Source organism: Erpetoichthys calabaricus, chromosome 12 (genome assembly GCF_900747795.2).
Source record: "Erpetoichthys calabaricus chromosome 12, fErpCal1.3, whole genome shotgun sequence".
Classification (NCBI taxonomy): Eukaryota; Metazoa; Chordata; class Cladistia; order Polypteriformes; family Polypteridae; genus Erpetoichthys; species Erpetoichthys calabaricus.
Genome location: NC_041405.2, coordinates 138,692,131 through 138,826,677, shown reverse-complemented (window position 1 = coordinate 138,826,677; position 134,547 = coordinate 138,692,131). Strand labels below are relative to the sequence as shown.

The window sequence follows — 134,547 nt, the reverse complement described above, 5'->3', positions numbered from 1 at the left end:
TGAAATACAAAGTTTAATTATTATTAGATAAATATAAAATCCAACGTCTGTCTGTCTGTATGTCTGTCCACTTAACACGGAAGAACTACTTAATGGATTTAGATCGGGGTTTTTTCTAGAAGTTGCTTGAACATTCCGGTTGATTTTGTGACTTCTTTCATTGCGCTAAGTATCATAGATCGCTTGCGGTTCCCATTATTTTGCGAGAATCCAAGAGAGAGGCTGCAGGCTGAAGGTAGGTGGGCAGGGCCCTCCTCACTCACACGCCAGCCTCCGTTCGTGTCGCTCTACCTCTTGCCACATGCTGGATTGCACTCTGTCTCCGCTTAGCTAGCGATACCTATTTGTTCAGCAGACATCATAATCTCGAGATTGTTAAGGAGTAACGTTTGACGTTTTTGAGAGAGAGATCACAGCTACGTGTGTTTTAGAGGGTACCTACTGATTGCCAGTGGTATCATGGCCATGTGCTTTTTGCCCCATGCAGCAGACGCTCTCCTGTCAGAGCTGAACACGGTCAAATACAATGGCAACGTTTGATGTTGGAGCGTACCTACCTTCCAAATGGCAAGAATTACATTTCTTTTTATTTTTTTTTATTGATTTTTAAAGGTTGTCCTGTTTCACTACTACATGGGTGGAGCCATTGGGGAACAGCTAGTATGACATAAAGCAAATAACCTGATGGGTGTTGATGGTTGTTATTTCTCAGTGTCCACTTGATTTTTCTCCACACTTGTTTAACAAAAGAGCCGTTCAAGTGGCTGCAGCTTGACACCCCCAGCAGACAGACATGGCCGAGGGGCTTCACTTGCTGGGGACACAAACGCTGAATTGGAAAGGCTGTGTGGTCTACTGTAACTGACAGGGACTCCCTCCTGGGATTTCAATGCACTGCAGTCCCTGCACATAATGGTGGGACGAACACAACGCTGGGTGAAAACAGCTGGGTAAAGGGAGAGGTCAGTGGAGACCAGCCAGACCCACTTGAGCTAACAGAAAGGCCAGAAGGACTCGGCTGTCAGCTCCTTACAACAGGGGTATGAAGAAAGCCACCTCTGAGTGAACAAGGAATGCATCGGACCTTGAAGTGGATGGGCTATGGCAGCAGAAGATTGCAGGGCGTTCAACTTCTGCCATCAAGGCTATAGTGGGATCACCAAAAGTGGGTGAGCGACAATTAGAAAAAGTTGCTTAGTCAAATAAATATCTATTTCTGCTGGTAAGGCCAAAGTATGGCATAATCAGCAGGAATCCATTGATCCACCATGCCTGATGTGAACAGTACAGAATGATGGAGGTGCAATGGTGTGGCGAGTTACTTCTTGGAACACATTAGGTGTCCTAATGCCAACTGAGCATCATTTGAATGGCACAGAGCACCACAGGCAAATTAATGGAAGGAATTCCTGAGGAGACGATTGAGCAGCCCATGGCACGTGCAGGAGTGTTAGTGAGCAATCAGCATGGGCTCAGATGAGGGAGGTCATGTTGTACCAACATGCTGGAATTCTATGAGGAAGTAACAAAAGGATACGATCAAAATGGAGCTCATGAGATTATTTATCTGAACTTTCAGAAAGCATCAGGAGAAGGTGGGCTTCAAACTAAAAGAAGTGGGAGTTCAGGGTGATGTTTGTAGATGGGTGCAGAATTGGCTCAGACACAGGAAGCTGAGGGTGATGGTGCGAGGACCCCAATCAGAATTGGTTGATGTTAAGAGTGGTGACCAGCATGGGGTCAGTACTGGGGCTGCTGCTATTTTTAATATATAGAAATGATTTGGATAGGAATATAAGTAACAAACTGGTTAAGTTTACAGATGAAGCCACGATAGGTGGGTGGCAGATAATCAACAACCCATTGAATCATCACACAGAGACTTGGACAGCACACAGGCTTGGGCCGATGAAATGTAGTGTAAGTAGATAGATAGATAGATAGATAGATAGATAGATAGATAGATAGATAGATAGATAGAACGGCACTATATGATTGATAGATAGATAGATAGATAGATAGATAGATAGATAGATAGATAGATAGATAGATAGATAGATAGATAGATAGATAGATAGAACGGCACTATATGATTGATAGATAGATAGATAGATAGATAGATAGATAGATAGATAGATAGATAGATACTTTATTAATCCCAAGGGAAATTCACATACTCCAGCAGCAGCATACTGATAAAGAAAATATTAAATTAAAGAGTGATAACAATGCAGGTATACAGACAGACAATAACATTGTATAATGTTAACGTTTACCCCCCCAGGTGGAATTGAAGATTCGCATAGTTTGTTGGATGAACGATCTCCTCAGTCTGTCAGTGGAGCAGGACGGTGACAGCAGTCTGTCGCTGAAGCTGCTCCTCTGTCTGGAGATGATACTGTTCAGTGGATGCAGTGGATTCTCCATGATTGACAGGAGCCTGCTCAGTGCCCGTCACTCTGCCACAGATGTCAAACTGTCCAGCTCCATGCCTACAATAGAGCCTGCCATCCTCACCAGTTTGTTTTGACATGAGGCGTCCCTATTTTTTATGCTGCCTCCCTAGCACACCACCGAAAGTACCTCTTATGACAGCGTTTCTCAGCCTTTAAGTATTTGCGACCCGAGTTTTCATAACAGTTTTAATCGCACCCCCCTAACGTTTTTTTGAAACCCTAATAAAATGTATTCCTATATTTTTTGCTGCCGATACACCGCTACAAGTTCAAACTTTCCCTACGAATAGTGAAATTACGCCACATATGGCAACATTCGCCCCCACTTTTTTGTTAGAGGGGCGCGCCCCACAGTTTGAGAACCGCTGTTTTATGAGAAGGACCTGGGAGTCATAGTGGACTCATCACTGTCTACAAGAAGACAGCAGACAGAAGCAATCAAAAAGAGTAATAAGATGTTAGGTTATATAGCGCCCTGAAGTATGGTGTAGAAGCCATGGGAGGTTCTGCTTGAGCTTTATAACACACTGGTGAGGCCTCACCTGAAGTCCTGTGTGCAGTTTATGTCTCCAGGCTACAAAAAGGACATAGCAGCACTAGAAAAGGTCCAGAAAGGAGCGACAGGGCTGAGTTCAGGGTTACAGGGGATGAGTTATTAGGAAAGATGAAAAGTTTAAACAAAAGAAGATGAAGAGAAGACGTGACTGAAGTGTTTAAAATTATGAAGGGAATTAGTCCAGTGAATCGAGACTGTGACTTTAAAATGAGATCATCTAGAACATGGAGACACAGTTGGAAACTTGTGAAGGGTAAATTTTGCTCAAGTGTTAGGAAGTTTGTAGCAAGGCTACATGACTTGTCAAGCAGGTTGGCCTTCTGGACTGTCCGTCACTATATAATGTGGCTGGGAGGGTGTCTAAGGAATAGCCCTTCAGGCTCTTTTGTGGACAGCCAAGTGCTGGGAGCATCCCGCCCGGTAAATATTCCAGCTGCCAGTTGCCGGCATCATGTTGTAATGACAGCCAAGCAAGGAAAGGATGTTTCAGCGGGAAACTTTCTTTTTAAGGGGAATGGCGGATCGAGGACAGGAGGAAAAAAGGGAAAGGCAGAAGGCAAGGAGGCGACTATTTGCGCTTTAAGAATCTTCAGGATCAGACTTCATCCAGGGACGTCTGCTATTTGTGGGTGGCCACCCCAAACTTGAATCAGTGTGACGAATCCCCGAGAAGAGGCCAGGGGCTGGTGTTCTCTGGGTGCTCCTGTTTGGTGAGTTGGACTCGTGATTGAGTTTCTTCGGGATAGCCAGCCGGGAAGCCATTTTTGCCGGAGGACTGTTTTTGTTTTCCTCACTAACTGTACTGCAGGTTTCTTCGCAGTGTTTATGGACTATGTTAAATCTTTCTTTTTGTTTTCTCTGAGATCTGTTCTTTTTTTTTCTCTTTATGTCTGTTTCAAACCGGGGGTTAAGATTTGGCCGCTGGGGAGGGCGTCTGGGGAAAGGGGTTCACAAATGAGCACTCAGGCACCGGGCAAGTAAATGTATTAATTGGATTACAATATATTTACCAGTCCCACTTCCTTCTGATTTTTTGCCAGTTATTAGGGGCGCGTATAGGGGAGAAGAGGGGCCGAGGACTGAATATATGTTAATGCTATTTTGTCCTTCAAATATCGTCAATAGGATGGACACGCTTGTTTGGCTGCATGGCCTGTCCTATTTATTTATTAATGGTCCACTCATCTTCAAATGGATCATTTGACCTGCAACTAAGCGTACGCCATGTCAAGTGTGTTCTTCAAATCTGCAAGTTCTCAGGTCTCTGTCCATTAGAGCACCCTTAGGGTCAGGTGGAACAGAGGATGAGGAGCATGAATGTGTGGTGGAAAAATCTACCAGAACTTCATGATGCTGCTAAGTGAGCACTGGCCAAAATCAGCTTCTAGCCCTGCCTAGTTAATAAAGTTAGTTAGTTAGTTACATTACATTTATACAGCACTTGGCATAGTCAGTGGGAGGCCATCTCAACCACCACCAATGTACAGCATCCACCTGGATGATGTGACAACAGCCACACTTGTGCCAGTATGCCCACCACATATTGACTATTAGGTGGTGAAGGGGTGAGAGACATAGTTGGACAATAACGGACAAGTGATAATTAGGGAGTCAGAATCACCAAGCCATGGTGGGCAATTTAGCCAGGACATCTTGAAACACCCTAATATTTTTGAAAGATGCCCAGGGATCTTTTATGACCACAGAATGGCCACTGAGTGTAAATGTATCACAGTTGGAACATGGGAAGGTCAAGTGACTTGCTTGGGTTGCACGGTGAGCTGAAGGTAAGCCCCCTTGTGGTTTAAGGTCCCTCACCCTTACACAAGGCTGCTTGACAAGTACAAGGCTAGCATGTTTGTCATATTTTGCTTATTGTGACCCTGTCGGGTGGCTCAGAGTTTGGCATCGGTGCCTTACAGCTATAGGACACGAGATTCGGATTGGCCGCTATCTGTGCGGCTTGTGTATGTTCTCCTCGTGCCTATGTGCTGCTGTGGTCTTGCTCCCGTATTCCTAAGATGTGTGTGTCAGGTAGATTGACCTGCGAGTGTATGTCCTGTGCAGTGGACTGACGCTTCATCCTGGTTTGGTTTGCACCCGATGCTCCCGGGACAGGCACTCTCCCCATGGCTGTATAAACTTGGGCTGAGTGCGTTAAGAAGATGACGTGAGCACCGATACATGCCGGACGGTGTTTGGCAGCAACAAAGCCTCAGAGGTTTGGAATTTTGCAATTCATCTCAAAGAAGTGGTGTGGCAGATAAGGGCCTGCTTGAGGGTTTTAATAATGGCATCACTGCCAGTTGAAACTGCACAGGTAATCATGTTCACTTTCAACCTTTGACCTCTGTGAATTTCCTGCATGAGGTAGGCATGCGAGCGTGTGTGTGCGTGTGTGTGTGTGTGTGTTTGTGTGTGTGACTGAACAGCCCTGGAGAATTACAGCTGTTTCCTCATCCTCAAGTTACGTGTTCTCTGCTCGGAGAGGATCTCCTGGGTGGAGCGCCTTCAGTCTCAAATGCTTAGTCACTGTGACAAGAACATGATGGGCAGCACGAGGGCTAGCAGACATGACAGGGGCCGTGTGCACGTGAGTGGCTGCACAACAGCTACTGCCTCTGTGAAGGGTGCTATATACTCAGTTTGCTTTTGTACAGCATTGCGTGCTGTGACAAGTTCACAGGTAAAGTGCAATGATTAGTTATGCAATTCATGAATTTAAAGGTACAGATTTGTTTAAACACACAGTAAACAAAACCTGCACAATTAAATAATAGCAAGATATACTTTTATACTGTATAAAACTAGGACTGATTGATTGACTCTATTGAGAGCTCATTGGCTTACTAATCGTTCATATTTCTATATGTTGTAACTACCATATGGGACGGGCGGGCATCTCCCGGAGAGAGGGAAGAATACTTACCTGGATGGGAAGCCCCAAGAGGATGGACAGGCGTCCCAACCAAGAGAGAAGAGGAGTTCCATACCCAAACGGGAGGCCCGATGTGTATGGACCGGCATCCCGACCAGGAGAGAAGTGGTTCCCTTGCCCAGACAGGAAACCCCAGGCAGATGGACAGACTGGTTATACCTATGGTACCTTTCCTGGCTGGGATAGAATGGAAGGACAGGAAATGACTGTCGTTAGGAGCCATTTTATCCCCCAGGACCCTGGATATTAGTGCCCATTCGGGCACCAACTTGGAATACTGCCTTGCTGGGGTCTGGGGGTTCCGGCAAGAGGGCGCTGCAGGGATATACACTCCCTACTATATGGGACTCCCAGATGACACAGAAATGCTTCCAACGGGTGAAACCTTGACACTGGAAGTACTCCCAGGTCCTCAATAAGAGGGGTGACGCTGTATTGTCTAGGCGAGTCGGAGCTGAGAGGAAGGAGGGCAACACTTGACTGGAGAAGAGCATTGCGGCGGTGGTAGAGAGGGGAGAGGAGGAGACAGAAAGTACAAAGTTGTGTTCTGCTTGTGTTTACAAGGTGTTTGTAATAAACAACCCTTTTATTTGACCCCGGGACTGCCATGTGTGTTCATGTTTGGGATTTGGAGCTCTCTAGCACCCCCTTGCCTTCACAATGTATATATCAATGTTTTGATTAGTTATTTATTATTATTCTTGCCTAACTTTTTTTTTTTTTTTGCTTGAAGCTATGTCTTTGACACCTTATAAAGCACCCCTGAGCTACACTATGGGTATGAAAATAGACGGAAAGGCGGTTGTTATTGTTGTTAGTGCAACGAGGCTTCCATGTGGTCTCCTGCAGCCATGAAGATCCTGGAAATGGGCAAGAACGAAAATGTAGGTGGGTGGCAGTACTGCCCCCAACTCCAGGGTCTCAAGTTCAGCTCCTGTCCCAGGTGTTGGCTGTGTGGAGTTACGTACATCCACTTATCCTCACTGATTATTTGTTTTTCCTCTGCTTTGTCCCATTAATGTTGCTGTTAGCCAAAGTCACATTATATGACTTCTAGTCGGCAGGGACCTTGACAATGGCAGTTGCTGTTCTCGTCACTTGAGCAGGCCGGTTCACTTGACTAGAATTTGAAGCTATGTCAGATTAGACAACTGCATGATGGCTTTCTAGCATAATCTCCATATCAAAATATCATGAGCTTGCCCGTTTTTCTAACAGGAGCCTGTGCCCGTGCAAAGGGTTTACAGGTACGGAGAGTTCAGCCACAATCTCTGCCCTTTCTTTTGTTTTCTTTTTTTATTTTCTCATATACAGTATGATGTATAAGGAAAGTATTGTAATCATCCAAAAATTTGACCTCGAGATTTTCATGAGTCTTGACGTTTTAGACCTCCCCGAGTTCGAAAATACAATTTTTGGAATTATGCCTCTGTGTGTGTGTGTGTGTGTGTGTGTGTGTATTTAAACACGATAACTTCAGTACGCTTTCACTTAGTTCAACCAAATTTTGCATACATGTATTAGGTACAAAACGTAGATTTCTATCAACTTCTGAGCTATTTCCGCCAACCGGAAGTGGTACTTTTATATTCATGCACATGCAGAGTCTGATTTGTTCAACCTTACTTTTATAATAATTGTTCAATATATTATTAATTTGACTTGATTTGTTGTTGATGGGTATTTATTGTACATAATATAAAAATATAATCATTGTCTTGCGGTTTATGAAGCGCGGTGTCCTAGGACTGTGTTTCTCTGACATTTTACCCTTGCCTGGTATGTATTAATAAAAGGTTTTGACTAATTTTAATTTTCTTCTCTGTCTTCAGTCACAAAAAGTGTCCACAGTTTTTGGCGCCCGGACGTGGGGCAAGAGACGGCCGGTCGACTCCTCCAGCGAGACCATTTCAGTGATCCGTCTTACCAGCGGACTGCCGTCAACTTGAGCGCTCCGGCAGCAGAGCATGCAGCTCCGGCAAAAGTTAGGACTGCCCTGTCCTGAAACAGTTCTTGCGTGAGGAGTCCCTGGTCTCCTCTTTGCTACATCCACAGTGACTGAACGGATTTCCAGACAGAGCTTGTACACTTCCAGGCTGGGGTAAGCACCGGGGGATTTCCGAATATTTTTTATTTTCTAAATAACGGGAGGGCGAGTTTCCTGTTGACCGTCTAGTCATACTCATATCTCAACGGGTTGCTTAAGGTGATGGAGACTTGACCCAAGCAGTTTGACGCATACGAAAGGTCTGACGAAAGGATACTGGCCTCACCCATATCCTAGACTCGGCTGGACGTATTGATGTAGTATTCTGCTGAACCGAATCGGACACGAAGTCACCTGAGCTGGAATCCGGGGATGTGAGCGGACAGGCTAACGGGACGAGTAACGGGGTGGTATGGAAATATAAACCGAAAAGAGCATAGATTGCAGGATTGCTGTTAGGAACGGAATGACACGTAGCGCTATGGAAGATATGTAGCTATGGAAGATATGTAGCGCTATGGAAAAATAAATAAATCTACATACGGAATAAGCAACAAAACCGTGTTCTCCTGGGAAATTGGATCAGTACCGATAGTTGGAGGTGTCTCCCCTTGAAACTAAGAAGGGAACAGTTTAGGTTTAGTGAGTGGCACACTTAATGCCTCGCTGATTCATACGTACAAGGGATTAGGCGAATCAGTATATAGTTGGAAAATTAAATACAGAACCTGGGAGGACAAGGGAACATAATGGGAACTTATAACAGTAAGCCTGTTAATCGCCGCACAGGGGGATCAAAATCATTAATGCTGGAAGGATTATTTTCGGAGGATCAACAGACGCCCCGTAAAAATGGGTCTCCTAGAAAATTTATAGAAAAGAAAACAGGTTTAGATTTATCCTATTATTTTTTTCCCCTCCCCTTATCCTATTATTTTTTTCCCCTCCTCAGAACCAACCTCAGACACCTCTATTATCCCCTCCTCTATTCCCCATTCCGACTGCCCCCCCCTGCACTACAACTAGCAGAAGTTTCCCCTGATGATTCCCCAGGCACAGATCACTATGACTCACCCTGTACTAGACAAACCCCCGTCTCCAAATGCACTCGAAGTCACAAACCAGCTCCAACTTTTTTCTCCTCTAATCCTTCACTTACTTGCCCTTTAATAGAAGTTCCCAATCCCCATTATAACCCTGCCCATCCAGCTGGACCACAAAATCCCACAACAGTTATGATAAATCGGAACTGGGACATCCAAGAACTAAAAGATGTCGTGAATGCACTTCCAGATCCAAAGGAAGTAGGAGGACTAAAATTTGTTGAACAACTTGATCAGTTAGATAGCATGTATAAGCCTAATGCTGCTGAATGGACCCAGGTACTTCGTCGAAAGCTTGGGACCACATGGGCCACTGTTAGCAGGGGTGTCCGCAATGACGTTCCATGGGTATGGGACCCAGCTTTAACTCGAGGACAGGGGATAGGTGGAAAAGGCGAATTTAACCCACAATGGGAGGCGTTGAGACAAAATATTGCAGAAAAATATAAAAAAGGAACGGACTGGTCCCTTATTTCTGCTGCAAAACAAAAGAGAGACGAAACGGTTGATGAATGGGCACATAGGATTCAAGACCTGATGGCTAATCACTCGGGCTTGGGAAATGCTGATGACCGCACCCGAGCTGCAGTTCCACCTTTTGTTTCCGGTTTGCGCTTTGATATACAAAACAAGGTCCGCACTTCCTGTATTGAGTGGGAAAGTGCCACGTTTGATGAAGTCAAACGACATGCTGAACATGCCGAATCGAACTCTCATGCCAAATTATTGGCAGCACAGATGAACTATTATACCAGGAATGCTCCTGACCAAGGTCGAGGATATGGCTTTAGAGGAAGGGGACGAGGACGAGGAAGAGGACGAGGTGGTTTTGCTCCTCCTGTTGACCACACTAAGAATCCTTTTATTCCCTCTCCCTTAAATTCCAATGCTAATTCCTACTCTTGCCACGCTTGTGGTGAAACTGGACATTTTCGTCGGGAGTGCCCTTACAGACAGCAACAGCCCCCACCTCCCCTTATTCCACCTATTTTCTCTGACACCTCTGACTAACAATACTGGCCATAGGAAAACGCTGGGACCTCCAGCCACTCTTTTCAACTACCTTTGCTCACCCATAATTCAGAGACTGATCCTTTACTGACATTGTTCGTTGATGGCACTGAGACTGTTTTCTTAATCGACACTGGTGCCACTCGCTCGCTGGCAAAGGTCTCTACCTCGAACGAAACTGTTACTGTGCTTACTGCTTCTGGACAACCTCACCTTCTTCAAGTATCAAGACCTCTTCAAGTCCAGTCACGTCCTGGCGGACATACCTTGTTCAACCCCCAAGTTGTTGTGTCAAATTACCCCTTACCCCAAACCCTCTTTTGCAGCATGGACTTTAGATATTTCCCCACACACCATTCTCCTCAAAGCCCTACACTCTTTTTCCCCTTGTCTTTTTCCCAATTTACAGGCCCCTGACATTTTACACTGTACTGCCCAATACTTCCCTATAGAAGTAGACACCACCTGGCTAGAATCTTTCCTTACTTCTGGTACTTGCCCCGAAACCCTTCACATCTACTGTGTTTCTATTTCATCCACAAAGGCAGCTGCTTCTGTTCATTTTACATGCTCACAGCACATCTTAGCTAAATCACACACTGTTGAATGGGAGGAAATAGGACCATGGGTGGAAAAATGCCTTGAAAGAACAGACTGGTTACAAGTTACTCCAGGTATTTTTGATACTCCTGACCATTTAATAACTAAAGTAGTGTTTCAAAGAATAGCCCATTGTGAGCCTCTGGTGATCCACCCGAAATCCTCCTTCCGCCCGCACCGTGCCCAATATCCTCTGTCTCCCGAAGCAGAGGCTGGCATCTCCGCCGTACATCCCGATCTCGTCAAACGCGGTACCGCCGATGGACATGGACCGTCATGCCTCAGGGATACAGAGAAGCCCTTTTGTGTTTCTGGTTAAGCTCTTGCCCATAGCAGAGGACGGCTTTTGGCCGGAAAGAGGTAGTACATTGATACAGTATGTAGATGACATGCGCGACGGAAGAAAATTGTACAATTCATACTCAGAAATTGTTGCTGTTTCTGGAGGAAAAATGGCCATAAAGTTTCTAAGGTTAAGCTGCAGCTAAACAAAACAATAGGTTATGTCTGTTTTAGGTATTCTGGGCTACTGCAGACAGTGGGTTCTAAATTTTACTGAAAGAGCACAGCCGTTGCAACAACTGGCTGAGAAGGCTCTCTGTGACCTCAAAGCTACTCTTTTATCTGCGCCCGCGCTAGGTTTGCCTGATCATTCTCGTCCATTCACTTTGTTCATGGACGAAAAGCAGGGATTTATGAATGCAGTACTGACGCAACAACATGGAGATAAACAAAGACCGGTGACTTATTTTTTTCTAAAAAAAAAAAAAAAACTGGATCCAGTGGCCGCAGCACTTCCTCCGTGTCTTCGTGCTGTGGCTGCAACAACAGAAGCTGTATTAGCAAGCACGGATGTAGTTCTCATGAGCCCCCTAACAGTTAAAGTGCCTCACGCTGTACATTCTATCCTAGTAAGATCGTAACAATTTATACAGATTCCAGGTATGCTTTTGGAGTCTGCCATGATCATGGAGCACTATGGAAACTAAGGGGATTTAAGACCAGTACTGGAGAGCTCTAACTAAAAACTGAAAAAGATAATTATCGATTTGTGTAATTGGTTTAACGCAAATGAATGTCTCCACTTTCGTTTAAGGCTTGTAAATATACAAAATATTTTTCCTTTTAAACCCTGATCAAGTTTGAAGGAAAAATACTCTTTTAATAATTGTGATATGAATGGAAGTTGTGTATTTTAGGTACTATAAAGGAAGAGCATGGTGACGCAGTGGTCAGCACACTTGATACGAATAAAGGTTCAAGCACGTATGTTTTCCTTGTTGTTGTAATAATAAGCATGAAGGAAAAGACGCGTTTAAGTATGTTGCATAGATAACCTTTAAGCACAACCTCGCGTGAGAGATTTCTGTGAATAAAGTACAATTGAAAGAAAACTTTATTCTATGAATGAAATGCAATTGTAAAAGAGATGTTGAAAAACATTGGAAGCTGTAGGTTTCTCTACATATGCAGAGCAATTTTGCAGATGCTGTGCAATATGTCAAAAGTTTAATGTGGGAAAAGGTACCCAGGTAAGTCCCGCCGTTACCCCTAATCCAATGGGTCCGTTTGAACACCTCCAAATGGATTTCATTGAACTAACCCCGTCTAAAGGGTTCCGATATTGTCTTGTGATTGTCGATGTGTTCTCCCGATGAATAGAGGTTTTCCCTTCAAAACACAGCGATGCCAAAACAGTAGCTAAAGCACTAATTAAAGAGATTATTCCAAGATGGGGTATCCCTCAAAAGTTACAAACAGATAATGGCACTCATTTTGTGAACTCCATTATAAATGAATTAACCACCTGGCTATTGTGAATACCATCCCCAAAGCGGAGGCATCGTAGAACGATGCAATGGCACTTTAAACTCGAAAAAAATTTTGTGAACAAACTAATTTATCATGGCCGGATGCACTACCCTTAGCTTTAATGGGACTAAGGGGACGGACACACCGACAACTGGGACTATCGCCGTTTGAGATTCTGACCGGACGTCCCATGCCCGTTGGCATGGTTGTAATGTGAATTTGCATACTGTGGACAATGATCTTCTCTCTAGTCTTGCAGGTTTGCGAACCTCGTTGAAGGAAATCCACCAGCAGGTTAATCAAGCCTGGAGGACCAGCCCCCTTTCCAAGGATTTACCAATTCCTTTGGACACCTGGATCCTGGTTCGAGATACTCGGAGGAAAACACTGGCATCAGCCTAGGTGGAGAGGACCATTCCAAATTCTTCTATCCACACCACACGCCGTGAAAGTTGAGGGACTGCCTGCCTGGATTCAAGCCTCACATTGCAAGAGATGGCACCCTTGATTGCTGTGCTACTATGTTTTTCCTTTCCCTTGTCGACTGCCCTGGTCACCTTGACTTTCCCGTTGGGAATTACCACATCAGTGCAGTTTGATTTCTGCTCTATTATCAACTGTGGGACTGGTCGACAAGCCCAGTGGACCGGATCTGACAAATACGTGTGTATGAGGGGAAGTGACTGCGACAACTGGCAATGGGTTTTTGCTAACACTGGAACTGAGGACTGGGGTTATCAACCTTTTGAGGCCCAAAAATACGGTTTGAAAAATCGGTTTTCTATCATAAAAGGACATGCCTCTCATGAATGTGCTGACAACCATTGTAACCCCTTGATCATTACTTTGAAGAACCCCTCTTTACATGACTCAGGTATTTATGTATTAGGGGCATATGTATCTGGAACAGACCCTTTGGGGAGATTTCTAATTAAGATTGACAATCCTGTTACTAACACCCCTCATTCTCTGGCACACACACCCATCTCCCCAACTTTTGGTTCAGATTTTTCTCCTGTTAAGATTATGAATATTTCCACCCTTTCATCCACTTTTTTAGTAGAAACTGGTTATGGAGATCAGAATAGATGGTTGCAGTGGGTTCTCTATTCAGCTAAGCAAGTTAATCGTTCTCATTGTTATGCGTGCGCTGCAGCCCGTCCCCATTTAGCTACAGTCCCTTTCCCATTATCTAACATTTCTGACCCCGTGGGGTTGCCCTGCCTTCTGTATTTATTCACTACTTCCAAGAAACCCCTCTCTGGTTCAAAGTGTTCTAATCTATCTATTCTTTTTCCCCCCACCCGTCACATGGATACCCCTATGTTTCAAACTCACGAAGGAAATTATACATGTTTCAAATCTTATGGAACGACATGGGTAGGAGAATTACCATTTTCTTTCTGTTCTCAAACTTTTCAGGTTAACTTTTCTCTGAACACCGTTCTGTCTTCCTTTCTTCTCTCCCAAACCACTCCTAGATCAGATATTTGGTGGATGTGTCGTAGGTCCAAATTATTTGCCACCCTTCCCCCTAACTGGTCTGGTACCTGTGCTCCAATCCAATTATGCCTTTTAGACTTCTATCCTTACCTCCCTCTCACTCCCCATATTATTCCACACCTCCTTTTTATTTCCGACATACCCGCTCTCTTTTCCATACTAATATCTCCTTACATGGCCCTGGAGTATACATAGATGCTATTGGAGTCCCTAGGGGTGTCCCAGACAGATTTAAAGCTAGGGATCAAGTCGCAGCCGGTTTTGAATCTATCATACCCCAAATTACTATTAATAAGAATGTAGACTGGATTAATTACCTTTATTATAACCAACAACGATTCCTTAACTTCACCAAAGACGCTATTGAAGGCATACATGAACAGCTTGATCGTACTTCTCTGATGACTTGGCAAAATCGTCTAGCCCTGGACATGTTACTTTCCGAAAAGGGAGGTGTCTGTGCTATGTTTGGTGATGCTTGTTGTACATATATTCCAAATAATACCGCGCCAGATGGATCAATAACTCGTGCATTGGCAGGCCTCACTGCTCTCTCTAAAGAACTTTCCACTAATTCTGGCATTACAAATCCCTGGGATCAGTGGTTTACATCCTCCTTCGGATCCTGGGGACAATGGATAAGATCTGTTTTCATTTCTTTGGTTGTGACATTTTGTCTCCTCCTCCTGTTTGGTTGTTGTATTATCCCTTTGTTTCGCTATATAATATCTAAGTACTTTACCGCCTCTATGGAAAGGGCATATATACTACATGAGGAGCGCATGTCTCGTATAGCTTCTTCCATTTTCTCTCCCCCTTCCCTTTCATCAACCATTTCAAGATAGAATTATATTGCCCACATCATTTTGTTCAAAAAGGGAGGAGTGTGAAAACATAAAAAGATGTAATTGAACAAAATGTATGTGTGTATAGAAAATAGGACAAGAATGATGAAACTTGTTTGTGTTTTGCGTACGTGACAAAAAGCATGTATACTTTCTGGAAGTTTTCTTTTGATGATGTGTGTGACAAGAAAATATACCTTTAGGGTAATGACTTTACAAAATTGGAAAAGTACAATGAGTCAGGATGCTATTTTTTGCTTACGTGGTCAACGATCAGGAGATTAGAAAGGTATAAAAGAACAAGGACATCTGCGCTCGAGGCAGATGAAGCGCGGTGTCCTAGGACTGTGTTTCTCTGACATTTTACCCTTGCCTGGTATGTATTAATAAAAGGTTTTGACTAATTTTAATTTTCTTCTCTGTCTTCAGTCACAAAAAGTGTCCACAGTTTACTCCTCAAATATCCATCCCCATATCTGAGTATACGAGAAAGTCGAGGGGAGACCACTCCTGATTTTTTCATTCTGTCATGGTACATAAAATACGTGACGTCAGACAGATGAGTCTCCCTTCTCTTTGTCAGGTCCAAATCACCCATCTTGCTTACTCTTTATAGCTTGTTATATGTATTGTACCTCTGGGTGGGTGCTCAGTGGTTGTTGTCTCTCTCATAAACAGAGCCCACCACTACGACTTAAAACAAAATCAAGCTGGGGCGAGTCACAGACTGTTTGGACTGAGTCGCTGGGCATGTCAGACTATATGACTGGTGGGCACGGAAGCAAGCAGCAATTCTGTCCTGCTAAGATTATGTGAATGAGGTCTGTGATTGGTGTCTCCAGAGTGACGAGTGAATCTCTGTGCCCTGTAATATGCTGGTGCAGGGACGTGCACAGTGGCTACAATGTCTCAAGCCCCTGCCACCTACCCCTCATTGGCCCAAGTGTCCTTTCTCTTTTAGGACTAGTGATGGGCATTTTAAATCACTTTACTGACTTGATTTTTTGAACTACCCATTTAAGTGAAACAATTCATGGGATTTGCTTGTTTCATCAATAGGAGCTCAGGCTGGCGGTAGCAGAAAAAAAACTTTCAATGTGTCCCCTTTGAAAGAACTGTAAAATATATAATAACATAAATTGTACATTACTGTATATACTAAATTATATATTAAGCTGATAATTCTCATCACATAACATCGTCTTGTTTGAAAGCATAAAGCACGAGAATCATATATGAATAAGAATTGTGCATCTTGTACTCGGGTAATGATTTGTCTGTAAATTAAACGAATGAGAATCATGAGACTCATTCTTATCGCTGCTGCCTCGCAGTAAGGAGACCCGGGTTCGCTTCCCAGGTCCTCCCTGCATGGAGTTTGCATGTTCTCCCCGTGTCTGCGTGGGTTTCCTCCCACAGTCCAAAGACATGCAGGTTAGGTGCATTGGTGATTCTAAGTTGTCCCTAGTGTGTGCTTGGTGTGTGTGTGTGCGTGTGCCTGCAGTGGGCTGGCACCCTGCCCGGGGTTTGGCTGGGATTGGCTCCAGCAGACTCTCGTGGCCCTGTAGTTAGGATATAGTGGGTTGGATAATGGATGGATGGATGGAGACTCATTCTCGGGTAATGATTCAGTTTGAAAATTGAAAGGCTGGGGCGGAAGGCACAGCGTGAACGTCACCATATAAAGTGATAGCATGTCTATCTGTCCAGTGTCTGTGCCCGGATGTAATGTCGTCTGGAGTCCACAAAAGGGTGGCAATGTCCAACAAGTAAAGACAAGTGGCTGGCGTGAGATGGTAAACCGTTTGCCATACGTCTGTGTGTCATGTCATCCGGCATTTACAACAGGGCTGGAATGTCCAACAAAGAAAGGCAGTAGGAAAAGCAAAGAAAGAGGGATAAAAGGACTAGAGTGCCCAATAAATAAGGACAAGTGGCTGGCATAAGGTAGTGAGCAGTTCGCCATCTGTTTGTACATCTGGGCATCATGTCATCCGGCATCTACAACAGGGCTAGAATGTCTGATGAGCAAAGGCAACAGGACAAGCAAAGAAAGAGGGATGTAAGGGCCAGAATGTCTGATAAATAAAGACAAGTGGCTGGTGTTACACGGTGAACCGTTTGCCATACGTCGGTGTGTCATGTCGTCTGCTGTCTACAAGAGGGCTAGAATGTCTGATGAGCAAAGGCAACAGGACGCATAAAGAAAGAGGGATGTATCCGGCGAACAGAGGTTCACAAACGCACAACACAATCAAAACAGACGGACTTTCCATTGTACCATTAAGGCCATTTATTTGCTATGCTAGTGTCTATATATTCCATTTTAGAACTGATATATTCTGTCCTAAATATGTTGTTGCTCTATTGTATTTGTGAGATGAGCGAGTGAATCAGCAGTGACAGTGTTCTTGTCTTCTGTTTGAACTTGCATGAATCATAAGAGAAGTGAACGAGTAGCATGAATCAGATGGGCGGTAAATGCATATGTGTTTTAAAATCCTGCCTGCAAAACGAGAGACACTGACGACATCACGCATGCATTACAGCATTCTTGCCGAGTTCTGCTGAATCGATTCATTTGTGCTCACAAATTGATTTGTATGACTTGCTGAAAAGAGTCGTTGAAAAAGAATGAATCTTTTGTGAATCGCCCTCCACTGTTTAGGACTCGGTCGATCGCTTCCGAGTGCAAGTGCGTGTCTGCCATTCATTGTAGGCAGCAGAAAAATCAGCAATAAGCAAGGTGCCTTATTAAAGCTAGGCTACCCTTTACTATCCCATATGAGATATGCCATGGACACTGTGAGAGGGACTTTAAAGTCACAGAGCTTACGGCAACTTCAGAACACAGCAAGAGAGAATAGAATGGAAAGTTAAACTCATGCTAAAATTGAACACATTACAACATGGTTTGAATAGAGACAAGAGCTTTATGGTCAGATATGAGGATTGTTTGCATCTCTCGGACTATCCCAGACAACCTGACTACAGACCCACATTGTATTGAAAAACTCAGCAGAAACTTCAAAAGACTTTGTTGGACGGTTATATTATCCAGACATCTTGATCATACAGTATCTCACAAAAGTGAGTACACCTCTAAGTGAAAAATGTCCAAATTGTGCCCAATTAGCCATTTTCCCTCCCCGGTGTCATGTGACTCGTTAGTGTTACAATGTCTCAGGTGTGTTAAATTTGGTGTTATCGCTCTCACACTCTCTCATACTGGTCACTGGAAGTTCAACATGGCACCTCATGGCAAAGAACTCTCTGAGTATGTGAAAAAAAGAATTGTTGCTCTACATAAAGATGGCCGAGGCTATAAGAAGATTACCAACACCCTGAAACTGAGCTGCAGCACAGTGGCCAAGACCATACAGCGGTTTAACAGGACAGGCTCCACTCAGAACAGGCCTCGCCATGGTCGAGCAAAGAAGTTGAGTGCACCTGCCCAGCGTCATATCCAGAGGTTGTCTTTTGAAAATAGATGTATGAGTGCTGCCAGCATTGCTGCAGAGGTTGAAGGGTTGGGGGGTCAGCCTGTCAGTGCTCAGATCATACGCCTGCCACACACTACATCAAATTGGTCTGCATGGCTGTCGTCCCAGAAGGAAGCCTCTTCTAAAGATGATGCACAAGAAAGCCTGCAAACACTTTGATGAAGACAAGCAGACTAAGGACGTGGATTACTGGAACAATGTCCTGTGGTCTGATGAGACCAAGATAAACTTATTTGGTTCAGATGGTGTCAAGCGTGTGTGGTGGCAACCAGGTGAGGAGTACAAAGACAAGTGTGTCTTGCCTACAGTCAAGCATGGTGGTGGGAGTGTCATGGTTTAGGGCTGCATGAGCGCTGCTGGCACTGGGGGCTACAGTTCATTGAGGGAACCATGAATGCCAACATGTACTGTGATATACTGACGCAGAGCATGATCCTTTCCCTGGGCTGCAGGGCAGTATTCCAACATGATAATGACCTCAAACACACCTCCAAGATGACCACTGCCTTACTAAAGAAACTGAGGGTAAAGGTGCTGGACTGGACAAGCATGTCTCCAGACCTAAACCCTATTGAGCATCTGTGGGGCATCCTCAAACGGAAGGTGGAGGAGCGCAAGATCTCTAACATCCACCAGCTCTGTGATGTCGTCATGGAGGAGCGGAAGAGGATTCCAGTGGCAACCTGTGAAGCTCTAGTGAACTCCATGCCCAAGAGAATTAAGGCAGTGCTGGAAAATAGTGATGGCCACACAAAATATTGACACTTTGGGCACAATTTGGACATTTTTCACTTAGGGGTGTACTCAGTTGCCAGGGGTTTAGACATTAATGGCTGTGTGTGGAGTTATTTTGAGGGGACAGCAAATTCACACTGTTATACAAGCTGTACACTTACTGCTTTACATTGTATCAAAGTGTCATATCTTCAGTGTTGTCCCATGAAAAGATATAATAAAATATTTACACAAATGTAAGGGGTGTACTCACTTTCGTGAGATACTGTACATTGTTCTCCTCTCTTGCTAAATGAATCTTAGCCTGAAGAGGTCTATTAATTTTTTACATTTAAGATGTCTAACTTAAAGATTTTCCAATGTTGTTATTTGTGCTGGTGTCTACATAAACACAGGGAAGTCCACTTTCTTTATTACATTTTGTCTGAAGAAGGGGCCTAAGTTGCCTCGAAAGCCTGCATATTGAAATCTTTTTAGTTAGCCAATAAAAGGAGTTATTTTGCTTGATTTCTCAGTACATCCATAATGGCTAACACGGTGCAATACCCTAGTACTATCCCATATGAAAATAGAGTGGGATAACTACTAATATTAATTCCTGGAAAAAATGTGTAAATAAGTATTGGTGTGTTGGTCATTTTGGTCTTCTGTTGATCTCTCTTGGCATTCTACCTAAAATAAATGTTCTTAAGTTGTTCCTTATTGTTTTTTTAGGCTTCATCCTGGAGGATTCAATGCAGGGGGTCTCATGGACAGTTGGGGCCTACGTTTTCATTCAAACATCTCAGATGGCTGCACAGGACTTTGATCAGGTGGAGGTGGCCACTGCAGAAGAACTGAAAAAAAACCCAGAAAAGTAGAAATTAATAAGGATTGCAAACTCATTGAAGAATATGATAATAATATGCATATCTAACTCATCAGGAGTACAACTAAACTGTAGCTGCCAAAAGGCAAAATTTAAAAAATAGTTTTTTTAGGAGTTTCCTTTTTTCTTTTTAAATGATCCAGATCTTTAATGACCTCTTACGCACAGCCATCAGCAGTGTGTCTATCTGCAGTGATGGTGTCGACCTCATTGAGAGGTTTACTTACCTCATCAGTGACATTCACGTCTCTGGTGACTCTTCCTATGAAGTCAGTAGGCGGATTGGGAGAGCATCAGGGGTCATGAGGTTGCTGGAAGGGGGTGTGTGGCGCTCCCGATATCTCTGTAAAAGGACGAAGGTCCAAGTCTTTAGAGTCCTGGTGCTTCCCGTCTTGCTATATGGTTGCGAGACATGGATGCTATCCAGTGACCTGAGATGAAGACTGGACTCCTTTGGTACTGTGTCTCTCTGGAAAATCCTTGGGCACCGCAGGTTTGACTTTGTATCGAAGGAGTGGTTGGTCATGGAGTCCCGAATGAGGCACATTACCTGCATTGTGAGGGAATGTCATTTACGCCACTACAGCCATGTAGCGCGATTCCTGAGGGTGATCTGGCTCACAGGACCCTCATTGTTGAGGACCCGACTGGCCAGACCAGGCCAAGGGGACACCCACGTAACACCTGGCATGCTGCAGATAGAGGGTCATTAAAGGAGGGTGGGACTAAACCGTGTATCTGCCTGGGGGGCTGCCAACCAGCATCCCGAGTTGATTTGTCGTGTGGTGGGTGTGGCAATGCTCTATGCCAGGGCATGCTCCCCGATGTGACCTGACCTGATCCACGGTTTAAGCCTGGCGTATCGTTATTAGAAGTTTCAGGGATTACAGATTACATCAAGAGTACATCATTTGGTCTCATCGTGGGTTGCGTTTTGCCACACTGAATTTCCAAAAGAAGTTTTTCCCAGTTTATTTATACGAGCAATACCAGGTACTTTAGCTAGTGAACCTATAAAAGCACAAGCGTCTCTCTGAGTGCGTCTGCGTGGATGTCTGCGCGCTCAAATCGAAAAACAGACAGACCAACTTTCACGTGGAGCTGGCTCAGGTCTTCTGACGGCTTTTTATCCAGAACTCTCCTGCCCAAAAAACAAAGCCCATATTCAAAGAGTCTGAAGGAAATTTTAGGTTTTCAGTTCCTGAAAGTCAATGCCACATTGCCTGTATCAACGGGCACTTCTGAACAAGACTTTTGTCAAGCTCAGTTCACTTGAGACCCAAACTTAGAAATCTGTGTCTACAAGAAGGGTTCTTCTGGTTTTGTCCCTAGAGTAAGATGTCACTATTAACAAAGATAAAGTCAACAAAATCTATGAAATTTCCATCTAATAAATAAGCAAGAAAGTTTGTCTGTCCCGATGCAATCACCAAGTAAGAGGACGAGTAAATATCCAAACGCTACAGTTTCGGTGATTAATAAAAAAATGTAAATGTGTCAACATAATTAAAAAAATGAAGGAAAACCCTAAAACAGTAAATTCTAATTAAATTGGGAAAAATGTATATATCGGGCGGCACGGTGGCGCAATGGGTAGTGCTGCTGCCTCGCAGTTGGGAGATCTGGGGACCTGGGTTCACTTCCCGGGTCCTCCCTGCGTGGAGTTTGCATGTTCTCCCCGTGTCTGCGTGGGTTTCCTCCGGGTGCTCTGGTTTCCTCCCACAGTGCAAAGACATGCTGGTTAGGTGGATTGGTGATTCTAAATTGGCTGTAGTGTGTGCTTTGTGTGTGTCCTGCGGTGGGTTGGCACCCTGCCCGGGATTGGTTCCTGCCTTGTGCGCTGGGATTGGCTCCAGCAGACCGCCGTGACCCTGTGTTCGGATTCAGCGGGTTGGAAAATGGATGGATGGAAAATGTATATATCAAGAATGTGAGAAATGTGGCAACACTGTCACGTCATCCACACATAATCAAGGCTACTGTTTTCATTCCACGTATACCTCTGATTCACAATGAACCCCCTTTCGAATTCAAGCAACTTCAATTTCCAGTGCGTCTTGCATTTGCGATGTCCATAAATACAGTGCAAGGGCAATCACTTAAAGTTACTGGCGTTTACCTCAAAGAACCGTGTGGTTTACGTGGCCAGTTATACGTTGCCTGCTCCAAAGTAGCATCAGGAAAGAATTTATATGTACTTTGCCCCTAATGGCGAAATGAAAAATATTGTGTATCATAAAGCACTCTTTATCCATTATTTGTTAATAATGACAGTTTGACTTTTGAACAAAATTCGAATAATAAATATGGAAGAGAAAAAGTTTATATATTAAGCATAAATAGCATATTAGCATAAATAGCCATAAAAGTTATTAACAGCTTCTGAAGCATTAGATTTAGCATAAATTAGAAAGTCAAGCAAATACATAAATAAAAGACATTAGCCATATTGCATTATTTTTAAGCTTGGAGCAGAATTACCAATTTGGGAAAGGAATGACAGAATAGAAAGAGAATGACGCACAGAAACTATCGAGGACTGAAGAAGGGGAAAACATGGACACTTGTGTTGAAGGTTAGGAAGCTGAGGAACGATACCAATGAGAAAATATAGAAAAATGGTTCTGGTAGGCACGTGAGAAGCCAGCTGGAATAGTGAATCAGCAGAAACAGCAACAGGCATTGCTACTAACAAGGTCAGGTTGATGTAATGCATAAAAAATAAAATTAGTATATTCATGTACTAGTATAAATAAATATAGAGAAATATATAAACATTAACCTTAGTGTAGATATTACTGCAAGTCAGGCCTACCAAGCAAATGATTAAATAAAAGGTACATGCTATATTTGTTTTTAATTAAAGCTTAGCTTCAGCAGCTAAATAAAAATAATTTGGAAGGCCAAGGGAAAAGGGAAGTGATAAGAGAGTGACCAAATATGGAAGAAGGAACTTCTGCCCAGCCAAGGCCAATAGAAATGAGCAAAACAGAAAGTAAAATTAACAATAGACAGTAAAAATACTGGGGGGCAGCTGCAGGGAAAGTCAGGAGATAATAATGGCTCCCATGAGAACTCGAGGTATAGGCTGGGGCAGGTGCAGAGGGGAGTCAGAGAAAAACAGCGAATGAGTTAATCTGAGCGAGGTCGGAGTGATAAGAAATGACTTAAGTTTGGAGTCCTGAACTGATCGGGGCTCAGCTCAATTTAGCTGAATTGGGTTGAGTCCGTGTTATTATTATTGTTATTTTATTGCAATAAAAATATAGACTCTGTTTGCATATCCCGAGTCTCCTAATTGCCTTCATTTTAGGTAAAAAGCTTTGTGGTGATAATTTTTCGCCACGACAAAATTAACTACCAAATAATAAATGGAAACTTTCACTTTTTTCCAACGCGAGCAACAGCAGGGCATCCCCGTTAGTTTAACTGAAAACTGAGGACTAAAATGGGGCACTAATTTGTGACAAATTCTACACTGCCCCCGCTGCTCTTTTGGGCCACTGTGCACGTCACTGTAATGGTGGCTCATGCAGATTTAGTTCTTTTAATTGCATCCATCATTTCATTTACAAAAATTGCTCAATCCTTTTGTTTTAGGTGAGAGTCTTTCTTGACAACAAGTTTTTAATGAATTGAGCCCAAAAACGACAAGAACGTTTTGTATTGTCCTGTCATGTTAACAGTGCCATGCTATGAGAGGCGCTATAACAGACCAGCCAGTGAAGAGTCAACAGCTGACTAGAAGCCTAAGAAATGCAGTCCATCCAGTTTCAAGCCACGACGATGAAATCCATGCCTTGTAATGCATTAGTGCTGAGTTTCGGGTCCGGGGTCGCGAGAGTTGCCCCCTTTTTCAATCACATTCCAGGTCCTTAGTAATACTGAATAGAGGCCTCGAGGTTCCACTTTCGCTTTCATAAAGCGGCTGCTTGATTGACTTTTCAGAGTCGGCCTCTGCCAGTAGGAGGGGAGAAAAAAAAAACCACAGAAAAACAAGCCGAAGTGCCGAGTCATGCTGATGTCGAAAGTCAGCGGCAGCGAAGAAAACAGCCGAGCAGTGACAGCAGGCAGACGGGCTCAGTGACACGGCGGCGGACTGCCGCTCGAGGTACGTGTGCCGGCACTGCGCGCGGACAGACTGGCGGGCGGTACACACTTGGGGTGCACGGGTTGCACTCGAGTTTTGCACTTCACAGTTGGGTCAAGGAAGTGTGCACACCGTGTGATATTGGAGTGTCTGGAAGCGGCGAACACAGCAGGGCCGTCGCACCGTGAGCACCGGCAACGATCGGACCTTTTGAGGTGACAGGGGGCGCCAATGCCGAGACGCAGGTCTAATGGGCTCACAAGCTCGACAGGAGGGATGGACTCAGACAGCCGGCCGGTTGTACTCTGGGAAAGTTAGAAGTGCTCATGACTAAATGCCCCTTGCGGAATGGCCGTCATGCTGTGATCTCGGAGGGTCAGTCGGTGCGTGGTCAGCCCGAATACGTGGGCCGTTATTTACTTTCTAGTCATTCACCTTTAACTCGATGCCGCTCCGCTGAGTCCTGTCGCGCACTTCACGTCATTTGTGCAAAAAAAAAAAAAAAAAAACATCAGCGGCTCTGTGAGCAGAAATGAAGTTAAGGCTTCTCGTCTGGAAAGGAGCTCGGGACTGCGCCGGATAAAAACAAACAAAAAATAATAATTTGCCCCGCTCTAGGAGGACCGCAGCGCCAGCAGGCTTTCGTGCCAACCGAGTGGCAAATTAAAATGCAGGGCCGGGAGTCTGGTGTATTTCACCAGACGCGTTTTAAAAGAATTTCAACGGGTGTAAGTTTTATTTTCTTCAATTATGCTGCCCACAATCTACCAATTTTTTTTATTTTTTAATGCATATTTTATTCACACATGCAAATGTAGCCGACCTTTGCATCTCATTTTTAAATGAGAATTTAATATAATGTAAAATTATCAGACCTCCTGAACCCAATATAGGGGATCTGATGGTCAGAACCTATACTGGCAGTACTGGGTGTATGGCAGAAGATAGGGCTAGAGATGGTGCCAGACCACTGTAGTGCCCATCTGCAGACACAGTGCAAACTTGGTACAGTTAATAAACTTAACACACACACACATTCACCTTTGTGGACGAGGAAGGCAAACTAAAAGCCACACAAACATGGGAGAACATGCAAAATCAAGACAGACGACAGGCAGGCACAGGACATGAGCTGTGGGCACTGGATCTGCAGGGCAGCAGTGCTACATACACATTGTGCCACCATGCTGGATCAAAAGATAATCATTAAAAAAAAAAGTTTACAAGTGAACTAAAATGGGACTAAATCCCATTAAAAATCTTTCCAAAAATCACGGAAAAGTCAAACATATGTGTACACTGTTAGGAAATTCAGAGACTGCAGAAAGGCATCAGGAACAACCAGTCCTGTTCTGGTAAATGACAAGTTACATTCTGAATTGGTTTCTAAGTAAACAAATATTTGGAATGAAATGCTGACGCGATTACTGCCTTCCGAGAACCGCAGCGAGACTTCGGGATCAGCTGAGGCCAACGGAAAAAGTGAATCAATTCTGATGATGACAAATTCGTGCACAATCTCCATAAAAACAATTGATGAACACATATCCAAAATGCTCTTATGATAGGAGGATGAAAGTTCAGACTTTATAAAAATTTACATTGTCTACAGTTTGAGCTGAAAAGATTACAATAACTACAGCAAGGTATGGGATCAGATGGAGAGTTCTAGTGAACTGACATCACAGATAGAAAGGGGGGGGAGAACTGACCAAGTCTGATGAAATCTGTTTAATAAAAGACCAAAACATTTCATGCAATTAAAGAGAAATGATCTCTCTATTATATAGTGCCTTTCCTGTCTGCCTATCAATCTAATTGTGTATCTTTCCTCAGTATTTAAATTTTATATAGTGCCTTTCACATATCTATCTATCTATCTATCTATCTATCTATCTATCTATCTATCTATCTATCTATCTATCTATCTATCTATCTATCTATCATATAGTGCCTTTCACATATCTATCTATCTATCTATCTATCTATCTATCTATCTATCTATCTATCTATCTATCTATCTATTATATAGTGCCTTTCATATCTATCTATCTATCTATCTATCTATCTATCTATCTATCTATTATATAGTGCCTTTCATATCTATCTATCTATCTATCTATCTATCTATCTATCTATCTATCTATCTATCTATCTATCTATCTATCTATTATATAGTGCCTTTCATATCTATCTATCTATCTATCTATCTATCTATCTATCTATCTATCTATCTATCATATAGTGCCTTTTATATCTATCTATCTATCTATCTATCTATCTATCTATCTATCTATCTATCTATCTATCTGTCTATCTATCTATCATATAGTGCCTTTTATATCTATCTATCTATCTATCTATCTATCTATCTATCTATCTATCTATCTATCTATCTATCTATCTATTATATAGTGCCTTTCATATCTATCTATCTATCTATCTATCTATCTATCTATCTATCTATCTATCTATCTATCTATTATATAGTGCCTTTCATATCTATCTATCTATCTATCTATCTATCTATCTATCTATCTATCTATCTATCTATCTATCTATCATATAGTGCCTTTTATATCTATCTATCTATCTATCTATCTATCTATCTATCTATCTATCTATCTATCTATCTATCTATCTATCTATCTATCTATCTATCTGTCTATCTATCATATAGTGCCTTTTATATCTATCTATCTATCTATCTATCTATCTATCTATCTATCTATCTATCTATCTATTATATAGTGCCTTTCACATATCTATCTATCTATCTATCTATCTATCTATCTATCTATCTATCTATCTATCTATCTATCTATCTATTATATAGTGCCTTTCATATCTATCTATCTATCTATCTATCTATCTATCTATCTATCTATCTATCTATCTATCTATCTATCTATCTATCATATAGTAATAATAATAATAATAATAATTCATTACATTTATATAGTGCCTTTTATATCTATCTATCTATCTATCTATCTATCTATCTATCTATCTATCTATCTATCTATCTATCTATCTATCTATCTATCTATCATATAGTAATAATAATAATAATAATAATTCATTACATTTATATAGTGCCTTTTATATCTATCTATCTATCTATCTATCTATCTATCTATCTATCTATCTATCTATCTATCTATCTATCTATTATATAGTGCCTTTCATATCTATCTATCTATCTATCTATTATATAGTGCCTTTCATATCTATCTATCTATCTATCTATCTATCTATCTATCTATCTATCTATCTATCTATCTATCTATCTATCATATAGTAATAATAATAATAATAATAATTCATTACATTTATATAGTGCCTTTTATATCTATCTATCTATCTATCTATCTATCTATCTATCTATCTATCTATCTATTATATAGTGCCTTTTATATCTATCTATCTATCTATCTATCTATCTATCTATCTATCTATCTATCTATCTATCTATCTATCTATCTATCTATCTATCTATTATATAGTGCCTTTCATATCTATCTATCTATCTATCTATCTATCTATCTATCTATCTATCTATCTATCTATCTATCTATCTATTATATAGTGCCTTTCATATCTATCTATCTATCTATCTATCTATCTATCTATCTATCTATCTATCTATCTATCTATCTATCTATCTATCTATCTATCTATCTATCTATCTATTATATAGTGCCTTTCATATCTATCTATCTATCTATCTATCTATCTATCTATCTATCTATCTATCTATCTATCTATTATATAGTGCCTTTCATATCTATCTATCTATCTATCTATCTATCTATCTATCTATCTATCTATCTATCTATCTATCTATCTATCTATCATATAGTAATAATAATAATAATAATAATTCATTACATTTATATAGTGCCTTTTCTATCTATCTATCTATCTATCTATCTATCTATCTATCTATCTATCTATCTATCTATCTATCTATCTATCTATCTATCTATCATTTTTACACTAGCAGGTTGTGTCTTTTTTCAAGTTACACCATAAAGTCCAGCTGTAGTTTATGTAGTGCTTTTTCATAGTAACCACCATGTTATGTACATTACCTGTCAAAAGCTTTAGAAATTTTTCCAGTTTTTCTTCAAATTTAATCAGTTGAAATGCAATGAATGACCTAAAATTGTGAAAAGCTAAGCAGTAAACTGCCAGAGGTTTAAATGTTTTTTTCAGGACTGTAATCATTGTGGTGTGAGAGTTTGTTTGTGGGGTGTGTTTAGTATTTTTTGTATTTGTAAATCGTTATTCTAGCACGGGGTGGGCAATGTCGCTCCTGGAGGGCCGCAGTGGCTGCAGGTTTTTGTTCCAGCACAGTTTCTTAATGTGAAGTCAATTATTGCTGATGACGCACTTCTTGCTCAAGTGACATTTTGAGGCTTCATTTTAGTGGTCTCACTTGTTAAGGTTCCCCACCCTTAATTGCTTATTTCAATCTTAAACAGCTGCAGTCACTGTTTTAATGGCTCCTATTAGCAATAAGTTGCAAATAACAAAGCAGTCAGCAGTTCTCCATCTAACTTGTTTTGATTTACATCTCTGTGTGTTTGATTTATTAAAACACTTAATAGAAAATGTGACAGACTGAAAATGATCCGTTTTAGGCTTCAAATCATTTTGATGATATCCTTGGAAAGGAAAAAAATCTACGATATCAGAACCTGACATTGCAGACTAACAAGCCATAAAATTAAATAAGGTTTGAGATTGGAAAGGACTGGTTAATAATTAAGCAATTGGGTTGAAAATGAAAACCTGCAGCCAGGCGCAGACTGGGTCTCAAAACCGGCCCGGATATCCTTCAATGAATGAGGTGACGAGGTCGACCCACTCGGCCCATTATTCATTGTCATTTTCTTATGCGGCTCGCTACTTGCTATGAGCCTAGGATATGAACTCTATCTAAACTGTTGCCAAACTTAATCTGTACACTGCTGTTTAGACACAACTTTAAATTTGATGGCATACTTAGAAATAACATTTACTGAAAAATAAACATGTAGTAACAGGGCTTACATGTTATTCGAGTACATGTCAAATGTCAATGTCATGTCCAAGTGCCAGTACCCTAGTAGGCTAGTAGCTGCTCATTTACAATGTAATAAATTATAACTGAGGTTATAATAAAAACCTCACATGATTGAAATGTTCTATTAATTTAACGATAAACTATAAATGTTCCATCCTAATATGAAAAATTCCTATCCTGTGCTTTATAACTTTATTTCATCATACTAAAAATCGCAGATGAAAACCACTAATTATCGTTCACGCCGACGACCAGAGAACAATAAAATGCATAATACATAATCTAAACTAATTATTAGTACCAAAGAATTTAAATACTAGATATGAGATAAAATAAATTGCAATAATGTATATGCTCACTGAAATGTAGCGGTATCAAAACAGAAATCGGCAAAAGGCAGTTTTGACCAAATTTTTCACTGCAACGTTGTGTACTGACAATTAAAATAACTTGACGTAATACGGTATATTATATATATATAGGACTATATAAATGGCAGTACCGAACAGATAATGTTTAGTAGTTTAGAAAATTAACTTTAATGTCAAACAGTAACCAGTACATACAATTTATTTCATGAAACGGCCGGCCCATGACCAGACCAGAGTTCGCGGTCTGGGCATTGCCCAAATGCCCTAATGGCCAGTCCGCCCCTGCCTGTAGCCATTGTGGCTCTCCAGGACCGACATTGCTCACTCCTGTTCTATCAGATAAGGATCATTTTATAAATTTGTGTGTTTGGTGTATTTAATCTTAAGGGGCTTTTTCCTGGGTGTTGTTAATATTCGAGTGTCAGGGCGGAAATTCGGTAAGGCGTAGGTTGTTGGCCTGATTTTATCCGTCCCTCATTTTTAAAGCATAACGGATTCCTTGCTGTGCAAATCTGGTAACACCCTCCGCACAAGCTATAAGCTGGGGGGTGTGCTACAAGCTTATATAGCGCCTTAAGCAGGCTCATTACAGTGATCCCTCGCTATATTGCGCTTCGCCTTTCGCGGCTTCACTCCATCGCGGATTTTATATGTAAGCATATTTAAATATATATCGCGGATTTTTTGCTGGTTCGTGGATTTCTGCGGACAATGGGTCTTTTAATTTCTGGTACATGCTTCCTCAGTTGGTTTGCCCAGTTGATTTCATACAAGGGACGCTATTGGCAGATGGCTGAGAAGCTAGATTGCTTACTTTTCTCTCTCTCTTGCGCTGACTTTCTCTGATCCTGACGTATGGGGATTGAGCAGGGGGGCTGTTCGCACACCTAGACGATACGGACGCTCGTCTAAAAATGCTGAAAGATTATCTTCACGTTGCTATCTTTTGTGCAGCTGCTTCCTGAAACGACATGATGCACAGGGTGCTTCGCATACTTAAAAGCTCGAAGGGCACGTATTGATTTTTGACTGAAAAACAAACTCTGTCTCTCTCTATCTCTCTCTCTCTCTATCTCTCCCTGCTCCTGACGGAGGGGGTGTGAGCTGCCGCCTTCAACAGCTTTGTGCCGCGGTGCTTCGCATACTTAAAAGCCAAACAGCCCTATTGATTTGTTTGCTAGAGATTGTTTTCTCTATCTATGTGACATTCTGTGCTCCTGACACGCACTCCTTTGAAGAGGAAGATATGTTTGCATTCTTTTAATTGTGAGACTGAACTGTCATCTCTGTCTTGTCATGGAGCACAGTTTAAAGTTTTGAAAAAGAGACAAATGTTTGTTTGCAGTGTTTGAATAACGTTCATGTCTCTCTACAACCTCCTGTGTTTCTGTGCAAATCTTTGACCCAAGCATGACAATCTAAAAATAACCATATAAACATATGGTTTCTACTTCGCGGATTTTCTTATTTCGCGGGTGGCTCTGGAACGCAACCCCCGCGATGGAGGAGGGATTACTGTATACTTTTTGCCACTTTTCTCCAGTTTCATCCTTAGCATTTTAAGTGCCTCTGTCCGGATCACGTCACCAACCTTCTGCCTTCCAGTGCAGGCCACTCTGGTGGTCCATCTGTGAAATGGACACACTGTTCTGTTCTGTGCCCAGGGAGCGTGGGGGGCTGCCTGTGTTTTTTTTGTTATTGCAGATATCATTTTAATGGTTTGGAGACCAACTGTTACCTGCGCTTGTCTTTATTTACTCTGCACTCCTGATTTACAGATGGCTGCAGATTTCCATAGTAAATGGTTAACCGTGTGGTCAATGGCAGCTTGTCTTCTCTGTTGACTTGCTATTTCTTTATCTCTGCCTTGCAGATTAGCAGATAGGATGGCTCCTACCCAAACACGTGTTGTGGCGACAGGTGGCCTCTGCTCATTCTGATGTCATGGAGTCTGCAGGAGTTTTGAGGGATCTTGATCACCCAAATGTTCTATATCTTTATAAACGGATTAACAGTTGTATACAGTATATCACATGGTGTCTTACTTAATGGTGGCATTGTCTTTAGAAACAGCCACTTTGACATTGATGATCTACCTCTGCCCCGATAGCACCTTCTTGTTCCCAAGTACCCTGTATTAGGATTTTAGACGGGTACCCACTGTTTAATTCCACGGGCAGCATGGTGGCACAGTGGAGTGACTTCACATCCACTGCCTGCTTTGTGACATTTGCATGTTCTGTTTATGTCTCTGTGGTTTTCTTGAAGATGTGCATGGTAGGTGAACTTGCTGTATTTGTGTAACTGGACTGTCCAGGGTGGGTTCCTACTTTGCCCCCACTGCCCTACCCTTAGACTAAGCAGGTCTGAAAATGTTACGTTTCATTTCGAAATAAAGCTGCAGCACTCATGATGACCCACTAAGGAGGCAGGACGTTTACAGACTGACTCCAGATCTTAATATTTCATTTACTATCTGACTACTTTTAAGATGGTGTTGTATTATTTCTTGACTTGTGCAAGGCGCTATACAAGGCTAATTGTGACGTCGGTCTCTTTATTAATGCCACGTTCCAGCTGCAGCTGGCCGGCTCTGGCTCAGTTTGTTCCTACGTTTGAAGGTCCCTTCAGCTGGCTCTAATGGCTCTCTATGCTTTAATTGCTATTGTCACCATTGAACAGCAGCCGGTTTTGGAGTGGGCGTTATTGAGAATGTCACAGAAGTGTTGGAAAAGCTGTAAAGGCACTAGACCAAGAAAACATGGCACAAAGAAAACCTTGCGGTTTGCCTCAAACTGGTTCTTAATGGCAGTGGAGCCAGCTGGTTATTCGTGTTTGATGCTGTGGTGGCCATGCAAATCATACACCCTGAACTTGACACAACACCCTCCTCTTCTGTATCCTGCTTGGTACCCCATCCTGAGCTGGTGCCTTCCTTGAGCCTGGCACTGCCAGTGTAAGTCTACTCCTCACAGCCTTCAGTTCAAACAGATGAATGGGTGAGCAGACGGATGTCTCCAATGCCCATCTTTTTACTTGTTTGCTCTCCTGCTTAAAGAAGTCAACCGTTCACTCATCTTTCTCTTCCAGCTTTTATTCCGCCTCGGACCTGCTCTTCCGTTTCTCTTAAACACCTCTTTGGATTTTCTCAGTCTTGATGTTGAATGCCACTCCCAGCATGGCTGTGGCTAATGTTCATATTGGGAATGGCCTCCTCCTCATTACCACAGCTGTTGGCTCTCTTCCTCATGTCGACAATGGAGAACGTTGTCTGTTAAATGCAGGAATTGGGAGACAAGGTATCTAATAGGGCATGCATGGGTGGGCACAGGAGGTTGGCAATTGCAGAATTGTGGGCACAGCAGGGTCTTATGTGTTGAGTGATCTCCTGTAGATTTGTGAGAATAGGGGGTCTGCTGAATTTGTCCTAGCATCATGGACGTTTCAAGTGTTTAGTGCGTCAGGGGATACTATGGTGGGGGTCTCATGGATCAGTGAGAGTCGGGTACAGTTGTATTTTTGGCCATACCATGGGTTTCTCTGAAATGGCAGGCGCTTGGGTAGGGGGGGGGATCATTAATTAGGGAGTCTGCACAGATTTGAGAACAAGGTGAGTGTTGTATAATAGTAGGGTCACCATACTGTTGGGGTCACCTGAATTAGTAGATATGGCAGTTCAAAGTCACAGATGATTATGAGGAAAACAGGGTGGACATGATGAGTGTTGCATGTGTTGGTGGTGTACCAGGACTCATGGGTCCAATCTATCCTTTGCAACTGTGGGGTGTACTGGAGGGTCCCCCAAATCATAGAGACAGCTGAGCAAGTGTCTTATGGATCAGAGAGCACACCAGGGGTGGGTTTATTAAGTCACTTTGCTCAATAGAGCTTGGCTGCAGATTTCCAGCAGCAGACCCCCTCTGTTGACTACTCCATCCACAGGACCTCCTAAAGTCTTTCAGGGGCTTGCGGCTGGAGGTGTGAAGCGTAGAGTTTTGTAGAGGGGCTATTGCCCCTCACGCAATGTAATGAAACGCTCAGGCGGTCTTCACTAGTTTTTATAAATGTAGAAATAATAATTGATCTTGTTATGGAAGATCACTTGTTACAGTAATTTATGATATTAGCCTTTATTATCAAAATTCAGTTACACTTGTGTATTTAGGCTCAGCACGTTTATTTATTTGGCTGATGCCTTTATCCAAAGTGACACAACATTTATGATACAGTTAGTTACGTTTCATTTGGTTTTCCAGTTGGAGCACAGGCAGGTCCAGTGACTTGCTCAGGGTCACCCAGTATCAAGAGTAGGATTTGAACCCACAACCTCAGGGTTTTAACGTCCAAAGCCTTAACCACCACACCACACTACCGCACACAAGCGTTTATCCACTAAGCTGATGTTTTAGTCCTGGGCACCCACCGAATGGCACATTTTCAAGAGAACCCTTCAAGACGCGCCATTTCACATTTCCAGCTGCAGGCTGCCTGAAAGACACCACAGGGTCCTATGGCTGGAGGTCTGCAGCCAGACCCATCTTACATTGCCAGGTAAAACAAAAGCCATCAGTCGGACAGACTTGGTGACAGGGTTGATATTTTGGTGTTTCAAGGCTGCCACTCAAACCGTCTCCTTTGTGATGAGTTCATGTGAAGGTGGGAGAGATTAGCAGGTGGGATAAAATGCAAAAAGGTCAAATTTCTTTTATGATTCTGGAGCATTCTTCACTTTTAGTTGCCCCGGGCTCAATACAGAGTATGAAATGCATAGCAGCACAGACGTAATAACTTAACATAACCGTCTCAAACCGGCTTAACCCGACTCAGGACCAAGGGGGCCTAGGGGCTATCCCAGCAGCACTTGCAGCAAAGCAGTACCCTACATGGGCAGGGTGTGCCAGGCTATCATCGGGCCCCCTCATTCACACACATACACTGAGTCAATTTAGAGCTGCTGGTTTACCTAATTTGCACATACTGTATATGTGGACATGAGAAGAAAAGCTGCACAGATGTCACATGGACATCTGGTTGAGATCTGACACCATGATGCTGTATTAGTGTGAGCACTGCTCCATTATAGTAACAGGGCACACTGGGTCATTAACAAAAAAATAAAACTGCAGAATACACTTAAAGACAAATAAGTGACTACCTCAAAAAATGTGGCTGAAACACCCAAAACCAAAAGAGAGAGCAAGGGATTGTAAACGGGCTGATCATTAAAGACGTGCCAGGACAATGGAGTTGAACTTTAAAACTTCAAAAAAGACCACAAAGTCCCGAGGGGCATTTCTTAAAAATATGCCACATTTTTGAAATGTAACAAATTCCGTTTGCTGCTCCCAGTTCACAGCAGGCTCCTCCCCTTTTTCAATTACATAAAATTATCTGGTGAATCGTGATTCTGGTTAAATTGCTTCCAGCATTTCTGCCATTGGCAGGTGAAGTAACCTGCTCAGGGTCACAAGGTGGGTCAGTGGCCGAGGATGAACGGACCTCCTTCTGCTTCACAGTCCAGTATGTAGACTTAAGAAGGGGATTGTGAGGAGGTGCCCAGATGGACCTGATCTGGGGCTCCTGTAGCCAGTGAGAGTGGTCTCTTTCCAGAACAGTGAGCGCTGTCATTTTGAGCTCGGTGTACCTCAGAACACCTCAGCGTGTCGTGGACAGGGAGGCAGGGCTGATATTCTGTTGGTTACTGAGAAGGAAAAATTTTCTAGAAAGAAAAGTGCACCATGTAGTCAGACCGGTTAGTTTGGTCGATAGAGGTATGGTTGACTAGACAAAATCCTCAACTTTAATTCCCACGGGCTAGACAGTTCAACATACAGTTCACCTCCAACATGACAAATTATCCATCCATCCATTTTCCAACCCGTTGAATCCGAACACAGGGTCACGGGGGTCTGCTGGAGCCAATCCCAGCCAACACAGGGTACAAGGCAGGAACCAATCCTGGGCAGGGTGCCAACCCACCGCAAACATCACAAATTATTAAGAGAAAAATCTCGGGAGAGCTCAGCTAGGTAGCCCATTTCCAGGCTTTGGTCCCATGTTCAGAGGACTTCTGTCTTACTTTCTGAGGCTTCAGTTTGATATCTTTAACACTTTCACAGCTGAACCCCACCATGTGCCCAGAGGAAAAAAAAAATATGAATGCAACCTCAAACTGTAAGGTAGTTTTAGTGCTAAAGATTGGCAATGTGTTGCAGGTTTTTAGCACATGCAACTAAGAATTTCACGATACTCAGTACAGAAACCTATTAATTGTGTGCCATTTAGGTCCCTCCACACCTTTTAAACTAAAAAGAATATTTTGCTACACTTTGAGGAAGTTTAGTTGGATGTAATTGACCATTACTATGTGACACAATGTCCAGTGGGTCTCAATTTGGCCCACTGCCATCCTTGGGGTGGAAACACATGATTACGACACTGTGGTGTTTGAAAGTGTTGAATGCTTTCCTGTACATACTTTGTACTTTCATCTTCATTTTGTCCATGTGATTATGCTTATTGCTATCTATATGTATAAATTGCTAAGGGCTGTGTCCGTCTGTCACGCTAACTACAGCCCTGATCTTGGTCTTAATCAAAAGCTTTTGACGTCATACGTGCTGCTGAAGTGAAAAAATATGCATAGTGACAGCTTCTGCTAAGTTATCTGGGTTCATGTCTCTCTCACGGCAAGATGAATAGGCAAAATGACTGATAAGGAGACATGACAGAAGGAAAAAGAAGAGTGGTGACAGCTGCTGAGCGTGAAGCAAATTGCACAAGCTGATTGTGTGACAGAAAGAAGAAGAATGACAGCTCTGGTATTCACTGTGTGTCAAGCACATGTGACACGGCTGGTACCCGCAAACTCTTGGAGCTAGAATCCTGATCTTGACTGGACCGGCGGTCCGCATGGTTCCTAGTTTTATTATTATTTTAACTGTCTTGTTCTTTTTTTAATTCTGTGTATTTTTGAGTGGCTTTGACCAGATTATTGAGAGTATATAGTTCCTGTTAATATTGGGTGGTAGCTGGAAGTCGTGACATGTGAGGTCATTGACCCGATGTTTTATCATGATAGGCACTTTAACCTCCTAAGATTCCTTTGTATTGGTGGACAAGTTAATCCTTTAAATGCCTAAAATAATATTTCTGAGTTTATTAACCTTGCTCCTTATGAACACCCCACAATACGTACCCCTGGAATCCTTTACAAGGGCAAGCTGCACGTTGCTGAGACCACTCTTTGTTCTCAATTGTCCACTTCTGGGAGGATTTGACACTAAAACTCTGAAATACGCTTGAAATTTAACCAAATTACTGGCAGTGCTCCCCTTATGTTGGCACAGTAACATTTGATCAAAGAGTTGGGAGGATGGAAGGTGGGTCCTCTGTGAAGCTTCGAGTGCAAAGATATGTCAACGCTCAGTTAAAGAACAGGGGAGTGATCTCCCATGAAGACTCAGGAAAAGGTGCCAGCAAAATGAAACTTCGCTAAGATAAAGATGCTTGAAACATTGATCATCGCCATATAATGACAGTCGGTTAAAGAGTTGCGAGGGGGAGTTTCCCCCTTGACTGGAGGATATTGGGTACTCCCCAGTATGCTAAGAAAAGATGCTGTACAGTGAAACTTTGACTGTCGCCATACAGTGATATTCACTTGAAGAGTTTTTCCCCGTGAAGATTCTTGAAAACCGGTATGCTAAGAAAAGATAACCCACTGTTTATGTTGAAACTGGAAGAAGTGAATACCGGCCCACTTCACGCCCTGACAGTGGCTCAGTCTCATGTCCCAATCTGCAATGGCTGTGATGTTCCTAAAAGAGCCTTTCGACCCTGAAAGGATTTTACACTAAATACCCTAACAAGGCCACCACACACCAATTTGCAACCTCTAAAAGGATTTAAAATGAATGAGCACAGCCCGCTATATTTTTGTGATCCTTTTAACACTTATGACCTTGGTTAGGATCCTACAGAACCTGGATGAGTATCTCGGTCCCTCGTCCTCTAGAACCTCCAAACCTCTGTTGATTGCCAGTGTTAGTAAACAAGAAGGCAGTTTCAGTGAGATAATACCCAATCTTTATTTCAAAATAACCTAATGTTTATTTGCAGAGAAACCAGGTAAACAAAAAATAATGAATAAAGTCAGAGTCATACAACAAGCTCCATGTCAAATGTCGAAATAACTTCTGCTTGCTATATTATTTGTCACTTTTCCTCTTGTAATGTCTCCCTTTTTCTATCCCAGTTGTGATGTCTCTGACATCCTTTGCTTTATGGATTGCTTTGATGTCTGATCATGAAAGATTTGGTTGCATCAGTCACAATCAGACCATTAATAATTTCTAATGGTCTTGTTACTTGTCAGTGGAGCTACTTTTAGCTAAATATTAAAAAATGTTGACAGCAAAGCACCTATTTCATATTTTCTTAAAGCATTTACACGCTGGTTAGTTTATCTGAGAGCAAACTATACGGTCTAACAGTTATAACACTTTTTTAGTATTTGCTTTATGATTTGCATATTTCCCAATAATTTTACTAAAGCATCCCAGTTTTCTGTCTGTTATCATCCTTTGAGTCATCATCATGTGTTTGCATCTCAAAACCTTCTGTCTTAAAGGCACCTACCTACCTGCTAAACTCTTATTCTATTACACACAAGAGCTTACCCCGACTAGCTCTACAATACATGCTTGTTTACACAGTTTTACTCACTTTAAAGCTGCCTGTTATCTAAATTATCCTCTTTAATAAAATCCCTGTGTGCGTCCAGGTGTCCGTGTGTGTTTGTCTTCTGGTGAAGTGCGCATGCGCGGGGCACGGTGCGATGCGCGATATTACTGTCAGAGAAAGTTACAGGCGTTTTACGGAAATACAAACCTGTATTACTGCAAGAGGAAATTAAAGGTACACAATACATTGATGCATATTACAGCCACATACAAGCCAGTATTACTGTCAGAGAAAATTAAAAGCATATTACTGACGCGCACGCCTGAATTACCGCCAGAGAAAATTAAAGCTATATTACAGACGTACAAGACAGTATTACAGTCACAGAAAATTAAAGACACACAATACAAGAAAGGAAATGTAAGAAAGGACAGAGCCGGTTATACTTCCTTAGAAGGCTGGCGTCCTTTAACATCTGCAATAAGATGCTGCAGATGTTCTATCAGACGGTTGTGGCGAGCGCCCCCTTCTACGCGGTGGTGTGCTGGGGAGGCAGCATTAAGAAGAAAGACGCCTCACGCCTGGACAAACTGGTGAGGAAGGCAGGCTCTATTGTTGGCATGGAGCTGGACAGTTTGACATCTGTAGCAGAGCGACGGGCGCTCAGCAGGCTCCTATCAATCATGGAAAATCCACTGCATCCACTAAACAGTGTCATCTCCAGACAGAAGAGCAGCTTCAGCGACAGACTGCTGTCAATGTCCTGCTCCACTGACAGACTGAGAAGATCGTTCCTCCCCCACACTATGCGATTCTTCAATTTTACACAAGGCGGGTAAGGGTCTGGGGAGTGGGGGGTAAACATTAACTTTATATAAAGTTATTGTCTGTTATACCTGCATTTTTATCACTCTTTAATTTAATATTGTTTTCGTATCAGTATGCTGCTGCTGGAGTATGTGAATTTCCCCTTGGGATTAATAAAGTATCTATCTATCTATCTATCTATCTATCTATCTATCTATCTATCTATCTATCTATCTATCTATCTATCTATCTATCTATCTATCTATCTATCTATCTATCTATCTATCTATCTATCTATCTATCTATCTACACGGCAGCAGCCCACGAAGAACGGTCAGCTCAGCAAGTAAACATCAACAAAAAAAAGTCCGAAAGACAAAGAAAAATACGACCAACAAAAAAGAATGAGGTCAAAGTTCCTTGCCATTTAATACGGACAGTTCCTACTAATGTTTATACACTACTGTTCTAGCGCCCGTTATTGTAACAGGCTTAATGACTATTCCTATAATAATTCTAATATCCACACAAATCTACTCTCTCTATACTGTATATAAAATCCTAAGCCTAAAATTGCAACGATTTTATGTCACGTTTTTTGTCACGCTTTAAATCGGGCTTATTTTAAAACCTACATATATATGTTTGGTATCATTCTTTTCAGAATTTTTCAAACTTAAATGTGATGTTGTTAGATTTTCAGCTTCTTATTCTGTTTTTAAATTATAAACTAAAAAATATCAAGAACTCACGTCCCGCAAGACACGACTTATGCCAAGAGATTTAACCACACCTGGGGCTAGAAATAAAAGACAAAGAGTAGGACAGCTGCTGTACAAGCTTTTAAATGTTCGAAGAGCTGCTCAAGATTCAGATCACACAACACAGCAGCAGCAGCAGCAATCCAGCAGCTGATCGAGCAAAGAGGAGGTAAAAAAAAACTATATTTGTTTCCCATTGTATCACCGTTTAAGAGGGGGTTTCAGAGGAGGGACCGCGTCTCCTTGGGGTGCGTTCAGCCCCCCTCTTCACAACGCGAGCAGCAGAGACGAGAAGTGTCTGGCGTGTAGTGCAGGCTGGGCGTGCTGGCAAGCGAAGTGAGCAGGGGGCGAACCCCCTAGTTAAATATTAGTAGTCTTGTTTAACTGTAAAATGCACTATTGTTTGCACCCCAATGATGATGCTTAAGATGGCAGCATGCTATTGTTTGTACTCAAGCTTTGGGATTTTGACAAATAAGCTTTGATATTAGCCATTGATTTAATCTGTTCAGGGGACTAGAACTTCTGTGTGTTTTCATTTTAGACTTTGGTGATTCTGCACTACTGGCTTTCTGTCATTTTGGTCACTGCCTGATTGTTCTGGTATCTCCTTGTCCTGCTTTAATTCTTGAACTTGTGGCCCCAGAGTTCCCAGCTATGGTGGTACATACATGGGTAGTCTTCAGAACTTGGCATATGGTGGCCACGTGTTACATATACATAAATGTAAAATTAATTAAAAATACTAGAAAGTGCCCTATATAGGGTTGGTTCCGTTTTCATACCCAGTGTTGCTGAAATGGGTTCTGTCTGACCCACCATAATCTCATATTGGAATTCAGCAGATTTGGAAATGGAAGAATGGAGAAGATGGGTGACACCCGCTTACAGGAAATGGCACCCTGTAAAGCTGATGTCACATTACAAGATTTCTAGTTGGTGAAGAAATGCTTGAAGTGTTTAAAATTATGAAGATAATTAGTCCAGTGGATCCAGTGGAGACTGTGACTTTAAAATGAGTTCATCAAGAACATGGGGACACAGCTGGAAACTTGTTAATGGTAAATTTCTCACAAATTTCTCACAAACATTAGCGAGAAGTCAAGCAAAATGACACCTTTTATTGGCTAACTAAAAAGATTACAATATGCATGCTTTCGAGGCAACTCGGGCCCCTTCTTCAGGCAAGAAACTGGAGTTCCCTGTGTTTATATACACACTAGGACAAGAAACAACATTGGTAAATCTTTAAGTGAGACATCTTAAATGCAAAAAATGAATAGACCTCTTCAGGCTAAGATTCATTTAACAAGAGAGAAGAACAATGTATGGTCAAGATCTTTGATATATTGTAATCTTTTTAGTTAGCCAATAAAAGCTGTCATTTTGTTTGACTTCTCACTACATTCATAATGGCTAACACGGTACAACACCCTAGTACTACAGTAATCCCTCCTCCATCGTGGGGGATGCGTTCCAGAGCCACCCGCGAAATAAGAAAATCCGCGAAGTAGAAACCATATGTTCATGTGGTTATTTTTATATATTTTAAGCCCTTATAAACTCTCCCACACTATTATAAACATTTCATGCACAATTATACAGCATAAACCCTTTGTATTCTCTTAGATATTATGTAAGATTCGTTGAAATTATGTATGTAAACACAGTAAAACCTAAATATTATTTGAAAGATATCGAGCGTCTCCGATATCACATATGTTACAGCCATTACGACAGACAGGCCACCATCAATAAATACGTACAATGCAAGAAAAATTGTATACAATAAAATGTGTGTACAGTGACACTAAACTATGTACATGTAATAAGTACTTTATGTAAATAATTAATTATGGTTACTCACCAACAATGACACGACGACTTGTCCGATAACGATGAGTTTAATTTTACTGCACAACAAAGGATACAGCTCTTCTAAAGGAGCCTCTTCAGGCGACTGTTTAGCACCGCCGTTGTTCTTCTTCCATCTTTCCATCCAGACTACTGCCTTACAACGTCCACTTGCAACTCATTTTGCGCCCTGGTTAAAAGACACTGCGGCCGTAGATCTTATATGCTTTTCCTCCTTTTTAAATAAAAAGAATCGTGGACTCATTTATGCTGTAATGGTGTCCTGCAGCGGTGTAGCTGTTTCCTTCCTTCAACATATCCAAAACTTTTACCATTTCTGCAATCATTTGCATCTTCTGTTGGCGCTTGTGCACGTTAATGCTGAATGAGTGAGATTAGTACTTCCTGGTTAATGCAGCAGTCCGTCGCTGAGCCAATCAGCAGCACACAGGAACTTAACCGCATGCTCTGATTGGGTAGCTTCTCAGCCATCCACCAATAGAGTCCCTTGTTTCAATTCAAATGCGTCCCTTGTTTGAATTCAAATGGGCAAATCAACTGAGGAAGCACATGTACTGTAGACCGCAGACATCCGCGAAGCAGTGAAAAATCCGCGATATATATTCACATATGCTTACATTTAAAATCCGCGATGGAGTGAAGCCACGAAAGACAAAGCGCGATATAGCGAGGGATCACTGTACTCACAAACATTTGGAAGTTTCTCTTTACACAAAGAACGATAGACACTTGGAACAAGCGACCAAGTAGTGTGGTAGACAGTAAGACTTTAGGGACTTTCAAAACTCGACTTGATTTATTTTTGGAAGAAATAAGTGGATAGGACTGGCGAGCTTTGATGGGCTGAGTGGCCTGCTCTCATAATGTTCTAATGCTGTTGCTGGTCTCGTCGCTGTTGCATGCCAATGTACATGACTTCAAATCCAAGAGAAGTCACAGTGTGTGATGACTTTCCCGCACAGTTTCACATTTCCAAGATGTTTCATGCTCTGACTTTTGTCTGATAGCCAATAACCTGCTGCCTGAAGAACCTGGTGGGTTCTAAAGGGGCTCTAAAGTACTATGAATTCAGCTGCAGTCTCTGCCCTTTTGTTTTCTGTTTTCCAGTCTGTTGTGGTATGTAAAATATAAGACATCAGACAAATGAGTCTCCTGTTGGCGAGAAAGAGCACAGCACACGTCATACTGATGCTGGCTGTGCACTTTGTTTCCCACGTTGTGTGAAAAATTACAATGCACAGACACTGCATACCCAACAATGTAAGCAAAAGTAAGAATAAACTGTCGGCTTCCTTTGCTTGTGTACTTATGTACCATTCTGTGAGATTCTTCTGTGAGCGTGTGTATGTAATTCAATATGTGCCCCGTCATTTCAGTTTGGGTGTACTCAAATCGTTTTTTTTTTTAAATGGCACCTCATTTGTGACCAAGTAAAAACATTGCAGTGCAATTTCGGGTGAGTTTACATACTTTTTTTAGCTATCTGAAGCACTGATAGTTTTCAGATTAACAAAATTTTTAGTGCATGTACTGAAAAACATGAGTGATTGTAAGCTGCATTATTTTCCCCGTAATTATTGTATAGTTGTTTGAAAGAGAATGAGACAGCAATTCACAAATAGGTGGCAACAGGCTGCATCTGCAAGTGCATGTATGTGATCCGGTACCAGCGGCAGTATTTCAGTATAGCTGCACATATCTACTTTTTTTTCTAAAAGGCACCTCATTCGTGACCAAGTACCACATTACACTTGTCCTTCCATTTTCACAAAGCCCACTGTTCAATATTTGCCTTCTGTTTCTAACTCCACAGTTGTAGAGCCACATGCCACGTTGTGTCTGAAGGTAACAGAATGAACACTCTCCACTACGCCACTACAACACGTGTGCCACTTTTGCAGCAAGTAATAAAGGCTGCTTTCTGATGTACTAAACCCCGATAAAAATACAAAAATTTCTTCTGACTGACAAACTTCTACTGGGGTCTCGTTTCTAACGGTGTACAACGCACCACTAAGTGGGTGATATTTTCTTAGTCTAGCACCCGTCTGAGATATTGTATTTGCCTGTGAGATTAGCGCTCCTCCACCTGTCCAGTTTATTTAGCCATGTAATCTCTTTTAAAGTATTACAATTACATAAAGATGAGGTGCTGAAGGGAAAAGCTCTATTTATTAATCTGCATGTCCTGTTAGGGTGTACAAGCACAAGGCCGTCAGTAACTGTTGCTTCAATTTGGGTTGACTTACAAATAATCCGGTAAGACGGGGTCCTTTATACAACATACAACAATTCTGAGAAGAGCTAGTGATACTCTTCAGCGTCAGTAATTTCCTGGTTGTCCGGGGAGAAGACAGACGTGTTATTCTACCAGTCTCAGTGTGTACCCCTTTGTGTGTTCCTCTCAAGTTTGCCCTGTAAGCTCGGCTGAGCGGTCACTTTCAGGACGTTGTTGATTTGATGCATGTTTGAAGTTTGTGAGCAGGAGCAGGAGGAGCTTCAGCAGTCACTGTGTCTTCTTCTTGCTTGCAGGTTTAAGTCTCATGCAGTGTTCTGGATGACCAGGATGCAGTTTGTGTCAGATGGATGATGGATTCTCTTTTTCTTGGCTGAGCCTTCACATCATCGAGTAAAGCTGTCTACTAGATGACTGCAGTCTTCTTGCTGCTTTGCCTAAACAGTTTCTGGATCATCCTACCAGCCTCTGCCGCTGGAGCGCCTCCTCCCACACCCCGTCCCCTTTGAGCTTGAAATTTTCAGGCCAGACAAACAGGTTGAAACTTATTTCAGACAATTGTCCACAGTTGGAATCGGTTTCTGCAATGCCATGGGCCTTCCTGTGGCCTCTGGGCAACCCTGCTGTGTGTTGTGTGTTCAAACAGGTTATACAGTAAAGCCATACCTGGAGGCTCTGGGGTGTAAAGGCCCCATTCAGAATTGACACCCATTGCCAAACCATGATCTGCCAGAGAAGACGGCGGCAGGTCTGTGGGCCAGAAGTCTCGCCCATTGCTGTTCCTTCTATGAAAGGCCATGGGTATTTGGACTACAGAATTGAGAACCATCCTACCAAAGTGTTGGAGTGCATGGATGAGTTTCGGAGACAAAATCAGCTGTGTGACCTCATCTTGCACGTGACTTACAAGGACCAGGTGACAGATTTTCAGGTGAGGGCTGGGAAAATCACAGATTACAGGTATCTGATCAATTTTTACATTACTGGCCAATGGGTAAATAGCAGAAGCTTCCTCTTTAGTACAGCCTAACTGGTCACTCTGGCCACTTTCACTGTATGGGATAGCTAACCAAACTGGCCACATTGCAACTCTAAGATGTTTCTTGTCCACTTTCCTCGGACAGCTAAGGTGGCCTGATGCCAGAGGTATACCTCAACGGAAAGCAGAGATTTCTCAATTGACTGGGGAATAAATGGGAGAACTTGTCTAATTTGCATTGTAGCAGAGATAAACTGAGGAAAGCGTAAGTGGGAGGAGCTTCAAGACTGGTTTCTAGAAACAGCTGAGATAACCAGTTTGACTGGACAATAGCTGGCAGGACTTTTCCTTCTCATTTCCCGGTATGATTGAGCTAGCAGTGACTGTTATGGCCTAAAGTCCATATCATAGTATAACTGGAAATTCCAATAGTTTCACAAGATATTGGTATAAGTATTTGTAAGTACTTTTCAGACTGAAGCTTATTTTTTTAAACAAATTAGAAATGTATTCCTGATTAATGTAGTGATTATTTTAATTATCTTCCAAAACGCTTGTTAATGCTCTGCTACTCAGATAACAGATCTGTCTCTGGAACTGACAAAAGTACAGCCCCCCACCCTTTGCTCTCTCACTCACTTTATGACAAACAAACCAATAAAGTTGAGCAGCAGACCTCCAGAGCTGTGCTCCATTGGTGAGCCAATCAAATTGCACACATCCGATGATGTTTAGCGGCCTTCATATTAGTCGTATTTCGACTCTGAAGGAGAGAGAGAGAGTAATACAGTATATCCTTGCTATCTGTGGACTCAGTTTCTACAGATTCTTTATGTGCGGTTATAAAAGTGTAACCCATTTTGAGACACCTGCATGTTTCCTTGCGCCTATTTATGGCCTGATGTGAGATTAAGCAATAACAGATCTGTGGTGCCCTTACATGTCCCAGCCTACATGTGTGCTACATTGAACAGATCAAACTGTGTCTGTGCGGCACCAAGAGGACCGGGGCTTTCAGTTGTTCCCCACAAATGAGGAATTCCCAGTAAATGTGGGTCATAAGCTCATACTGATTAAGTCTGTGTTCACACTGCCTGCCGCGACTACCGATTGGATGGTTTAGTGAGGTCCTCAGATTGGTCCTGCTGTGTTTGCTAGCAGCTTCAGGTGGAGCGCCTAGAAGACGATCGTATTTGACTATAGAGGAAGTAAAAGTCACAATAAGGTGTCCATAGGTCAAGCTTGTGGAAAGATCATTACTGAGCCTTGAGGAACAAGAACAGAGGACCAGCCCATCCGCCCAACCCTGTCTTCCTCTGACAGTCCACCCACCAGCCGGCGTCTCACCAGAACCTAACCCGATTTTTGTCATATTTTCCCATAGGATCAGTGCTACATTATCCACAGTTTCTGTTTCCCCTGGGTTTTTTAGGAACTTCACCTCAATGAGAACTAGCTATATTTTTTTAATGAAAATGATTGTGAGATACACAAGCTAAAGGCAGAACCTTAAATTAATTCTATATTTCGACAAAGTGAGATGTTCAAGAACAGGGAAGTCACAAGCAAAAGATTCTTTTTAGAAGTTCAAATGTAAGGTCTATCTACAGATTCGGATACTATCTAGGGGGAGACCTTTAAACTGTCGCTCCAATGATGTCACAAGCAGTGCACATGCTGGGGAATTCTGAAAGGATTACCATGGCAGGGAGTGACGCAAAAGTCCTGAAATGGTAACACTCTAAGAAACCAAGGGTGGTGTCGCAGCATAACAGTAAAAATATACCAAACTTTGTCAGTGTACACTAAAATAAGAAACTAATGAAAAAAAAATGTAATTTTGATTGATTCTCTAAATTGAAGAGCATTGGTGGTCTAGAAGGCTAGAACCTTCTCAAGCAAACACAGATCCAACTAGGATATCTCAAAAAATTGTATAAAGTTGCTGATTATGACAATAATTCAGTGATGTTACATGTCATGGCCAGTTAGCATACCCATTTCAAGGCGTACCTTACACATTGTTCTTACACTGTGCTTAAGGTTAGGGTTGTGGTAAGGTTCAGGGCCATCACAATGGTCACTGGTCGAGGTCCCCAGGAGCAGGAGTAGTGATGCCCATGTATGTTTCTGTTTTATTATCAAAACAGGAGCCCCAGCGCATTACTTTGCCTGGGGGCCTGTGATGCTGTTAAGACGGTCCTGGCTAGGGTACTTACTCAGGAGTAATGGTGATTATTGTCATGTACTGCTGCAGGCCACAGCCAGACCTTTCTTGGAGTGTCCATTGTACAAATCATGTGACATAAACATGCAATCCCATTGGCTGATTAGCGGGCAGAGCTCCTGAACTGCAGTGCTGTGGAGGACTCCAGGTAGACTTCTCTTAAGCAAATGCAGCGCAGCTTCTTCCTGTCTCCTTTACCTGATTGACTCACCAGTCAGTGTTATGACTTGGCAGAGTTAGAGGAAAATTTTAAATGAAAAAGACTGGAAGACTGACATAGTCAAAAATTCACAACATGGTAAATCAAGAGAAGTCAAAAACACTATGCAAAATTTAAAATTCTTGAAAAGAAGGCACAGTTGAGCAATGTAAGAAATTCAAAGTATCCTAATCTCGAATGATTGGGCAACACACAAGTTGACCCCTCATACCGTAGTTTAGGTGATGTCACATGCCATGCATTCCTGGAGTAATATGGGGCAATCACCATGGAAACAACACTATTAATACCTCAAAATGGAGGCGCCTAAGTTCAAAACAAAATGGTGCTGCGCAATAATGCAGAAAATGTCCAGCTTTAAAGTTTACATCTTGCCTGAAGAAGGGGCCCGAGTTGCCTCAAAAGACTGCATATTGTAATCTTTTTAGTTAGCCAATAAAGGGGGTCATTTTGCTTGACCTCTCACAACTTTTAAAGAAAATTTGTTGTAGTAAAAGATGTCAAAAACAGATTCCTTAAGGTAAAAAAACCCAGAAAAAGCAAAAAATGTAAGAAAAATGTCAATCATAATAATCAGGTTGAACCGCCCTACGTAATTCTCATACAGGTGTAGATTGGTTTTTCACACACAGTTCACATACAAGTCTGTACACTCATACACTGACATCAAATTACATCTCGCTTTTTGTTACGTGTGCACATTTTGGTTTATATTTCCATTTGTTTGCAAGTTTTTTTCCCAAATTTTTAGCATACCATTAAAACAGCTTTCTCAAAATCCATAACAGTAGAAGAATTTCATCTAGTGAACTGGACAGAGCTGCTCAGACTACCTCAGTTGTAGCTGGAAAGGGCTACAAAGCCAGTTTGCTTGGACACGTGAAAGGAATTTTCTCAGTGTTTCATGGAATGGCTAAGCTGGTGAAACTGGCCGAAGTGTGCCTGGAATGGCTTTCTTCACTGTTTCCCAGTAAGATGGGGTTTAATGTGAAGGACTTTGCTCAGCTGTTTTTCCAGCAAACCTGAGCTTTTCAGACTGGGTGTGATGTAACTGAATACTTGACGAAGGTTTCACTGCTATAACCAGAGTTTCAACTGAGACAAGTTTATAGTCCAGTTAGCAGGGGATGAGTTTGTTCACAAGTGTTTTTTTTTCCCATGATATATTTCAGTTAGTCAGGCTGGCTGAAATGTAGCAGAGATGACCTTCCTGTCCACTTTCTCAAGGAAACCAGAGATGACCTTCCTCTCCACTTTCTCAAGGAAACCAGAGATGACCAGCATGACTAGTAGTTTTTTTTTCTTCATATAATTTAGATGGTCAGAACATCTGAGCAATAGCTGTGGCCAGACAGAGGGGACCTTCCGTTCCACTTTGGTTAAACACTCAAGATGACCAAATTGTACAGTTTCTTGAATATACAGTGCATCCGGAAAGTATTCACAGCCCATCACTTTTTCCACCTTTTGTTATGTTACAGCCTTATTCCAAAATGGATTAAATTCATTTTTTTCCTCAGAATTCTACACACAACACCCCATAATGACAATGTGAAAAAAGTTTACTTGAGGTTTTCGCAAATTTATTAAAAATAAAAAAACTGAGAAATCCCACGTACATAAGTATTCACAGCATTTGCTCAATACTTTGTTGATGCACCTTTGGCAGCAATTACAGCCTCAAGTCTTTTTGAATATGATGCCACAAGCTTGGCACACCTATGCTTGGCCAGTTTCACCCATTCCTCTTTGCAGCACCTCTCAAGCTCCATCAGGCTGGATGGGAAGCATCGGTGCACAGCCATTTTAAGATCTCTCCAGAGATGTTCAATCGGATTCAAGTCTGGGCTCTGGCTGGGCCACTCAAGGACATTCTTAGAGTTGTCCTGAAGCCACTCCTTTGATATCTTGGCTTTGTGCTTAGGGTCGTTGTCCTGCTGAAAGGTGAACCGTCGGTCCAGTCTCAGGTCAAGAGCGCTCTGGAGCAGGTTTTCATCCAGGATGTCTCTGTACATTTCTGCAGTCATCTTTCCCTTTATCTGGACTAGTCTCCCAGTTCCTGCCGCTGAAAAACATCCCCACAGCATGATGCTGCCACCACCATGCTTCACTGTAGGGATGGTGCCAGGTTTTCTCCAAACGTGACGCCTGGCATTCACACCAAAGAGTTCAATCTTTGTCTCATCAGACTAGAGAATTTTCTTTCTCATGGTCTGAGAGTCCTTCAGGTGCCTTTTGGCAAACTCTAGGCAGGCTGCCATGTCCCTTTTACTAAGGAGTGGCTTCCGTCTGGCCACTCTACCATACAGGCCTGATTGGTGGATTGCTGCAGAGATGGTTGTCCTTCTGCAAGGTTCTCCTCTCTCCACAGAGGACCTCTGGGGCTCTGACAGAGTGATCATTGGGTTCTTGGTCACCTCCCTGACTAAGGCCCTTCTCCCCCGATCACTCAGTTTAGATAGCCGGCCAGCTCTAGGAAGAGTCCTGGTGGTTTCAAACTTCTTTCACTTACGGATGATGGAGGCCACTGTGCTCATTGGGACCTTCAAAGCAGCAGAAATTTTTCTTTAACCTTCCCCAGATTTGTGCCTCGAGACAATCCTGGCTCGGAGGTCTACAGACAATTCCTTTGACTCCATGCTTGGTTTGTGCTCTGACATGAACTGTCAACTGTGGGACCTCATATAGACAGGTGTGTGCCTTTCCAAATCATGTCTAGTCAACTGAATTTACCACAGGTGGACTCCAATTAAGCTGCAGAAACATCTCAAGGATGATCAGGGGAAACAGGATGCACCTGAGCTCAGTTTCGAGCTTCATGGCAAAGGCTGTGAATACCATGTGCTTTCTCAATTTTTTTATTTTTAATAAATTTGCAAAAATCTCAAGTAAACTTTTTTCACGTTGTCATTATGGGGTGTTGTGTGTAGAATTCTGAGGAAAAAAATGAATTTAATCCATTTTGGAATAAGGCTGTAACATAACAAAATGTGGAAAAAGTGATGCGCTGTGAATACTTTTCGGATGCACTGTATACTCTGCACTGGAAGGCACTATATAATAAATATGGTCATTTCCGTGGACACACACGATGCCCAAACTGACTGTGTGTAACTAGGAGTTTTTTTTTTTTTTTTAAGGGTAAGTGGCTGAGCTGTAATGACGAGTGCCTACCTGTCCACTTTCCCTGGAAACCTGAGATGTTAACTAGCTTGACTAGGAGCATTTTTTTTGGTTTATTCTAGTGTAGTTGATATGTTTAGACTGGATGTTGTAGCAATGGTTAGACTGGCCTAGTTGTAAGTGGTCAGGCTTGCTTAGGTGTACTTAGGACTACCCTCCCCAGGATGCCTGGGATATCCAGATTGACCAGTGTGACTACAAGTAGTGTCCTCTTTTTTGTTGTGTTGTTTAGGCTGAAAGGTGTAGCTATGGTTAGACTGGCCAAGGTACATGTGGTCAGGCTGGTTTAGGTGTAACTTTCCTTGGACACCTGGGATGTCCAGATTGATCAATGTGGCTCGGACTAGCTTCTTCTTGTTGGTCTTTGCTGGTGTAAGATGGACGGCTGTCTCCCGCAGGTTTTCAGGTGAGCAGAATGGCTGACTAACATGTACATGAAGATGTTTCCAGACTAGCTGCTGTGTAATTATAGGTTCTTTGCTCTTTTGTTTCCTGAGGCACAGTAGATGAGCTGGTCAGACTGGCCCACCAGCTTTGTACATGCAGCTTTACAAACATAAACAATGAGAATATAAGAACAAAACAATACCACCAAATTCCCATATGTCTGTTTTACTATCTACAGTAATACAGAATGTACAGTAATAAGAAACAGAACTCTTGCTATCCTTCTGAATTGTAATTATAAAAAACAGATTTGGTCAACAGGAGTAAATGTTACCTGTCAGGTAGGAACGGTCAGATGACAATGGAGAGACAATAAGTGGAATTTCCATTCTGGTGGCCCAGCAGGCCAACCTCCTTTTGTACGGTTGGGCTAATCAAGGCTTGAGAGAATTAACAGCCCCGTGTGTCAGGAGCCACAGACACATCCCTGAAATCACACAATTCCCAGCATGAAATGCAAATAGGAGAAACCTGCTTAGGTTGGCTTCAAAATTCACGCCGGCTGTAAGTTTCAGAATGTCAAATGAGCTGCTGGCAAAGTCACCCTATGGGACTGGAATGCACATCTCTTCCAGAAGGTGCTTCCGTTCTCGGCTGCTACAGTAGAAAATAATTCAAATAAAAGGACAAGAGTCTGAATCTTTAAAAATACACTGGGAACTGGTCCTCTTCTCGTTTTTAACCTTTTTAAGACCACACAGGTACACTGTACCAACTATAAGCATAATGCTATGCTGTGTCATTAACGGACATCTCTAAATTCAGTAGAAGCCCTTCTTTAACCAAAACACATAGAACCTTGACATACAATACAATACAATATAATACAATTTATTTTTGTATAGCCCAAAATCACACAAGAATTTCCGCAATGGACTTTAACAGGCCCTGCCTCTTGACAGCCCCCCAGCCTTGACTCTCTAAGAAGACTAGGAAAAACACCCAAAAAAACCCTAGTAGGGAAAAAAATGGAAGAAACCTTGGAAAAGGCAGTTCAAAGGTAGGTTGGGCGTGCAGTGGGTGTCAAGAAAGGGGATAATTACAATACAATACACAGAACAGAACACAAGTAATCCTCAATACAATATAATAGTAAAATAAAAATATTACAAGTACGGAGCAGAATTCAGCAGTAGATGATATCCCATAATACGATTTGGATTTGTTGTCCTGGAGACCTCGGCCATCAAGCTGCCTCCCCCTATTGGCCATTCCACATCTGAGTCAGCGCTGGGCCAGCCAATCCGATGAAAGGTTCCCTCTACCTGATGATTCCTGTGATCCTCCATCAGGGATGACTTTACCTTAGGCAGGCAAAACAACTTGGCAGGTGGGCAGTGGCACCAAGTGCCACATTTGAGTACCAAGAAGAGAAACAGAATAGGTGAAGGCTAGTAACAAATTATAACTATCATGTTACTTATGTTTTAGTGATAATGACTAACAACAGAGATGCAGTCTGTACAGTTAATCAGCAGCTCTAGTCAGGGTGTGCTAAACTGAAGTAGTGAGTCTTCAGCCAGGATTTGAAAGCTGAGACCGAAGAGACATCTCTTATAGTAGCAGGCAGACCATTCCACAGTTTAGGGGCCCTGTAACTAAAAGTTCGACCTTCCACTGTTATTTTATTATTCCTTGGAATCATAAGCAAGACAGGTATCTTGAGATCTTAATGTGCAATCTGGTTTGTAAGTCATGATAAGTTCAGATAAGTAAGCCGGACCTTAGCCATTTAATGCTTTATATTTTAAAATGAGGATTTTTTAAATCTGCCCTAAACTGGGAGCCAGTGTAAAGATTTAAGAACTGGAGTTATGTGTTCATATTTTCTTGTTCTTGTAATAATTCTTGCAGTAGCATTTTGGATTAACTGGAGGCTGTATAAAGAACAGTTTAAACATCCAGTGAACACCGCAATGCAGTAGTCAATCCTACTAGAAATAAATGAATGAATTAATTTCTCAGAAACCTGCTTATTTAGAAAGCACCTTAATTTCCCAACATTTTTAAGATGGAAGAAACATAATTTAGACAACTTTGTAATGTGTACTTTAAATGACATGCTAAGAGTCAAAGATAACTCCTAGATTGTGGGCTGATTCAGTAAAATTAATGGTGACTCCAGCTGAGTTAAATGATGACAAAATATTGTTGTGGTCAGCGTCATTCCCTCCAATAACATCTCTGTTTTATCAGTGTTTAAAGACAAGTAGTTCTCATCCATCCACTCTTTTAATTTATTAACACAACTAATTAAAGATAATATCAGAGAAACGTCATTTGGTCTAAAATAAAGGTATAGCTGGGTGTCATCTGCATACGTTTCTAATGACAGATCCCAGTGGAAGCATGTAAAGTGAAAACAGTAACGGTCCCAGTACTGAGCCCAGTGGGACACCATATTGAACTTCTGTGTATAATGATGGAGTACTGTCAGCACATTTCTGTACATATTGGAATTGATTTGATAAATAAGAACTAAACCAAGCGAGCACAATACTAACTGAAGTTGAAGTGTGATGGAGTGGCCAGGTGGTTCATCGCTTCCTTTTGGTCAAGGCACTATCTGTGTGGAGTGTCTATGTTCTCCCTGTGTGCCAGTGCTAGGTTATTTTTCACCCTGGGCCAAGCTTATTATTGGACCAACTGTCTGTTTGGTAGCTACACTGTGCGGTTGGGTTCCCCCGTTATGATCTGTGCTCTAGTTGAAAGCCTAATTCACCTTAATGGTGGTGCCAGCCCTGTCTCTGACTCTACTGAGTGTGCAGTGCAGTCCTCTCCTTGCCCTGCCCTGAAATTTGAATAGTAGGATATTAATGTGTACTGTAATTAAAATAAATAAGATCTATAAAGCATTTAAAAAATAATTAATTGTGGACAAATTTCAGTGATTTGTATTTGTCTGGCTTTGTCATCTGTTCTCCAGAACTGAATAGCACCCCAGTTGCTAATTTACTTTTATCTGAGAAAATGGCAAATGTGGATTCCACATTTCCTTAAAGGTACAAGGGAGTTGTACAGCTTTGTTAATTCATTCTTGTTGCATGAAAAAGAGGCATAGAGGTGTTATGTAAAATCAGAAGGTCACAAATTCAAATGCCACCACTGTCACCCTGTGTGTGTCATTTAACCTCTCAGTGTGCCATTTGTAGAAATATGGAGACATTTGTGCTGGGCTCGTAAAACAGATGGGGATGAGCTCACTTCAAAATATGATTTATAAAATCAAAATGTTGCACTGCGTTGACACTGATTTATTTAAAGTTTTTCTATGGAAGCCAGGACCCCCTAGTCCAACTCACATATTTCAACAACTAAGACCCACTGCACTGAGAGTAAAACGCCAAAAGTATATTAAATAAACTATTTACAAACGCAAATCAAATCTACAAACATTTACAAAGACCCCTCCCAACACAATGACGGCACACAATAAACTACTAACAGACACAACACAGTTTACCTGTTGAAGTTGATGGTGTTATGATTATATTCAGATGCCAGCTGAAGAACCTGGCATTGCCAGTACAAATGAACGGAGAAAAACTTTCTTTTGAAAATTTAATATGGCCAAGTACAACTCATGATAAGACAAAAAGACTTACTTGTTCTGTCGCACACTGACAAATTAAATGTAGAGCAGAACCGTAAAATATGCTTGAGAAAACAAAACAAAACAAAACAAATAAGAGAGTTGAGAACAAAACTGAAGCCCAAGAACGAGAACCAGGAATCAAAGTTGAAGGAACAAAAAGGAGCAAAACCGAAAGTAACATGCGAGACAAGGTTGTTTTTTTCTCTTTTTTCTTTTAGGGTTTTGATATACGCAGATCAGATAAGGAAATAACCTCAAAGCCAACTTTTTAACCACTCACGTCAATTAGTCATGGGTCACAACCTCAGAGGCCACGCCCCCAGAAACACAGAAGCAGTCCTGATGACGAGAATTTAAAATGGCAGCATTTGAGAACTCAAAATGGCATCTGAGACATTGCAAAACAAAATAAAATCATAGTAAATCAAATTGAATCATGACAGTACCCTTAGGCTAAAGAAAACTGTTATCCAGATTAGTTGAGAAGAAAATGGCGTATGTACTTGTGGTCTTTAACATCGTGCTTTGGCTGATAGAAATCTTTGTGTGTTCTGATGACAATGTCTTCCATCAGTCATAGCACTCCTACTGCCTGATGGGAATTGTAGTCTCCCCACGTCAGTACTGACTTTTTGGGTTGCCCCCTCTTACTATAACCCCCTTTCCCAATATAAGATGTACCCTGCATTTTAAGTTGTCCCAATGGCAAGGCACATGCAAAATGTCTTTGAAATTTGGTTCAGCCATTTTGGTGTGATTAATGATCAAAGAGACCAAATGAGCATCCAAATGGCTTATGACTGTACTTACTGTATATAGATAGATTCATTTTAGATTAGGTTTGATTTTTGTGGGCTTATTTATAGTTATTTTATATACTTGTTGTAACCGGATGAGGTATGTAAGATTAAAGATTCAGTTTATGGGTTTAATTTTACCTGAATTCAAGTATTTAGAGTTAATTTTATTTAGTAAGATTTCTAACGCCATTTTCTTTTGTTTTCGGGTACCACCATTTTGTGTACTTTATTACAGAGGTAGCCAACATGGTGCCTGTGGGCTCCTGGTCGCCCGCAGGGCATGTTCTAAAAATAGCACTAGACACCATGGAGCTCCATGTAAAAACAGCATTTAATTGTGTTACTGTTCTTTTTGAATCAATAACACCTGCATTGATGTAGATTGGGGGGTAGTCTGCGGTCAAAGTTCAGTATCATGCTCAAGACAAACCTCCTCAAAATAAAGAAAAACATGGCAGAAAAGGAAAATTTCCAATATATTAATAGTATCATTAAAGGTGAACCATGCAACTTTATGTTATTCAGGAAGATTGTATCAAACAAGTAGCCCTTCATATTACTCAGTACCCTTGAAGTAGCTCTCAGTTTCAAAAAGGTTGGGGTCCCCTGCTTTATTAGGATGTACCTCCTTGTTTCTAGGGGGTGTGCCCTGAGAGTTTGTGACCTTGACATTACGACATGACAGACTAAAAGATCATCTCCCGATTATTCATTCAAAAAAAATCTAGCTTTGCTTTTGGGTGGCAGAACAATGGTGAGTTATGATAAAATGCCCAGGTGAACAGCCTCCTGGGAAAATGGCAACCTTGGCTCAATGTAATGTAAATGTTCAATGTAGACCAGTAGTGGAAGGAGTGCATTCCGCAGGATGATGACTCCAAACAGATGACCTAAACGGACACTTCACACAATGAAAAAAAGAACATACATCCAGGAAGAAAGTATAATATTCAGTCAATGGTTTTGTAATCCAAGAAAAGTGAAAGGAAAGTGGTTTGCTGCATCTGTGACACACAAATATCAGAGTGAGTTTCTCTCTGTCAAAAGCAGCCTCTTGAAGAGCAGGCCAAGGCGGTCTCATGGTGCAATGAACTCACAGCATGCTGGGAATTGAAGTCCCTCACAGGTAATCCCTGTCCTGACAATGCAATGACTGTAGATTTTTTTCTGAGAAATTGGAAGATGTGTGATCACCCAGAAGCCACTAGTTAATATTGATATGCAAACGAGAAAGGAACAACCATTACAAACAATCCATATAATTAAATGGCAAGTTTCATTGTTAGTAAGGACTGCCTTCTGTATACAGTAGATAGATAGATAGATAGATAGATAGATAGATAGATAGATAGATAGATAGATAGATAGATAGATAGATAGATAGATAGATAGATAGATAGATACTTTAGGAAACCTGCAGCGTTTGTGGCCCTCCAAGACTGTAACTGAGGACCCCTTAAAGCATCTTATGAAAGATGATGTGGAAAGTTAAAAGGTCATAGCTTCAGAGCCCAACAGTGTCTAACCGTGATGAAGCTACCTAATCTGCCAGAGTTCCAGTTTTAGTAATATGGGAACAATGGTATTACATTTGTAACTCACTTTGGATGAATACATTAGTGTAGATGGCAGGATTGCTTGTCCTAAAGTATGACATTATTTTGCACTAGCTGCTTTTAAACACCATCTACATATTGGCGATTTGATTTACGCCAACTTAGGGAAAGGTCTTTGTTTTGTATACACACCCTGTTTGCAATGTTTAGTTTTTTTGTGGAGCATTTTCATCCACTTCTGTGAGTGGTTCACCGTGTGACAGCATACCCAAGCTTTTTGTCTGTAAATGTTTTACAAGCTGGCATTGCTTCACTAGGTCAGATATTTATAAGTAAAATATTGCCAGGTTTGGAAGCACCAAATAGTGAGAGCTACCTGGCAAATTCTTTCAGGGAGGAAGTTCAGAATTTATGGGTGACAACATTTTGTAGTTAGAGCAAAATTATTAACATGCACACAATTAAGATACGCCACCGAGTTTATGCTCCTTAGCCCCAGCCCCAGCCTCCTTGATCTAACATTCTTTCGGAGTTGTCACTGAATGTTTTCAACTGCCCATGTGTGAAGGAGATGTTTGTCTGCTCTATTTTACTGGTTTTTAGATTGCTGGGATATCCTGTCTTGTGAAATGCCCCTCTTCATTTACTCCTTTGCCAGTCTTGGTGGCGCTGGTGATGCTGACCTGCACTGATTGGCTTTAAGCTATGGAGGTGACTCTGGGAAGAACTTCAGACAGCATCACTTTAGGGCCACTCACTCAATGACAGACTTTATCGTTTGTTTGAAAGAGTGTTATTTTATATTACATGGAATAAATGGTGGCACAGTAGGCAGTACTGTTGCCCCACAGTGCCAGAGTCCTGGGTTTAAGCCTGTGTGCTTGAAGTTTTCATGTCCATATGTTTTTTTCTGCTCTTAGTAACTTTACATTGAGGCAGTATTGTCACATATGTGTGAATATGAAAGAACAGGTGGCATGATAAACAGGAATGTATCAAAACAAGGAAATTAATTTTATTGAATAGAACACTCAAATAATGCACATTAATGGGTAAGTGCACCTCATTTGTCACAAGTTTTCTGAACCCACAAATAACCCATTGGGAGGGGGTCTGTGTCTGTTGTCTCATCCAGGTTTGGTTCTTGCCTTAAGCCTGACGCTACTGGAAAACAGCTGTTAGCTCACAAGATACTGAACAGCCATAATGGGGGGGATTTTTGGTTCTCTTTCTTTTAATATTAGTAATTTTTTGAAATGTTGCACTCATGGGCCTGATTTCCAACTGAACCTTTACTTGTCTTCATACTCTTCTCAGGTTCACAAGATGGTGCTGGCATCCTGCAGCCCCTACTTCAGAGCCATGTTCACCAGTGACTTTAAGGAATGCCAGGCTTCGGAGGTGACCATCAAAGACATGTGTCCAAAGGTCATGCAGCGACTCATCGATTTTGCTTACACCTCACGGGTCACGGTGGGTGAGTCCTGTGTGCTGCACTTGCTGTTTGCTGCCATGCGCTTCCAGATGGATGATGTCTCCAAAGTTTGCTGTGACTTCCTCAGTAAGAACCTGGAGCCTGCCAATGTCATTGGCATCACAAACTTTGCTGAGAGCATTGGCTGCACTGAGCTACACCTGATGTGCCAGGAGTACATTAATGCCCACTTCACTGAGGTATGCTGGAGATTTTGTTCATTTAAGTTTGGTTTTCTTAATAAGGGCTTGAGCTGTTTGAAATCAAGTGATGGAAGGAATTAGGAGGTGCCATTAGTCAGTCTGACATGGCAGATTATGGTTAGAACACTTAAATAATGATGGTTGCAGTTTGGGTCCACCTCTCTGTGGGGCATCCGGTCTTTTATAGGACAGAAGGGGCAGAGTCATTTACAATACAATACAATACAGTTTATTTTTGTATAGCCCAAAATCACACAGGAAGTGCCGCAATGGGCTTTAACAGGCCCTGCCTCTTGACAGCCCCCCAGCCTTGACTCTCTATGAAGACAAGGAAAACTCCCAAAAAATACCTTGTAGGAAAAAATGGAAGAAATCTTGGGAAAGGCAGTTCAAAGAGAGACCCCTTTCCAGGTAGGTTGGGCATGCAGTGGGTGTCAAAAGAAGGGGGTCAATACAATACAATACACAGAACAGAACAAATCCTCAATACAGTATAAAATAAAAAGTTATTTTAGAAGTAAAATAAAAAATAAATAAACAAAAAATTTTGAAGTACGGAGCAGAATTTAACAGTAAATTATATCATATAATAAGATTTGGATATTTTTAGAGTCCTGGAGCCCTCATCCATCAAGCTCCCTCCCCCATTTGGCCATTCCACGGCTGAAACAGTGCTGGGCCAGCCAATCCGATGAAAGGACCCCTCTTTCTCACGATTCCTGTGATTCTCCATCAGGGATGACTTTACCTTAGGCAGGCAAAACAACTTGGCAGGTGGGCCGTGGCACCAAGTGCCACATTTGAGTACCGAGAAGAGAAACAGAAGAGGTGAGGGTTAGTAACAAATTATAACTATCATATTACTTATGTTTTACTGCTAATGACTAACAACAGAGATGCAGTATGTACAGTTAATCAGCAGCTGTAGTCAGGGTGTGCTAAACTGAAGTAGTGAGTCTTCAGCCGGGATTTAAAAGCTGAGACCGAAGGGGCATCTCTTATAGTGGCAGGCAGACCATTCCACAGTTTAGGGGCCCTGTAACTAAAAGCTCTACCTCCCATTGTTATTTTATTAATCCTTGGAACCATAAGCAGACCGGCATCTTGAGATCTTAATGTGCGCTCTGGTATGTAAGTCATGATAAGTTCAGACAAGTAAGCCGGACCTTGGCCATTATAATGCTTTATATGTTAAAAGGAGGATTTTGAAATCTGCCCTAAACTTAACCGGGAGCCAGTGTAAGGATTTAAGAACTGGAGTTATGTGTTCGTATTTTCTTGTTCTTGTAATAATTCTTGCAGCCGCATTTTGAATTAACTGGAGGCTGTATAGAGAACAGTTTGAACATCCAGTGAACACTGCATTGCCCTCATTTGGTTTATTGTCACGGGTGTGGGTGAAAAAAGAGACAGCAGTGTTAGTGACGGCATCTCCTCTTGCTCTGGGATGGTATCGCTTACCTCAGTTAAACCCAGAAGGTGATCCTCTGACACGCATACATGACAACAGACCCATATGAATCTGGATCAAAAGAAGTAGAAAAGTAAATCAAGTTACGTTTGACTTCAGGTGACGTCACGTTGTGAAGGTATGTTTGTGTTAGGGTTGTTATTGTCAATGTTGCAGTCCAGTTCTGATCATTTTAAGCACAGTTCTGCTTCTAATTTCAAACTACTACTGGATTTATTTTTAAGTCAGGGACGGAGATTACCAAACATTGGCAACTCTTCTGTGAGACTAGATTTACGCCCATGATTAGTATCAGCAACACTAAAGAGGAAGGTTAGATATGTGTATTTTATCTATATATACTAGGGGGCTTTGCCCCCTGCTTGCTGCACTTTCCAACCCTTTTTGTGAAGAGGGGTGCTGAACTCACCCCAAGGAGACGCGGTCACTCCTCTGAAACCCCTCTTAAATGGTGATACAATGGGAAACAAATAGTTTTTTTTTTTACCTCCTCTTTGCTCGATCAGCTGCTGGCTTGCTGCTGCTGCCGTGCTGTGTGATCTGCATCTCGCACACGGCATTTTGAACATTTAAAAGCCTATACAGCAGCTGTCCTTTTGTCTCACTGCCTTGTCTCTCTTCTCCCCCAGACATCCTCAAACACTTTTCAATCTCTTTTTACTGTTCCGTTATTTCACTGAGTAATGTTTTCTATTTGTGCTAATGTGATCTTTACTCTCATTTTCTTGAGACTTTTGAATTTTCCTACTTTCCATTAACTCTAACCTGCTCTGCATGTGTATCATGGTTCCAAAGGTTGTAAGTATGACATGACTTGACCATCTCACGTGACATGAAAGTGTCTCTCTGTCTCTCTTCAAAAGATCACATCTTGTCGCAGGAAAAAAGTCTTGCATAGTCGCAAGATTTTTTTTATAATAGTGAGATATATCTATCTTCTTATATAATACGCTACCGTGGCTGTCCATTTGTCTGTCCAGGATTTTAAATCACTTGTAGCTCGCAAACCGTTTCACCTATTGACCTGAAATGTGGTACACATATACTACGTGATCTCTACTGTCCGCTTTTGGGGTGATGATTGACCTCCAAGGTTATTCCTCTTTTTATTTTTATTTTGTTTTATTGTAGAATCAACTCTTGGCAGCACGCAGCAGGGCAGGGCATGCGTACGGGCGCCGTTCTCATTCCTACCACCTTCGCCATCACTTCCCCTACCTCTTCATATCTTAAATCATTCTTGAGGCAGATTGAACACTTGAGTGCCAGCTTAAGTGGAAAATAAAAAAAAAACGTATTAAGTACTTGCAACACAAATACGGACTTGATCAGTTTTAACGTGAAAAGATGCTGACGAAAGAAGAGAAGAAGCAGACCGCTAGGGTGGAGAAAAGAACAGCTGCTCAGGAAGCAGCAAGCGCATTAACCTCTGAGCAAACAAATGATAAACGTACAGAGAAAGAGGATGAAAACTAGGAATGCTCAAGTCAAGTGTAACATGCAGTACACCGTTACTGTGTCATATATATATACAATCCAACGTCTGTCTGTCTGTCTGTCTCCTTTAAAAATTCACATTTGTTCTTTATTGTCTATTATTCAACTTTAGTCTGCCAGTTTCTATATCTGTTCTAAAAGTGATGGTGCATCAAACAATTGCACCAAAACTTTTAATCTTGTAACAGTGGTGGAGCAGACCTGAGACACAGACGGACGTGCTGTGCCATCTGCTCATGCATGATGAGGAAGAGGAGGTTTGGGTTTGGGGTGTGAGAAGGAAAGCACTCACCTGAGGCATTTGCTTTAGCAAAAATCCATCTGTCTTCATTTTATCATGTGCGATGGACATGCAGGAGGAGAACAGGAGTGGGAAAGAGAGGTTTGCGAGCCTCACGGCAGGAGTAGCGTCATTCAGGATGATGGAATTGAACAACAGCTGAATGCTAAGACTCGAGTTCAGCTGCTCTGTAACCAACAGTCCTTTTAAGGCCCACTTTTTTTTCTTTTTTGCTTCTACATGTACCACCAGACTGCTATTTGTGTACCGACTGATACTTTTGTGTGTAACTACTTTTAATACATAATTACTTTTATGTTAGATCAAGACAAATGTTTAAAATTGGAGTCTGTTGTTTTTTAATTATGTTAACCTCACTGGGGCTGCAGCCCTCTCTTTCAAAACCATTGGCTTGGATACCAAGGGGAGTTGATTAATGCAGTCATTTAAATTAATTGTATAAATGATCGTTATATAGCATGAAGTGTACAGTACAAGTCTAAGGAGGTTCTGCTCAAGCTTTATAACTAACTGGTGAGGCCTCATCTGGAGTCCTGTGTGCAGTTTTGATCTACAGGCTACAAAAAGGACATAGCAGCACAAGAAAAGGTCCAGAGAAGAGCAGCAGGGCTGATTCCAGGGCTACAGGGGTTGAATTATGAGGAAAGATTAAAAAAGCTGAGCCTTTACAGTTTAAGAAAAAGAAGATTAAGAGGTGACATGATTGAAGTGTTTAAAATTATGAAGGGAATTAGTCCAGTGGATTGAGACTGTGATTTTAAAGTGAGTTCATCAAGAACATGGGACACAGTTGGAAACTTGTTAAGGGTAAATTTCACACAAACGTTAGGAAGTTTTTCTTTACATAAAGAACGATAGACACTTGGAATAAGCGACCAAGTAGTGTGGCAGACAGTAAGACTTTAGGGACTTTCAAAACTCGACTTGATGTTATGTTAGAAGAATTAAGTACATCACACTGTTGGGGTGATTGGCCTGTTCTCGTCCAGAGTGTTCTGATGTTCTAATACATCTGTTAACGCATTAACTTTGACAGTCCTAGTTACAATATTTGTTATTATAATTTTAATCTTATGACTTGTGAATCTGACCTGCCCCTGGATCTACTGGTGCAGATCCAGAAGGGAGGAGTGAGAAGAGTGACTATGATCCAGAATGATCCAGAAGAGTGTGTGAGAAGAGTGACTATGATCCAGAATGATCCAGAAGGGAGGAGTGAGAAGAGTGACTATGATCCAGAAGGGAGGAGTGAGAAGAGTGACTATGCAGCAGGGCTGACGTCTTTAGTTTTAGTGTTTGCCTTTCCAAGGCAGCGAGTGTTGTACAGTGTGGAGGTGTTGAGCGTAGTGTCTTTATTTGCATACTCAGTTTTTGTTGATTTTAAAAGTATGCATCACATTAACTGAGTTCATTTCTATTGGTGGCCCAGTACTGCGCTAGGTGGACATGCTTAACTCCCTTTGCAAAGCCGAAGTGTCTTTTGTTTATCTGATATAATATGTGAAAAAAACATTAGGACTCTGGAATCATTTTACAGTAAAGCGCTGCCTGAGGTGAAAGCTGAGAGAGGGGGGAGAAAGAACTCAAAAACTGGTTAAGCACTTAGACAATAAACTGAAACATCTGAGGCCTCAGGTGGGAACATCGAGAAAAAGTGACTAAGACGGAGACACCTCCTCCTCTCCTGCAGCCCTCGTGTTTCTTACTGTTTTTGGATTATGTTTCCCAGTGATGCGAGCCAAACTGCTGAGTAAGCTGACAAGAAGGCACATTGCTCGAGGTGTAGGTGAGCTATAAATCAGCTGACGAGTGTGTTCCGAATTGAATACTCAAAAGAATGAGAGAAGCTTGAACTGAGGTGAATCGAGAGACGGGAAGCATAGGCAGGAAGAGAAGGAATGGTCAACCAAGTCAAAGTGGCTCACGTTAATCTATATGCTAAGAACAAGAGAATCGAGAGGATACTGTCGGGAACATGATGTAGAGCAGAGGATGCACAGTTGTGATATTCTAAGGCAGGGGTGAGCAACGTCGGTCTTAGAGAGCCAATATGGCTGCTGGTTGTGTTCCAAGCCAATTAGAAAACAATCCTTACCAATTACAGGTCTTATTTAATTTCATGGCTTGTGAGTGTTTTAACTCTGCAATGGCAGGTCATTCTTATATCAATAGATTTGTTTTCCTTTCTAAGGATATCATCCAAATGACCCGAAGCCTAAAGCAGATGAGTAATTCCAGTCCTTCACTTTTTTCTCTTTAGTTTCCTTCACTATTTTATTAAACCACATTGTGCACAATGAATACAGACAGGTGTAAAAGGAAACAAGCTAGAAGGAGAACTGCTGGTTCCTTTGTTGTTTGCATCTTATCTTAATACATAATTCACCTGCCTCCTCACTTACTCACTCACGTCCGCCCGAAGCCGAATGCGCAGTCGCCTTCTGCGTAGCTGCCTGAAAAACCTTACGAGACTGACATCCAACCTCAACATCGCAGCATGTGGCGGATTTACTGCCGCAAAAATTCAAAGAGAAAGGCGACTTCGATTAAAGCTCTAGAGGCCTGAAAGGCGATTTCGACTACAGCTCGAGGCCTAATTACGCATTCTGATTCAATTATGCATTCATTCAATACACCTATATCAGGTTTGTGGTGCTTATACTTATTACTATTCCATATTGTACTGGAACATTCATCATTCAATATTATACTATAGGCCTGGAAAATTCATCAACTTAACAGTACAAGCCTGTACAGTAATGAGTAAAGCGGACTACAATCATTACAATACAACTTCTTCGTTACTTATCATTTGTTCTTCATACTCTGCTGACATAAACTCGTGCCCATTTCATCTTACATTGTCGGAACGGGCTCTTTGTCTAGTTAATAATAAACAGCCATTAAAAGCAGTGAAAGTAGCCATTTAAAACTAAAATTAGCAATTAAGTATTAGAAAGCTTAACAAATGAGACAAGTAAAATGAAGCAGAAAAATTTTACTTGTGCAATAAGTGCTTTATCAGCAATGCCTGACATCTCATGCAGTTGGAACAAAAACCTATAGCCACTGCGGCCCACCAGGATTGACATTGCTCATGACTGATGTAAGGGGAGATGGTGAAGGAGTATTAATGATAATGGATTAATTCTAAAAATGAGTATCACTGATGAGGGCATCAAAATGGTGAGGGGAGCGGATGGAGGATTTACAGTACAGGAGAAAGTCTTATATACGAGGTGAAACACAAAAATAACTGGACTGGGCTTGGGGCTTTCCTGGAAAACCTTCTGGAGGTCAACTGGATGTGAATCATAGAACTATATCCCCTCCTACACACCCCCTCAAACCATCGACAGGCTAGGTATATTCTGTGAATAGCCCAGTCAGTATTTGCACAACAGTCGCTACATGAGTTGCCGTGATAATGTCGGGTGAAAAAATCGAACAGCGAATCAACATCAAATTTCTCATGAAATTGATCAAAACGGCCACAGAAACTTATGAAATGATGAAAACAGTGTATGGTGATAACAGTTTGTCTCGCACACAAGTTGTGACACAAACGTTTCAAGGAATGACAAGAAAATGTGGAAGACGTTCAATGCCCAGGTCAAGAGGAGGGTGGGTGCTTCACCAAGACAGTGCTCCTGCTCACAATGCTTTTTCTGTAAAGCAGTTTTTGAATGACAAAAACATTCCTGTCCTTGATCATCCTCCCTGTTCACCCGATTTAGCTCCCTGTGATTTTTACTTGTTCCCGAAAATCAAATGTGACCTGAAGGGAACACATTTTTCTTCAATGGATGAAGTGAAGACAGAAACGGCAAGCCTGTTGTAGAACCACAAGCAAGAAGACTTCCAGCACTGTTTCAATCAGTGGAAGATACTATACGTCTGGAGCGGTGTAGAGATCGGGGGGGGGAGTATATCGAAGGTGACAATGTTTAGAATGCTGTAAGTCATCAATACATTTTTTTTTTTTACCAATCCGGTAATTTTTGTGTCTCACCTCGTATATTTTATATAGTAGCCGTCCCCTGCGGCTCTGCCTATGTAGTAGTGAAACAGGACAAACTTTAAAAATCAATAAACAAAAAGGTAACGCTAGCTAAGTGGAGGCAAGGCACACTCCAAATCAGTAGACCGACTGTCCACTCCTGAAGTCTCGCTTCCCCCTCCCCTCGGTGAATATATCGCTCCAGCAAGCGAACTATGATTCTTAGCGTGATGAGAGAAGTTCAAGCAAATTATAGAAAAAAAATTATCTGAATCCGTTAAGTAGTTCTCTCGTGAAAAGCGGACAGATATACAGACAAGACATTGGATTTTATATACTGTATATAGAGATTCACACACACTATGGTCTGAACACACACCTGAATGACCATACTGGGAGAAATATTTAAAAAGACAGAAAGGAAATCTTCAGGCTTCGCCGTTCCAATCCCAGTGAGACATCATGCAGGCGTATTGCTGTTGGTGTTAAGGACCCCCAGCTGCATTTCTTGACACACTTCTGCTGAATAATTCATTGGCTGAAGGTTTTCAGTGTTTGTGCGTCTGAGAGAGGAAGTGCGGAATTGTTCATAATGGCACTCAGTTTTGTCTTATCTCTCTCCTTCACTGTGACCTTCAGGGGGTCCTGAGCCTGCCCTTTTAATTTACCACTTTCAAAAAGAAAGCGTATTTAACCAAAACAAAACTCAAAATTGGCCCCCTTGTGAGTCTGGATCTGTCCATAAGTGAACCCTGCAATGGCCCAGTGCCATGTACCATTTTGCACCTAATGTTCACAGAATTGGGTCTGGAGTCTCTGGAGACCCTGACCTGGAATGGACAGGTTTGAGAACGTTTTGTGATGAGAGTTCGTAAGTTGCATTAGTATTGTCAATATTTTTGAATGGACACCCGTCCTTTTATTAAATAAGTGCCTCAGTCACTGTTGTCATATAAAGTGGATTCAAGAAATATTCAGACACCTTCACTTACTGCTCACTTTATTGTGTTAGAGGATTTTATTTTAAATGGGTAACAGGGCCTTCAGCTATATAGCGCCCAGACTCTGGAATGACCTACTGAAATTAATCAGGTCAGCTGACTCCATGAATTCTTTTAAAAAACAACTCAAAACTCATCTGTTCAGGAAGGCTTTTAGCTCTACTTGACTTTATTACCCTTCTCTCAGTTTACCTTTATGTCAAGATGTTCATGAAACCTGTGTGTGTGTGCGAGACCATCAATTATGTTGTCTGTTAGGCTTTTCTCTGAATTTACTATCTTACTCTTCTTTATTTATTTATTTGGTTTAGTACAATACTATATACTGTATACCCTGCCATTCTCTCTTAAACTCTGTGAAGTGCCTTGAGCATGGGAAAGGCACTATATAAATAAAATGTATTATTTTTTTTTATTATCTGTCAATTTGTCAGTTAACACTCAATAACCCATGAAAAGAAGTAAAAACATGTTTACACATATATTTATAATCATCCATCCATTATCCAACCCGCTATATCCTAACTACAGGGTCAAGGGGGTCTGCTGAAGCCAATCCCAGCCAACACAGGGCACAAGGCAGGAAACAAACCCCGGGCAGGTCGCCCACTGCAGGGCACACACACACACACGCACATACACACCAAGGACAATTTAGATTCGCTAATGCACCTAACCTGCATGTCTTTGGACTGTGGGAGGAAACCGGAGTACCTGGAGGAAACCCACGCAGACACGGGGAGAACATGCAAACTCCACACAGGGAGGTATTTAAAATCAAAATCTGAAATTTCTCCTTCGTATAAACATTCTGACCCTTTGCTGTGTCACCCCAGATTGTGTCAGGTGCATCCTATTTGCATTAATCCTTCTTGAGATGTGTCTAGAACTGGACTGGCGTTCACCTAGTAGGCAGTGTGGTGCAGTGGTTAAGGCTTGTCACAAAAAGACTCAGGAAACATCAAAGGTTTTGTGGCAGACACCCATATATTATGCCTTGGCAGCAAAATTGGGTTATTCTGTTGAGTTGTGATTGGTTCAATGTCCAAAACAGAACTGACTTGAAAGAGAAAATGTGACAGCATTCAAGGCCAGTACAGGATGTGACATCATCGGGACCGGGACCAGAAGTGACGCCTTCAAGACCGGACGTGACATCTTCAATGGCTCCAGAACCGGAAGTGATGTCTTCAATGGCGCCGGAACCGGAAATGACGTCTTCAGTGGCGCCGGTGTCAGAAGTGACGTCTTCAGTGGCACTAGGAAAACCTAGTGGGATTTCCCGTGGATGGACTGCAGAGGATTGAGAAAGAGAGTTAGTGCAGCTCGCCACCCCCTGATCTAGTGAGGTACTACTATTATTCAGGCCCTCTAACTGCCTCCCATTCACACGTGTGTTATAGGCTTTGGACTTCAATGCCTGACGTTGTGGTTTCACATACCCACTACTGACACTGTGTGACCCTGAGCAACCTGTTATACAATTGGAGAAACAAAAGAAATGAAGCCACTTTTATCTTAAATGTTGTAAATCATCTTATATAAATGCATCAGGCCAACTGAGTTGATTGGACATTGTTTAGTAAGGCACACACCTATGTATATTAGGTCCTTTTGTCATGTCAGGACATAAACCAAACCATGAAGTCCAAGGAACTTTTTGTAGATCTCCATTATCAAATTGTGGTGAGGTGTAATTCAGCACAAGGGAATAAAACCATGTATAAAGCTTTGAGTGTTCGATTGTTTAAATTACCCATGGTGACCTGTCAAGAGACACCAAGCAAACTGTATGTGACACTTTCCAATTGAATACAACAGTGAGTCTTGACCCTATGTGACCTAAAAGGCAGCAACCCTATATTGTAGAGTACAGCAGAACTTAATTTTCACCATCCTGTGAAAACAATGTTTTATGGTTAAATAAACTATATTTTCAGTATGTTTGATATTCCATACATAAGAAAACCCCCATAATAAAGCAAAGAAAAAAAAATCAAGAACAGCACATGACAACAACGGTGTCTGATACTGTTTGTTTATTAGAAATCATTAAGCAGATAGACATCCACTTCCAGCCAGTCACATTAGGCAGTCAGGCAAAGCTTTTCCCAGCAGGCTGTTCAGTTCAGGCTGTTCTGCTGGCTTCCTTCTGCATAATGGTGTTCAAGGTCAGGTTTGACTCCATAGACTCTCAATTTGTGAAAAATTTGAGAATTAAAAAGAGCAAGTTTACAGGGACACTATATGTCGTGACGCATGTCAATAAATAAAAGCTATTGTTATTATTATTATTATTGCTTGCGCTCACCCCCCCATAACCTACCATCTATGGGGGAGGAGCAAAAGCTTTAGATTCACCAAAAATTTCGATCACCGTTTTTCGACAGATCCCATGATACTGAAAACATTGATATCTCGATGATGGGTGTCTTTCTGTCTGTCTGTGTGTCTGTGTCACAGTTTTTTGAGGATGGTCTAGAGTTAAAATGGCTGGATGGAAAAATACCAAACTCGAAATTTAAGCCTGTTATGAGATGACGATGTGCTGATTAGTTTCGTCCAAGAGAAAGAGGCACCCTAGAGGAACCCTCAAATACCGTAATTCTGCTATTAATTATGAATTCTTCTTGTCAATTGCTGTTGTAATGACCTATTTTATGATCAGAAAGATCAGCACCAGAGCGGTAAATAATTACTGAAATGTTTTAGAATAGTTAAGGTAGCTTGGCTCCTAGGGTGTGAAGACTACTGACACTCAAGTCTGAATTTTTATGAATTGGAGCCTCAAACATGGTGAAAATGAATGGAGGCCTCCAAAAAAACTCCAGAAAAGCAGGATGGTACCTTAGCTAGCCAGCTCAGAAGAGGCTCACTCCATCCAACTTACTCCCAACAACAACAATGGACTTCATCCTGGCTAGGATACAAATGGGGAAGCTGGTAAACAAACTTCTTAATGTCCCAAAATGCCTTCCAAGAGGGAGACACTGAGCAAAAAAATTCCAGCTTGCGACCAAAAAGGCAACTAAGAATCTTTATAGATGAACGATATTTATTTGTGAAGAAGGAATAACAAAAAGAATGTTCAAAGAGTTACCCTAACAGACAATCCACAACAAACAAGTCCCAGAAAAATAATCCAAGAAAAAGAAGGCAAGAATATCAAAAACCAGTACATCCAAATTGAACACAATACTTACATACACTCCATTATAAATGAATGACCTCCAACTCCTGGGCTTTTTCAGCAGGCTTATATAGTCAGAGGTGACGTCAGGGTGGCCACGCCTCCTGTGGCCCCACCCACAAGGAACACGCAATGTCAATTTCAAACTTGCTTATTCCAATGGGGATTAATGGGGAGCCTTTCCCAGCTAACATAGGGCATAAAACAGGAAATCATGGACAGGCCACCAAGGCGAACACACACACACACACACACACACACACACACACACACACAGACAGACATGCCAAACACACACTCTGACCAATTTAATATTGCCAGTTCACCTAACCTGTAGGTCTTTGGACAGTGTGAGGAAACCAAAGCAACTGGAGGAAACCCATACAGACAGGAGAACATGCAAACTCCACACAGGGAGAATCAGGGACACAAAGCCTGGCCCTCCTTACTACAAAGCAGCAGCCCTCTCACTGTACCACAGTGCCACCCCACAAGGAACATAAGAACATTTAAAGGGACAGGACACAATTACAGAATTACAACTGAAACCAGTCGAAATAACATAAAGACGTGAAAAATGATAATTTGAAATCAACGAAAACAACAATCAATCATAAAAAGCACATATAGTCAAAGTAATAAATAACACTATAATATTATATTAAATCTCAAAACCTTCATAAAAACATCATTCACCTGCACTGTGGACCCCCTTAGTCACTTTGGCTCATGGGGTCTGTAGAATGTATTGCTTTTAAAATGTAATTGAAGCTCATTAAACATCTGTTTAACACGATGAGGTTCAACCAGGGCTTGTGTGACAGAAAGGGGACTTTCCAGCAAATTGGTAGGACTGTATTGGCTTGGGGGATTTCAGCGCAGTGTTGAAAGAATGATATGATCATCATGTACTACCTGATTTATCTTAACATGTGCACATACTCATTTCATTCACTGACATTTCTCTTGACATTTACAAATACTGCTTAAATGAAAACTCTACTCAAAAACTGTATTTTTTATGTTACTTACTCCATTTTGAATCTCATGTTTTCATGAAGTACTGGGGTATTGTACCGTGTTAGCCATTATGAATGTAGAGAAAAGCTAAGCAAAATGACACCTTTTATTGGCTAACTAAAAAGATTACAATATGCAAGCTTTCGAGGCAACTCAGGCCCCTTCTTCAGGCAGGATTACATCTTGCCTGAAGAAGGGGCCTGAGTTGCCTCGAAAGCTTGCATATTGTAATCTTTTTAGTTAGCCAATAAAAGGTGTCATTTTGCATGTTTTCATGAAGAAATGAGATAACAAAGTTTCTCATAGTTTGGAGGCCTATGGTAACCAATGCTGGACCATAGCAAACAATATAAAAAGTCTATAAAAAAATCTCACATTACTCGTGCTGTGTGCTCACAGCAGGCAAAATGCATACATTTGTTGCTAAAATATTGTTAAATAAATATTTTTGGAAACTCAGATTAGTGCACATAGAGGAAACACATTCACACATGGACAAGCTTTTCAATTGAAGACAGGACTCTTGACCAACAAATGAGGGAAAGACATCCTGAGATTAAAATTTTTTCTTGGCTATCACTATAAACTACATGGGGTAAGTAGCATATAATAAAAATGTCATTTTTAGTGGAGTATTCCTTTAAAATAAATGTCAAAGTAAAACATTATTATACCACTAGCAACCTGGCGCGCGCTACGCTGCGCGTTGCATGACCACAGTTGAAGGACTCCCTGTTTAAACGTGACTGCCTGTCGTGAACTGGGTCCTTCATCGCACCGCATTTGATTTTTGCATGGGAAACAAAATTTCAAAACAAAACCCATGATTCACGAAGTGTGGGACGCAGACTAATCAGAAGGGGTTTCAGTTGCCTTTCGTTGTGTGGCAGAGATGCGTTGTTGAGCTAATCTGTGTGAATGCTGACTGTCCGTTTCTTGCGAGCGACTGGCACGCCTTTGCCTCTTTGCTTCGTGATAACGCTGTAATGTGTCCTCTCTCGCAGCAGCAGGTTCAGTTGCCTTTCGTTTCGGCATTGTTTCGTAAGGTCTCCTCCGTACAAGTGCACATGGGTATCTGAAGACGGAAAGGCATAGTGGGCCGGAAGGGAGAAAATAGAAAATCGCGGCTTGAAACACACGAATTGGTGACCAGGGGAACCATCCGACTCGGACGCGGGGCTCGAAATACTCACGTGCACAAAGGGGAAAGAACGGAGGGGGGTAAGCAGGAATTCTGAGAGGGGAAGAACTGGGGCTTTTCTACGGGGGCGGCTATACAGCCAAATGGAACCCGGACCCGGACACAGACACGGACGCCGCGCTGGGCTTTTATTATATAGATTGTCAGGAAATTAGGGAATACCAAGATAATTCAGGATAACAGTTCAGTTTTCATACCAGGTTTGACAATCACTTTGTCTCATTTGTTGAGGTGATATTTACCGTATATACTCACGTATAAGTCGGGTCTTGAAACCCAAAAAATCGATCATAAAATCAGACCCCTACTCATACGCCCGTTCAAAATTGCAACACTTAATTTTTTTTTTTACATTTTCTTGCCTCCTCCAATCTCGCATCAGTTTCTCAGATGCACCAAATTTTGTTGCAGCAGCGCAGTTACCAATTTCTTTTGTTACTCCAATGATGTTTAATTTAAAACCAGCTTCATATTTTCTTCTGATTGAACTCTTCATCGTAGATAAGGGATGCTCTTACTATAAAGGTGTAGGAGGGTGTGAGATACAAAAAACACAAAACAGTGCAAACATCACTTCAGAATAGTATTACCGTGTGGTCACATAGGCACAATAGAGGGAGAGAGATAGAGAGGGTAGGAGCACACGCTGATGCAGCGCATTGCCGCACCCACATAGAAAAATCCGTGGTTACTGTCTCAGGTGGGCGTTAGCATATCATAATCCCTTGTACCAATAGCGTGAGTTTTCCGCATTCAACTTATACGACCGACATTATAAAATACCAGAAATTATACTGTAAAATCAAGTCCTGACTTATCCGCGGGAAAACTTATCTGCGAGTATATACGGTAGGTTTGCATCAGCATACAGAGGAGACATTAGTTTCTTTTTTTGTTTAGATTTGTCTCTCTTAAAACTTCCTTTGTTAAGTCAAACTTGTCAATTAAAGATTACAGTAAGTCCCCTACGGTTCTGATCTGAGCAGCTGCCATACCAGGACGTGATGCACCCTGCAAGGATGGACTCAGCAGCAAACCTGTAGAACCTGCTCAAGATTCTCGGCCAAAATCTGGGCCTTCCTCAGACTCTTGAGAAAGTAGAGACATTGGGGGACCTTCTTCACCATAGCTGCAGTGTGTCATTGCCATTTGAGACCATCAGTGAAGGTAACTCAAAGGAACATAAAGCTACTGACCCACTACACAACATCTCCTCCATTATAAATAGGGGTGTGTATTGTCACCTGCTAGCAGAAGGAAGTCCGTGATCAATTCCTTAGTTTTGCTAATGTTGAGGGTGAGGTTATTGTCTTGTCAATACCCACAATTCTGTGCCAAAACTCAAGCCCTGGCACCCACAAATAAAAATGTGATGTGTCCAGAAACATCCTGCAATAAGTTGTAGCTTGTTATGGTGCTACATTGTGACCAACCAGTGCTTTTCCACCCTGTTGAACCCACCATGCATGTGGCGTCACCTCCAAGCCAGAATGTTCAACTTTTGTGAACCTTTAAATCAGTGCAGAACTCTTTTTGGTGAAAATGCTAAAATAATCTTTCGCTAGCTTAGAGTATTCATTCATTTATTAGGTAGCACTCTTTAAGTAAATTTGATTTCTATTCTCACCAGTGTAATCACAGATTAAATCAAGAACAGTGCGACATATAGATTTGATCACTGTTGTACACCAAAATTCCTGGATATTGTGATTATCTCAGACTTAATTCTTAAGAACAATGTAGATCAGCTGACATGTAATTATAATGCGTGTTAGACAGAGACCTTAGATACAATAGCACTACTCAAAACAAAAGTGATGAGAGCACAAAGAAACTCGCCTTGAGACCGCTCACGCTCAAAATTAGAAGGATGAAAAGAGCACGAATGGAGATCAACAAAGGTACAGGTCTTCTGAACTGCATGGACCAACAGTGTTACAAGCTGTGTGTCTGGTTAAAAGATGAAAACAGAAGTAATCCTCATGTGTTGTTTACAGCAGTTGTCAATCTGACCAATGGCTAAACTGAACTGATTACTCAGATTCAAAATACCTACAAACATTAGCAGTTCCAATGTGATGAATTTCCTTAATGACTGCATAGACCTTTTCTTTGCTCTTTCTGGGGGTGTTAGCACTCAAACTGAGAGGCTTCCACCTCAAGGATTGTTGTGGTGACAATAGTTTCTCAACTAATGGCCCATTTTAGCCACCATTTTGATTATTTACCAGTCATCATCATTTTGAGCTGTCATTGTCAGGATAGAAAAGTATGTAAGAGTTGCACGGGATATGTACGAGGAAAGTATGACAGTGGTGAGGTCTGCGGTAGGAGTGACGGATGCTTTCAAGGTGGAGGTGGGATTACATCAGGGATCGGCTCTGAGCCCTTTCTTATTTGCAATGGACAGGTTGACAGACAAGATTAGACAGGAGTCCTCGTGGACTATGATGTTTGCTGATGACATTGTGATCTGTAGCGATAGTAGGGATCAGGTTGAGGAGACCCTAGAGAGGTGGAGATATGCTCTGGAGAGGAGAGGAATGAAGGTCAGTAGGAACAAGACAGAATACATGTGTGTGAATGAGAGGGAGGTCAGTGGAATGGTGAGGATGCAGGGAGTAGAGTTAGCGAAGGTGGATGAGTTTAAATACTTGGGATCAACAGTACAGAGTAATGGGGATTGTGGAAGAGAGTGCAGGCAGGGTGGAATGGGTGGAGAAGAGTGTCAGGAGTGATTTGTGACAGGTATCAGCAAGAGTGAAAGGGAAGGTCTACAGGATGGTAGTGAGACCAGCTATGTTATATGGGTTGGAGACGGTGGCACTGACCAGAAAGCAAGAGACAGAGCTGGAGGTAGCAGAGTTCAAGATGCTAAGATTTGCACTTTGTGTGACGGGGATGGACAGGATTAGAGGACAAAGTCAGAGTGGTGATTTTGTGTTGGTTTGGACATGTGCAGAGGAGAGATGCCGAGTATAATGAGAGAAGGGTGCTAGGGCTAGAGCTACTAGGCAAGAGGAAAAGAGGAAGGCCTAAGAGAAGGTTTAAGGATGTGGAGGGAGAGGACATGCAGGTGGCGGGTGAAACAGGACAAGATGCAGAGGACAGGAAGATAAAGATGATCCGCTGTGGCAACCCCTAACAGGAGCAGCCGAAAGAAGAAGAAGAAGATTGTCAGGATAGCGCCTCTCATTTTTGGGGACGTATCTTCCGAAGTCATTAACCGTCAATCAAGACATGTCAGGGTGAAAGTTCACCTTCAAGGTCATTTCTTTATCCGAGTTCACAGATTCAAATCAAAACCTTTGCCTTTCCTTTTTCTTGAAGATATTTCTGGTTTAGATCTTTTGCTCTCATTTTTTTAATTTTGCCTTGGTTACTGTGCTTTTTGATCTTTCAGTATTCCTCTTGTGTCTGTGTTTTTTACCCCGTCTTTTCTTCTTTTTACTTTTAAAATCCAAACATGCTCTCCTGTTCAGCACAGCAATGATTAAATGGATAAGATAAGATACCAGATTTCAAAGTCATCTCACAAACTTAGTAGTGCAGTGTCCATCTCTCAGCAGTTTTGACGAGGAGAGGCCATTCAGCAGAACAAGCTGTTCCATTCTACACACTTTAGTTGTCTAAAGTAACATCAAGTCGAGATTTGAAGGTTCCTGAAGTCCTGTTGTCCATTATACTACTTGGTCACTTATTCTCTGTGTTTATGGTTCTTTGTGTGAAGAAAGCCTTTGTAAAAATTTGTGTGAAATGTGCCCTTAAAAATTCTAACCGTGTCCCCGTGTTCTTGTTACAGAATTTATTTTAAAGTAACAGCCTGGATCCACTGGACTAATTTCCTTAATAACTTTAAACACTTCAGTCTTGTCGCCCCTTACCTCCATGTACTTAAATTTTAAGGACTTCGTTCCTTCAATCTCTCCTCATAATTCATACCTAAGTTCTAATCAGCCTTGTCACTCTTCTCTGGACTTTCCCTAGTGCTGCTCCATCTTTTTTTGTAATATGGGGACCAAAGCTGTACACAGTGCTCCAGGTTATTATTAAGACACTGTTATTGAGTGGCACAATTGTTAAAGCACATACAGTGTCAGATATCAGAACATTATTAAAGAAAAAATCAGAGCTAGACTAAATAAACTTAACTAGTTGTGCTACCTGTCTAAGATTGGCTAAAATCTAAGTAATCAAAGTAGACCTCAACATTAACATTTGCACTACACCATGCAATGAGTATATCTCTGTTATATGCCATTTGGTATGAGATTCATAAAAGGAGTGTTAATTTGTGATGTGTCATCTGTTGAAGTGACAAATCAAAACATTTTATTACAAAAAATGTTTGTAATGTGCCATCTTTTGGAATGACTGAAATATTGCACCTGGACAGATGCACAGACAGACACACAGACACTTATCCTCTTATCAAATCCCATTACTGCTGGAAGGGATCCTACTCTGTCGGGCCCTTGAGCAAGACCCTTATCCAGAAAATTGCTTCAGGCCCTGCTCCCTGACCTGCAAAGGTCAGATGAAAAGACAATTTCCCCTTGGGGATTAATAAAGTGTATCAAATCCAAACAAAACAAAAATTAGGTAATAGACAACTCTCAGATGTACTTTTTTCTCTCAGTCTCACCTTATACATTACAGTTCATTTAAGAAGTTGTATTTAGGCTTTTGTACTTGTTACAATACAGAAACAGCATTAACTTCTAATGTCAATGGCTGAATTGCTGTGAACTTGCACCATGAAGTGTCTCAGTTTATTGTGGTGAACTGCCAGCGATTACCCATGAACCCACAACATGTGGCTCAGAAGTGATCTTCTTGCAGCGTGAGCTAATATGAACTCCATAAGAACTCCATTAGTCAGCCATGCCGAGAGACCATCTCTGAGCATTCCAAGAGTAGCGCTTCCTGTTAATGTCAACTGAGCTCCCTCTCTCTGTCAGCCCTCACCGTTTCTGGACCACTACAATGACATTGTAATGTCTTCTTATGACAGAAACACATTTATTGTGTTGGCAGATTTAAATGCTGCATTTGATACCATTGACCACTCTATACTGTTAAAAAGGCTTGAAAAATAGCTTGGACTCTCAGGTGACATTCTTGTGTGGTTTAGTTATTATTTATTAAATAATTTCAGTATATACAGAAACATGATGGCAGTACTCTGTTGTTACGTTCTGAAGTTAAATAGGGCATCTCTCAAGGCTCAGTATTTGGACTGTTATTAGTTTCATTTCACATGCTTCACCTGGGTATATCATTAGGAAACTTATTATCTGCTTTCATTCATATACGGATGATACTTGGAAATACTGTAAATATCTTTCAGACCAAGTAAAATGTCTCATATAGTTTCCTCAAATAACTGTGTCAGTGAGCTAAATGAGTGCTTTTAGCTGTGTCTGTGCTGTGATGAGCCATTTCTTCTTCTACTGCGTATCTGTGTGTTTATTCCATATGTCACAGTGTGGTGGGCTCAGAGCTTGAGCTGTAGGACAGCAATGAATGGCTTAGGGGGTCTCAACTTTAAATTCCTAACTACTGAGGAAGTGGTATGAAAAAAAAATACGGTGAAAAATGTTAGATCATGAGAAATAGGATTGATGTGTGGGAGAGGTGGAATGATACAAACATTATTTAGATAGATAGATAGATAGATAGATAGATAGATAGATAGATAGATAGATAGATAGATAGATAGATAGATAGATAGATAGATAGATAGATAGATAGATAGATAGATAGATACTTTATTAATCCCAAGTTTAACACTTTTGACCTTCTGATTGGAAAGGAGAAAAGAATTTAAAGGTTTAGTTCAGTGAGATGAAGGCCTTTAGCTAATGAGAGCTGGTCATGAAGTATGAAGAATAGTTGTGATGTGATTTACTGCCACAATATACCAACAGGAGGCCAAGCCTTCCTAAATTAAGGCCCAGGCTACAAACGCACAACAAAAGGAAAAATCAGCAAGAAAACAATCCTTGATAATCTTCCATACCAAATATTAACAAAGAGAGAGAGAGAAAAGTGTGGAAACTTTGGCACTTTAAGAAATAAGAAAATGTAATATCAAAAAGAGAATATTTTTAAATGAGCAAAAAAAGGCAAATCACAGGGTTTGTCTAATAGTCAACCCAAGCAACAAAATCCAGTCCACCATCCAGAAGCAAAATATCAGTAAACAAAGCAAAGAATCATTAACCAGAAAAACATCCACAAAGGTACTCACAAAAAGAACTGTGAGTGCTGATCTGGAGGACATGACCTTCTGCCTGGAATATATAGGCAGGGGGCGGTCCTTGAGATGAACATCAAAGTGACTCCACCCCTTTTTATGGGACAGGACATATAACTAAACACATTAATACAGTAAAAACATAATTCATACATAATGTCATGAACTGAGTCTTCAGGATACAGAGCATGTGGAGGTGAATTTAGCAAGATGGGCAAGTTCACCAAGATTGAATGATGGGAGTTTGGAGTGACATGTTGAAGAGGAAGCAATTGTGAGGAGCTATAATAAATAAACAATGGGTACTGATTTGGACATTGCAGTTGGACAGGAGAGCAAAACCTACCGTGATTGGTGACTCCACCTCGATGAAGGCTTTTAGATGATGTGAATTGGCAGGTTATGTATGTTATGTACAGTGAAATGACAATCATCAGAGATGATGAACACAGGTGTGAACATTGAGGGTGGGAAGGAGAGGTGTTATTATCTTGAAGGGTTAGTGAATTGAGACGAGGGACATAAGATGATGAGTACTCGTCCTTGCCCCTTTTTGCAGTGTTATCACACCGCTCACTCCCTCACCTGTGCAGCAGGTTGGAAGTGTCACACAATTGAAATTGTGCCCTTCACCCTTTGGTGTTGCACCCATGGCTCCTGAAACTTCACAGAGTCAGACCTCCCCAAACCTGGCCTTTCATTTGTGGTGCTCGATATCTCATGGGAGACACCCTACCCCACTTGTCGTGCAAGCATTGGTGCTTCGTGGTGCTTGAAAGTCAATGGAGAATTAAATCGATACATTCTAGCCCATGTGTTATTCATATCCGCTCATCAGTACACTCCACAATTGTGGTGTAGTCCACAACTGGGAATATTGAGGTTGTAAAGAAAATAAGTTTTATTGAGGGGTTAATACAGCAAGATGAGAGTGCCTAGGTGATGAGAAACGGGGGAGTGATATGAAGAGAGACTACAATTATAATGAAGGAACAGTTGAAAGAGGTGTGGACACTGGGAATGGAAAAGATGGAATGTGAGGTACAGTTTGTCAAATGATGAAAATTGAATGAGTCAGATGGGGATCAGTCAAATAAAGTGAACGGACAGTCATCACAGATAAGGCTTACACATTTGGACACTGAGAAGGTGAAGGACAAAGGAAGGATGAAGGATGTTATAATGGATAAAAGGTCCACTTGAGATGAAGGCCTGTCAGTGTTGAGGACTGGAATGTGAGATGGAGAAGTGGAATCATGAAGGTACAGTCAGCAGAGATGAGGATCACCGATGTAGACACTGAGAATCGAAAGGTGAAAAGAAGGCTTATTCCACTGTGATGAAGACCTTTAGATTTAAAGAAATGGGAGAAACGTGTAGAGGAATTACAATGAAGATGTGCTCTTCACAGATGACACTTACAGATTGGAGATTTAAACTGGAAAGGACAGGATACGTCAGTCCACCTGGATGGGAATTGTTGTTTTTGTGGAGACTGAGAGTTATGATTAGTGTGCAGTTATCATGTCGGCATTGAAAAGAGAGAAGGAACAGTGAAGGAATGAAAATGAACCTTCAAAGGGTGATCTGCCCCTCCAGCTGCCAAGAGGAATAAACAGTTCTTAATTTGCCACCATACCTGCCATAGCAGATTAAGTGGAACTGGACCCGACTGTACAATTCTGGTATTAGAATGGGCCACCACAGGACCACCTTCTCACTAATGAGAATTATTTGCCTATTAGGACAATGTGTCCTGCGTCAGAGCCTGCAGCCGCCTCTTCTGTTCCCACCTCAGCTTTGTGGGCGTCATTTCTGCTGCTGGCGCAGGCTGCTTTGGAGAACTTTTCATTTTAAACCATGAGTCATTGCCTTGCAGTGCCGGATGCCCGTTTATATCAGCCGTCGTTGCTATAGTAACTTGACACAGTCTGTCATCGGGTAGAATCACAACAAGTTCAAGTTGTCTGGTAATTTATAGGCAGGGGAGGGGTCCGCCAAGTCTGTTATGCCTAAAATAACAATGATGAATAACAGAGGAGAGGGGCTCTTGTTTTGATGACATTCAGGTCAAACATTTATATGCCTCTCTGCTTTTAAACACAGGGAGCCATAGAACATCTGTTAGGGTGTGTATAACTGCTCAAGTCATTTTCTAATCCTTTTATCTGTCATGGCGAGCTGGTGACTATTTAGGAAGTACTGGGTGAAATGTGGGCACCAACTCTGCATGGGGCACCAGCCAATCACAGGGCACATTTACTCATATAGGACCAACTTAGTGTAGGCAATATGGCTAAACCAACAACAGAAGACACAGTGTGACATACATCACCGTCGCCATCATCTCCGGAAAAGGTGACATTCCTCCAATAATCCAAAAACCAAAGTTGGCATTGTTGTTTCAGGCTTGTGTTGCTGATCTACATAGTGGTTGGCGCCAGCATTCTGTCAAGTACATGTCAACTGGCTACACCCACAGAGGTTTGTGTGCGAGCCACTCAGACTTTTAACAATAGCGTCTCCGAAGACAAACTCGAGTTACAGGATTGCTGTGTGGTGCAGATCTGGACCAGATGACTTAAAATGAAGACAAGACCAAAAGGGTCAAACAAATCATTTTATCTAATTCCATAATACAAAGAATTGCTTTGAAACAGGCATATGGTTACTAAAAAATAGGCCATCAAGAACTGGCCAGAATATTTGAAAAGACAAAAGCAAATCTAAAAACAAGACAAAGCATTAAAATATGACTAAAACACAAGAGGAAGACAATAGACACTTAAAAGGAATATTGTTGAAGATGTATCTGACAAACTCCATCTTGTTTATTGTATTATTGATTTAAATGCAACAGCGTTCTGTGCCCCCAGAAGCATGTAGACGCTTTTTCGGTATACGAGGTGAGACACAAAAATAACTGGATTGGTAAAAAAAAAATAGTTATTGATGACTTGCAGCATTGTAAACATTGTCACCTTCGATATACTCCCCCTCCTGATCTCTACACTGCTGCAGACGTATCTTCCATTGATTCAACAGGCTTGCCGTTTCTGTCTTCACTTCATCCATTGAAGAAAAATTAGGGTTAGGCTAGGGTTAGGGTTCCCTTCAGGTCACCTTTGATTTTCGGGAACAAGTAAAAATCACAGGGAGCTAAATCGGGCGAATAGGAAGGATGATCGAGGACAGGAATGTTTTTGTCAGTCAAAAACTGCTTTATGGAAAAAGCATTGTGTGCAGGAGCGTTGTCTTGTCTTATCTCACTGTTCACTTTTTTCACCCGACATTATCGTGGCAACTCGTGTAGACATTGACATAAGAACCATGATGCTCACACCAGTGGCGCTAAGTTTGTTTAAAATGCTTAAAGAAAAATCGGGAGTGGTCTCCCCTTGACTTTCTCATATACTCAGATATGGGGATGGATATTTGATGAGTAAACCGCAAGACAATGATTATATTTTTATATTATGTATATTAAAGGACCATCAACAACAAATCAAATCAAATTAATAATATATTGAACAATTATTATAAAAGTAAAGTTGAAAAAATCGGACTCTGCGGCTACATGAATAAAAGGTAAAGTACCACTTCTGATTTACGGAAATAGCCCAAAAGTTGATAGAAATCTACGTTTTGTACCTAATAGTTGTATGCAAAATTTGGTTGACTTAAGTGAAAACGTACTCAAGTTATCATGTTTACACACACACACAGACAGACATAATTCAAAAAATGGTATTCATCAAAATCTCAAAATCAAATTTTTCACTTTTCCAATACTTTCCTTATACTTCATATACGAGAAAGTCAGGGAGGTCTAAAACGTGGAGATTCATCAAAATCTCGATATTGAATCTTTGGACGATTACCATAACTTTCCCTATACTTCATATACGAGAATGTAAAAAGCAGGACCTGAATATGAGTATATTTGACCTCTCCCCCATAATTATTGAGATGCTTGTGTGTGTCCCAGTTCTGGAACTTATCTCAGATGTACAGTAAGCTCATGGATACTTGTATTACTTTTTGCCTTTTGCTTTAGATCACCCAAATGACCGCTGTTGTGATCTTCTACATTCTGATACAATTTTATCGCATTTTCTCAAGTCCATTTTCTGAATATTTTGTATTTATTTTGGGGTCTTGCAGGTTGGTGTATTTTGTAGAGAGTGAGGAAAGGAGAACGAATGTAGCTGACAAACAAAGTGAAGATCAAAATCAGAAGCAATCATTAAGAGTCAAGGGGCAACATTGAATATTATAGGCAAGCAGATACGCAGAGATCAGAAACTCAAATAAACAGAGAAATAGTCTCAAAGTAACATAGACAGCCATCCACATCACGATAGACTGCAACAGTCTGACTGAACTTTAAATAGTCACCATGATGACGATATTGTCATGACATACTGATGAATCCTGGGATGCAGTGTCATAGAAATGGCTAACAACAAAGCGATGCCTATGGACAAAGCAATATGGCATTGAAGAAAATGTGAAATAGAAGTAAACGTGTAAATGGAGGTTCTAATCCAGAAGCGATGAAAGAATTTGATTTCCCTTTGTATAAATACCCCAGAAACAATACCTCGGGGAAGCTCAGGGAAAATGAACTAAAACTCAAATGACAATGGTTTCACAGCTTGTTTCTGACATTTAATTATAGTGTGGGGTATCATTTTTAAATTATTATTATCTTTCCATGCCACCATTTTTTTTTATGGGCACCAACATGTTTTTGCTGATTGTTTATGGTTGCCATTACATTACAGTGCACAGATGATGAGATATTGTGTGGCTCATAATGCCACTGTTGTGACAGTAGAAGTGTACTCTCTGGTTGTGTGACTCTGTAGATAAGAACCAAAAAATGTCTAGCGTGTTTTATAGTTGCTAAGGGACAAAGATATTGTCTGAAGAATATTGCAAGGATCAAAACAACCAGCAGATGGTAGAGCTAACAAGGCATAGCCTGGGTGCGAGAAGGAAAGCCGTAACCAGGTAGTCAAAAATGGACTGAGAAGATACAAGCCAAGGGGCACGACAAAAATCAAAATTAAGACAGAGACTCAGGAATCCAAACATCAACCTAGCACTAGGGCCTATTTGGAAGAAGATAACTACAGTCGCACATGTGCGTCAGAGGACTCCCTCACAGACTCTATCGAGGTATGTAATAACTTTCCGGGGTGACAGGGGGTGCTGCAGCTAACACTGTCTTCCCTATTTTCCCTTACAGTGCCCGGTGAGGGCTAGAAGCTCCAACCCTTCTGGTCCCACCGACAAACAGTTTAAATCCCGCCTAAAACCGTTTTCAAAACTCTGTGAAGGGATAAGCGCCAAGACGTGCTATTTTCATTACTTTGCTTCTTATTTTTTCCAATTGGTGTCCCAAAAATTCTCTGTATTATTTATTTGTGCTACCAGCATAACTTCATTAATGCAACAACGTCACTGCAAGTGGCAGTACTCATAAAATTCTCATTATGGTCAGCTAATGCACCCCTCAAATGAAAAGAGTGCAAGATGTGTGTGCGTTTTTTTTTTTTTTTTTTACACATGCAACAAGGTGGAAATCTGTCTGGAGTTTTGATTGGGGTGTGACATCTTGAATGTACAAAGCAGATCTCAGTATGCATTCATGAAAGTTCAGTTCATGGCTGCTACAGCTCTGTGATGTCACACTGGCCTTGCAAAGCATCATGGAGTGCTGAGAAAAAAATGTTAGTCTAAGCCTGCCACGTGGCAAATCTCCAAGTGGAATATTCAGTGAATGAGATCACTGGTGAAAAGAGCTTATTCTCTGTGAAAAACTCTTTTGCGAATCTTGAACTTCAACACTAATAGCAAATGAGGTGTTGAAGGAGAGGACCCCTATATGTGGTAAATGGGGTGCTGACCGATAGAACTTCTATAGGCGACAAAGTGGTTACTGAGGGGGAATCTCCACAGAAGGTAAAGCATTTCAATCACTTCTATGTGGATCAGCTTTATCAGTTAGTCAGCCCCGTTTCTAACCCTGAACAGGGTCATGGTGGGCTGTAGCCTATCCCAGCTAGCACAGAGCACAAGACAGAAACAAACCCCGGACAGGGTGCCAGTACATCTCAGAGTGAACACAAACACACCCATGGGCCAATTTAGTACAACCACCTACCACCTAACCTTCATGTCTTTGGACTGTGGGAGGAAACCCATACAAACACTGGGAGAACATGCAAACTCCACACAGGGAGGTCCCAGGACGTGAACCCTGGTCTCTTTACTGCGAGGCAGCAGTGTTACCACTGCGCCACCATGCCCCACATATCATTTTCATTTGACTTTCATTTCAACAAAGCTGAACACTGACCAGTAATTCTCATGAGTGCGTTCCTTGTCACAGTGTGGCTTTCAGTTTAACTAGAATTGTCACCACAGGCTGGTGCTGAGAGCGCCCCCCAAAAAAGTGCACAGACACCCTCCATTTGCATATGTTGCATATGATGATGGATTTTAAATTAATGGCCTTAATTTTGAACATTGTCAAGATAGACTATATTGTCAAAAGTATTGGGACCCCCCCTCCAAATCACTGAATTTAGGTGTTCATTGCCACAATGTATAAACTCAAGCACCTCGGTATGCAGACGGCTTCTACAAACATTTGTGAAAGAATGGGTCGCTCTCAGGTGCTCAGTGAATTCAAGCGTGGTACCATGATAGAATGCCATCTGTGCAAGAAGTCCATTTGTGAAATTTCCTCACTACTAAATATTCCACGGTCAACTGTTTAGTGGTATTATAACAAAGTGGAAGTAACAACAGCAACTCAGCCACGAAGTGGTAGGCCACGTAAAATCACAGAGCGGGGACAGCGCATGCTGAGGTGTGCAGAAGTCGCCAACTTTCTGTAGAGTCAATAGCTACAGACCTCCAAAAGCTCAAGAACAGTGCATAGAGAGAGAGCTTCATGGAGTGGATTTCCATGGCTGAGCAGCTGCATCCAAGCCTGACATCAACAAGTGCAATGCAAAGCGTCAAATGCAGTGGTGTAAAGCCCACCGACACTGGACTCTGGAACAGTGGAGACGTGTCCTCTGGAGTGATGAACCATGCAATCCGATGGATGAGTCTGGGTTTGGTGGTTGTCAGGAACACGGTACTTGCCTGACTGCATTGTGCCAAGTGTAAAGTTTGGTGGATGGGGGATTATGGTGTGGGGTTGTTTTTCAGGGGTTGGTTCTGGCCCCTTAGTTCCAGTGAAAGGAACTCTTAATGCTTCAGCATATGAAGCCATTTTGGGTAATTTCATGCTCCCAACTTTGTGGGAACAGTTTGGGGATGGCAACATGACTGCTCACTAGTGCACAGAGCAGGGTCTATAAAGAAATGGATGAGCGAGTTTGGTGTGAAGGAAGTTGACTGGCCTGCACAGAGCCCTGAGCTCAACCCGATAGAACACCTTTGGGATGAATTAGAGTGGAGACTGTGAGCGAGCCAGGCTTCTCGTCCAACATCAATGCTTGACCTTGCAAATGCTCTCCTGGAAGAATGGTCCAAAATTCCCATAAACACACTCCGAAACCTTGTGGAAAGCCTTCCCAGAAGAGCTGAAGCTTTTATAGCTGCAAAGGGTGGGCCGACTCCATATTAACACCTATGTATTAAGAATGGAATTTCATTAAAGTTCATGTGTGTGTAAAGGCAGGCATCCCAATACTTTTGACAATATAGTGTATATATCCCCACCAATGTAACCAGTATTTTTTGAAGAGTGAACAGTAATGGGGTAAACAAATATCCCCTTCACCTGAAATTATCTCTATCTTTGACTGTCTCAGGTGGCCCTTTATGTGCATTATTGCTCCTACGCTTGCATTTTCCTAAATTGCCTATGAATGACTCTAGGCTCTGATTAAGTCCTCATGTAGGTCCTGCTGTCGTACCTTGGCTATTGACCTTCTCTTCATTTAAGTATGCTTTTATTTCCCTTGTCTACAGGTGACTAAGGAGGAAGAATTCTTCAGACTGTCTCATTGTCAGCTGTTGGAGCTTGTCAGTCAGGACCGACTCAAGGTTCTGTGTGAGTCAGAGGTGTACAAGGCTTGCCTGGAGTGGGTGAGGTGGGACCCGGAGAATCGGGCCCAGTATTTCCACGCTCTCCTTAATGCTGTCCACATTCACTCCCTGCCTCCAAAATTCCTTAAGACTCAGCTACTGGAGTGTCCCATCCTAAGCAGGGCCAATTCTTGCAGGGACTACTTATCCAAAATCTTTCATGAGATGGCACTGCGGAAGCCTTGCCCACCTCCGCGACCCCGCGGTAATCAGCTGATCTATGTGGCTGGTGGCTACATGCAGTTTTCGCTGAGCTCCATGCAGGCTTTCAGTCCTAAGACAGAAAGCTGGATAAAGCTGGCAGACATGTCATCACCTCGCAGTGGCCTAGGAGGCTGTGTTCTCTTTGGATTGTTCTATGCTATGGGCGGGCGGAACAACTCCCAGCTAGAAAACACAGACTCCAACACTATGGAATGCTACAATCCCATGACGAACCAGTGGATGCAGCGAGCTCCCATGAGTGTTCCGAGAAACAGGGTTGGGGTTGGAGTCATCGATGGAAGCATTTATGCAGTTGGAGGATCACAAGGCATGGTGCACCACTGCAGTGTGGAAAGGTGAGATGTACTTTCCAATACAGGCTCCTGGATTGTTGTCATTGGTGTCATACTATAGAAGAAGTGGGGTAGTCGGGAAGTGACTTCTGTACTTCTAGTAGATTGGATACACTCATGTGAAAAAGTAGGTACACTCCATGGAAAGTGTTGTCTTTTTCAACATATTTGAACAGACAAACTGAAGATCCTCAGTGAAACAATGCCCGCAGATATAATGGCGATACACTTAAATAAAAACATATGGGAAAATGGCCTTTACATTCATTTATTCAACAAAAACATCACTAGATGTAATGGTGCAGCTAGTGTCGCCCACATAGCAGAAATTACTTCTTGTAGGCGTTTTACTTAACTGATGACCATTCTCCAAAATCAACACTTTGAAATTCTTGACCATTCTACCATTTAAATTCCTTCAATTGTAAGCTGTTTATGAATTTTCTTGCCTGTACTGACCATTTCAAATCCTTCCACGAATTTTCAGTGGGATTCAAATCAGGACTTTCATTAGGCCTGTCCATAATCTTCCATTTCTTCTTTTTGAGCCACCCCTTGATGGATTTGTTTCATTGCTGTATTGAAAGGTCCATTTCTGGTGGTCATCATCGTGTTGAAAGGTCCATTTTCAGATGGCCTTCTGTTCTCCTCAAGCACACTTTGATATGATGCAGAATTCATAGCTGACTCAATGACTGCAGACTGCCCAGGCCCTGAGGCAGCAAAGCAACCCCAATCTAGAACATTTCTACCACTGTGCTTCACACTTGGTATGAGGTTCTTCTCCTGAAGTACTGTAGCCAAACAACTCTATCTTTGATTCATCTGTCCAGAGCACATTTCCCAAAAGGCCTGGTCTTTGCCTAGAAGTTCAATGACAAACTGTAGTCTTACTGTGGTGTTTATTTTTGGACAGCAAATGCTTTTTTCTCACACACCTCACATGCTGGTCAACTTTCTGCAGTCGCTTTGTAATTGTAGATGCCTTTACTTTCATACCAACAGTTGCAAGTGTCACCTGCAGATCCCACAATGACATTTTGAGGTTCTTGGAGACTTCGTTTAGCTTCAAATGGTCAGCTCTTGGGCTGAATTTGCTGAGCTGGCCAGTTCTGGACAAATTAGCGGTCATTTGAATTCTTTGACACTTTTAGATGCGTTTCCTTACAGTGCAATGACTGATTTCAAAAAATTTCTTGATCTTTTCAAACCCCTTGCCAGACTCCTAGGCATTTGCAACCTTCCTTCTGAGGGCCTTAGGGATCTCTCTTGGCCTTGCTATGATGACATTACACATGCTTTGTGTCATTTGTTCAGGTGTATCCCCTTCATCTGCAGACGCTGTTTGTATGAAGATCTAAAGTTTGCCTGTTCAGATATGCTAAAAAGAGCAACAGTTTCCATGGGCTGCACTTACTTTTTCACATGACTGTAAATGATAGATAGATAGATAGATAGATAGATAGATAGATAGATAGATAGATAGATAGATAGATAGATAGATAGATAGATAGATAGATAGATAGATAGATAGATAGATAGATAGATACTTTATTAATCCCAATGGGAAATTCACTAAATGGATCATTTTTTATTTTGTTTGGACCAAAGGTTTTATTTAGCTTTCTAAATAATTGCTTCTTTTCTCTGTACCTCACAACACTTCCTTTGACAGGTACGATCCTGAAATGAACCAGTGGACGATGGTGGCTCCGATGTCTGTGGCTCGGATTGGTGCTGGAGTGACTGCCTATGACGGGCACCTTTATGTGGTAGGAGGCTTCGATGGGGAGAACCGGTGGAACTCTGTTGAACGTTACCATCCTGACACAGACAAGTGGGAGACCATCACGCCCATGAGATCCATTCGCAGTGGAGCTGGTAAAGTTCGCCATGGCTTATTGTGTCTGGTGTGTTGGCCTGGTTTATCCAGAAGGTGCCGGTGGCCATTAGATGTTACTTCCTCCTCCCTAGACAGGTGAAGGAAGCATTTTGGTTTTTAAAGTTGGCTGAATCCCTTCATTAGATTTTCTACATATTTATTGCACATTAAAGAGGCTCTGGAGATAGAGGGGTGGGTGCTGCTGTTATGGATGTCATACTTGGAGTAGCTGTCACACAACCTGCTGGTGCCTCTAAAAGGTATTGACCCTCTTGGAAGTGTTCGTATTTTATTTTTATACGTCATTGAATCACAGTGAATTTAATTTGGCTTTGACAGAGCTGTCTTAACATATGGGCACAAAGGGCACTGGCTGGGGTCCCAGGAGCATAGGGGCCCATGATGTTTCTGATGCCTCTGTATGTTTCTGTTTTGCTGTCAAAACAGGGGCCCCGGCACTCTGCTTTGCCTGGGGGGTCTATGATGCTGGTAAGATGCCCCTTTGTTGTTGACACTGATCATCAAAAAAAAAAATAGACTCTTTAATGTCAAAGTGAAAAGTGATCTTTGCAAAGTGGTCTAAATTAGTTACAAACATAAAACACAAAATAATTGATCACCTACGTTTTCACCCCCTTTATGTTAGCGTAGTAGATGGACTTTTGTCAGCCATGACAGCCTTGTGCACAGGTCTCTGTCTCTCTTTCAGTTTTGTACATCTGAGGCCTCATGCATAAAGCCATATGTAGAATTCACACTAAAACATGGCGTACGGACAAAAGCGGAAATGTGCGTATACACAAAAAAAATTCTGATGCATAAATCTGTGCGTACGCCAACTTCCACGTTCTTCCGCTCCATAAATCTCAGTCAGCGTGAAAAGTAACAAACGTGCACGCGCCTGCTGCCCCACCCCAACTCCTCCCAGAATTACGCCTCTTTGAATATGCAAATCAATATAAATAGCCCTTAAGCTCAGCGTTCTGTGAAAAGACAATGGCAAAAGCATGGAGGAAAATAGAAGAATTTCAGCAAATACCAAGTGTAGGCAAGGAAAAACGTACTATTTGTTGGTTTAAGCAGTGATATAAACAACAAAAGGAAGTTGATCGAGTAATAGAGTAGCGGAGAAACTCAAAAGTCCAAGATCAGAAAGCCACATAGTGCCTGAAATACATAAGATGTGGCCAGATATCAAAGTCACTGTGAAAAGGCGAGTCGTAGCCCACTGTCTGAGTGTCATATGGAAGCGTATTAGGGTACAGAGAATATAGGGATACAGTTGAAAAAAATGTCCAAATGTCAACTTTAATCTTGAAATTTCAACTTTAATCACGTACTGTATTTTGTCATCAAAGTAGAATGTCATAAACTTCATCTTAAAATCGTTTAATTTACTAGTTTCTCAGATCCCATCGTAACTAAAGTAGCACGTTAAATGCTTCTTTCTATGTGTTCTTTTATGTGCTTTATGTGTGTAAATCACTACATACTTCTTAAACAAGCTTTCTCTTTAGCCAACAGGACACAGAATACATTATATTCATGATATTACAGCTTTCTGAACAATTTAAATATTAAGATGTATACTTGATATCATTTTCATAATGATAGGAATTAAAGCATGTATTAAACATGGGGACACTGTGACGCTGTATTAGCGATGAGCTGGCGCCCTGTCCAGAGATTGTTCCTGCCTCCCGCAAGATGCTTGCTGTGCCGTGCGCCACCTTCGATTAAATAATTTACTGCAGCAGTACTGTCTCTCTCAAACATACTAACCTCAAATTCCTGTCCTTCCTTTTCTTTCTCCAAGCATCCAATCACCACACAATCAGCTCTATAATAGATATTAAGCCATCTGTAAGCTTAGATCACAGATTCTTCACAACTTTTATGAAACATTAAAATATCTTCATAGTTTAATTATTCCATCCATCTATCCATCCAGGGTTGCTCCAGCCCCAGCAAGAATACAGCATGAGGCAGGAACAATCCCTGAATGGGCGCCAGCTCATTGCTGTCGCAGTCCACCGTGTCCTCACATGTTTAATTATTAACAATATACATTATTTTAATGAAGTTTAAAACTTATCCGTATAATGTAATAAACATGCTTTACTGCATTTCATCTTAAAAATGATAGCAAGAGCTCCAAGAAGATAACGCTTGGAAATCTAAATCGACTTAGAAGCCAATTGTCATCATCTGTAAATATGCGCTTTATAAAGTGACTCAGGTTGTGCAATATTATACAGTAACTGTAGTGCAAGTTTACAGTGAGGTGATTGTACTTATCATAAGTACAAACAGTTCTACCAGGAGCACTTGATGAAACTTCTTCTGAACCGCGAGGTCCCTACAGGAAAGGCTGTGAAGCATTTGCCGTATGGGAACAGTTCAAATAGAACATGGCTGAGACAGCGTGTGCAAGATGCTATATACCGATAATCCAATCAGCTGCTGTAGAGCTGTGATTCCACACTCAGATACAGTGGGTTAAATACTCTGAGTGGTGCACTGACAGTGACAACACTAAAGCAGCTATAGTATTTGGAATAGTTTGGCCATTCTGTGCACCATTAAATGGTTATGGGTTGATTACAATGAAATGCCTTAAACTAATAACTGATATGCGGTTAATTTCAGTGCATTTGATAAAGCTGCGTCAGGGATGTGAATCTAAAAAATAAAGGGAAACCACATAGGAACAGCAGTGTCGTAAGTTTGCAAAATGTGCGTGGCTTTACGCCAAGTTTAGTTTTTATACATCGTGATGTGAGCGTGGAAACGGGCGAATGCAACATTTTTGTGCATACGCACCGTTTATACATGAGGTCCCTGGACACTGCCATTTTTCTGTCCTTCTTTTCAAAAATGTCCAGCTCTGTCAGGTTGCATGGAGGTCCATCCACAAATCCTCACTTGGACTGAGATGTGGACTCTGCCTCTCTCTCCTACCACTCCAGGACATTCACATTGTTGTTTTTAAGCCATTCCTGCATAGCTTTGGCTTTATGCTTGGGGTTGTTATCTTGCAGAAAAGCAGAATCTCTCCCAAGGTTCAGGTTTCGTGTAGACCATATCAGGTTTCCCTCCAGGATTTCCCCACAATTTGCTGCATTTGGTTACAATGGCTCTTACAAGCCTGCTGTAAATAGTGAGTCTGCTGCAGAGAAGCATCCCCACAGCATGGTGTTGCCACCACCAGGCTACATGGCGTGTTTTTGATAATGGTCAATGCAACATGGCTTTTAGTATGCTGGCCAGAAAGCTCAATTTTGGTCTCCTCAGACCACAGAAACTCCTTCCAGCCAACTTCAGAGTCTCCTGTGTTCCTTCTGGCAAGCTCTACTTCCGACATCCTGTGTGTTTTTTCTCTTTGCTGCTATCCCATAAAGCTGTGACAGATGAGCATCCAGACACAGTTGTCACCCCCTGTAGCTTGTAACTCCTTCAGAGTTCTCAGAGGTCTCCAGATGGCCTCCCTCACTTGTTTTCTTCTTGATCACACAATTTGTTGTAAATCTGCTTGCTCTAGCAGAATTATACCTTTGCCATACTCTTTCCACTTCTTAATGATTGATACAACTGGACGTTCAGTGCCTTGGATGGGTTTTTTTGTCTCCATCCCCTAACTTGCACTTTTCATGGAGTTGCTTGGAGTGTTCCTCAGTCTTCATTGTGTAGGTTAGCCCACCATACTGACTCACTACAAGTTGGCCCTTCCACATACAGATACATTTATACTACAATCAAGTGAAATCTCCATTGACCTTATGAAGGGACTTCTAAAGCCAATTGGCCACATCAGTGAGGATTTGGGGCTGTCGTATTAAAGGAGGTGAACCCTTTTATGATCAGTAAATTTGTGTTTTATGTCATCACTTTGCAGAGACCTGTTTTCACTTGATGTTAAAGAGTCTTTTCTTTTTATCATTGTCATAAATCCACTGTGATTCAGTGTTGTTCAACAATAAAATGTGAAAACCCCAAAGGTGAATACTTGTTATCGACAATGCAAATGTTTAGAAAAAGCCTTGGCCACCAAGTTGAATTTTGACCAATTTCGTTGTCTTCATCTCCTCTAGGGCTTGTCCATCTTGATAGCTACATCTATGCTATTGGAGGCTACAACGGGATGGAGCAGCTGAACAGCGTGGAGCGCTACAGTGTTTGTAGTAATTCCTGGACACCGGTGGCACCCATGAAACATCGAAGGAGTGCATTAGGAGTCACCGTCTACCAAGGCAAAATCTATGCATTCGGTGAGTAACTTGGGCACCAAGAAAAGAACCCATCAGCACCTCTTTGTGCATTTACACAAATGCCCCATCATTATTAGCTTGAACTGCAGTGGAGTGAACTTGGATGTGAGCTCAAATGTATGACTGCTTTCTCATGATCTTGGGAAAGGTTTGTTGCTCATTTCCTTTTTAGACTGCAGTGTGTCCTCCATTTGGCACATGCCCATTTGACTAGCGTCAGATATTGTAGAGATCTGAGTGATAATTCTACCAAGAGCAGGGTCAATATTAGTAACTGATGAGGCATATGCCAGGTGTGCCACGTATACCATTTTGAGTACAGAAAGCATAGCATGCCAGCTTCCATTTGTGTCATCCCATACCAAGTGGAAGATAGTTAATATGGGCCTTTACCCCCACAGCAAATTGTCCAAATGAAATTTCGACAATTCACTGGTGCCCGCTGATGAGTGATGATTTTGCAATTTCTAAACATAAGCTTCAAGCCCCCCACCACCCCAACTCCACCACACTCTTTCTGGTCTATGCATGAAACACACCCACATCTGGTGCCAACATAGGGTAGATTCTTAGATAAAAGGTTTAGGTGGCGCTTTGCATGAGATAAGTAATTAACACCACTGATGGCAGGTTCTGCTTGGGCCTACCAGGGCTTCTGGAGTTGGTGTGCAGACTTTTGGAAGGTGGACCTCCCACTGATTCTTTAGCATTTACAGTAAGTTTAGGAAACATTTTGCAAAATTCATTGCGTTGTGGATTTAATTTTAAATAGATACATTTGTCATTTTTGTCTATCAGTCTACACTCAATAACCCTTAATGATAAAGTGAAAACGTGTTTTCAGAAAGGATTGCAAATTTATTAAAAATCAAAAATTGAAATCTTTTACTCACATAGTTATTTGGAGTGTTTGCTGTGGCACTCCAAATTGTGGTCAGATGTGTCCTATTTGATTTAATCTTCCTTAAGATGTGTCTAGAACTTGATTGCGGTATGCCTGTGGCAAATTGAATTGATTGGACATCATTTAGTAAGGCACATATGTATTTATGGTCCCACAATTCATACTGCATTTTAGGACAGAAACCAAGCCATGAAATCCAAGGTCTCTGTAGACCTCCATGTTCAAATTGTAGTGAGGCATAGATCATGGTAAAAACCAAAAAATACAAGCCATGAAGTCCAAGAAACTTTCTGTAGACCCCTGTAAAAAAAATTTGTGATGAGACATAATTCAACACAAGGGGATAAAACCATTTCTAAAGCTTTGAGTGTTCCTAGGAGCACAGTGGCCTCAACAATTGTGAAATGGAAGATGTTTGGAACCACCAGCACTCTTCTTAGAGTTGTCTGGATAAGCAAGTAGCCAGCCAAGAAGCAGAGGGAGGTGATCAAGAACTCAATGGTCAGCCAAACAGAGCTCCAGAAGTCCTCTGTTGAAATGGGAGAACCTCTTGGAAGGAGGACCATCTCAGCAGCACACTATCAATCAGGTGTTTATGGTAGACTGGGCTAACTCCTGCGTTGAGTTTGCCAAACAGCTTTTAAAGGACTCTGAGAACATGACGGAAACGATTCTCTGGTCTGATCAGACTAAAATTGAATTGTTTTTCCAGACCTCCAAGCGCTATGTCTGCCGAAGGCCAGGCACTGCTCATTACCTGCCCTACGGTGAAGCATGGTGGTGACAGCATCATGCAATGGGGATGCTTCTCAGCTTTCAGGAACAGGGAGACTGCTTAGAATTGAGGGAAGGATGAATGCAGACAAATGCAGAGAAGTCCTTGAAGAAGACCTGCTCTAGAGTGCACACTATTTCGGACTGAAGCGATGGTTCAACTTTGAGTATGACAATGACCTGAAGCATATAGCCAAGACAATGCTGGAGTGGCTTTGGGACAAGTCTGTGACTGTCCTTGAGTGGCCCAGCCAATGCCCAGACTTAAACTCCATAGAACATCTGTGGAGATACCAGAAGCTATCTGTTTAGAGAAGCTTCCTTTCGCATCTAACAGAGCTTGAGAGGATCTGCCAACACAATGAAGTGTGCAGAAGGTGAAGGGTCCCAAATACGTTTTGAATTCACACTCTCTCCATGATTGTTGGTGGCCATGCCCTCTTTTGAATGTTAATAGATGAAGGGGAACTATACACCTTTACCACTTTTATCATTAACTGTCCTTTATAGTTTTGATTATGGGATGGTGACCATACATTACCCCATACAAAACTTGTAAATTGTTTTCTGTTGTCAATGACTTACATTGGACTCAGATTCAATAAGGAATAGTGCTCTTACTTTTCTGAACAAAAATGATCTAAGGATATTATAAACTCAATGTCCACTTTTTAGTGTTATGTCAGTATCTGTAGACAGCCAAGCCTCCTTTGAATACAAAATATTCTGAAAACGAAGAACCATGTGTTTAAATTTTACTGACCGTAGCCCTCCCAATGAAGCTCTACCTATACCTCAAGAGCATCTACCTAGTGAAACTTCCCTCTCTAGGAAAGACTGAGTCATCTTTAACCGAGCTATGTCAAAAATGGGCAAAACATGGGACAACCTATTTAGATGGGGCCTCATAAGAAGCGCTGAATGCCCCTGTGGTGAGCCCACCCAAACAATGGACCACATTCTCTGTGAATGTACCCAAGGCCCTATTTGCACTGATGAAGATCTTAAGGATGCTAACGACGCCGCTCTTACCTTGTTACGGCAGTGGCGTGATAAGGTATGATGATGATGATGATGATGTGTTTAAATTTGTTCGGCCTGACCCTCTTGAATGCACAATTTGCATGGGTTCAATTATTGATAAAGGACTTTACATCCTAGTCCCTCTCTGGATCTTCTGAATGCAGATTACTAAATGTGTGTACCATATATTATTTTTATTTTTTTCTAGGGGGATTCAATCAGTCTGGCTTCCTGTCCACCGTGGAGAGGTACAGCCCAGAAAAGGACGAGTGGACAGATGTGACATCCATGCTTTCACCGTGCAGTGGGATGGGGGTGGCTGTCACCATGGAGCCTTGTCCCGGCAGCCTAGAGCAGGAAGCCAGAGATGACGAAGAAGATGGAAACTACGGGTGACCCACTGGTATTCCAAGGGGTGCCTATCACTAGCTGTTCTTTCCCCTTTCACCCTGAACATCTAATTCCAAAACACCAACACGATGCCTTTTTGGGAGACAGACATGCCAAATACATTTCTTGATGTGATCTGACTGGACTAGCTGGCTCCTTCAGTCGATTTGCTTCACCCTGGCTGCTCGGGAGCTGCCACTGACTGGACTTAAAGAGGACTAAAGTGGCTACCATGCTGAACTTCTGGAGCCTTGGGGATTTGTTGCAATAATATGTATTCAAGTGCATTGCCATTGCGGTGAGTGTAGCAGATGTGAGGTTTGTATCGAGAGGTGTTGTGTTATTGTGAGGACCATTAGGTTTTGAAAGACTGGGGAAAAATAAAGGAGGAGATGTAAGGGTTAGGGTGACCACCCCATATCCTTAAGAATTCATTTTTACGAAGTGTTCAACAATCTGAGTATTACCTCATGTGAGTATGGGTGTGACTGCATGAGCTGGGTGATATGGTGAGCATGTCAGGCTTTGTATGCATGCATGAGTGTGTGTGCAGCTGTAGCCATGTAGTTTGCATTTGTGTGTGGCGGCTGTGGAGATGCATGCAGATGTATAGCACCTTGTAAATGAGTCCATTCTCTTCAATCAATTCTGCACTCTAGTGAACAGCAGGCAACATCTAAACATTGTTTTTTTCTGTGGATGCATGTGAGTGAGGACTGTCCTGCCATGTACTGGTGGCCCGTCCAACGTGGAACTCACTTCGCATGGTGCAGGCTATTGAAAGAGTAGGGACACAAAATGGAGTGGCACTGACAGATCTTTTGAACCCAGCTCAGACAGAATACAGGGGATATTGAGTCCTAAGTTCAAGAGGAAGGACAGTGGTCCACTGATCAGGGCTTCAGTTTGGTGACAAGTCCTGCCATCTCATTAACACCAGCCTTCAACATTATGGTGCTACAGTAGGATTCTGATAGTCATTGAACCACTTTACTGAAGTATGAGCAGATGTAACCAAATGTTAGGAATGCCATCCAAAAGGGAAATGGAAATAAAAAGCTGAATTGTCCTCCTTACCCCATCCCAGCCTTGTGTCAGTCTCCATGAGCTTCTTGTAAGACTTGCATGGGCAGTGGGCAGCCTTACTAGACAGCAGCTGCCCAGAATTCTCCCAGGAATCGTATGGGACCACTAAGCACGGCCGTGGGAACGTCATCTGTTTTGTCATGTTAGGTTTCCACCCTGACACTGTTTTCCCTTTTAGAATCATTATTACATAGACCATAAGAGAATGCCTCAAATCCCATACCCTTACTACACTGTCAGGATTGACTGGTATTGTGGTTCAACACGTTCCCCTCTCTTTTACATCCATAGCCCCTGGAAATTAGCATGGAAGTCCAGGACAGACAGGTGAGATAGTTAGACATTTATTCATGGGTTATATTTAATATGCCGTAAATATAAGCAGAGTGCAAATGGTAGTGTTGGTAAAGTAATATAACCTGAATAGGAGGCGTTCATCTTGCATCCAATAGGCTTACTTTACTACCAGGTGGCTCTCCGTCTTAGTAAGTTGGATTTGTTTCTTGTCTGTTTAGGATGGAAAATGGCTGAAACTGACAGCATGGCCTGTTTGCATAGGGTAGCCGAGACGGAGAGACCACTTGGCTTTGTAGGCCTCATTTAACCGACTCTAACGGTCCTTGACAAGACTCATGCAAAGTGGAGGTGTCAGTCATTCAGCTCCATTCCAGCCCGTGCCCTCCTTCTGCCTATCCCTTCTTCTCCAGTCTTTCTTTCTGGGGGGAAGGCTAATAGAATGTAAAGTGTCCGTGTTTACCTGGCCGGCCCATCCTGCTACAGATATGTGCACAGTAACCGACTGCGTGTGCTCGTGTGCAAGTGCAGGTATGTGAGTGTGAGCAGCTTGGGGTGCACTGCCTTCAAATGTCTAAAGTGTGTTCACACATTCAGTGTTCATAGCTGGAGTGATCGTGTGTGTGTGTGTGTGTGTGTGCAGTGCTTCTCACACACACACTGATCTCACAAACGTTGAAGTGTACAGAGTAACTGACTGTGTGTACTCGTGTGCATGTGCAGGTGTGTGAGTGTGAGCAGCATGCGCTTCATTCAAACGTCTAAAGTGTGTTCACCCTGACAGGTGTTTATAGCTGGAGTGATCATGTGTGTGTGTGTGCGAGTGCAGTGCTGCTCACACACACACACTGATCTCACAATATGGACAGTAATCGACTCTGTGTGTGCTCGTGTACAAGTGCAGCACATTTGTGCAGGCCTGAAGTTTGAGATCACACCGTAGGTGTGTGCCTGAGTGTGAGGGTACAAACAAGTTTAGAAGAGCATTTTATACCCTGTGTGTTGCGTCTGCTTGTGCATATGTGCACGTGTGTGTCTGTTTGCTCTTCCCTGTGTGAACCTGCACTGCATGTGTGTGCCTTTGTCTGTGAGGAGCAGTGTTTACTTGACCGTGTGTATGATTTTTGTGTCCAACATCGAGTGTGAGTTCACATGTGGTAAGAAAAGCTGTGTAGGTGTATGTGGTGCATGTGCTAACGGTCTGCAAATGTTTGTGTAACCTCGCATGCAGTGTGTTTGTGTGTGTGTGTAAGGACGCGTATTTGCACGTTTGGAGTGTCTTGGAGCACCGTGTGCTTGTGTATACAGGTGTGAATGTGAGACAGTGAGCGAGTCGCCGTGTGTCCATACCCAGACAGTATTTGTCTCTGCAAGGCTGCCCTCTCCCCTTACTCTCCTCCATGCCCGCTCTGGGTCCATAGCGAGGTGTGAGTGTGCCCCCCTGCATTCTCTCTCCATTGTGTGCCACTTGTGAAGCCAGCCAGAGTGGTGACCCATTTGGCATCAGAGAAGTGAGTGCTTCTCCAGGGACCCCCAAAATGAAGTTTTGTATATTTGCACATGGACCCTCTGTTGAAGTGCCCGGCCGAACTGCAGCTGGTTTCTTTTCAGTGAAGGAATTCACTGCAACATAAGATAAGGAAATGGCAAGGGGGCAAAGCCGGCTATCCAGTAGTTTAAACTTGTCCACCACGGGCACGCTGCTGTCAGAAGAATGCCGCCTTCACACTTTGAAGATTTGTCTTTTTTTTCTGGATAATAAAAGAAGCTGCTCCCTGCTCTGTCACTTGTGTCTTCAGTTGGGGTGTTAGGGGACGGAGTAGGAGTTTTGGGGGTGGCATTGGCTTTCCAAAGGCACTTTAAAAGTGTGATCAAGAGGGTTTGGGAGAAATGGAGAACCGTGGATAGTTAAGACCCTCTTATTTACAATGACTTCAGAAAGTATTCAAACTTTTTACACATTTTGCTATTTTTGTAGCCTTGTGAGAAAGTCATTTCCATTCATTTTTCCCTCATTAAGCAACACTCGATACCCTAAACTGAAAACAGGATTTTAAAAGACTGTTGCAAATGTGTTAAAAATTAACAAATGAGATTTCCACTTCAGTTAACCCTTTATTGAGTACTTCGTTGAAGCACCTTTGGTAGCCAGTCCAGCCTGGAATCCTCTTGGTTATCACACGACAAGCTTTACACACCTGGATGTGATGACTTTCTGCCATTGTTCTCTGCAGATCCTCTCAAGCTCCCTCAGGTTGGATGGAGAATGTTGTCAGGTGGTTATTTCCAAGAATGTCTCATTTGGGTTGAAGGCTGGGCTCTGGCTGGCCCAATTAAGGGGCGTTCACAGAGTTGCCCCTAAGCCCCTCCTGTGCTGTCTTTGCTTTGTGTTTCGGACCATCGTCCTGTTATAAGGTGAACCTTCAGCCCACCCTCAAGCAGGTTTTCAATAAGGACATCTCTGTACTTTGCTCTGCTCAGCTTTTCCTCAGCCCTGTCCAGTCTCTCTACATGGCAATGGCTATAGGGGCAGCGGCGTGGGTGAGAGTAGGCACTCGTCAGAAGACACCTGAAGTAATGGAGTGGAGGGAAGGGTGGGTCTCCTTAAACTTCAGTAAGGTGATTCAGCGTCACTGCACTTATAGTGAGTGGACATCACTGCCATTGTTAGGGAGGTTGCTTCTGGGGGTTTAGACATTCAGTGCCTGATCTCCTCCTGTTCTGCATTGTGAATATTTGTCGTCAGTGCATAAACTCCATGGAGGACACCCACAATCATTGACAGCATGACAGTTCCACAGGGGATCCCCCCACAACTTGCCAACAACATAAAAACTCCACGCACACACAACTTTCCCATCTAACTGATATCAGAAAGTGGTGTCATTACCTGCTAATTCTCTAATAAGTGCTGAAGCTAGTGACGGCCCTGATTGACATTTTTAGGGGTTTAACTAAGTCTTCTTAAAGTGTACTGATAAAGCCCAAAAAGGACAGCCATATTTCTTGGTAGTGGGGATGTTGTATCTGTCCTGGTGTCTATATAAACACAGGGAACTCCAGTTTCTCTATTACATCTTCCCTGAAAAAGGGGCCTGAGTTGCCTGGAAAGCCTGCATATTGTAATTTTTTTAGTTAGCCAACAAAATGTGTCATTTTGCTTGACTTCTCACTACATTCATAATGGCTAACACGGTACAACACCCTACTACTACACACATACAAGACACCGAAATGTACCATTACTACATGGAATTGAATACCTGGTGGAAGAAACTGGCACACATGGACAGCAACATCTTCTTCTTAACGAAAAGCAAAAAGGAAAATCTTATCCCGAAACACATCATGATAAGGAATCCAAACATACAGTAATCCCTCGCTATATCGCGCTTCGCCTTTCACGGCTTCACTCCATCGCGGATTTTATATGTAAGCATATTTAAATATATATCGCGGATTTTTTGCTGGTTCGCGGATTTCTGAGGACAATGGGTCTTTTAATTTCTGGTACATGCTTCCTCAGTTGGTTTCCCCAGTTGATTTCATACAAGGGACGCTATTGGCAGATGGCTGAGAAGCTACCCAACTTACTTTTCTCTGTCTCTCTTGCGCTGACTATCTGTGATCCTGACGTAGGGGGTGTGAGCAGGGGGGCTGTTCGCACACCTAGACTATACGGACGCTCGTCTAAAAATGCTGAAAGATTATCTTCACGTTGGCTACCTTCTGTGCAGCTGCTTCCTGAAGCGACATGCTGCACGGTGCTTCGCATACTTAAAAGCTGAAAGGGCACGTATTGATTTTTTTATCTGTCTCTCTCTCTCTCTCTGCTCCTGACGGAGGGGGTGTGAGCTGCCGCCTTCAACAGCTTTGTGCCGCGGTGCTTCGCATACTTAAAAGCAAACAGCCCTATTGATTTGTTTGCTCCTTTGAAGAGGAAGATATGTTTGCATTCTTTTAATTGTGAGACTGAACTGTCATCTCTGTCTTGTCATGGAGCACAGTTTAAACTTTTGAAAAAGAGACAAATGTTTGTTTGCAGTGTTTGAATAACGTTCCTGTCTCTCTACAACCTCCTGTGTTTCTGCGCAAATCTGTGACCCAAGCATGACAATATAAAAATAACCATATAAACATATGGTTTCTACTTCGCGGATTTTCTTATTTCGCGGGTGGCTCTGGAACGCAACCCCCGCGATGGAGGAGGGATTACTGTACACACTTATAGTACTCAAGTTTGCAGAGCAACTTTGTTCTAGACAGGGGTGGCTGCAGGTTTTCATTCTAACCACCTTCTTAATTAGTGACCAGTTTTTGCTACTAATTACTTCTTTTAATTAACTTGACTCAGGCCCCTTAGTTGTTTCTTTTTCCTTAATTAGCGGCCAAACAATAATGAGACATGAAACAAGCGGATACATGACCAGTTCACCTGTGCCCATCACACAATATCTGAAAACAGAGAAAGGAGGCGGTCTCAGTAAGTCTGATCTCTCAGGTCATCAAAACATCTTGATGGTGTTCTTAGAAAAAAAACATAAAATCAGTTTTAGAAATGTCTGCTGTGGCAGAAAGAATAATTAAATAACGGGTTTAATTAACAGCAAGCATTGGCTTCTCATTAAGAAACTGGTTGGAGTTTGAAGCCCCAGTTTAGCTGGTCATCTGTTGGCTCGTTTCACATCTCATTTCTGTTTGGCTGTCATTTAATGAGGAAACAAATCAATTCAGAGCACTGAATCCTTAAAAGAAGGGCTATTAAAGTGAAGGGGAAAAAGTGAATTAGCAGTGAAAACTGGTCACTGATTAGGAAAAGGGTGAGAATGAAAACCTGCAGCCCTCTAGGCCCGGAGTTCGATACCTGCAAGCATAAGAAACCACTTAATCAAAATTTTGTACAACACTAATTTTTACATTTAAGACTAGGGGGCCTCACCCCCTGCTTGCTTCGCTCGCCAACCCCAACCCCCCCCCCCCCCCCCCCCCCCCAAGCACTTGGCACCAGTAAATTCACGTCTCTGTCTCTCGCGTATGTGGATTTCACTTTTATAAGCTCTTGTCTCACGGGACTTGAAATTTTCTCATGCGGGATTTCACTTTCACCAAACAACAAATCTGTTAATTCTCTCGGGTAGACCTCTTCATTGGGAAGAAACAGTACTTTTCCCTGATGGCAACACGAATTAGACAATCTACAAGTCTCCGACTTAAAGTTTAAAGCCAAACAATATCTACATACTTCTGTCATATCACCTATGTCCATATATTTGATCTCTTTTCGCTTTTACCTTTTCATCAATATTGCATTGAATTTTGATTCCGTGTTTGGAATTACATCGTGACAACGCAACGTATAACTGCCCGTGAGTGAATATCGTTTCTTTCTCTCTACGAGAAATATGTCTGACAATAGCATTCACACAAGTGACAGATGATTGAACTGTGTGTGGTTATGTGGGCAGAACTTTTCCAAATTTCTTTGCATAAGCTCTTGTCTTGCGGGGCTTGAAATTTCCTCTCGCGAGATTTCACTTTCACCAAATAACAAATCTTTTAATTCTCGTGGATACGCCTCTTCATTGGGAAGAAACACTACTTTTTTTTCCCTGATGGCAACACGAATTAGACGATCTACAAGTCTCCAACTTAAAGTTTAAATCCAAACAACATATTCGATCTCTTTTCGCTGTTCCATTAATTTCCGTTTGTTTGCACTAATGTGATCTTTATTATCATTTTTTTGAGACTTTCAAATTTTCGTACTTCCATTATCTCTAACCTGCTCTGCATGTGTACTGCACCAACATTTTTGAATTCTTTATGACGTTCTACTTTGTCATCTACTCTTTGTCTTTTATTTCCGGCCCCGGGTGTGGTTAAATCTTTTGGCACAAAGTCTCGTCTCGTGGAACAAGAAAGTGTCTCTCTGAGAAAATCACATCTCGTCTCCTTCCAAGATTTTTTTTTTATAATAGAAAGATGTCTCACTTAAAAGTTTTCCAATGTTGTATCTGTCCTGGTGTCTATATACTGTAAACACAGGAACTCCAGTTTCTTTATTACACCTTGCCTGAAGAAGGGGCCTGAGTTTCCTCGAAAGCCTGCATATTGTAATCTGTTCAGTTAGCCAATTAAAGGTGTCATTTTGCTTGTCTTCTCACTACATCCATAATGGCTAACACAGTACAGCATCCAAGTACTTCTAAATTACCCCAAAGTCATACGAGACACTGCAGTTCTGATGGATCTCCTTAAATTATTCAAATCATCCACTAGTGCCACATTTATCGGGAGGCTAAGGTCTTTTTGCTCCTAAGCTAATGTGGCCCATGAAGAACAGCAGTTATTGAGGGGGCACTGGGGTGGGGGGTGAGTAAGTCAGTAAAATACACAAAAGTCATCCATGTTACAGGCCGGAGGGCATGTCTATAACTTTTGATGATGTCACTTAGGTCCAGTTCGATTTAAATGGGTGGGGGGGGGGGGGGGGCATCTCCTTAAATTATACTGGAATCATGTCAGGGACAGTAGATTAGAGAGAGTGAGGTGGGGATAGTTTTAAAATGATATTCATGTAATGGTGGTGGAAGGTAGTGCACAACTAAATCATCTGAGAAACAAAAGTTATGGAAGGATTCTATGTACATTGTACCCAAATCATCCTGGGGTACAGCAGTTATGGGGGCAGATCTCTTTCTAATGCTCTAAGAGAGAGTGCGACTAGGGTGCCGTTAGATTCCACTGATCTAACCCAAAAGGTACAGTAAGGACTAATGTGAGGGGTTAGTGTGGGGGGGGAGTAAATCTAACTCATATTAATGTCACCCAGGAACAAGAATAGAGGAATGGGGGGTCTAGGGGTATCCCTAAATTACAATGAAGTATTTAAAATATGACGGGACTGGGGAAGATCTACCATCAGGGCATTCTGGGTGAGCACCTAGGGAGCCATGATAGTAAGGGGCCTGTTCACCAATCCACATCAACTGATTAAGCATCAAGGGTGAGTCTCCCCCTCTGCTTGAGACCCCACGTGGAAAATGCAATACTATAAAATATTGCAAACATTAAACTACTGGGTGTCCGGCGCCGCATTGCTAAAAGTATGATCGGCATTCTGTTAAGGAGCAAAATCACCCAGGGGCCTGTGGGGGTCTTAATCTGGCCTTGGTTGGCGGTCTACTTACAGTGGATTCAGAAAGTTTTTGGACCCCTTCACATTCTGCAGTTTATTGTGTTGTAGATTTAGTTTTACTTTGATTAATTTGCCATTTTCGCCCATCAATCTACATTGAATAATTCATACTGACAAAGTGAAAACATGTTTTCAGAAAGGTTTGCAAATTTATTAAAAAATCAAAACCTGAAACCTCTCATTTGTATGAGCATTCAGATTTCTTTCTGTGGCACCCCAAATTGTGCTCAGGTGCCTCCCGTTTGCTTTAATTCTCCTTGAGATGTTTCTAGAAGTTGACTGAAGTCCACCTGTGGCAAACTGAATTGACTGGACATTATTTAGAAAGGCACACGCCTGTGTATTTAAGATCCCACAATTCACACTGCATGTCAGGACAAAAACCAAGCCATGAAGTCCAATGAACTCTCAGTTGGCCTCCACGATCAAATTGTGGTGAGCTACAGATGAGGACAACAAGATAAAACTGTCTGTTAAGGTTTGAGTGTTCCTAGGAGCACAGCAGCCTCAATAATTGGGAAATGGAAGAAAGCTGGAGCCTCTGGGACTCCTCCTAGAGTTACCTGCCTGGCCAAAATGAGTGATAAGAGAAGAAGGGCCTTGGTCAGGGAAGTGACTGAAAAGCCAATGGTCACTTTAAAGTCTTCTGCTGATATGGGGGAACCTGTCAGAAAGACAACCATCTCCGCAGCACTCCATTAATCAGGCGTTTATAGTGAAGGACTATAAGGCATGTGATGGTGTTTAAAGGACTCTGGGAACATGAGATAAAAGATCCTCTGTTCTGATGAGACAAAAATCGGACTCTTTTAGTAGAACTCTAAGCACTTTATCTTGAGAAGACCAGGCACTGCTCATCACCTGCCTATATTATGGTGATGCACGGTGGTGGCAGCATCATACGATGGGGGTTTTTCATCAGCAGGGACAAAGAGACTGGACAGAATGGAGGGAAGTATCAATGCAGCCAAATACAGAGAAGTACTTGAAGAAAACCTCCTCCAGAGTGCCGTGACCTCAGCCTGGGGAGATGGTTGACATTTCAGAACTCTTTAGCTGCCTGAAGATGGCCTCCCATTCAGTCTAATGGAGCTTGAGAGGATCTGCGAGGAAGAATGTGATCAACTGCTCAAATCCAGGTGTGCAAACCCTGTAGAGACTTACTCAAGAAAACTTGAAGCTCAAACTGTTCCCAAAGGGGCCTCTGTAAAGTTCTACAAAGGACTGATTTGAGGGTCTCAATACTTATGTGAAGGAGTGATTTCAGTTTTTGAATGTTAATAAGTTTACAGACCCCTCTGAAAACAGGTTTTCACTTTGTCATTATGAGTTATCAAGTGCAGACTGATGGGAGAAACTTGCGAATTTATCCATTTAAATTAAACATACAGCAAGAAAGTGTGGGGGTCTGAATATTTTCTGAATCCGCTGTATGTTCTGCTCAAGTCAGAGAAGTGCAGTCAGGTTTTGTGGGCAGCTAAATGAACCTGAACATTATAATGATTTAGGTGGGCCATGGCTGTGTTGGGGTCTCCCAATGACTTTACCTTGGTGAGGAACATGGGTCTCCTTAAATGACACTTATGTCACTCTGACTTACTGCTTCTTGGTAGGGATTGCTGTGGGTGGATGGGGTCCACTCAACCACCTGCTGACACTCCTGTCTGCCAGGGTCAATGCACTGATGGCAAAGGTGAATGGAGTGGGGAGTGGGGGACACCAGCAACACTTGCTCTCTTAGTCACAGTCTGGAGCAATAGGGGCATCTTGTTAAATATTAGGGAAGTCACACTGTGACACCGCCACCAGCCTCTGTCATTGTATTTACTGTGTGTGTTCCCTTGAATTTTCCTAAATTCTACTGAAATTTCATGAATTACAAGAATGCCACTGAAGGTCACTGCATTGACATTGTGGGACAGGGGTCTCTTTATGCTTATTAAAGCCCCCTATTGTGCTAGGGGTCAGGCATCTCTCTAAGTCCATTAGTGACAGTCCCATGATGTTGTTATGAGCTCCGGCTGCAGAGTTTTTACCATAACGAACAACTGGGTTCAATAAAGCCCCCCAGTGAGACAGAAGTGCCCTCTCTGCCATTGTGTCTGTAGTGTATACGTGTGTATGTGTGCCATCCCTCCCCCCGCCGACCACCTGCACTGCCTACCCAGATGACCTTGAGGAAGCTCGCATATAAAGCCGCTTTTCTCTAGTGAGGTTTGCTGGCTTCTTGCCCAGCTCCGGTGACCCTGCTCTCCTCTCCTAGGCAGGTACTGCGAAGCGTCTGCCTCTGCTGCGCTCCTGGCCTCTAAGCGCAGGTTCCACTGCAAAGATTAATTCCAACTTCTGCTGCTGTAATTGGATAATTACAGGGGAGTATGTGTTTGCTAACAAACATGGCGCTCCTCTGTGCGCCTGCCTGCTAGTAATTTTGCCCTTGGCAATTACAGGAAAGATGCTCAGGAAAGCTTTCTGAGGCTGTGTCTCCAAGACGTAAATGGGGTTTACAGCAGGGGGCGCCAAGACCCTTAGCTGCCAGGGTGAAGCAGAGAGCCTGTCTCCCACCTTGTATTCCATGTTGTCTTGACCTTTGGCTTCTTCCACAAGTCCCCCAAATAACAAGTTTTTTTTTTGGTTAACTCACTTCCTCAAATTATCATCCGGTGCCTAAATGGTATGTAAAGTTCTCACCAGCAGGGGCTGCAAATGGAGTCGTTAATCTCTCTATTTCTTCTAAGGCTCAGCTGAACTGGGCTATCAGTTTGATTTGATTTAAGAAGGAAGAGCAAGCAGTGCAGGGTGGCCAGGATCGCCTCAGCTGACTCCTCTTTTTTTCCATGTTGCAAAATTCTTTCTCAAACACCAGAAGAATGATAATTTTCCTTTTGAGTGAATCTGTTGCAATTTCCACATTGGGGGCAGCTGACCTGCAAAGGCAGGGAAGGTGGGGGTGGGGTCATTGTATAGTCAGGTGAAGTGAAGGGGCGGGGCCATGGTGCAAGGAGGCGGAGTCAGGCATTACCAAGTCTTGAGAAGGAGCTGAGGAGTGGAACCGTTAGCAGGTGAGCTGAAACTAAAAGCAGAGGGTCAGGATGCAGTGAGGGATGGGAATGTCGTGTAGAAAGGCAGAGCTGAACTGAGTGCAAGTGCCATTATCTACTCAGGTGAACCCGAGCAAATGTTTTGAGAACGACACAAGTATTGGTTTTCACAAAGTTTGCTGCTTCAGTGTTTTTAGATCTTTTTATCAGATGTTCCTGTGGTCTACTGAAGTAGAATTACAAGCATTTTCTAAGGTTCAAAGGCTTTTATTGACAATGACATTACATTTATGCAAAGAGTCAATATTTGCAGTGTTGGCCCTTCTTTTTCAGGACCTCTGTAATTCACCCTGGCATGCTGTCAATCAACTTCTGGGCCAAATCCTGACTGATGGCAGCCCATTCTTGCATAATCAATACTTGAAGTTGGTCAGAATTTGTGGGTTTTTTGTTTGTCCACCCACCTCTTGAGGACTGACCACACGTTCCCAATGGGATTAAGGTCTGGGGAGTTGCCTGTCCATGCACCCAAAATTTAGATGTTTTGTTCCCCGAGCCACTTAGTTATCACACTCAGTGCTCCATCATGCTGGAAAAGGCATTGTGGGTCAGCAAACTGTTCTTGGATAGTTGGGAGAAGTTGCTCTCGGAGGATGTTTTGGTGCCATTCTTTATTGATGGCTCAGGATCTGGGCACCATCAGCTTGCTCAGTAATGGCAGCGGGCAGGTGTGAGTGCATCTGCATGCACAGTGAGGCGAAGGCATCTGGAGGACGGCCTGGGGTCAGGAAGGGCAGCAAAAAAACAAGTAAAACATCAGGGACAGACTGATATTCTGCAAAAGGTACTGTGGACTAGGCTGCTGAGGACTGCTGGGGTAAAGTCATTTTTTCTGATGAATCCCCTTTCCAATTGATTGGGGCATCTGGAAGAACGAAAAGGTAAGCGCTACCATCAGTCCTGTGTCATGCCAACAGTAAAGCATCCTGAGACCATTCATGTGTGGGGTTGCTTCTCAGCCAAGGGAGTGCAGGGCCCACTCACAATATTGCCTAAGTACACAGCAAGGAATAAAGAAGGGGACCAAAATATCCTCTGAGAGCAACTTCTCCCAACCATCCAAGAACAGTTTGGTGGCCAACAATGCCTATTCCAGCATGATGGAGAACTGTGACATAAGGCAAAAGTGATAACTAAGTGGCTTGGGGAACAAAACATCTAAGTTTTGGGTCCATGGCCAGGCAACTCCCCAGACCTTAATCCCATTGGGAACTTGTGGTCAGTCCTCAAGAGGCGGGTGGACAAACAAAAATCCACAAATTCTGACAAACTCCAAGCATTGATTATGTAAAAATGGGCTGCCATCAGTCGGGATTTGGCCCAGAAGTTGATTGACAGCATGCCAGGGTGAATAGCAGAGGTCTTGAAAAAGAAAGAAGGGCTAACACTGCAAATATTGACTCTTTGCATAAATGTAATGTCATTGTCAATAAAAGCCTTTGCAATTAATGAAATGCTTGTAATTCTACTTCAGTATACCACAGAAACATCTGATAAAAAGATCTAAAAACACTGAAGCACCAAACTTTGTGAAAATCAATACTTGTAGCATTCTCAAAACTTTTGGCCATGACGTTATGACATTAGTCTCCATTTACGCCTTTCGCCCACACTACTCCAGTGTTTTCAAACCCCAAAAATGGAAATTTTTGAAAATGCTGTCTAGATAGTCTAGGTAATTCTGAAAACAGTGGCTTGGTGTTGCGGTATGGATGGGAGAAAATGTAGACTTTTGGAAACGCAGACCCGCGCTCTGATTTGTTTCAGCTTGTTATGTAGCCCTTCTTTGAATGGATCCTGCTCATTTCAACGTCTCATTCCATGACTAGTCACCTTTCATGAAAGAAAGCCATATTCCAGCATGGCGGACATTGAATAGCTTGTTGTGGTGCTTACCTGTATGCATCTAAATTGCATTTTGTCAATTTAAATGTTGTTCACATGCATAATAGGCAAATGACATACTGGTTGCTTACAGTTGTAAAATAAATCCCATGGCCAGCCAGCATCATTACCATCCCTTCAAGGATTTCTTTGCTGATGCACACATCCCCATTGTAGGTGAACATCTACATCATATGCGCTTTCGGTCGCTTTAGAGATACATTTGAAAACGGTAATGTGTAGAGTAGTAGTGCTGATGCAGCCTCAGGTAGGGGCCACTGGCTGAATTCAATTGGTAGAATGAAATCATTGTCTAGAAAGAAGAAGCTGGTGCAAGCAGCCATTGGCTAGTGAATTGGAACTAAAAGACAGTTTGTTGTGTAATGAGGGATGCGGCCATTGTTTTGAAAAGCAGAGATGAATTGAAAGAAAGTAGATTGCTCTATTTAGATGAACCAGGAGAGAAAGAGCTGAGCAGAGGGGTCATTACCTAGAAAGGTGGACACTGCAGAGTAAATCAAAGCTAAAGCACGGGGCACATTATCCAATGAGGTGATGCTAAGGGGTAGAGGAGTCACTGCTGGGAGGCGGAGTCACTGTCTAGAGAGGTGGAGCTATAAAGATCGGCTGTTGTGCTGATGCAAAGCTGAACTGAAGGATTCATCGAGTAGTGAAGTGGGGGTAAGTGAAGAGGCCATTCATCATCCAGTAAGGAGAGCAGTCATTATTGTTATGAATTCATTTTATTTTATTAATGTCTTTCATTTCGTGGATGAATTTTGCACACAAACCTTCAGTTATTATGGTTTTTGGAGGTTACTGAACTCACATTCTTTGTTACTTTATTGGTCATTTTCTGCTGCCGTTGCATTATTTGTGTCTTTTTTGGTGCCACTGTTCTCCTGCCCATGGTGAAGTCATCTCTGATATTGAGATCTTTGCAATCATCAGATGGAAAGATTCCATCATCAGATTGGGTGGCCCTACACAGACTCTGCTATAGAATACCCAGGAGGTGGTGGGTGGCTAGTTGGTCCCCTGGACTGTGACTGTGTCTGACAGGTGGTTGGCCTTCTCTCTTATAACTGACTGAGGTCCCCCCAGTGATGCTGCTGATTGGAGTTTTTGATTTCCTCTCCTCTGTTGTCACCTGGCCAACGTTCAACATTAAATTAACGGACAGGATATTGGTTTGCATGTGTGTTAATCAGTTTTCTGTGAGTGCTAACAAATCTGTGCGTTTATGTGTGCTCATTTTATATTATATTTTTTACTTACGTTTCAATTGAGAACTTGTTACAGTGCTTTGTGCCCGTGCTCAGTAAAGAGCACTATGCAAAAATAAATTAAATTGATTTAAAAAAAATTTCAATGCTGTGGGTGCCGACATTTTGTTCTAGCAGTTGCTATGGCGTTGCTATGGGTGATGCCCATGGGGTTACGCTGCAGGGTCACTGGTACCCAAGATTTGGAGGTCCCCTCCTTCTTCTTCTTCATTTGGTTATTGGTAATTAGCAAACCAACTTAAGTTGTATTACTGCCACCAACTGGACTGGAGTGTGATGCAGAAGGGGAAAAAATTATAGACTAGAAATATCTATATTTTCCAATTAAATGCTTTCTAATAACCCTATAGTTTTTAAATAACAGAATATGGATCTATGCATCAATTTAAACTCATCTCCATATCTCAATAATTGTTCTAATGTCAAATTACCCATTTAAAATATTGAACTCATTGTAGTTTATATGCCACACATCCTAATAAAATATGCTCTACTGTCTGTAATTGATTGCACAATCCACACACTCCAGACTGATGCTATATAATTTATTATAGTGTGCCCAATTCTGTGGTGTGTTTTAATAATTTCTTCCCTTATCATTTTGCCACCTTTTTCCCAACGTTTCTGTGTTCTTTGCTTTTTGTGTACATTTTGGTTATGGAATTTCTTAGGGTGAATTTTTGACTTTTTGATTAAGATTCTGTTCTGGGATTTGGTGGTTCTTAGGGTTCTTGGTAAGAAACTCGACTAGGTGGTCCCTACTCATTCCATCAGCTCCACACAACAATTATCTAGTTTGGTGAAGCTAAGGATAGGAGTCATTGGTTATTAAAGGGGAGAAGTCACTTAGTGTGTTTACAGTCGCTTTAATAACCCGGCTATTCACAGAAACCTGGTTTGTAAAATGGCCATGTAAACCCTTATTCCAGTTAGAGAAAATGGGTACTGGTCTCTGAGAAACCAGCTTAACACATGTAGAACTCTCTGCGAGTCACACATGGGCGTATGAGGATCTCCTTCCAGGCTCAGAAAAGTTATGCAATACCCCTCCAGAGCAAGAGGGGGTGCCAACACTAACAATGCCATCTCTTTTCTCCACCGTAGCTCCAAGAAGCCACAGAGTGAGGTCACCCCAGTTACCCTCCCGCTCAACTTAACCAGTCCGCTCTTGGTTGGAATGATGTAAATTTGAGGGCTCCGAGACAATGGCGCCTCAGTCCCAATCCAGATCCGCCTGTGAGAGCCGATGATTTTGAGAAGCCGCAGAGGCTAAAAAGACATTTATTATGGCCGATTCCTGTTGCACCACAACATGCTCACTTTTGCTCTTTGTTTTGGACGCTGGCATTAAATGGGGTGACCCTGTTGTCACCTCAACTTTTCTTCGGTTCTCATCTCCCACATTTACAGCTCACACCAGTTATGTGGTCATGTAAACTGTTCACTGGGTTGCCATTAAGGATTTCGCATTCTGCGCATGTCTGTTGCACACTGTTAGCTTAACGCAGCAGCCACAGGTAGGAAACGGTGGAAACGTCCACAAAGATAAATTTCCTTAGACAAATTCTCGGCCAATCATATTATTCCTTCTCCTGGTTGAAATAATCTGTCTCAATATTCCAGAAATCGTTTAATTCATGATGATGAGCTGAACGTACAGTGCTAGGCTCAGCAGCACCGTCTCGGTAGACACAGGCTCCTTGCTTTTTTCATAAACGGCAGCCATTGATGATGTTTAATCTTTTTCTTTAGGGCATCTTCATCACATGTTTTGCCAAAGGACAACTCCACTAGTCCACTCATTCATGTACACGTGTTTTTTTTAAGCAAGTAGGTTTCTGTCGTAACCGGGGTCCTCACCTTAACCCAGTTTTGTGCATGCACGCAAACATGCTCAATGTTAGGTGAGGTAGAGCTAAAAGGAAAGGCCATTGAATAGAAAAGTAAAGCTAAGCTGAACAGAGGGGACATTATGTCGCCAGGTGAAGCTGTAATTGTACAGCGAGGTGGTGCTGAGGAAAGGAGCCATTAGCTCGTGAAGAGGAGCTGTGAGGAGGTGACTTTAATGGAAAGAGTCAAGAGTTCAAACAACAAAGTAGGGCCATTAAGTATCAAACTAGATCTGAGGGGAGGAGCCACTGTTAGCTAAAAGGTGGGGCTAATGTGGAAGACAAAGGGAATCTGAGAAGAGGGGCCACCGTTAGTGAGGTGAAGCTAAAGGGACGGGGCATTTTGTCTAGATAGGGACGGCTGAAGGGGAGGATCTGCATGTATAGCACTAGGGTTGAGAAGAGGAGCCATTGTTAGGGAGGTGAAGGTAAGGGGAGTACTGAAGTGGTATTGTGTGGTAAGACATAGCTGAGCAAAGGTGAGCTTTTTTAGGGTACTGTAACTAAAGAAAGGGTCATTGTGCAGAAAGGTAATTAAGATGGAAGGACCACTGCCAAAGAGGCTCCGAGGGGTAGGGACAATACACATTAATGGAGAGTTGAAGAGAGATGCCATTGGCTGAGGAGGCAAAGCTGAGAGAAGAGGCCATTGTGTAGATATGCTGAGCTGAAGGGTAGCGGCCATTTTGCATAAAGGGTGAACTGAGGGGAAAGAGCCAGTGTCGTGGTGTGAGGGAAAGATAAGGAAAGGAGACCATTATGGAGACCAGGTGAAATTGTGTGGTAAGCTGAAGCTGATGGACGGTGCCATTGTCTAGTGAGGGCACTCAGATAAAGTGCATTTGCATAAATGGGTGGGATGATTAGGAAGGGTCCATTGTGTTGAAAGGTGGGATTCAAGGGAAGGGCTTTTGTGTGGTGAGGCAAAGCTGATGGAAGATGCAGCTGCATTTAGAGGTAAAGCCTAAGGGAGCGGCCCGTTATGTAGTGAGGTAAACTCTTGGGGTTTGGTAAATGACATTTTCTAAAGGGATCTCAGTCAGGGAAAGTGAATGTCCAGAAACAAGCCGGGCAGAGGGAGCTGTAGGTAATGGAAGCAGCTGATCTACAGAGTGATGGAACGGCCATTGTGCCAAGATATGGAGAGCTCAGAGTGCGGATGGAGGTGGTGATTGGATCTTTGTGATTAGTAACAGATCTAAGAGATCTTTGGGATGTGAGGTTTTGTATTCTGATAGTCAGGAGCACTGTACGTCAAAGTTTACACCAATAGAAATGAGTGGATTGAAGGGACTGATTGGTTTGTTGCAGTAGTCTTCCAAACCCTCACATATCCTTCTAAATTCCGCTCTGCACTTTTTTTGCCCACTAGGTGGGGGTATTGCACAAAATGGGCTCCTTGTGTTGCTCTCCGAGTACAATGCCTACCTCATCCCTCACTTGTAAACTTGTATCACATCCTCCTCTGCTCGTCCTCTGCTTCTGTCAGGCAGATGGCTTAGACAGCAGTCCTGCTAATCTGACATGGTCTCTACAAGGCACTATACTCTTCTGTAGGTGGAGACTACTCTTATATCAGCCAGTAGCCTAAATCAAAATGAGTCAAACAATAATGTGGGTATTGACCAAAATGATTCTGAAATTGGAGAACATAGTGGGGAACCAGAAGGCTGTCTTTTGGAAGAGGCGTAACCAAATGCTGGCCAAAACTGAACAGAAGCACTCGAAGAAACATTCTTTTTCACTCCAAAGTCTGCCTGGTGCAGTTACACCACATGTCACCAGAAGATGGTGCCTGTGAGACACAGATTTTCTCCTGGACCCCCCAAACCTCCCCCCTCCACACCATTTTCTGAATTTCTGACTTTCTTATCTATTGAAACCTGCTGTTTGAGTCAAACTGCAGTGAATTTAAGAAGCTGTTGTTCTTCTCCCCTACAGCACACAACCAGAATGCTTGGGGGGTCATAATGGGGGGGGTGGTGGTGGCTTTCACTCTGCTGACATGTTCCTTAGTGCAACTGAAGAGGCAAACAGCCCCGCACTGGGGTGCATTTTACCTGAGGGGTCTATGGTAGCTGTCCCCTCTTATGCTGTCACTGCAGTCCGCCCGGTCCGACTGTGCCTTGTGAAGATCTCCAAAAGCCTGAGTAGCACAGCTCTCATGTTATGGCCTGATTTAACAGAGTTTAATGGTCCTAGCCAAAGTATCTCTGTGGTGTTTGATTCTAGTCATTGTTACACTTCAGCCATTAGGAGTGTAGCAGGATAATGAGGTAAGACTGGATCAGACTCCATAGTAAACCTGCTAAATTCTGAGACAAGATGAGATCTGACTCTATAGACATACAGCAGCCAGCCATGGGTGGAGGTCTAACAGGATCAGATGGTGAGGAAAAATGTTTAAGATACTGAGATCTGACAAAGTGAGGCACTAGAGAAAACCATCAAGATACCGAGATCTGACTGAATCAAACATTGGAGTTTAAAAACTTCAGTGAAATCTGACAGAACTGGACACTGGAGGAAGCTTACAGAATAGCGAGATCAGACACAAGCAGACAAGGCAGGATTACAAGATGTGACACTGTTAGGTTGAATGGAGGTAGAAGAGAAGGACATGGAGTCTGTATAGATGGACACTGGGGGCTGCACAGAAGGCTGACCTCTCACAGGATCAGACAGAAGCAGCAAAACTGAAAGAGAGTGAGCTCTGTAACAGGTTGTCCGAAGAACTTGCAGAATACCAAGGGGCGACAGAATCAGACTCTCATTTCATGTAAGGTACTGAATTCTCAGAGGATTAGGCACCAGTGGCTGCAAGTTAAACCAGACTGAATAAAAGCACTGGGAAGATATTGCAAAATCCTGAAATGCATGATATCAGAGACCGTTTGAGAAAAGCTACAAAATAAGGAGAGGTCAAACAATCAGAAATGGAGAGTAAAGCTTGTACATACAGTGTGTGAGGGACAGCCAGCTGGGATGCCCTCAAAATGGAAGGACAGGGGGAGACAGCTTACACTGGGCTTTGACCCCAACCCCGGAGACTAGATGGCAGTGATCCCAGGCTCGGATCCCCGTATGGGTGCCCACACACCAGGTATTGTAGTCCTGGGGGACAGTCCTGTTGGATCCCACTAGGGCCACCAGGGGGAGATGTGGGATTTGGGAATGTCTACTCTGTAGAGCTCCAACCTCACTCAGAAGTGCTTCGGAGTCGCAGCTCCATAAAACCAGAAGCACTCCCGGGGATTAGGGAATAAAAGGAGCTGCCTTCCACATTTGAGCTAAGCCAGAGTCGGGAGGAAGGTGGACGAAGCTTGTGAGGAGGAGGCAGTGACCAGTGGCAGAGAAAGGAAAAAGACAAAGAGATGCTGAGGGCTTTAATACTGTGTGCTTTGGAAATGTGTTTGTGGTGTGGGAAACACTTGCCTGTAAGAGTTTCCCACAAATAAAATCCTCTTGTCTACTACTATTCTGTCCGAGCCTCTGCTGTGTCGGGAATTGAGTGAGTTGGAGCGCCCCTCTGTCGCCCACAAATGATAATAAACCGTATTCACCCCTTGGAAGGTTTCACAATTTATTGAATCACAGTGGATATGAGTTGGCTTTTTTGACACCAATCACTGCGGTGGGCTGGCGCCCTGCCCGGGATTTGTTTCCTGCCTTGCACCCTGTGTTGGCTGCAGCAGAGCCCCGTGACCCTGTAGTTAGGATATAGCGGGTTGGATAATGGATGGATGGATGGATGGATGGATGACACCAATCAACAGAAAAAGGGTCTTTAATGTCAAAGTGACAAGAAATCACATGGGAGACCATCATGTTCATCAAATCCATTCGCAGAGGACCTGGTAATGTTTGCCATGGCTTATTATGTCCGGTGTGATGGCCTGGTATATCTAGAGCAGGGGTCTCCAACCTCTTTTTCCCCTGAGAGCTACTTTTACAAAATGAAAATGGCCGAGAGCTCCTCATGTTTTCTAACATTTATTCTCATAGATTATTTCAAACCAAACAAACTGAATAAGCTTGTTTTGCCTGAACATTTACAAAATGTTTTTGTCCACAACTCACATTTTGCATTAAAACATCACAAAAAATATTTAGTTCACCTGCAAGTGCATTTTCTATGTCTGTATGCATTTTCTAGCGTATCTCACACTATTGAATTAAAACATGAATGCTGTCAAAACAAAACAATGCAATTCCAAATCCACAGATATGACTTATTCATTTGTCATTTTGTCACATGTCACTGTGTCCAGTCGCATGTGTGATGTGTTTTTTTAGTTAGTCAGATGACTGGCACTGCATGGAGTCAACAAGAGAGGCAGGTGTACAGTGGAGTGGAGCCACTGAGGTTCACTCTTATGGAGTCATTTCAGTGTTCGTCTGTCAGTCTTGTTCTGAACTTTGATTTCATGACATTCATGTCAGACTCACAGAGGTATGGAGACCCAAACAAAGCAGACATTTTCAGAGCTGCTTGGTGAAGATTCTTATAATTATCTGGCTCTGCTACGCTCCAGAAATGCTGAGAATGCTGTTGAGACTTTAACTACACATTATGTTGAAGGTTTACTAATATCTAATATATAAAATCCAATGTCTCTCTGTCTGTCTGCTTTTCACGAGAGGACTACTTAACGGGTTTTTTGCTTGAACATTCCAGTTGATTTTGTGACTTCTCTCATTGCGCTATGTATCATAGTTCACTTGCCATACCGATTAATTTGCACAAATCCGAGAAACACGCAGCAGACTGAGGAGAGGGATCTTCCTCACTCATGCTGCAGCCTTAGGGCGTGTACCTTAACTCCGCTTGGCTAGCAAACAAGAGAACAATTGAATTCAACTTTGTTTGATAGTTAAAATAAAGTGTTACTCAGATCTTGATGAGTTTGAGTCCGGTTATTCTCTTAAGTGTATGCCACATTGAAATTGCAACTCAGATTGTGGATGGTGATTTTGTGTTAAAAGGATTGTGATATGATTTTTTGGAAAGATCGCCCGCCCCTAATTTGACTAATCAAGTTTTCAAATTGATGTAGGATTCATTAACCCTTTGGCGAGCTACTTGGATAGCTGCTCTAGAAGGTGTCAGTGACCATTTGATGTTACTTCCCCCTAAATAGAGAGGTGAAGCAAACATTTTGCTTTTTTGAAGTTGGCTGGATCACTTCATTAGTTTTCTCCGTATTTGCTCCACATTAAAGATGCCCTGAAGATAGAAGGGTGGGTGCTGCTGGTATGGATGAGCCAGCCTTCAGACCACCTTCTGTTACAATGCCTACCAGTGCCTATAAATAAAGCGCCCACCCCCTTTGGAGGTTTTCACATTTTATTAGTGTACAACATTGAATCCGAGTGGATTTAAGTTTGGCTTTTTTTTCATCCATCCATCCATTGTCTCCCGCTTATCCGAGGTCGGGTCGCGGGGGCAGCAGCTTGAGCAGAGATGCCCAGACTTCCCTCTCCCCGGCCACTTCTTCTAGCTCTTCCAGGGGAATCCCAAGGCGTTCCCAGGCCAGCCGAGAGACATAGTCCCTCCAGCGTGTCCTGGGTCTTCCCCGGGGCCTCCTCCCGGTTAGACGTGCCCGGAACACCTCACCAGGGAGGCGTCCAGGAGGCATCCTGATCAGATGCCCGAGCCACCTCATCTGACTCCTCTCGATGTGGAGGAGCAGCGGCTCTACTCTGAGCCCCTCCCGGATGACTGAGCTTCTCACCCTATCTTTAAGGGAAAGCCCTTTTTTTTCACATTCATTAACAGCAAAAAATCTCTTGAATGTCAAAGTGAAAACAAATCTCTGCAAAGCGGTCTAAAATAATTACAAACATGAAACACAAAAGAACTGATCACATAAGCACTTGCCCCTTTAATATGACACCCCCAAATTCTCACTTGGTTTCAGAAGTCCATCATTAGTTCAATGGAGGTCACCTTTCTGGGTTTTCAGTTCACTGAACTACAAATGCATCTTATCTGAGAGGGCCAACTTGGAGCTGAGTCAGCATGGTGGCCTAACCTAAAAATGACGACTCCAAGCTACTCTTTGAAAAGACCATTTAAAAGCAGATGTCAGGAGATAGAGTTACCGAAGAGCCAGTTAAATCAATCATGAAGAAAAGAAAAGAGCATGGCACAGTTGTAGATCTGCTAGAGCAGGTCATCCACAAAAACTGAGTGATCATACAAGAAGAAAACAAGTGAGGGAGGCCACCAACACACCTCTGAGAACTCTGAAGGAGTTACAAGCTACAGTGACTCAGATTGGAGAGAATCAACGGCCAACTGCTGCACACTCATAGCTTGATGGGAGAGTGGCAAAGAGAAGACCCCAGTAATAAAACAAACAAACAAATTGGACATCCAGAAGGCACATGGGTAGGCTCTGAAATCAAAGGTTCTGGGGTCTGATGAGACCAAAATTGTGCATGTTGGCCATCAGACTGAGCACCATGTTTGAACACTGAATGTTATCAAAAACACATCACCCACAACGTGAAAGATGAAGTGACAGCATCATGCTGTGTGGATGCTTTTCTGCTGAAGGTCCTGGAAGTCTTGTGAGGGTAAAATAAATGCAACAAAATATGATGAAGTCCTGGAGGAACACCTGACGGAGTCTTCAAGAAACCTGCACCCTGGAAGGAGATTTGTTGTCCAGTAAGTCTCAAAACATAGCGACAAACTTATTTAGGAATGGGTTCAAAACATCAATGTGAATGTACTGGAGTGGCCAAATCAGAGTCCAGATCTCAATCCAACTGAGAATGTGTGACTGGACTTGACAACGGCCATTCATTCGTAATCTCATGACACCTGACAGGGCTTGAGCAAAAAAGAATGAAGAAAAATGGCCATGTGGGGATCTGCCAAGCTGACAGAAAAAGAGAGACCGGAGCACAGAGACTCAAGGCGGTTATGGCTGTCAACGGTGCACCTACTAAATATTGACCTGAAGGGATTGAATGCTTAGGTGTTTTATATTTGTGATGAATGTAGACCACTTTGCAGAGATCTGTTTTCATGGAGTTGTAGGAAGTCTTGTCTTCATTGTGTAGGTCAGGCCATCATACCGACTCACCACAAGTTGACCCTCCCAGATTATGTTCACTTACAATGTGTGACAATCGATTAACACCCCTTGACTACAGACAGGTGGTCTCCATTGACTAATTCTGCAATATCTAAAACCAATCGGCTGCACTAGTGAGGATTTAGAGGTCTCATAATAAAAAGGGTTGAATACTGCAGCGTATTGTAACGTTCCGAGTAGGCTCCATGCTCTCATTCTTCGTTGGGAGCCACTTGAACCTGCCGCCATCAATACCGTAACCGAGATGTGCCGGGCAAATGAGGACGCATACATAGCAAGGGGTAGGTGCAAAAGCGATACAGTGCTTTTATTTAAAGTCCAACAATCAAAAAAAACAAACAGCGTCCGAATAAATAGTGCAGTGAATCTTCTCAAATAAATCAATCCATACAAATCAAAGTGGTGGATGTTCAAATTAATCCAATAAATAGTTCATAGAAACAAGGTTAAAACATGGCAGGAATCTTCTCTTTAAAATCACAGTCCCCGGTGCTTCCTTTTAAAACAGACATCTCTTCAGCATACCCCTAAATGGGGCCTGGTAGCTGAGGAGACACCTGACCAACAATTCAGCCAACTTGACAGGTTAAGGTCCCTACTGTCCATGACTTTCAACAGGGCACCACACCGAACCATGTTGCTCCTAGGTCCCTGAAGCTGTCTGTGGCCCCAGCAGGATATCATCCTAAGCCTCCGACTCCCACTGCCAGGCTCACGTCCCTGTAGTCCATGGCTCTCTAACAGGACAACACACTGAGCCTTTCCTTCAACTGCAGCTCCCGTCGTAGCCTTTCTACATGATGAGTAGCTCTATTGAGCACTGCGTCACACCGGCTCCCTGATCTCTTAGCAGTAGTCATCTACTTCAGCCCCTGAGTGTCGGCCGCATATTCCCTTAGGGACTTCCTCCCAGCTGCCTGCCTTCTCTCTCTCTCTCTCCTCTCTCTCTCCTTCTCTCATTTTCATCTGCTCTCCCCACCTCCTGCCTTCTCTCCATTCCCTAACCTCTGTCTCCATTCTTGTCCATTTCTTTCATTCTGCTGTTTTGGTCTCGTATCGGCTCCCCCTTATATGCCTCCATGGGTGCAGCACCTCTGTCGTAAACCCAATGGAGTGCGGAAAGCCAATGTAGCAATCAAGACAGAGCACACACCCTCACGTAGAGATGTGCTCCGTCTCAACTTCCCCACCAACCTCTTGCAACCGCGCGAGCGCTCGCACCCACAGAGCTCGAGCCGGCTATTTAATTATTTTTTTATTTTAAAACAGACCACTACCTGCTAAGGTGCGGACCCACTATTCCACATTAACTTCTGCTTTATGTTTGTAATTAAGGGCCGCATGGTGGCGTAGTGGTAGCGCTGCTGTCTCGCAGTTAGGAGACCCGGGTTCGCTTTCCAGGTCCTCCCTGCGTGGAGTTTGCATGTTCTCCCCGTGTCTGCGTGGATTTCCTCCCACAGTCCAAAGACATGCAGGTTAGGTGCATTGTCGATCCTAAATTGTCCCTAGTGTGTGTGTGTGTGCCCTGCGGTGGTTTGTTTCCTGCCTTGCGCGCTGGGATTGGCTCCAGCAGACCCCCGTGAAACCTGTGTTAGGATATAGCGGGTTGGATAATGGATGGATGGATGTTTGTAATTAATTTTGACCACTTTGCACAAATCTGTGTTCATGGAGTTGCATGGAGCGTTTCTTTGTCTTCGTCTTGTAGATCAGTCCACCATACTGACTCACCACAAGTTGGCCCCTCCACATTCAGGTGCATTTATATGACAATCAACTGACACCCCAGACCAGTCATCTTCAATGAACTACTAAATATTGACCTGAAGGGATTGAATGCTTAGGTGTTTTATATTTGTGATGAATGTAGACCACTTTGCAGAGATCTGTTTTCATGGAGTTGTAGGGAGTCTTGTCTTCATTGTTTAGGTCAGGCCACCATACCGACTCACCACAATTTGGCCCTTCCAGATTATGTTCATTTATCATGTGTGACAATCAATTAACACCCCTCGACTACAGACAGGTGGTCTCCACTAACTGATTCTGCAACTTCTAAAACTGATCGGCTGCACCAGTGAGGATTTAGAGGTCTCATAATAAAGGGGTCGAATACTGCAGCATATTGTGACGTTGCTGGTAGGCTCCATGTATTTATTTTAAAACAGATCACTACCTGCTAAGCCATGGACCCACTATTCCACAATTCCTGCTTTATGTTTGTAATTAATTTCAACAACTTTGCACAAATCTGTGTTCATGGAATTGCATGGAGCGTTCCTTTGTCTTCATTTTGTAGGTCAGTCCACCATACCGACTCACCACAAGTTGGCCCCTCCACATTCAGGTTCATTTATATGACAATCAACTGACACCCCAGACCGGTCATCTTCAATGAACTAATTCTGTGACCTAAAAACCAACTTGCTGACCCCATGAGGATTTGGGAGTGTCACATCAAATGGGTGAATACTTGGAGGAGGAGGACAGCGAGCTGCCGCACCCACCACACGATAAACCACCTGGATTGGGACCCGAGTGCAGCGGGTTTTTTTTTTTTTTTTGGAGTGCCAATTTCTGCCACCATCCCCCAAGTTTCCCCGTTAATTTGTGTTTTGTATTTGTAATGAATTCAGACCACAGTGCAGAGATCTGTTTGCTCATTGACACTGAAGAGTCTTCTTCTTTTGATCAATGTCAGAAGAGTCAAATAAAATTCATTGTGATGTTGCGCTTTACTGGCTCATTAGACTGGGCTCCAATAGGACCAGATACTATGGAGGGCTAAAGGGGGCAAAGCTAAAGGGCACTGAAAGTGGACAGAAACAGGCAACCAGGAGTGTGTGTGTGGGGTGAAGCTGCAGAATACTGAGATGTGATAGAATCCAACATTGAGATAATAGCTGACACAGACCAGGACCATCTTAACTTTTGGGCACTGGCCGGGGGCCTCAGGAGCATAGCTGCCCATAATGTTTCTGATGCCTATGTATGTTTCTGTTTTGCTATCAAACCAGGGGCCCCAAGACATTACTTTGCCCGAGGGCATATGATGCTGCTAAGATGGCCCAGACTGAGCTGGACTGCATGGGCGATCAGGGGTGCATAATTAGAATCCTGACATCTGACAGGGCTAGGCAACGGAGGGTAAAGATGCAGAACACTGAAATCAAGCAGAATCAGGCCCTGACAAAAAGCTACAGGACACTGAGATCTGACAAAGTCAGTGGCTGTCGGGTGAAGCTGCAGGATATAAAATGTGACAGGGTCAGGCGCTGGAGACAAAGCTGCAGGACACTAAGGTGTGACAGAATCAGATGATTATGGTCGAAGCGCAGTATACATCACCAGTTATTCCTTGGTGGGGTTGGCGTACAGCAGCAGGATACTAAAACCTAACATGGTTAGAGCCAGTGGATGAGGGACGGGGTGTGAAACAGTCAAATACTGAAAATGCTGAGGGTGAAACAACAGGAAACTGAGACGGGTAAAATAGCAGGATACTGAGACCGGAAAAGACCACATTCAAGGGGTCTGTGGGGTGACACAGGTGGATATGGGGGTACATCATATTCAGATTCTGGAAATAAAGTTTTTAAGATACTGTGCCCTGACAGGATATGTTTTAATGGAAGTATCAGTGTCAGACACCAAGATCTGACAGAATCAGCCTCTATTAGCAGAATGGCACGATGCTGAAAACTGATGCCAGGAGGCAGGCAGAGTGGCAGAGTCGTTAAGGCTTTGGACCTCAAAACCCTGAGGCTGCAGATTCAAATCCAACTTCTGACACTGTGTGACGAGCTGCAATTGGGGAAAAAAACAAAAGAAAACTAACTAATTGTATCTCAAATGTTGTAAGTCACCCTGGATAAAGGAGTCACATAATCATTTGATGGCAATGAGATAGCAGGACTCCTACTGGGTTGGCAGGAAAACCTTCACATACAAGCAGGGTCAGTTTCTAAAGAGAATCTTGAGATAGTGAGATCTTAAGAGCGCAAAGGGTGTAAAACCTTCAGCATATTGAGGTCTCTCAGGATCAGACCATAAAGGCAAAGCTAGACTAAAACAACCAAAGACTGTCATCTTTTTAATTAAATCGAATTCCAAGATAAAAATTAGTCAACATGACGCCTTGGCTCCGAGAGGCGAGGCTGATTAGGCATCCCTGCCCCCCTTTGCCTGTTGACATGAGCACTGAGCTACAACTGAGCGATAGCTGGCAGCAGCCCCATCAAAGTTGGAATTTTACAGCCTTGGTGTAAGACACTAAATTTCACTTTCCACCCATATAATCATTTTCTGTGTTTTCTTCTATATTTAACACTGTGTAAATTTGCATGATGGGTAAAGTGTAAACCAGAGGCAAACGTGGATCATCGTCTTGAAGCACTGCTGTGGATGTGAGCCTGTGCAGCAGCGCACCTCACAAATCAGACAAAGACAATCTGCGCGCTCACTGCAGTTACGTGTTCGGTGATCACCAGAGAGCTGATGTCACCATCAATCAATCACTCCTCTAACTGCCGCCTTCTGACCTTATCCAGCTCGGGGGCGGAGTCTGTGCAGGTGGTTATGGGAGAATAGTTTATCACGGGTCACTCTCAGATGAAGCCAGTTCAGAGTCACCAATCAGGCTAACAACATGTCCTTGGACTGGGGGAGGAGGATGGACTTCAATTCAAGACAATTTATTCTTATATAGCGCACTTCCCATCTGACAGGCTCAGAGCACACACAACATTCATAAATATAACACCGTCGACACAGGACACGTAGCAGCATGTCACCTTTAGTGGATGTACAAAAATACTTAAATAATGTAACATTCTCACACGGATTCAGAGTAAGGGGGCCAATGCCTACCAGAAAAAAAGGGGTGCAAGGCAAGAAGCAACCTCAATGAAAAACCTTACGCTTAAATATTAATGCATTTTTGCTTTGTTCCATCCATCTTTACATATGTCCATTTTTAATTTCTTCCTCCATTTTACGTTTGTGAGGGGCCCAATATCTATTCTGGCAGCTGGTCCATCACAATGCCTATACTAAAATGTTATGCATTTTTAGATTTCTTTCAGAAATCTCTTTCAGGCCTTGCATCTATGGTACCAGTGTAGGCCCATGACTCTGAATTAGAGTTATAGAGTTGGATAATATTGTAATGTTCTTATGAAGGACACATTCCACAGTTGGCTAAGGACTGTCAGAAGGGATAAATCTACTTGAAGAATCCAGTGTGGGATGGGGCTTGAGGAAGATGGTCACAGATACAGAACTTTATGACGCAATTCAGATGTAGGTATGTAGCTGCTGGAGAGACCTTGGGATTGCACCTTGGCCTTGGGTCAGCTTACTGAGCCTGGGGAAACTCTGGCAGATGGATTGTCTCTGACCCTAGGTGAGTGGTGTGAGACAGGATGGGCGGGCGTGAATGTATGGGCACGAGGACAAGGCCGCTGGAGATGTATGGGGCCACAGAAGACTTCAGCAGCATTAAGGTGTGAGGAAGGAGGCCGCGGGTTCAGCTGTAAAAGAAACCACCAGACCTTTTGAAGGTTAGTTTCCACCAGTGTTACACAGAGTGCTAAGGTCATTCCTCCAATCTTTCATTCCATAGTGTCATTGAAAAATCATGTTATACATTTTTCTGAAGTTTGTCCATCCATCCATTTCCTAACCTGATCATCCAGCACAATTTAAGATTGTAAGGAACTTGACGTCTATCCTGGCATCACCTCTTACAGAGCAAGAACCAATATCTTGTCGTTATTTTTTACATTCTGACGTTTGTCCATCCAATTATCCTACCATCCATTTCCTAAACACTCATCCAGCTCAGTTCAGGGTTGCAATGAGCTTGGTTCCTATCCTGGCATCACCTGGTATGGAGCAAGAGCCAACCCTGGATGTGCAACTGATTCATAGCTTGTGTGGGCACAGGGAGGAAGCAACTGGGAGTGCGTAGAGCTACAGAAGACACAAGCAGCATTAAGAAGCTGCCAAGGAAGGAGGTGGTGGAACTGGCCACAGAAGAATCCAAGAGCCATTTTAAAGGATGGCTGTCCACCAGTGTTACACTGAGAGTTAAGTCCATTCCCCTGCCTCTCACACCACCAAGTTTTTGCAATATATTGTCACTATTTTTTATATTCTGAAGATTTTTCATCCAGCTGTCCACTTAATCATTTCCTAACCTGCTCATTCATCTCATTTCAGGGTTGCAAAGAGCTTGGTGCCCATCCTGACGTCACTACTGAGCAAGAACCGGCCGTGGAAGTGGCATTGATTCATTGCAGAGCAAACTCACGTACAGTACATGCCCACGTTTACTCATACTGAGTCACCAATCAGCGTCTTGATACTCCTAATGGTGGTTAAAAAATTGTAAGCAAATAAAGTAAACACGTTGGTTCTCCAACAATCCAGCATTTTTCCTCCAACTGGTTAGCCAGTTGCAGGTTCATAGGGGCTGTAGCAGCCCTGGTGAAAATGCGCATCCACTGTGTTAACACTCCTATGCCCATTTATACCAGGCCAAGCAGGGTCAGGCCAGTTTGGGCTTGTCAGTGCCTATTAAAAGTATTCACCCTCTTGGAGGTTTTCATATTTTATTGTTGCACAACATGGATAATTAATTTAGACCGCTTTGCAGAGATCTGTTTTCACTTTGACATTAAAGAGCCTTTTTATGCTGATCAGTGTTAAAAAAGTCAAATTAAATCCACTGTTATTCAATTTTGTGCATAAAAAATGAGAAATTACCTAATAGGGGAATAGTTTTCATAGGCACTATATCTGCATGTGGAAACTTGTGATTCAGGAAAAGAACCCACATGAACCTCACCAGAATGTGCAGAGTTGACACACAGAACAGAACACTCTCCAGCTGGGCACCTCTACCCACTGTGCCACCACTTTCAGAGTCAGAAGGAGTTTACCAGGTGGCCATGGCAGAGCACAGCAGAGTTTGGGAATACTGAAAAGGCCGGCATGGAGTACCCAGGTCACTAATGAATAAGAGATGAGGACAAGCACTCTGGTGGATTTCGTGTCAGAGGTTTGTAGGAGAACACGGCGGTTTTGATAAAACTGGTGCAGTTTGCCTAGACGGAGTGATACAGCGGGCGGCTGTCTTACCTGACAAGTGTCAGCTGTAGAAGTTTGACGTAACATAACATAATATATTATTCGCAAACCCTCTTAATCCAATTCAAGGTCAAGGAGGGCCAAAGCCTGTTCAAGCAGCATGGATCACAAGGCAGGAAACAGTACTCGGTGGGGTGTGAGTTCTCAGACACACGTTCACACACACATCTACGTTCACCCTCAGTTTAGAGCTGCCAATTAACCTAACCTGCACAGATTATTTACCTTGGGAAGAAAGATTTAGGAATCCAGAAAGATCTTCTAAAGTCCCAGATGTAAAAGAGAAGTCAGGCTCCACAGGTTATGTGCTATCCTCTATTGTAGGGGTAGGCACTGTCGCTCCTGGAGGGCCGCAGTGGCTGCAGGTTTTTGTTCCATCCCAGTTTCTTTATGAGAAATTAATTATTGCTGTTGAAGCACTTATTACTCAAGTGATATTTTGATGCTTCATTTTAGTGGTCTCGCTTGTTAAGGTTCCCCACCCTTAATTGCTTATTTCAGTCTTAAACAGCTGCATGTAGTGTTTTTAATGGCTCCTTATTAGCAATAAGATGAAAGTGAGAAAGAAGCCAGCATTTCTCCATCTAACTTGTTTCCATTTACACCTGTGTGGATTCATCATGCACTGTTTTGTTTAATGAAAACATGAGAAAAATGTGACAGACTGAAAATGATCTGTTTTTAGACATTTAGATGATATCATTGGAAAGGAAAAATCTACAATATCAGAACCTGACATTGCAGACTATCCATCCATCCATTATCCAACCTGCTATATCCTAACTACAGGGTCACGGGAGTCTGCTGGAGCAAATCCCAGCCAACAGAGAGCGCAAGGCAGGAAACAAACCCCGGGCAGGGTGCCAACCCACCGCAGGGCACACACACACCCACACAACAAGCACACACTAGGGACAATTTAGAATCGCCAGTACACCTAACCTGCATGTCTTTGGACTGTAGGAGGAAACCGGAGCGCCCGGAGGAAACCCATGCAAACACGGGGAGAACATGCAAACTCCACGCAGGGAGGACCCGGGAAGCGAACCCAGGTCTCCTAACTGCGATGCAGCTGTGCCAGCGTGCCGCCAAAGACTAAATATACAAATTGAAAAGCAACAGAAACATGAGAAGATTGAAACTACACATGAAAGGCAACAGATCTACGAATGAAAGAAGATTAAATATACAAATTGAAAACCAGCAGATCTACAAACAAGAGAAGGCTACATCAACAAATGAAGGACAACAGATCTACAAAGAAAACATGATCAGCTCTGCCCATAGAAGACAACCAGATCTCCAAACGACTGAAGTCTACATGTATAAATTAAAGACAATGGATCAGCAAATGAAAGACAACAGCCCTGCAAATGAATAAATATAGAAATTGAAAAACAGCAGATCTACGAACAGAAGAAGACTAGATCTATTGGCCTGATAGCGATTTACTGGATTTTTTCCTGTTTTTGACCTAAAATAAATTGGATCTTGCTGACTTCACATCTCTTTATTTTGTTGTTTACACGATTTACTGAATGATTAACATTTCTGACTCTGTCTGATATTTTTTCTAGTGTTGTGAATTTGGCTTGTGTATTTTATGTATATTTTCTGAATTTTTATAACTTCTAAAGCCAAAGTAGTTTTTCTTTCCTGTGGCCATTCTGTGTGTGGCTTGAACAGCCATTGTCGGCCACATCCACTCCAGTGTCATCACATGTGACATCATTACCACAAATGTATTTCACTATAGAACTAACAATTGTGTTTTCATAAAAAGTAACTGGGATAAAAGATATCAGGCACACTGTTACCAAAGCCAAATCGTGAGACAGAAACGAAGTCAAATTGCTAACACAAGTTGAGACCTGAGACACATTCAGGAAAAAGATTTTTGAACAGAAGAACGACTGACAAAAAAGGGTTCTAGAATCTGCAAAGTCAGGTTAGAAGTGAAGTTTCTTTCTTATTTATTTTTTTTAATTTTAATTAAAAGCAAATAACAATCCATACAATTAAATCAAAGGAAGAAGTGAAGTTTCAATGACCTTTAAACTCCATGTCGTCGTTGTCAGGGGTTATGACCTCTGAGGACACGCCCCTAACAACACAGGACACTCCTAACAATGATTAATGATTGGTAATGATCATAATACTGTAAAAATGGTGGTGAAAGTGACACAAAAACATTTATAGAACTGAAAGAAAGCCACTAGTCCACAAACTAACGTTAAAATTAGATTCTAGTGTAAACAAAAAAAACATTAACCAAGCGGCATGGCAACATTGTTATGCTAGTTTTGGGATAAAAAGCAAAGAAAGACTTTTCTGTGCTAGTGATTCTGTTTGAGTTTCATTTCCTATTGGGCTTTTGACTTGCAGTATTTTGCTGACCTCGGTTTTTGATCAACATTTTTGGCAGTTGCAGTTGCTTTTTTCTGGTATTTTGACTTTGGCCCAATAATCCAAGAGCGATTTTTCCTGCTCGAAGAAATTGTATAATTTCCTGATTTTCTTTTTTTTCAGCACAACTATTTATAAACCTTCTTCGTAAATAATTACAAATAGTATAAAAAAAACTGACTATGAAACCTAAAAACCAGATATGCCCTCTCCTGCCCAGAGACCAAGCCTAAGGATGTTTACATCCAGGAAGAGTTTGCCAAAGGTTTTATTTGACCATTCAGTAGACTGATTGGAAAAGTTTTTTAAATTTTATTTTTGTAAGAAAACAGGAATTACCCTACATCTCTGTATTTATTGACTTCATAGGGTTCTGCAACATTATAATTAAAAATAATTCTAATTACATTTAATACAGCTGTACTTAAACAAGACACCAGATTAACCTTTTTTTAAAAAATTATGAAAGCATATAATTTAATTACTGTTCACAAAGAAGAGGGACAGAACACTGTTTTCAGTACAACCGCTGGGCTCTATGAGTATCTAGTAAAGTCTTTTGGATTACCAAATGTACCAGTAGTTTTCCAAAAGTTTGTTATTTCCATTTTCCAAGAAATTGTAGGCATTTTTGTATCAGTTTATATACTGTAAATGACATACCGCATATACTCACGTATAAGTCAGGTCTTGAAATCAAAAAATCGATCATAAAATCAGACCCCGACTTATACGCCCGTTCAAAAATGTGACACTTACATTTTGTTTTTTTACATCTTCTTGCCTCCACTAATCTCGCACCAGTTTCTCAGACACATCAAATTTTGTTGCAGCAGTGCAGTTACCAATTTCTTTCGCCACTTCAATGATATTTAATTTGAAACTAGCTTCATATTTTCTTCTGATCAAACGCTCCATCATAGATAAGGGATGCTCTTACGACTTTACCTTTAGTGTATGAGGGTGTGAGATACAAAAAACACACTAAACTGTGCAAACGTCGCTTCAGAATAGTTTGGGTATTACTGTGTGGTCACATAGGCACAATACATAGAAAAACAAAGGCATGTGCTCTGTGGTTACTCTCTCAGGTGGGTGTTAGCATATCATAATCTCTTGGACAAATAGTAGGAGTTTTCAACTTATATCAGAAATCCATCCATCCATTCATCCATTCATCCATTATCCAACCTGCTATATCCTAACTACAGGGTCATGGGGGTCTGCTGGAGCCAATCCCAGCCAACACAGGGCGCAAGGCAGGAAACAAACCCCGGGCAGGGTGCCAGCCCACTGCAGTATATCAGAAATTATACATTAAAATCAAGTCCCGACTTATCTGCAAGTATATACGGTAATAATAATCACAAAGGTTTGCAAAAATAGCAAAGATCAGTTTTACTTTTGGTGTATCAGATCTCCAGACATAGGTGTGATCAAATCCAAAGTAAAAACAGTTCAGAAGTGGAAGGAATTCCAATAATCAGGTTTTCAAATTATTACAGATAATTTATTAAAAAAATTAGCACCATTATGGCACATATTACTGGATTAATCAGAAACTCTACCTCAAATTCCACTTGAACAAAACAGCATGAGAATCTTTTGACTCAAATGAAAATGTAATTCTGCACTCATACTTGGGCATCCCGACTATACCATTTGTTTTATTGTAGAAGTAATTTGAGTGTTGGCATAGAATTCATATTATTTTTACTGTTAAGAGCTTGTACATTTTTTTTCTTTGCCTTAAATATATTTTTTTCTGTTTGTCAAACTTTATTATTGTGAATGCCAAATTTAAAAGATTAATTTTCATGCGTGTCTTTTTATTTAACACCTTTGATTGAGAAAGATCTGCAGAGTGTCAAGCAATCTGTTTGGAATTTCTGTGGGCAGTTAATGGGTTACTAGGAAGTACTGTATGGCTGCTAAGGAATGGCCTACCATGTTACAAAGGTTAGCTTATAAATTCTAGCCTAGGACTATTAGTCTTTGTCCGAGATTACGGATTTAACTGTTAATAAGTGTTTCATGCTTTGGCTTTCTGGTAATGTCTCATAGCTTTCTTTGTCTCAATTCCATTCTCAGTTTAGCATTTTGGCTCTGGTTGAATTTCTGTGCTCATATTATTGGCTCCTGGCAGTTTTTGCTTGATTGCAATAACTGTTAAGCCCTCTGTTTTTGACAGTCTATTTAGAAACTAATTTAGGTTTCTGTCTCATAAACCACACACTTCTCCTGGTCTGTCACTTATAACAGCTAGCAGCTGCTCTCTCTTTCATTTTGTCAGCAGGCTATTCAAAGAGGGTGGCTGGAAACTAAAAGGGATGCGGGTTGTGTCTCTGCTGAAGTCCAGATGAGGTATTTTGAGTACTCATATCTAGCATAACATCAAAATTTTACTGACACCATGAAAGTCCATTCTTGTTCTTATTTTTCTGAAAAGCTTACACCAACCGAACCAAATTATGATGTGGGAAACTATGAGTCGTTAGCTATCAAATTGGCTGTAGAAGAATGAAGATGTTGATTAGAATGGCCGATCATCCATTTGTTATCTGTACTGATCACAAAAAGTAATGTATTTAAAAACTGTTAGAAGGTTCCATACTAGACAAGCTAGATAGTCCCTATTGTTTTACATTTTATGATATCCTCCTGACCAGATGATAAAAGACAGTTCAAAGAAGGTAAAGTGTCTCCAGTTCCAGAATATATTATCCCTCAGGAAATGTCTGTATCCAGAACTTATGTGAATGAATCTATGAATCTAATGAACCATATTAAAAGTGCTTGTTTTGGACAACTTTTACAGTTCTATATCCCCATGAGCTTGAAATTGGTACCAAAGCCTTTTTTGAGAAAACTTACAGTGAGGTTACAGTTCTATCATAGCTGGTCACCCATGACTGTTAAGATGACAGGGCTGATCAAAAGGTATCTTTGGTGTACATAGTAAATAACTTGATCAAGCCTACAAGATTCTGCAAGATTTACAAGACCACCAATTGAATTCCTTCAGCCTATTACTCTACTAACCAGACCTTGGGAAGAAATTGCTATTGATTTTATTGTGTATCTTCCTTTAATCGGTTATACCATCATTCTGGTTAAAGTGGACCTTTTATCTAAATGTACCCATTTTGCACTGTTGAAAATGTTATCTCAGTCCAAAAGTATAGGGTCATTATAGTTATGTGAACTGAGAACAATGAAATACTTACTTGCATATTGTACCCTAATTAACATGCAACATGTCACCACTCTCCAATGCTATGATCAGTAAGTAGAACTACGCTATATGGCCAGAAGTGTGTGGAGACCTGTCCAAATCATTGAGATTAGGTGTTTCATTGTTAATTGGTGCATCAAATCAAGCACATAGCCTATCAGTCTCCATTGACAGACACTGGCATTAGAATGGGTCATACAGAAGAGCTCAGTGACTTTAAATGTGTCCTAGAATGCCACCTTTGCCACAAGTCAGTACATGAAATTTCTGCTCTGCTAGGTCTGCCTCAGTTAACTGTAAGTGCTTTTATTGTGAAGAGGAAGTGTTGAGGAGTACCAACAGCTCAGTCATGAAGTGGTAGACCATACAAAGTCACAGAGCAGGACCACTGAGTGCTTAAGTGCATAGTGCATAAAAATCACCTATCGTGTGGGGCATCACTCACAACTGTTTCAAACTGCCTCTAGAAGCAACATGAAATGGTTTTCAATGGCTGCACTCAACCCTAGGATCACTATGAGTAATGCCAAGCCACAGCAGGATTGGTGTTAACCACACCACCATTGGACTCTGGAGCAGCGGACATGTGAAGTGATGACTCACAACTTCACTACCTGGCAGTCTAACAATGCCAGTAGAACCTTCTGGACTGTACAGTGTCTACCGTAAAGGATTTGGCACATGCCAGTAGAACCTTTTGGACTGTATAGTTTGGTGAACTCTAGATAATGGTCTAGGGCTGTTTTTCAGGGTTTGTGCTTAGCCCCTGGGTTCCAGTGCAGGGTACTGTTAATGCTACAGCATACAAAGACTTTTTAGATAATTATCAGGTCAGGTTGGGAAACATGCACTGGTATAGCATGTTGCCACACCCACCTCATGACGAAACAACTCGGGATCCTGGTTGGCAATCCCCCAGGGCAGATACACGGCTCAGTCCCACCCTCTGGAAATGACCCTCTATCTGCCACAGCCAGGTGTTACGTGGGTGTCCCCTTGGCCTGGTCCAGCCACTCAGGCCCTCAACAATGAGGATCCTGCAAGCCAGATCACTCTTGGGGAGTTGCAACACATGGCTGTAGTGCTGTAACTGATGCTCCCTTACAATGCAGGTAATGTGCCTCATTTTGAGACTCCGTGACCAATCACTCGCTCAATACAAAGTCAAACCAATGGCACCCAAGGATTCTCTGATGAGACACAGTACCAAAGGAGTCCAGTCTTCATCTCAGGTCACTGGATAGCATTGATGTCTCACAACCATATACCAAGACAGGAAGCATCAGGTCTCTAAAGACTTGGTCCTTAGTCCTTTTGCATAGGAGCACCACACACCCCTTTCCAGCGACCTCATGACCTCCCATGCCCTCACAGTCTACTGACTTCACAGGAAGAGTCACCAGAGACATGAAAGTCACTGCCAAGGTAAGTAAACCTCTTGACAAGGTCAACATTCCCTCCGCAGACAGACACACTGTGCTGATGGATGTGCCTAAGAGGTCATTAAAGGCCTGAATCTTGGTTTTTATTCAGGACACGCACAAGCCCAGACACTCAGAC

General features: G+C 42.2%; 1 protein-coding gene across 4 annotated transcripts; it reads left to right on the top strand.

The window, feature by feature from the left end:
• Positions 1-23,680: 23,680 nt before the first annotated feature.
• On the top strand, positions 23,681-99,511 carry keap1a (kelch-like ECH-associated protein 1a). 4 transcript variants are annotated; one of them, XM_051935287.1, is made up of 8 exons: positions 23,686-24,028; positions 44,110-44,744; positions 58,138-58,494; positions 86,436-87,112; positions 88,785-88,990; positions 93,083-93,259; positions 96,169-98,261; positions 98,454-99,511. In XM_051935287.1, exons 2-7 carry the CDS (start codon positions 44,535-44,537, stop codon positions 96,354-96,356), a joined length of 1,815 nt encoding a protein of 604 aa, XP_051791247.1. In that variant the 5' UTR covers positions 23,686-24,028; positions 44,110-44,534; the 3' UTR covers positions 96,357-98,261; positions 98,454-99,511. The 4 variants fall into 4 exon arrangements, with proteins under 4 accessions (XP_028672214.1, XP_051791247.1, XP_051791246.1 ...); XM_051935286.1 differs by having other exon boundaries at positions 96,169-98,326; positions 98,515-99,511; XM_051935288.1 differs by lacking the exon at positions 23,686-24,028 and adding an exon at positions 42,994-43,033 and having other exon boundaries at positions 96,169-98,326; positions 98,515-99,511.
• Positions 99,512-134,547: the final 35,036 nt, after the last annotated feature.

What these genes read in the sequence shown, in the direction of transcription:
- keap1a (XM_051935287.1), top strand. Translation starts at nt 44,535, where the DNA reads ATGATCTGCCAGAGAAGACGGCGGCAGGTCTGTGGGCCAGAAGTCTCG. An exon ending in TTAATGCCCACTTCACTGAG is followed by an intron (nt 58,495 to 86,435) that starts GTATGCTGGAGA and finishes CCTTGTCTACAG; the next exon opens with GTGACTAAGGAGGAAGAATT. An exon ending in ATCCATTCGCAGTGGAGCTG is followed by an intron (nt 88,991 to 93,082) that starts GTAAAGTTCGCC and finishes CATCTCCTCTAG; the next exon opens with GGCTTGTCCATCTTGATAGC.